The sequence below is a fragment of the Cibotium barometz genome, chromosome 12, assembly GCF_041138505.1.
Source record: "Cibotium barometz isolate CiBa-2024 chromosome 12, ASM4113850v1, whole genome shotgun sequence".
NCBI lineage: Eukaryota > Viridiplantae > Streptophyta > Polypodiopsida > Cyatheales > Cibotiaceae > Cibotium > Cibotium barometz.
In genome coordinates this window covers 42,549,067-42,684,982 of record NC_141057.1, presented here as the reverse complement: position 1 = coordinate 42,684,982, position 135,916 = coordinate 42,549,067, and the positions used below count along the sequence as shown (strand labels likewise).

General features: G+C 40.9%; 2 protein-coding genes across 5 annotated transcripts; both read left to right on the top strand.

Annotated features, from left to right (window-relative positions):
• The first annotated feature begins 11,926 nt into the window (after positions 1–11,926).
• On the top strand, positions 11,927–15,111 carry LOC147633431 (uncharacterized). 2 transcript variants are annotated; one of them, XM_086806507.1, is made up of 5 exons: positions 11,927–12,852; positions 14,126–14,226; positions 14,344–14,460; positions 14,578–14,679; positions 14,796–15,111. In XM_086806507.1, the coding sequence occupies exons 1-5, from the start codon at positions 12,060–12,062 to the stop codon at positions 14,817–14,819; spliced, it is 1,137 nt and encodes a 378-aa protein (XP_086662633.1). In that variant the 5' UTR covers positions 11,927–12,059; the 3' UTR covers positions 14,820–15,111. The 2 variants fall into 2 exon arrangements, with proteins under 2 accessions (XP_086662633.1, XP_086662632.1); XM_086806506.1 differs by having other exon boundaries at positions 11,928–12,852; positions 14,783–15,111.
• A 32,780-nt stretch (positions 15,112–47,891) lies between these two features.
• Positions 47,892–104,042, top strand: LOC147633430 (Pseudouridine synthase family protein). Of its 3 annotated transcripts, XM_086806505.1 has the most exons (16): positions 47,892–48,045; positions 49,503–49,692; positions 49,813–49,903; positions 50,031–50,154; positions 50,313–50,436; positions 50,547–50,668; positions 50,966–51,037; positions 51,117–51,185; positions 51,353–51,433; positions 51,634–51,753; positions 51,918–51,992; positions 52,658–52,738; positions 60,104–60,192; positions 102,489–102,549; positions 102,649–102,704; positions 103,666–104,042. In XM_086806505.1, the coding sequence occupies exons 1-16, from the start codon at positions 47,974–47,976 to the stop codon at positions 103,742–103,744; spliced, it is 1,506 nt and encodes a 501-aa protein (XP_086662631.1). In that variant the 5' UTR covers positions 47,892–47,973; the 3' UTR covers positions 103,745–104,042. The 3 variants fall into 3 exon arrangements, with proteins under 3 accessions (XP_086662631.1, XP_086662629.1, XP_086662630.1); XM_086806503.1 differs by having other exon boundaries at positions 49,503–49,903; XM_086806504.1 differs by having other exon boundaries at positions 47,893–48,045; positions 49,503–49,903; positions 60,119–60,192.
• Positions 104,043–135,916: the final 31,874 nt, after the last annotated feature.

Below are 135,916 nucleotides of genomic sequence, written 5' to 3'. Positions count from 1 at the left end.
CATTATCTCCAAAATGAAAATGTGAGCTTGCAAGACACCTAGTAATATTGAATCTTCCCTAATGTATTTCTTGGCCTCACCATAAAGTTTTTTAGATGGGTGTTTGAGCAATTTTGTGATATGACTTGAAGTGCTCTAAAGTAAAAAGTGACGTAAAACATTAGAAAAACATACGATGTATTTTGCATATGCAAACTCTCAAGCACAAGTACTTGTCTTACCAGTGTACAATAGGAAGGTAGTGTTCTAGACAATAAATTGAAGTACATAATGCCATGATCTTCTCATGATAAATGTATAAGTTTTTTCATGTGGTTATTGTACATCACAAAAAGAACCCAATGGTCCCTTCAAAAGAGAACCAAACCACCATGCATAAGAAGGATACCAAAGCATAAAATACTCAAAGTAGAAACAAGAATCATATAACCATACCTATTAACTATTGGTAAGAGAGAAACAATTTTGTAGACATATCTATGGCACCAAAATAGTTTTTGACTCTAGTGCTATCCTCATGGAGACATGGTGTTAAATAATCATACCATGAACTAGACCCTATCAAAAGCACCTCTTTTGGCAATGTGTTTTCAAGCCACCTATGAGGGCCAAAATTAACCAATGGTTTGTGGAGTCTAAAGAAAATCCCTAATCTATTGAAAACATAGAAGGATGCAAAAATAAACTCACATCATGAATAAATTCATGGTCCTTGTTGAGGCCTTTTCATTCATGATTGCATTGAGCACCCTTACATCAACCTCGGAAACCAAATTAGATCTTTGAGATCTAAAGTGTATAGATAATCCACTTTCAAATCTACAAGAGAGAAGTTGAAGACATCATTACAATGTAAACAATCACAAATAAGAATAGTATCAATAATGAAAATTAGATGAGATAGAAACTAAGTTATTAACACTTACCTTTCTCGTATGACCCCAACACCATTTTCAATGTTTTTAGAAGATTCGAAGTGAATCCCACCGTTAGAGATTATCAATATAAGTGGTATGGTAACACTCAAGGAAGGAGAGTCACTAATAGTCACATGAGGCTTAGAGCCAATAGTCCATTATATCTAAAGATGAAAAGAACAAAGATGCCAGTAAGATACACTCACTAACAAAAAAGGTGTAAGTCTCATCAAAGGTTTAAAAAACAAACACCAAACCTTAGTTATTTTGCACATTTGAGTTGAGAGAGTTGCCTCTTCCTTTTGTGATTCTAGAGCAGTTTGATGGGAGTTTCCTCACCATACCTTCTTCGTTTTTCTTTCTTTAAGGGTGTTATTAAAGGACCATGTTCATCTCTTGTACAATGATTTTTCTACAAAAGTAGAGAGGCCAACTATTTGAAGAATGTCGTGACCAAGAGAGATCATGTTTGAGAAAAAGGCTATAGCATTTACAAACTGGAGTGGAAGATTGATTATCACCATTATCTTTACTATCTTCCATCACTTGGACTTCTTGTGATTGATCCCTCTATACGATACATCACTTCTAAAGAAAGAGCACATTACGGGGGAAAAAAGTAACTTAAGCATGATAGAAACAAGTTAATAAGAAGTTTATGGAGTTTTACTTACATGTGCATCGTAACCTTCATCAATCCTTCGTTGAATATCTCGAATATGCTCCTCTTTTTGTGTCAATATATGCATCCATTGCCCCCATTAGCTCCCTTTCGAGAAAGACATCACAAGGCCCCTTTGCCAACTTTTCCAAGTCCGTCTTCCAAGTTCGTCATAGTATCCCACTCCTTGTGCTTTGCTCTCTTTTGCTCTCCTTCAAAATTTTCCTTGTTTTGCTTGAACTTATATTCCGCATTGGTGAAGCGAGCTCGAGATTGCTTCTTGTACCTTGATGATCTTAAAGCACTATGATTGAGCAAACTTGGGGGTTGACCCACTTTTCACAATGGAATGTTGTGCATAATGCCATGGACCTCATTAAGATGGTTCATCGTGTCCGTCCTCTTCTTGTGGCAAATGTTTTTTGCCCAAAAATCAGCATTGGCTAAACATTGTCAAGCTACTCTACCGTCGGCAAGCTTGACATCTTCATACTACAAAATCGCATCCGCCATAGGTGAACTGAAGCAAAAAAATAAATCAAGAAGTTTGATAAATGGCCTAATGATTTCTCTATAAAAAGAAGGTTCGTCAAAATCATCAAAACCATAGGCTCAAATCAAGGAAACGATTAGCCACCTGCACTTCTATTCTTTTATTAAATATTCACATCAACAAGTTTAAATCATCAAGGGGAATGATTAGCCACTTGTGTTGCTGCCAAGTGCTTAACAAAAATAGCTAGCCTTATTCACCTTCAGTTTCGCTCATGAGAGAGAGAGAGAGAGAGAGAGAGAGACTGCAAATCCACCCTTTCCTATGTAGTGAACATTTTGGATGTATGGATGCAAATCCACCCTTTCCTATGTAGGGAACATTTTGGATGCACGAGCTAAGTTGTGGCTATGTATCGTTTTGGTCTAATGTATGAAGGAATTATGAAAAACCCACAAGCTTTTTGTGATGAGTGGCTCTCAAATACTTATTTGAATGTAATTTATCTTTGACAAGACTTCTCTATGATCGAGAGGTAGGCTCGAGGGGTGGATATAATGAGAAGTGAACTACGGATGAACTAAGGGAAAACTAGAAGTGAACTAAGGGAAAACTAGAAGTGAACTAAGAGTGAACTATGGTATGCCTGGGAATGTATGTTTGATGGAGGGATAGAGGGGTGGATATAATAAAAAACCAACTAGGGGTGAAATAAGAGTGACCTAGGGTAAGCCTAGGAATATACAATGACTAAGAGGTAGGCTTGATGGGGCGATATAATCAGAAGTGAACTAAGGGAAAACTAGAAGTGAACTAAGATTGGACTTTGGTATGCCTAGGAATGTAAGGAAAACTATAATTAGAGGTGAACTAGGGGTGAACTAAGAGTGAACTAGAAGTGAACTAAGAGTAATCTCGTGGTGGGTTGGGAAGACCCTATCTCAATTTTCTCTTCAGATGTAGCATGCAACTCTAGCTTCTTTCCATGTCCAATCCTTATTTGAGTCACATTTGCTTGTATTTGGCGAATGCTTCCTCTCATAAGTATTTCTTTCACTTTGGGTGCAAGAGTTTTCATAAGAATTTCCTTTCAAGTGTTGAGTTGGTGCATGAAGGTAATTTTTTAAGAAGAATCACTATGCTCTAGTTCTCCTTAAATCTTGGAAAGCATGTCTCTCACTTCGTTGACACAAACCATGACTTTACTATTATCCACACTGCAACTTGAGGTTGCCACATTGTTCTCCATAGCACTTTCAACATCCTGTACATGATCTACCTTTGTGTCCTCTATATCCTTACCATGTGCATTATCCACAATTGTAAGAATGGGACACAAGTGTGGAAAGTGCTTCTCTATGATTAGACGTAGTGCATCATGAAGATCATGTAGATTACTTGATCAACAGGATAGGATTGCTCATAATGTAATCTTTCTTTTGACATAGACATCTTTGCCACATGTCATGAGCTAACCACATTAAACAAATCCTCCATGCAACACTCAATGACATTTGGATATATTGGTATCCTCACGTGTGCGAGGGATATGTCCTTCATGAAGAGGATGCAATGAAATGGAAGCATTTTTTGTGTTATTAAAATATTGTACTCTTACCTTGAATGGGCAACCACTTTGACCTCCTAAGTCTCTTTTTGGTTCCTCTCCTATGTGGTTCCCTACCTCTATGTCATGCATAATCAACGACTACCTTGCATTGGCCATGGTTCTTAATGGAGCAAACCATAACTAGCCTTACTTTGTGCTCAATCATAATCTCGATCAAAGCTTGATCCACATGTGATATATTTACACTTCTTTCACACTTAAGAAGTAGAGTAGTGTTGTTTTTGGGAAGTGGTTGAGATACTTTGCAACTTTTGGACCACCTTCCACATTCACAAACATTGAGAAGGTCCTTCACATATGCGCTAGGAATTCCCTTCTTTTTAATGTCCACATACCATGTTGACTTAATATTTGAAGAGTATCATTTATCCCTAGATGACATGTTCCATCTCCCATTGTGTGACATTCTTGCACAATGCTTTCCCACTCCTCTATGTAGGAGATCTTCAATTTTGGCGGTGAACTTAAGCAAAGATAATAAGAACGATCTTCATTTTGCTCCAAGCACATGTTGTCTTTCATTTTCCTCCATCTCTTTGAATCAAGCATGCCTCTAGTGTCACACAACTTTAAAGCCTCCAAGGTTATTAAGCTGCTATTTTGGATCCACACCATTAAGTCATTACTTTTTTTATCAAAAGAGTAGAATGTGGGAGAAACATACTAATGTAGATTAAGTGGAGAGAAGATTCTTTGTTTTCTTAGTTGTTCTACGCTCATAATGGTGACTTGAGGTTGATCTTCATCTCTTTTAGGGTCGCTTGTTTCATAGGAGCTTGAGTCATCACTTTCATGGTTGCTTGTTTCGTAGGAGCTTGAGTCATCACTTTCATGGTTTCTTGTTTCATAGGTGCTCGAACCATCATCTAAATCAACCTCTGACCACACAAAGTGACTTATGTAGTCTCAAGGCACTCCATCCCTTCTATTAAAAATAACATCAAACAAGAGGATCATTACTAGAGGTGATGAGAAAGCAAGGCAAGAACATGAATATAAAAAACCCTTCCAAAATGTAGCTAAGAATAAATCTACCTATATGATAAATAAGGACCCTAATAGGAGTGGGAATATTAAAGGAGTTTGGAATCCCAGATTACTCCGTGTTTACCCCTAGTTTACTTTATAGCCAGGTACCTCCTAGTTCACTCTTAGATCACCCTTAGTTTACTTAATATGCATGGATTTCTAGAAATCTCTTAGTTCACTCTTAATATGCATGGATTATAAGAAATCTATTAGTTCACTCTTAGTTTACATGTAGTTTACTTACATAGTTTGCCCTAAGTTTACTATAGTATTTATCATGGGATTGAGTTCATACCTTAGTGTCTCTTGATTGTGTGATGCATAGGCATGTCCAAACCTTTTATAAAGACCCTATGTTAGTTACAAACTTTAAGGCTCCTCTATAAATTCTCCTCTCAAATCAATTATACCGTTGCAATCTTCCTAAAAGTTTGTGCAACCCCTAGTTTTGTCGGATAACTTTGTTCTTACTTCACCCTTCGTTCACTCTTCCCCTAATTCACCTATAGTTCACCTATGAAAGCACCGACCTATCGCACATGTATTGATCCTCAACACATGGATATGCATGTACCTAGCTCCAAGAATCAACATGCACACTCAACACATGGATATGCATGTACCTAGCTCCAAGAATCAACATGCACATACTTTAATATGAATGTGGTCTTTTCTGTATTTCGGTATGGGTGTTGTATTTTATGGGGTCGTATCACCTTGTGGAGAATTTTGTATGCTTTGATAATGCCCTATGCATAACTTCTACCATGTTCTTTAAACTTTTCAAGTTGATCTTCAAAAATATGAGCATGTTCCTAGCTTGCCAAATGGTTTCCAATGTTTCAAACCTTTACAAGCTCGATGTTCCAAGGGGGAACTCCAAATGGCTTCCAATGTTCCAAACCTTTACAAGGTCAATGATTTGGGGGAACCCCATTCATCCAAAATCCATTGAGTCTAAGATAGATTTAACTTATAGGATGTCTGAAACCAAGAAAACATGGATTTTCATATATATATATATATATATATATATATATATATATATATATATATATATATATATATATATATATATATATATATATATATACACACACATGAACAAATAGATAGATATACATGAACAAATACAAGACCAAAAACAATGTCTCGTGATCTCCCTTGGTGTGAACGTCTCATGGTCTCGATGTTGTGAATGCTACATCTAGGGAAAAGGCTTGCTCCTATTTCTCTTACTTTTAATGAAATGAGCTAAAGTAATTATCCTCCATTTTTTAAAAGGTTCTTCTCAATATTTCCTTACAATCTAGCTATAATCACATAATGAGCAACCTTTGATCAATCTACCTACAATCACATAATGAGCATATAATAATCTAAAGGATCCATTCAAGGTGGAAATTTTCTTTTTCCCTCTCTAGTCCTGTGGTCATCTCCACTTTTCTTCATTTCAAGGAGAAAATTTAGGATTACCATTTTTCTTTTTCCCTCTCTAGTCCTATGGTCATCTCCACTTTTCTCCATTTCAAGGAGAAATTTTAGGATTACCAATGGTAAAAAGTTAAGTAGAAGCACTCTAACAAGCCAAATTTTGATTGGGTGCCTCTTCTCACTGATGAAGCACGGTTGTCCAAAACTTGGTTGAGTTGATGAAAGACAAATTTAAAGGAAAGAAACATAATACTCATTGATTGGAGTTTACATGGTTTAGGTTCATGAGGAGTTTACACTCTAACTCTCATATAGGGGTGATCACTAGAGCCAATAAAGGCAATAAATCTTGAAAGCTTAATTTGAATAGTAAAATGATTATCCTCCTGGTTAGTGCCCATAGTTGGTGTTTATACCTCCTACCTTTACATGCTGTCACTTATTTATGTCCCCCCATACTTGGGCATCCCCCAAGCCCATATCCTTGGCCCCATTACTATAGATGGGCCATAAGCACTTTCTTACAAACCATCCCCATCCATAGGTTTTGTCCTTGAAACCTTGCATTAATTTGATAATCCACATGGGTAGGATCTCCAATCATAAGTGCTTGGGAACTAATCATCCAAAAGTGAATAAATGAATGGCATATACAATTCAATTGTGAGAGCATCATTATACTTTGCAAAGCATGGTTATAAATTGTGCCATTTTGCCAACAAAACAGTATAAAACTTGCTCTCCCAAGATAGTGCCTCAAGTCCACCCCTTCTATTTGACTCATTAAATGTATCCAAAACATCCTTATGACCTTCCAAAATTGTGGCTTCTTAACATGAGGCTCCTTAATTGGGTAAACCCTTCCATTTGATGAGGGATTCCACTAAAGAATGGTTAACACCATTTCTCTACTACCCAACACTCTTTTTGACACATATTCCACCATGCCTTCCTCATTTATGGGAGGCAACTCATCTTGAATTTCCACTATTGGCCCAACATCTTTCAGTGGAGAGACATAGAATACATCATGTATATGTGTAGATGCCAGTAACGTCAGCTTGTAAGCCCCTTATCTCACTCTTCTCTCCACTTTGCATGGACCATAATATCTATGAGCCAATTTAGTGTTGGTAGTGTTAAAAGACATGATGAGCGCTTGATCACAAAGAGATGATGTGCAATCAATTATGAATTATTAACACTAACACAAGCTATCATAAATGTGCTAAACACATAAACAAGCTACACAAGTATAAATCGATTAGTATTAGTGTTGGTTTGTAAGTAGATTAAGATTTCTTCTCTTTTCAGGGTTTGGCATTCGTCTTTGTATACAAAATTTGCATTAGCTTTTTTAGATAGAGAGAGAGAGAGAGAGAGAGAGAGAGAGAGAGAGAGAGAGAGAGAGAGAGAGAGAGAGAGAGAGAGAGAGAGAGAGAGAGAGAGAGAGAGAGAGAGAGAGAAACAGATTGACGTAAGTTGCACATTCATCCCCTTCTTGTGACCTACATAGCAGAAGCAACTCTTCACTCTCTAGGCAATCAACTGCACAGAGTAGTAGCTCTCGGCGGCCACGTTTCTTTCTAAGTAGTTTTCGACAAATAACACAGCTCGATCAAACATCAAGCAAGAGAGGAAATCTTCTCCAATCTAAACTAAAGTACTTGTAGGCCAACCAGTAGTATAGCAGTGTGGTGACCTTCTCTAGCATAGCTCTAGTAGAACAACTTGAGTAAAGTAAGGTGCATTAAACGACAGCCTTAAGAGAGAAAAGAAAGCGGCATCCCCACAGGTGGCGATGTCTTCTTTGTTGAGCATGCTATGAGTAGAAGAAACTAAGTAGATCAAGGTTGGGAAATAGCACACATAAGCAGCATTTGTAGCTCTTAGATGACAAGCAGCTTGAGTAGTGCAGGCAACACGCAACAAAGCAAAGTGTAACTAGCCTACAGAGAGCAACAAGTGTAGCAAGCAGTGACACTATAACAACCAAGCAACCGGCATTATCATGTTTCCATAGAAGAACATACAAGCTTGAATAGAGGCTGCCATTTCCATTAGTGTGCACTGCGGTACAAAGAAGATAAGGTTACTAAAAAATCCTAAGGGTTAATAAACCTTATCCTCCATTAAAGTCTGTTCACATGGGCAATGGGCCTTTTAGGCAAAATTCTTATGTGCATCATGTATGACAACACCATGTCCTTCATGGAATTTGACACCGACATGGGCACTATCACCATCAACATGTGTGCTAGCACAAGCATAACCAATGCAATCTTCATAGATAATTTTTTTTCAACAAAAATTTGTAACCTTTGTAAGTGCGGCCAATATGAGCACGCGAGAGTGTGTGAAATGAAAAATAAATTCCTTATAAAAATCTCGCAACCAAATGAGTATGCAAGCGCATGTGTGTATAAACAAAACAAGAGTACATTTACATCAAATCTAAGCATGCCTAAAGCACAAGTGCATGAGATGATCGCACTTCAAAGCACGACATCCAAACATAATGCATCAAAGGCACATAACAAAATAAAAAACAATGTATCCTACAACAATGAACTTCAAGTCCACACCAAGGGAGGTATCAAAGAGCGAATAAGAGCAATGACCAAGAGCCAAGAAGTATCCAAGAATGCAAAGAAGAACAAGGATAAGACATCGACATGAAGCATGAAGTCAGCAAGGAATCTTCACCAAGCAAAAGCAAGAAGACATATAATGATGTACTTGGATCATTCTAATGTAAGAGATTTATGTGAGTTTTTAGTTAATTATTATAATTATCTTTCTATTAGTTCAATCTCACCTTGTGTATTATCTTATCACTATGGTTAATCGTGTCTCTCATTTGTTTTGATCAACCATGAGCCCAACCATGCTTGACTTTTCAACAACACTAAGAAGATTTAGGTTGGATGCGGAATTTGTCACCAGAAGAGAATTGCACCTCAGGCCACATGCCTCACCAATGGTTGTTGGCAAGGTGCTTAAAGAACACAAAGAACTATGCTTGTCATAGTGGATAAAACCCACTTCGTGAAATTAAGGTAGAACCGTTCAATTTATAATTGAGGAATAAGACATCGGATTGAACCCAAGGGAGCCATCGAGCCTCTTATTTGTGAGAATTATGAAGTGAAATTTTTTACTTAGAGGAATCATACTTAATTCCTACTGTGAGGTCTATTCCAGATAGCTCAATAGAATATAAAGAGTAGGCTAGCAACAAGGGACCCCTTAGTAAGCTACATGGCCGTCCCTTCGATGCCTACTAGAGAGGGGTCACTAAGTCCACTATAACACAATGCCCATGTCACCAACCATGCTTGCAAACCCTAACCCTAACCTTATCCTTTTACCTAGAAGTACATTGAACTTGGTAACATAAGCGATCATAGTGGGCTGCTTGGTTATGAGCCGAGAGAGAGAGAGAGAGAGAGAGAGAGAGAGAGAGAGAGAGAGAGAGAGAGAGTACGATATAAAGAGGATGACAACAACAAGGGACCTCTTAGTTACATGAGCGTCCCATGGATGCCCTACAAAAAGAGGGTGTTAGCAAGGCCACTATAAGAACACCACACCCATGTGTGCAAACCCTAACCTTAACCTTATCCTTTCACCAACAAGCCTCATCTCCGTCTAGCCTAGTTGCTCGTATCATGATATAAGTCAACGTACCAGGCTACTACCTTGTTGGCACTTGGTCGGACGCAATTGTGGGTGAGGAGTAGGTTTAATTTTTGATGGGCATCCTTGCTCTTCAAAATTGATGGGTTTGAAGAAATATATGAAGATTTTTTTAATATTTTAGTGTAATTTTAGATGGGCATTTTAAAAATTTACAAGCATTTTACAGCCAAAATGCTAGAAAATGGGCGTGACACCCATCAAAAAGGAACTATGGTGCGAGGAGGAATGTGAGGAGTCACATGTTGATCCTTTACATAAAAATGCAAGCTTCTTTTAGGGTAAACAATATGCTAGTTATCACTTAGTGTTGATAGCCCAAAAACAACTTGCTTTTTATAATCACACAACCAGGCCCAAACCACTATTATCGCATGAAAGTATATACGGATTTGAGAGAGGTGTGTATTCTACCCTAATATGGCCGTAGCCAAAATCTTCACGTAATCTCAAGGTAAACATAAATTTCAATTGGATTTTCCAAATTGAACTGTGAAAAATACTCAGAAGGAAGGTTTTTTCCTAAGACTATTATGTTGTCTTAAATTCTTGGATCAGGGGTCTTGCATAGTCAATTCTACTAGTTTTCACAATTTTTGCATAGCTAAATTTTACAATGTTTGCTATCTTTTTGCATAGTCGGCTTCGTCCCAAGCTCAATAGTGTGATTTAGCCATGGCTAATCTCGACTAGCTTTCCCCCCCTCTTGCTACTTTCGCTTCATATACAAGGCAATTTTTTGAAAAAAAAGCGTGAACTATATTAAAAGGATGAAAGTCAAAACAAGATACAATATTTCTTTTTCAAGAAGCATAACTTGCTGGTGGACAAATCAAGCTAACATATTTCTCACTTCCGTGAGGTTCAAGATGTATTTTTGTAATTCAAAATCTTTGAAAAGTAGATCTATTTCCTTTGAGACCACTTGGCTGTCTTCTTCCAGGTGTTCTTTGTGGATTTGATTGATTTTATCTTGAAACTCTTCTTGAGCTCTGTTCATTTGAATCAGTTCCTCCATCGCATTCTTTGTGTACTGTGTTTTACAGGCTTGCATACTGGCTTTGTGAAGAGTTCTCAACTACAAATTCAAACCATCTCTCAGACCAGGCATCATATTGAGAAACACATGATTAAAAATGTAGTTATTTCGGTTTATCCAAAAAGCAAAAAGCCCACAGATATTCAGCACGAATAGTGTTCCATAACTCTGCAGAACATTTAATTTGTTGACCTAAAAGAATCTCTACCCAAGTCAAATCCCATTGTTGGACCGGTGAGATACATTGATTCACAAATTTTAATGCATCTGGATTGTAGGCACACCCTATAAACAAGTGGGCAATTGTTTCCGGCTCCTTTTTACATCTTGGGCATAAACTATCTCCATAGCCAATATTGTATGCACGTGCGTTTGTCTAGAGCGCTTTATGCATGATCAACCAAAGCAGGCAATATTTCTTTGGTGGGATGATGGGCGACCAGATTTTCGAGAATTTTAAACCCCATTGTTTCCTGTCCCACAGCACGTTCCACCTATTGTTCAATTTGCAATGTAGCGGGGGATCCTGAGAGAAAGGGAGAGAAGGAATTGGAAGAAGGTTTCGTTTGGATTTCCAGGAGAAGGCCTTGTGCGACAGAGGGCCTTTAAGCTGGAGAAAAGCCACTCTATTATACAAGGCAATTTTGAACCTCCCTTAGTGTTTGCCATAGTTCTACCACATACAAATACCAAATAGACAATTGCACTTAAAGAACAGAATAAAAGGAGCAACCAACGAGAGAAATTCAACATACAAATAGGCAATTGCACTTAAAGAGCAGAAATAAAAGGAGCAGCAAAAGGACCTGAAAGACGAGCTGCTTTTTGCTTCACCCCAAGTACACACATTCTGCAAAATCACTCTTCTACTCCTTGAGTTAAGTAGGCTTGACTTTAGGTTCAAAAAACTAGAAGTATTAAAAGGAAAACCGCTTGGTTGGAACTTAACTTAAGGTTCAAAAAATAAAAGTATTGAAACGAACCAAATGTTTTTAAAATATATACTTTTCGAGCTATCAAAGGCCTCCCACACCACGCAAAAAGGGTCGCTTTGTCGAGCGCCACACGTGTGGACGGACAGGTCGATGTGAGAGACATCAAACTCCTTCTGCACCAGGAAAACGAAGGCAAGCAAAACGAAGGCTCCATTCGGGCGCATGGAAACGGCAACATTCTCCACTATAAACCATGGATTTCATGATTTTCTAGGGTTTTCAGGAAGAAGAAAAAGCTGCAGGAAAGCCTTGCCTCTCGCTCATGCAGGTGTGCAGAACATAAGAAGAAGCCGCCCCCTTGTTCAAGCAGGGTTTGCAGGTGGGCATGGCAGAACAAGAAGTGGGCCTCTGGCTAAGCTAGGGTTTTCAGCGAATCAGAACAGAAAGAATGGGCATCCGATCTGGATAGGGTTAGCTGATGGACATGGGAGAAGAAGAAAAAACGGGCGCCCGCTTCAATTATGGTTTGCCGAGAAATCTGTTAAGGGGGGCGGCCCTTTGTTGCAGCTAGGTTTTGCAGAGAGATTCAGTAGAAGTAACTGCCATCCGTTTTTCCTAGGGTTTCTGGAGAAATTCAACAGTTGGGATGGCCTACTATGGCTTGCAGATACACATAACAAACAGAAATGGCTGCCGCCCAAGGTAGAATTTACCGGTCCCCTAGCGTTTGCAGGTGGATGTAACAGAAGAAGCTGCACGCCTCTGGTTCTGCTAGGTTTTCTTAGTAGTTGCAGCAGAGAAAAAGGACCTCTACTTGCTGTAGGAGACAATGCCTGTACTGCAGGCAAAGGAGAGGAATTTGGCCACTCATCCTGGTCTGTCAGGCCACATCAATGGCTCCAATTGCCTTCACGGATCATGTCCATTGCATGCCGTGGCAGAAGTGGAGACTTTGCTGCCGACGAATTTGGGCCTTACCCATGGGATCCTTCATGGCACATCCCAGATAACAATGGTACTCACTCTCCTTAATTTTCTTCTGTGACAATGCATTTGAATTATGTTTCTTGTGGCTGGAGAAGGATAATGGGAAGGAAATATAGGTTAACTGTGGAACGAGTGGTGTTGATTGTTCATGGAATAGTTTACTTTTTTTTTTTTTTGGGGGGGGGGGGGTGGGTGTAGTGATGGGTGTGGTGTGCGCGGCTGGGGGCTCTATGTGTGCTCAGGTGGCACTTGCCCTTGGCAATATGATGAAATAATGTGGCTTTTTGTTGAGGTTATTTTACACTTAATGATTTAACGATGTTGGCTGGTTATGATTTATCTAGTAACTTTGGCATGCATAACCAGTACTTTTATAATTGCACTGTAGACTTGCTATGTCTTGAACAACATCAGGTTTTTTTCTTTTGGGCTCAAGATGTCGGTTGCCCTTGGTCATATGGTGAAGTAATGATACTTTCTGGAATTAATGTACGAGACCTAGCTAGGTGCTTTACCATCTCTGTGAGACTACTGTGATCTGGTTCCAAAATGGTGTTCTCCTTGCTTAAACATGGGGTATCGTCTGCTTTGGTTCAATGAGGTGCAGGAAAGTGTTTTGGCTTTAACAAGCTCCTCCCAAACCAATGCCCTATTCTTGACAATATTAAAGAAAGCTACTGTGTGCTTTACCATCTCTAGGAGACTACTGTGTGCATAGTGTGATCTGGTTCCAAAATGGTGTTCTCCTTGCTTAAACATCGGGTATAGTCTGATCTGGTTCAATGAGGTGCAGGAAAGTGTCTTGGCTTTAACAAGCTCCTTCCAAACCAATGCCTTATTCTTGACAATGTTAATGAAGGCTACTGTGTGCTTTACCATCTCTAGGAGACCACTGTGTGCATAGTGTGATCTGGTTCCAAAATGGTGTTCGCCTTGCTTAAACGTGGGGTATAGTCTGATCTGGTTCAATGAGGTGCGGGAAAGTGTTTTGGCTTTAACAAGCTCCTGCCCTATTCTTGACAATGTTAATGAAGGCTATTTCTGCCACGTGCCTCTAGCTACATATAGGAGTCGTATGCCTTTACATTATTTTTTCTTGGTTGCTTTTTGCTTAATTGGCCAAACCGTTTTTTATACTTATGACCTCTTGGGTCAAGCTACTTGTCATGAACCAATCAGTAGATGCTAGGGACAGCCAAGGAATTTCAGCCTGTAGGCAGTTGAGGTGTTTTCTTGAATAATAAAGACTCTGTCTGCACTTTTCTGAGCTGTTTTGGCCTGGCATTTGGATTCCATGGCAGAAATTGAGTGGATCCAGGAGGATATTGTCACTCTTTTCACAAGTGATGGCTTGGTCCAGATTGGAGGCTCCTTGATTCCCCATCAGTTATCCCCTACAGAGGTGTGTATCAGTATTAAGAGTTCACTTCAGTTGAGGCAGTGAATTATTTGGCTCACTTTTTGCAGCACATTGTTGTATTATGGTTCATTGGTTTTACTAAGATGAAAGTTTTTCCAGAGGAAACAATACCATGGAAAGGCACCTATCAGGTATCGACGTTTTAGAGAAGAGGACTACATGGATCCCAAGCAGGGCCTATGTCTTGGTGCCATTTTCAATATTGTTGCAACAAATGTAAGTGATTGATTGTCTTTGACTTTTCAGTCTATATGGAAAGAGTAAGGGCTGTGATTCTCACCTAAGCTCTACTGGTATGCAATGTTTTTGAGAGGTTTGTTCTCTTTCGTGCAGGGGCTTGATATGGGGCGAAGGTTCTGTGTTTTTGGATTCTGCAGGTCTATTGAGATGCTTAGTGATGTGGTTGAAGAAACTGTGTTGGAGCAGGGTGGAGAGGTAAGTGGCATGGGCTGTTAGCTTGTGTGCTTTCATGTAGGAGGACATTGAAAATATTGGGCCCTTTCATAAGGCTCGTGTATTCATGGGGTGTCACCGGCAGGTTGTACTTGCAGCAAAAGGCGATTCTGGAGGGTTGAATGAGAAGCTTTCAATGACAGTGGCAGTGCCTCTTCTCTGGGGTGTACCGCCAGCAGTTGATTCACTTAACTATGCCATTCGGTGTGGTGGCGGTATTGTTGAGAAGGTCTCTTGCCAATGGGAGTTTCTTTGAAGTGAAGCTGAGAACCCTGTGCAGCTTGGCATTTGATGTGCCCATGTTCTTGAGGTGGGTCCTGTTGTGTAAATTCTGTATATATCCATTCGATTGTACATACATTTATTGTAACATTTGCTGCCTTTGTCATTATTACATCTGACTATTCTCTTCCATTCTAGTGTCTTAGTAGACCTTATACTATCAAGCGTCGTGCTAGTAGAGTTGAGGATAAGCCTAGACTGGATGATGATTTTGTATACAAATGAATGCCCTTGTTCCTTGCATGTTGGAAGAAACAGTTTACACCAATGTTTTTTTAATTATGATAGAAATAAGCATTAACCCATCGAGTCCTCAGTCCAGGATCCTAAAAAATTAAATTATATTTGTCTACTAAGGCAGATATATCTTTATGCTCGACCTTGCAATCACTCTTGGGTGCTGTAGGCTCGAGGAGTTTTAGATAGTGATTTTATTTTTGTTATATGATTATACTTGTATCAAAATTGAAACACTATTATTTAGTGTAAATCTTCCCCAACAAGTATCTCGTGTCTGAGTTTTCATGATCCTTGTTTTTGCCCAATAAGACCGCGAACTTTGCATGTGTAGCAGAATGATAGGCCACTGCTCCAGTGCATGGATAAAAAGAGAAGATGAGGTTTTCAAAGAACAGAAGAACTTCAGCAAATGGTAAACTCAACAAAGCTTACGAGTGCAATAGATAAATTTAACTAAATTAAATTGATAGAAAGATGGTCAATGAAAATTTTTGGCCTTAAAATCACCCAAAAAAAGATGCGCTTGGTGAAAAAAGCCATGCTGCAGTTGTTGATGCTCTCCCTGTCTATCCACACAAAGCCTGTGTCCTCTTCGAGACACAGCCAACTCTCTATGCCTCCTCACTCTACTTGGGGCTATCGTTCATCGCTGTGCCCAGCCTAGCTGCCTGCATGCCATTGCTCTGCAGAGTCGATGGCTCTAGCCAATAGCCACCTACCCTTCTCCGCGTGGGTGATGGGGAGGGCAGCTAATAGAAGAACAGTCAAGTGGCATCGAAGCAGTTGTTGAAGCCGATGGCTGGTTAGATGCGCTTGGTGAAAAAAAGCCATGCTGCAGTTGTTGATGCACTCCCTGTCTATGCCCAACCACCCTGTGCTCTATCCACACAAAGCCTGTGTCCTCTTCGAGACACAGCCAACTCTCTATGCCTCCTCACTCTACTTTGGGCTATCGTTCATGGCTGTGCCCAGCCTAGCTGCCTGCATGCCAGAGTCGATGGCTCTAGCCAATAGCCACCTACCCTTCTCCGCGTGGGTGATGGGGAGGGCAGCTAATAGAAGAACAGTCAAGTGGCATCGAAGCAGTTGTTGAAGCCGATGGCTGGTTAAGAGGCTTTGGTCTAGGCTACTGGGAGAGCTAGGTGGCGGAGCCTGGGCATCGGAAGGTGGTACGATGGTAGTGGCTAGTAACTGGGAAGTGTTGCGAGCAGGGTGGAGAAAGGCTACGTGATGGCGAGAGAGCAACTGCTTTGGAGGTTGGCTGGTGAGCCTGTGGGTTGGGTGCTACAGATGGGTCTAACAAGCATGTTGAGGTCCATGAGGGTTTGATGCAGGCATTGCAGATGGGTTTGAAGGAGGTGGTGCAGGTATTGGAGAGCTTAATGGAAGCACTGCAGAGTGGAGACGGTTATGATGAAGTGGCCTAACTCAGTATGACGATATGCTGTAGAATGTGTTTTTGTGTATGAGAGAGAGAGAGAGAGAGAGATTGTGTAAGTTCGTACAAAATGTGGGCATCACAGCGTCTAACTGTCGTATTGGTGGCGACTCAAACCTTGGATGTCCTAGAGGGTTAGATGCTCTTTGAATCTAAGTGGAAGGTAACATTTTTTGGCTAGATCCTCTTGAATTTGAGTGTGCCAAAATTATGTGGATATCAAATATTGACCTAACCGTGGAGATTGTAATATATTATCATTATCAACAACGATTCGGTAACAAATATTAAAGAAGCAAAGAGAATCAAAATTTTGAAGCTTTATTGCGGAAATGGTAGGGACCCTTTAAAATTAGGTCGGTGGTGGAAGTGGTCTGCACCTTGTGTGATTAAATGCAGAATAAGCATCACATGACCATGGAATGATTTGCATGGGTAGATGGTAGTTCGGGATGTCTTGGCAACATAATATTAGGTTTGGATCTCACAGTGTGATGTCTATTGAGTATCTTCGTGGAGAATACATTGGCTAGGGTGAGGTTTTGTTGGTGTTAAATTGGAGTCGAAATAGAGGGTTGCATGCATTGAAGCCCTTGGAGGTACCTATAAGGTCAAGGGTTCTCTAGGTGATGGGTCATACCATGGACTAGGCTTGTGCCTGCCATGGTCCCCCATGCAAATGTACATGGAGATTTGGCATTGACGAAGTAAGTTGTAGGTCCATGTGTGCGTGCATACCGTTAGATACGAGATGTGAGAAAAAATGTGATGACGAACAACATATGTGTCCTTGTGTGTACTCCTCTAACTTAAAGAGTTCTCCAACTCAACTGCTTTATTTGACTCTCTTTGCTGCTTTCTTTGATGTTTACTCAACATCTCTTTTCTTGGGGAGTCAACATCATTAGATTGTTGATGGCTTTGCCTATAGTTACAATGGAACATGCGGCCTCTATGGCTCGAGAGATTTGGCATTAGCAAGCATTGGGGATAGAAGAAATGTGGATCAATGGGTGGTGGGGCTGAAGAAGCTACGGAAGGTTCATGCTGATTTGATGAAGGTCGTGGTGATGGGTCGTACCATGGGCCAAGCTTGTGTCTGCCATGGCTCCTCATTTAGAAATGTATGGAAGGTTTCCAATGATTTGAGGAAGGTCTTGTGGCGATGGGTTGTACCATGGGCCAAGCTTGCATTTGCCATGGGCTAAAGAAGAGGCTACTGAAGGTTCCTACTAATTTGAGGAAGGTTTTGGTGGTGGGTCGTACCACGGGCCAAGCTTGCGTTTGCCATGGTCCCCCCCATCTAGAAATGTACCTTGACAACTATTGATGATGAGGCTTAATACAGGTGCTTGAGATATCACTGCCTATTGATGTGTCTACTAGATGCAAAGTAACCCATATGTATACTTTAGGTGTCGTGCATGGGCATTAGGCAGGGGAGGCTTCATGCTGGTGCTTAAGATATTAATGCTTGTTAATGCATCTAGAAATGTACCTTAACGACTGTTGACCATGAGGCTTAATACAGGTGCTTAAGATATTAATGCTTGTTAATGCATCTAGAAATGTACCTTAACGGTTGTTGACCATGAGGCTTAATATAGGTGCTTGAGATATCAGTGCTTTTTGATGTGTCTACTAGATGCAAAGGCCATGTGTATATATATATTGCAGGTGTCATGCATGGGCATTGGGCAAAAGGTGGGTCCATGTAAAAGCTCTTTTTGGTGAAAACTCCAACACACTGCTGGCTTCAACACTTATTTGTTTGCTTTCTTTGACTCTTACAGATGGTTTGAGATAGAGAGGTTGGCTGATAAGGCATGTGTGAATGAGGTTAGTTTGTCCATGAGAATGGAAGAATTTTGGACACACAGTATAGCATGTATGTTGATAAACTGCAAGTGATATCTGGCTTGCCGAACAAGACTGAATGGATTGGGGCATTGCTGGAGTCTCTTTTTGAAAAGTTGGTTGTGGCCACTTGGCCTATGTGCTTGAAGCATGGTGATGGGTGGAAAGGAGTGAAGCAATGATAGAGCTTGCATGGCTTCAAGGTGCTTCCGAATAATGCCAACTGTGCCATGCGACCTTTGGGGGATCTCTAGCTCGCTTGATTTTAGCATGGTTAGAGAAATGTTTTACACTTTCAAGGGAGATGTGGAATCCAATTGATGCTTGGGCTTTTGCGTCTTTAGTTGCATTGCTCGCTTTTCTCCTCAATTAGGTTCTTTTCTTGATTATCTTCTTTAGGGGGGTTTTCATGCTCTCTCTCTCTCTCTCTCTCTCTCTCTCTCTCTCTCTCTCTCCTTTGAAATAAAGTAATTAAAAAAGTAAAAATTTGTAAGAATTTTTGTGTTATAACATGGTACCCAGTGTTACATGGTAATGTGGGCTTGCATTGCCATGTGGCACATGCAACCCTAAATTTTCTCTAGGTGATGATATGGCACCTGGTGCCATGTTGCAAAGTGGCCCTGCCACATGCAACCCTTATTTTTTGAAGTGATGACATGGCAGTCAGTGCCACATGGAAAAAGGGACTGTGGCACATGCGACCTTGAATTTTTTTGGGTGATGACATGGCACTTGGTGCCACATGGCAACGTGGGCTTGCATCTATATTTGTTTTCCAAGTTTTGTTCTTTCGAGTGATGATGTAGCACCTCTTTCCTTGATGTGGCACCTCCCTCCCTTGGAGAAAATTTTTATACACACTCACTAACTCGTTATCATGATTGTCTATGGAGTTCCCTTTTACATATATAAAGTCCACCTCTCCTATGCTCTCAAAAGGGCATGTAAACATCTGAAACATGAAATCCTCAAGGTCATAGCACTGCACAAAACCATTCATCTCTTCGAACTTCAAGGGCGGCACACCAGCCAGCAGGCTGCAAAGTAATCACGTCATAAGGCTGAGAACCTAAATGACACCTTAATCAGATAAGCATCCCACCTCAATTAGATCTAAAAATTGAGCTAGGGTCGGTTCTAGAGGGGGGGGCGTGTTTGCGTATGTGTGTTACCATGTATAGAGACAATGTGCATGTGCACGTGTGGGCATGGGCGTGTATGTGTTGTGCACATGTAGGCGTGTGCACGTAGGCACATGTGTATGCATGTATGTGTTGTATACACGTAGGTGTATGTGCGTATTTCTAAAAAATTTAATCGTTTTTAGTTTTTTTTTTGGGTTTCAAGTTTTTAATCATTCTCATATATATGCGTATATACAATAAATAAGAAGTGCTATGTTACATACTTCTAACGGGGTTTTCATCGTAGAAGCCTTGAGGTTCTAACGAGACTCAGGGGTTGGGTAAAACTCTATTACATCATAAATCTCGGGTCATGGGTAGGCTTCTTGCTAAATGGCCAGGTCTTTGTTTGGGCATCGTACTTTCCTTAGCTAGCCAAGGTACTCTTGGGTACCCACTCCTTCCTGGTGACCTTCCTAAAGGGTTGTCAAGGTGAGGTTTAGGGGGTGGTCTTCATTTTCGCCCCACCAGTAAGGTTTTGAGGAGGTGGTCGATGTGAAAAGGCGAGAAAAGTGTTGAATGTTATGGGTTTTGCCTGAGGTGACGTCTTGTAAATGGAGGACGAGGCTTACAATGTTGATAGGTATGTGAGATGCACTCATCCACCAAGGGTACATAAACCATTTCATGTGGGGAAGCTCAAGTGTCGCGGTTCTTTGTTGCCAATTAACTACTATAATCCATCCTCTCCCAAGGATGATACTCTCTTTCATTGCACCTGCAGGGGTCACATAAACTTGCAAGACATAAGTTTAGTTCCAATATAAAATTCAGCTTCAAAACAACGATGGCGGCCATGGATTGGGAATTGTTTACCATGGTAATGGTTATTACAGATGGTGCAAGGGGTGGGAATTGTTTACCATGGTAATGGTTACTACCAATGGTGCAAGGGGTGGGTGGCCTAATCAGGGGTGAATGGCCTAATGAGTTCCATGTCTCCCAATACAATACATGGGAGCAAAGCCACGATGTCAACTAATGTAGGATGTGCAGCTAGGTGGTATTTTTAGGTGAACTCTAGCTCAAAGTGAGCGGGTTCCACCATTGATTTTGTTTTAAATGTGTCGAGCACAAAAATAGGGATGTGATTTCGGCATCGTCCAATCATGTAAACCTTGTCCTTCTCTATGAAAGAGTGTCCATGGTTGCCAAAATGTGAAACTAATCCTTGGAGTTGGTAGGCTCCGCAAGAGGGGACCATATTCTGAAGTCCTCATCTTCACCATCCAACATCTTGGTACAAGCTTTACATATATCAATTGACATGGTCCAAGTGGTTGTGTCAGACTCATTGGCGAGAATGCCTCAACCACCACTAGGATGACTCTTCCTTGTTTTCAAGTTTATTTTCAAGGATTGGTTACCTTTGCATATATAAATGTGATTGGTTTCCCAACCATGAACCCAAGGATCATGAACTAGTTTTGCATCTCTCATTTCGAGGATCATGGTGTATGACGCTTCTTTGAAAATCCATCACCACAAATGTGTGGTTAAAGCTCTTTGTATCTTGAAGAATGCCCTAAGTTTTAGCCTCATGCTCCCATCGACACGAGGCTTGTGCCTATGAGTGATGGGCTTCCCTAGGTCTCTAAGCAATCCTTGGTGATTGTACTAACACCAACATCACCATCCAAGATTGCAAAGATCGTAGTGCCTTTATAAACAACAGGTAACAGGTAAGCTCATAACTCTCTCTTGTTTTTTTCTTGTCAAAATGTGCCTCTTCATGGCATGAAGACCTGCCTTGTCTGCGCAGACCTCGCTTGTCAAACATTGTCAAACGCTCCTTGTGTGTGAAATCCGGCACCTTGCGTCCGCGAACAGTCTCATCGGCAGCAACACACTTTTCTGTACCTTGGCACTTTTCTGAACTCCGACACCCACAGAACACTTTATTTTGGGGGGTAATTTTCTTGTGCATGGATAGACAGGCTAGGTCTTTGTAGCACGAAGACCTGCCTTGTCTGTGCGACCTGGCTTGTCAAACGTTGTCAAACACTCCTTGTGTGTGAACTCTCGCACGTTGCGTTTGTGAACAGTCCCGTCGGCAGCAACACTTTTCTGTACTTTGGCACTTTTTTGAACTCCGGCACCCATAGGATGCATCTTTTTGGGGGAGTAACTTTTTTTGGCGCATGGGTAGGCAGGCCAAGTCTTCATAGCATGAAGACGTGACTTGTCTGCTCAGACTTGGCTTGTCAAACGGCTAGAACTCCCTCCTCTAGGTGTTATGGTTGCACTTGTCTCTAGCTTGAACCATGTAGCCGTCAACATGTCTTTAATATTCAACTAGGGTGCCCGTCAACACGTCTTTAATATTTGACTAGGTCTCTTTGCTACACGTCGGGTATGCTTGGGTTCTACCAAGAGCTAGCATGAACCCAATCTTTCTTCAGCCATTTGACACTTGCACTTAAAATAAACCGGAAATGGTTTCACAAAAATGGAGGAAACCCTAGGAGACCCATTTCTAGCTTTAAGCGAGAACATCAACTCAAAGAAAGAGGGATCGAAGCCTAAATGATCTTTTTCCATCGATCTTACGCACAGATTCCCAAGACCAGAAATTACGATCAAAGTTACCATTACTACATCCTAATTAGACACGCAAACAGGCGATGCGATCAACAGACCAAAGAAAGCTAGAAAAGCAGAAACGCAACGGCATACATCCTGTTCGCAATCTTGTGGCGGGAGTCTTGGGTGAGGGTTTCTCTCCAACTGTTGTCCATGGCTATGTCTATGGCTATGGAAGCCTCCGTGGTGGATGCTTTTTGCTGGGCAGGAGAAGAGTAAAGCAGAGTGACCTATAAAAACTCGTGGCATAACAGGTTAGAACTACTGGCATAACCGGTCTCCGATGGACAAGAGTATTCTCGCGTGCATAAAAACACAAACTCTTCCTCATAGGAAGAGGAGAAAAAGGCCTTATATTTGAAGCTCATTTTGGGTCTCAACTTGACAAGCTATATATATATATATATATATATATATATATATATATAGAGAGAGAGAGAGAGAGAGAGAGAGAGAGAGAGAGAGAGAGAGCTCTTAAAACGCTTATTTTTCTTTGAATAAGCACCAAACTTGGCATATACATACATCTAGCATTCCAACCCAGTGTAGTGGTGACAACCATGTGAGCAAATCGTTAAAACAATCTTCGAGTGAGTGGATTATCTCTCCTTGGAAGCCTATACTCCTCGCCTCCGTCTGTCCAAAAATATGTATAAGATAATAACATTAGCTATTGCAAGATATAATTTTAAAGGATAAAAAAGTTGAAAGATAAAACCTTATAAAACTCATTCGGTGGATTTTGGGTCTCAACCTCACAACCTATATATATATATATATATGAACACACCATGCTTGCCATAATATCAGAGCTTCTAAAACGCTTATTTTTCTTTGAATAAGCACCAAACTTGGCATACATATACATCTAGCATTCCAACCCAACAACCAAACACATGTGAGCAAACCATTAAAACAATCTTCGAGCGACTGGATTATCTCTCCTTGGAAGCCTATACTCCTCACCTCCATCCATCCAAAATATATATATAAGATAATAACATTAGCTTCTATTGCAAGATATAATTTTAAAGAATAAAAAATATGAAAGATAAAACCTTGTAAAACTCATTTGGTGGATCAATATTTAAGACGAATGGTGTTTGAACAAGCTTGTAAACGGCAATCGAAAAATTCTGTAATGTCTAGTGCCTATGCACCGAAAATCTAACCTATTAGACTTTTCATAGTTTAAAAACATTACATGTACATGAAGCTGATCTGCAATCTTTCGCAATCTTAGATTGTAAATTCCAAGGAGCCCAAAGCTCTCGTTGTAAGCGTCTAGACCATACAAACATAACATTAATCTAGGTTCCAAAAAATAAAGATATTCCATGTTTTTTAAAATATATCATTAACAATTTATATTCACAATTAAACGCAAAAACTACATAAAAAGTAAGTTTTTATACCGTAATACACCTTTACACTCCAATAGTTCGATCATTAGAAATGTTGTTGCTTGTCCTTCCCAAGATGGGATTCCACAATTGAGCCATGAAAATCAAATAGATTATAGTAAATAATGATGACTATATTATAGCAAACGTCGAGACTAATACCTCCAATATCTTATCCATCACCATAAATAAATGAAAATGATTTCCTTGCCACATTTATCCTATGCAATATTACCCATGATATCAAATACGACACTACACTTCACTAATAATTTACGTAAGATTTTGAGGTCTCTCTCTCTCTCTCTCTCTCTCTCTCTCTCTCTCTCTCTCTCTCTCTCTCTCTCTCTCTCTCTCTCTCTCTCTCTCTATGGACATTAAGTATTTCTAACCAAGCAAGAAAAATTAATAATGTCACTGTAAATGAAAGCAAGTCAAAACCAAAATATTTGCTTATCCAAATGTTATAAAAACAAAGAAGAACTCACCGTGCCCCTACAGCCATCTCAAAAACCCGAACCACCCCTTGAGAAATAGATGGGGCACACCATACTTGCGGATCTGCATGATGGCTTTACCTCAATATCAACCATTTATTCCACATAATGTAAGTATATTTATATATATTAATTCAATATTACTAGCAATGGAAATGCCAGTGTGGGAGATAAATTGAAGGAATTTTGCAATCCAACTCCTATTTAACTTTCTGTCTTCGCATCACAATAAAAAAATTACCATTCTAAAAGAAACATCAATCAATTTGAAAGCATGCATACTTACTGAAAGATAACATAGATTGTACATGTCACATCTTTGCGAACATTCTCCTTCTAAATGCTTACTTGATTGGTACAAAGATATCTATGAATGTAGTCTCTAGCATTTTTAGGCTCATGTATCATAGCTCGTTCTATACCTTATGGACATATATTACATTTACATTCTTCTAGATGCCACTTACAATACCTCTTTGTAGACAACATTAGCTGTGTAGACTTTGTTTATACCTTCATTGCTGCTTTCACGGTCCACGGTATCTTTTACACACACTTTACTGCATCTAATGATCTAACACATGACATAGCAACATACAATTGTCCATGAGTGAATACTTGTGTGGCCAAATAAAGTCCCAACACACTCAATGTTTGTCCTTGGGACTTATTTATTGACATACCAAGAGCTAGTATCATAAGAAATTGTCTCCTTCTCTTGTCAAAAGGCAATTGAAGCATAGATGGCATCGATGTTATCCTTAGAATGAAGACCTTGTCTCCAATGTTTGTACGTGTAATAATTTTTACTTATATCACCTTTGAGTGAAATTGCTTGCATATTAGTTTGGTGCCGTTACAAAGTCATCGCTGAGGAAAATTACGGAGCAGCATGATAGGAGCATTCATCCCACCACCCAGGTTCAAACTATTCAAGTTCTCAGCTGCATATAATATTATGTCACTCTCAGAAAAAACAACCAAATCTGCACTGAGGTATTCTCTTTCAAGACCAGGTAATGCAGTCAAGGCTAGTTCATTAATCTCATCCACCTATTGATTTCTTGGTGTAAGAATAGCGTGGTCTTTAACGAAGCATGCATAATCCTCCACTCTTTAAAGATCTTTGTACACCCATTCTACCAAACTTAGCAAGGAGTTTCCATGGATCAACATTCGGATGAAATTACCACTCTACCTTGATTGTCAAATATATGACTGCCATAATGTTGCATTAACAATATCCTCACGTGATCCCTTTGCAGCAATAGGTAAGATTTGTATAAAGTGACCACCAAAGAGCATAATTTTTTCACCAAACACTATATCACTTTGCATGATATCTTTTAATGTCCTATCCAATGCTTCATATGCATACTATGCATCATTGTAGCCTCATCCCCAAATGATCAATCTTGAAAGCTTCAACACCTCGGCCAATGGGCTATTACCTTTAATACTACATGTGCTAAAAGCATTTAGAACCAATGGGATTTTGAAACATGAGTGTACAATGCATCCATTTGAAAGTAACAATGCAGCTATTCCAAAAGATGCACATGTCAAAGCAACTTGATTCTCTCCACGTACTCGAGACAGTAAGATATTATAAAGATATGTTTTGCCTGATCCACCTAGTTCATCTAGGAAAAAAAACACCACCATTGTTCAAATTAACGGCCTCAAGGATGGTATAAAATGCTCTTGATTGATAACTATTAAGACTCCTTTCCATGGAAAGAGCCAAATCAGCCTGTTGAACAACATAAAACATCATCTCTTCCATCAACAAACCATTGTTGACAGTAGCAACAGTTGATCTATCAGGAAGAGGCAACCCTTCAGAATCATGTAGACGTTTTCCATATTGTTGTAAGAGGTCTTGCATGTGTAATAGTGCTTGATTCTTAGATATAGAATGACAAACACTAGCATCATCATGCTTTCTCTGCAAGCCCTGGAAAAAATAAACTGAAAGTTTGGTAGAGAATTTATTCCAAAGCTATCCGAGAGATATAGGCTCACTAGAAACCAAAATGATGACAAAAAGTTAACGTAGTTGGAATCCTGGTTTTTGAAATACAGCTTCTTGAAGACATGTATACCACTCATCATCACTCTCCATCATTCCTCTTGCTTCACATGCAACCTTAAAACAAGGATACAAATGTCCATTCACAGTTCTACTTCCTCAAAAGATTTGTAGCCTTTACACACTGAGTAACATGCGTGGATAGTATTGCTTACCTGCACACTTAGGCTTACATTATACATACGTCCAATCATAATTTTCCCTTTTTCTTTTAGTCCATGATTGAAGAGCTGTATTCAGCACCCACTTGCAAGGAAAATTAACATATAGCAAGCCATTTGCATCTGCATGCAAATGATTAGCTCTGAACCATTCAGTGAGTGTAGTTCTTTGGTTTCTATCACAACTAATTACATCGCGCAAATCATCACGCTCATTGAATATAATATGATTTTGCAAGGGAAGATGAACATGCAACCTTTTTATATATGTCTTTTCATCATGCGAATCATACTGGTATAAGCGCCAACTTGCCTCTGATGACACAAACACGTACCGTGCATCTAGATATTGCCTAACCTCATCAATAGCCCCATGTGTGTCTTGTGACTCTATAGTAGCTCTATCATGTCCTTTATATACATAGTTATACAAATATTTCACTATTGTAATGGTAGAGCATACTTCTATGTTAATATGGGCTTTGTATCTCATAGAGAGAAAGGGGTTATATGGAACAACCCATTGACTATCCACCCTATGATCCTTTACTTGGATGGAACTACCATCGTTTTGCTGCATGTAAGTTGGATACCCATTGTCATCAAAACAATAGTAGTCTCATAAAACTTTCGAGGATAACGATGTTTGAAACTTCTGTTAACCATGCAAGAAGAGTCCATATTTAGTTTCCCACATGGTCCATGAACATTACAATGATTGATTATCTTGTGCAACTCAAGAAACATCGCCTTATCTTGAAGTTTAGCACATACCAACTTATCATAGCTAGTGAGCAATCTTAGTAGGTTTACATCTACCTTCCAATATCAATAATATATGTGCATGTGGCAAGTCTCTTTTTTTAAATTCAATAACAAAAGCAAATCCCTCCAGCTTTTGAGGTGTATAGGTGTAAGAACCTCCCCTTCTGATCTTATAATTATTCCCCTCTCTGAAATAAAAGAAAAATCCTATTTTACCCTGTTTTGGCCTGGAGAGAGAAAATATCTAGAGAGAGATAATCCAAAATTGAGATATTTTTGGATATGAAAATCCTCCTAGTGTCTAAAATGGCTTCCCCTGAAAGAGAAATTCAAAAATAACTTTCCAATGTACAATTGGAATTAATTGAAAATGTGTATAAAGGACATTAGCCTAAGGGTCTAGATTTTCAGAACTTTTTGGATTATGGTCCAATTAAGGTTCCTATGGGCCAATTGGATCAATCCAAGTGTGGGGAGAAGATAAATCCAATGAATAAAAGAAAATACCCAAAAATGAGTAAATGCCCACATAAGATGAAGAGTTGACTGAGTACAAGGTTTATTAGTAAAAAACTATGAGATATTACTAAAAAAAAGAGATATTTTGGGTATAATGATACATTTTTGATAGCTTGGTAAGGAGAAAGGGGGACTTCAAGGAGGCACCTATTTCACACATGTGGTGGAGTTTTTAACAAAAAAAAATTTGTGATATTTTTCTCTCCTCTCTCCTGGATCAAACCAAATCAAAAGGGAGCCAAACTAGGTCCAAATCTTGTCCGAATTCAGCTAAACTGAACCTGGAAAATTCTAGAACCTAGTTGGAATTGGTTAGAGGCCTTCCTTACCTATAAATAGATCCTTAGTCCTTTGTAAAAAAATATGTGAACTATACCATGCCAGTATTATACTAAAATAATGATATTTTTTATTATCCTTTAAAAATCCTGTACTTTTGGAGAGAGTGGAGCCTCTCTCTCTCTCTCTCTCTCTCTCTTCAACCATCCTTGGAGCTTCCTTTCAACACACAAACCAATTGATTGGTTGGGGGCTTCTTCTGATAGAGAAGCAAGCAAAAACAAGAGGTAAAGTGTGATTTTATGGTTTTTTCTATACTATTCTCAATGTTTCTCACTTCTCAACTCCTCTCAAGCTTGAGAAGTTTTTAATTAAGTGGTTATAATGCAAATCAAGATTTTCTTAAGAGTTATAATGAATAATTAAGAAAAGTTTACATTTATGCTTAATTTAGAATGTTTTTATGTTTATCTCTCTCTCCCCCAAAGAATGGTCATTCCTATGAGCAATTCTCTATTCAATTGATGCTTCTCATGGAGAATTTCTCTATTCACAAATCAAACTCCAGGCTTGTGAAGCTAGAGGTTAGAAAAATGATTTTTATACTTATATGCTTAAAAATTATGATAATATTATGAGATAAATCCATAAATTAGATTTAAGGTTAAAAGATAGTTATACTATCATAATTACATTACTATGTCCTATTCTTTTCAAGAATATTAAAATTTGCCAGTAATAGCAGCGAAGCTATGGTAAATTTTTTAAGACATTGATACATAATTCATTCTTATGCATAACGTGAAAAGAGGACTTCCTACCATATTCTAGGATTGAATATCCTAGGCTAAAAGAATGATTTTTGTCACATTCAATGGAAAACTAATTTTTAAGGTTTATGTATAATTAAATAATTAAAAAAAAGAAAATTATGGTAATTATATTTAAATGATAAAAGAGGAATTCCTATGACATTTGGAATTCAATCATTTAAATGGGAAAAGTGAATTTCCTAGCATATTGGAATTAATCGATATTTTATTTAAATTCAAAGATAAATTTTAGATAAATTTATTTTATGTATGAGAAATATTCAAATGATAAAAGAGAAATTCCTATGACATTTGGAATTCAATCATTTAAATGGAAAAAGTGAATTTTCTAGCATATTAGAATTAATGGATATTTAAAAAAATCAAAGATGAATTTTAAATAAATCTATTTTATGCATGAGAAATATTTAAATGATAAAAGAGAAATTCCTATGACATTTGAAATTCAATCATTTAAATGGGAAAAGTGAAATTCTTGGTATATTGGAATTAATGGATATTTTATCTAAATTTAAAAGAGAAATTTTAGATAAATTTATTTTATGTATGAGAAATATTTAAATGATAAAAGAGAAATTTCCATGACATTGAAATTCAATCATTTAAATGGAAAAAGTGGAATTCTTGGTATATTGGAATTAATGGATATTTTATCTATAAGAGAAATTTTAGATAAATTTATTTTATGTATGAGAAATATTTAAATGATAAAAGAGGAATTCCCATGACATTGAATTTCAATCATTTAAAAAGGAAAAGTGAAATTCTTGGTATATTGGAATTAATGGATATTTTATCTAAATTTAAAAGAGGAAACTTAGATAAATTTATTTTATGATAAAAGAGGAATTTCCATGACATTTGGAATGTAATTAATTAAATACAAAAAGAGGAATTCCCATAATATTTGAGATCCAAGAAATCAAATGAGAAAAAGATGAATTTTAGTATAATTCAATTTATGAATATTTATCAAAAGTGAAAATATGGGTAATTGATTTCTGTAAATCCCATGAATTCTTTTACTCAAAAGAGGAATATTGAATATAATTCATTTAAGAAATTGAGAAAGAATATGAAAATAGTCGTCGAGAAGAAGAACCTTTATCTTGGCCAAGTAATTGGCAGAAATTTAGAAAAAGTCCCATTATCAATATCGAAGTAGAAAAAGCTACTAAATGGGAATAGGATGTGAATGGATGTGATAAGATGTAAATGGGATGTGATAGGATGTGATAAGATGTAAATGGGATGTGATAGGATGTGATAAGATGTAAATGGGATGCAATAGGATGTGAATGGATGTGATAAGATGTAAATGGGATGTGATAAGACGTAAATGGGATGTGATAGGATGTGGTGTAATGAAAATCAATGTGGATGAGATGTGAAGTAAATGGATGTGGATGTGAAGGATGAGATGAGAATGAGATGAGAAGATATGCGAAAGGGTGAGATGGGAAGTAAATGGATGTGGATGTGTATGTGAAAGAATGTGATGTAAATGGATGTGGATGTGTATATGAAAGAATGTGATGTAAATGGATGTGGATGTGTATGTGTATGTGGAAGAATGGATGTGGATGTGTATGTGAAATAATGGATGTGGATTTCCATTAAAAATTTAGGTAATGTCTGCTCTGATACCAACTGTGAGATCCCTCTGCCCCCTCCGTGCACCGGACTCCCGGTAGTATAGCTGACAGCGGAAGCAGCCCCCTCATGCGCGGGGTAGGGTTTCCCACTCGGGGCCTTGCCCTCGAATGTCCGGGCACGAGACTAGGCTGGTGGTCACTCCAAAAATCGAAACCGGGAAAATTTCCCATGCCCGGAAAGCGGGGACGATTCCACCTTTTTGAATTTTCTTAATGATTTTTTTAAAAGAGATTAATCTAAACTATCCTTCACCTGAATAAACCAGATAGAAGGAAACTATCGCTGATATAATCATCTGAGTAATTTTAATGCTTAACAGAATCTAAACAAAGTGCAAGAGGGCCTGGAACTTGCTAGGGCTTTGAATGCACAAAATGCGAAGGTCACTCCTATTGTCACGGCCATGAGACAGAGGTTGCAAGCAGCTGAGATGGAGTTGCAGCCTCTATTGCAAAAAATGCGAAGGTCACTCCTATTGTCACGGCCATGAGACAGAGGTTGCAAGCAGCTGAGATGGAGTTGCAGCCTCTATTGCAAAGCAATGATGTGGATGCCCGACGAAAGATGGAGCTTGAAGTCAGAATAGAGACAACCAAAGACACCATAGAGGCTATGGGGTTTCCTCTTCGTGAAGATGACCCCATAGATAGTGACATAGACATAACCTGTAAACTGGTAAGTGTCCGTAAGTTTCATCTCTGCACTTTATGTTTGGTACATGTGCTCAGGTAACTCATGTACTTACCATGCTCTTTTTGTCTTGGTTTTGTAGGTTGAGGTGGAAATTGCAAAATCCAAGGTGCAGAACTCTGAAAGCCAACTTGAACTTCTGATGCACATGCAGTCCAAGCTGCAGGGCTCGTTTCTCCAAACTGCCCTAACTAATCTAGCCCTTGCTAGTTTTATGAAGGATAGAGAGGTGCAAGACAGCATCAGAACAAACCTGTGTACTGGCTGTGGTCTGCCCCTTGAGGTCCAACCATTCCTTATTCCATAGGCATACAAACCATCATCACACACGTGTTTGCCAGGAGTAAGTAACCCGGGAATCACCCCTACATATACGAACCAACTGAAACAAACATTGGAGACCCCAAGCATACGTCAATCAATATCCACCAAATGAATTAATATTTATAATGGTATCACCCATGATATAATTTGGCATGACGCAAAGATAATCCAAGCATCCCCGAGTTATCTAAGAGGGTAGAATAATATTTTTAAGAGGGCTTAAAATATATTCCCATATAACACATATACACATGTTTGTATATAAAAGCCTAATTTTTGAAAGATATGCTATTATTGGCTCATTGGGATAAATTTTGTAATATAATGAAAATACCCACATGAGGGAGATGGAGCCACTTATGTTGGGGCAAAGGGGGGGTATTGCACACAATGTTTTATCGTGTGTTATTTTTCATGGTTTTTCTCGAGTTAATTTGATGACTTAGTCTATACAATCTTTAATTCATGGTATGTATGTGGTGAGATATTTTCTCATTGTTCGAGATCCTATCATGGATCTTTTTCTAATCAACCTAGTTACATTTTCTTCAGACAAATCCAAACCAAGCATCCCATTGAACAAATCTTTTGATATGTCAATTTCCACTCTAGAACATGATATATTTTGATCCTTGCTGCATAGCTTCTTATTCAAGGTGAATTAGGGAGCATTGGAAAGCTCATCATACTCCATTGTGGTTCTCTCCAATGGTGATCTTTGATAGATGATTACCCATGTAGTGTTTTCTTTCCCTATCTCACCACAATGTTGAATTTCATACTCTAGACGTAGCAAAATCTGCCTTTAATATCTTCCACTTAGGCATAGCTTGTTGTTGAGAAAGTACTATAAGGCTTGATGATTCACATATCTAAAACGATTAGCAATAATATCATTCTAAAATTTATTCACTATATACACTATTAAGAAGAGACTTTGATGAGGTCTATGTGTAGAATGAATAGGAAATAAAGAAGGCAAAGGAGGTTTGTGGAGAGAGAGCAAAGAAGTAGGCCTACTGATTGTGGAGCAAATAAAAGAAAAGAAGGTTGCCAAATATCCTGCAACATGGACAAGATGGAGTAGAGAGTTGCCTATGGGCAAGATGAAGCGGAGATTGAAGAAACTAAGCAGAGGCATCAAGAAGCTAAAGAGGATGATGGAGAGATGTATGATGAGTTTGGTAACCTCAAGAAGAAGTTCCATATCAAAGCTAAGCAAGGGGAAGCAGAAGCAAGTTAGCAAAATGGCTATTGGTGGTGGAAAAGCCAGTTGAAATAAGGAAGACCTTGGTGTGGTGGAATATGAGAAGGTAAAAAACAGAGAAAATGACAGGATTAAGGATCTTGACTAGGAAAGCAGAGAAGGAGATGAGCATAATGGGTACCAAACATCACAATATGATGATGAGTACACCTCACACTACAAGGATGGAGCCTATGAAAGGGGTAGAGAAAGAGACAGAGACAAGGGGTAGAGAAAGAGACAGAGACAAGGGCTAGTCGAGAGAAAGAGATGAAACCAGCAAGACTTGCAAAATCAGAGCCGGATCAAAATCAAAGATTGTGGAAAAGAAGAAGCTCGAGGGACTGGCCATATGCAGAGATTAATGTGAAGATGAAGGAGATGCCATGAGCCTCTTGTCAGCACTTTGCCTGCAGATCTTGTTGTTCATGGAGAAGATAAAGAAAGTTACCTTTAATAAGAGCTTCACTTGTTGGTCGATGGCTGTACACACTTTGCCTGCAGATCTTGTTGTTCATGGAGAAGATAAAGAAAGTTACCTTTATAAGAGCTTCACTTGTTGGTCGATGGTTGCACACACTTCTAGGGTATCCATTAATTTGATGCTTATTATTGCCATTAGCCATGGAGGATACAAAAAAGAAGATGTTGGTCTGCCTGCTATAGTTCATAACGTGGCCACATGCCTCCTGCGCAGCTTCATCAAAGCCACTCTATCACCTGTTGTGCTATAGTTCATAACGGTCACCTCATTCAAACCATAATGTCACTTGCAACCTCCTACGCACATTTGTAATGGCCACTCAAGATAAGGTTTGATTAAAAAAAACATAAATGATGTGAATATCATCCATAAGGGCCTGTTCCTATGTAGAGTGCTTTGAAGCTGTGATTTTTTCACACCAAAGAAGGGTGCCTTGCCCTATATCAATGTCCAAACTGCACAATACATACTACGTTGAATTAAATTTGAGGGTTAGTTTTTTTTTTTCAAAATCAAAAACCAAAGAAGTGGAGCACATGGGTGGTGAGCGTGCAAGTTGTATCTTTTGTTTGGGAGTGCTTTCATTGCAAAAAAATTTATAGGTTTTGATTGGTTCCAAAGGTGGAGTTAGCGTTTCTTTTTATGCTTGGTTGAGGAGTTACTTGCTTGTAATTTGGAGTTGTTCTTTTGCCTTATCATTTTGAGGTGTGCGAGAGCAGTTTAGTTTAGTATGAAGTTTGAGAAGAAGAATGATAGTAGAAGAGTGAGAAGTGTGAGAAGAAGAAGAAGAAGGGTGTTAGGAGAGTGAATATTAATGTGGTGTGGTTTAACAATGGTAAAGGAGTTTATTTTTATGCTTGTGAGGACGCTTCATGTTTGATCGTGGGAGGAATGACAACCCCTATTTTTGGCACCAAAATAGTATCGACAAAGTGTTCTACATTGGCAAAAATATTTATTTTATTAACCTTTGATGGAATTTATGCCTCTATAAAATTTCATTGCAATATTTTATAAGCACTTTGTAAGTGATTGGCTTATTTAACAGGTTCGCAAATTTGTAAAAGCCAATGTTTATTTAAATTTGTTCATTTCTTTGGTAGCATGAGAACTTTAGTCAACTAGGAAAATGAAGCCTCAAATTAAAACCTTAGGATAAAGAAAGATCTATACTTTTTCAAAATGAATTAAATATCAAGAAAAGGTGGTTTGGGTGGTTGAAGTGCATGACTCCTTTCTCATGAGAAGAGGTTGTGTCGTTCTTTTTCCCCCGCTCTTCCACTTTCTTTCTTCTTGCATTTCTCTATCTTGTCCAACCATGTCTCCTTTTAGTGATGGAGAGAGTGTGAGAAATCAAGAAAGCACCATAGCTTAGTTGTTTGTGTGATTTTTTGGGCATTTTCTTGTGCTAATCACCTTCTTCATCTCCTTCCCAAATCTTAAAGCTAAGATTTCATCATGCACTGTGTTGCTTTTTTACCTAAAATTTGGACTACAAGGAGGGCATTTTTACCCAAAGTGGAAGAGCGGGAAAAAAAGAAAGACACAACCTCTTTTCTTGAGAAAGGAGTGCACTTCTCCAACCACCCAAACCACCTTTTCTTTATATTTTATTCATTTTGTGAAAGTATACATCTTTCTTTATCCTAAGGTTCTAATTCGAAGCTTCATTTTCCTACATAAATAAGGTTCTCATGCTACCAAATAAATGAACAAATCTAAATAAGCATTGGCTTTTACCACTAAATAAGCCAATCACTTACAAAGTGCTCATAAAATATTGCAATGAAATTTTACAAAGGCATAAATACCATCAAAGGTTGATAAAATAAATATTTTTGCCAATGTAGAACACTTTGTTGATACTATTTTGGTACCAAAAATAGGGGTCATCACATTCTCACAACACTCCCCTTCAAGCTCACCTCCATCCCGTGCATGCCAAGTTTCTTCATGAACTTCTAAAACTTCTCAACTGCCAATGGATTTGCAAAAATGTGAGCTACCTGGTCATTTGTCCCAACATATGCCAAATCAATATCACTTCATAGAACCCTCTCTCTGATTCAATCATAATGCACCTCTATAAGCTTAGTTCTACCATGAAACACTGGGTTACTAGCAAGCTCTGTACTATTGTCACAATATATTCAAATCGCTTTCTTAACCAAGCTACTTCACACATACAACCATAGCAACACCTCTATACTCTGCCGTCAATACTAGAAAGAATAGTTATGGTGTGTTTCTCCTTTGAACTCCATGAAATTGATGCACTTCCCAAACTAAACATATGGCCACTAGTAGATCTTTTGTCAAATGCACTACCAACCCAATCTACATATGTAAGCCCATGCACATCAACTTGCTTGTTGCCACCCTCATATAACAAACTAAAATGCAAAGTACCCTCCAAATATCTCCTCCTATGAGCTCTAGGACATCGTTCATTGATGTTAATGTTCATCCCCTACTAACAAGGGGGATGTAGATGGCAACCCTAAACCAAATCACATGTTGTTGTCGACCTTGCCCAAGCCTTGGAGATGAAGGGCTTCAAATGCTCTGAGTACCATCGACACTAGCATGGAAGATAGCATGATGATCATGGTTCAACACGTCTCATAGTTAAAGAAGCATGGGCTTTGTTGCAGGGCGAGTACGAGACCACAAGCTAAATGAAGGTGAAAAGGTGGAGGCATTTCTCACCATAATCAAAGATCTTCATGACCGAATGGCCGTAAAATCAACATGAGTGTGGTCTATCTGAATCTCGCTCATCACTATATCTAAGGGTATTACCACCTACTAAGAATGATAGTTTTGTTACATCTTTAAATGTTGGTGTCATGCTTACTCCTCTCACACACTTGAGGTGAGGAGTTCAAATTTGAGTGTTTGTGTGTCTTAAGAGTGTTTAGAAGAATCTTGTAGAATTAGCATATCAAGACTGTTGAAAAGAGGTATCTCAAGAGTGTTGAGAAGAATCTCGTAGAATTGGTATCTCAACACTGTTGAAAAGAGGTATCTCAAGAGTGTTGAGAAGAATCTCGTAGAATTGGCACCTCAAGAGTGTTGAAAAGAGACGTCTCAAGAGTGTTGAGAAGAATCCTGTAGAATTGGCACCAAGGTTTTATGGACTATTTAGGGTCACCAAAAAACATTATTGACCTTACATATTGATTAAATTTGCTATCACATTAGCATATTCACAATTCTTTCCACATTAGTTTGTTGAAACCATTTAGAGGACCATGTCCTTTACATCTTCTTACTTATGAAGAGCCACCTCTAATTATTAATCAAGAGAACATGAACTTAAGGCAATCATTGATCATCAACACACTACCATATGCACGGGAAAAACTTGCACCAAGTATCTTTTCACCTTCAAGAATCATTCTATAGAAGATGCTTAGTGGATGTGTGTCATATTTTTGCACTTTTCCAAACCTCATCTGCTCATATAAGTAAACATGGATAATTGCAAACTCAAGCAAGAGGGATGTTAGTTATATCCTTTTGGGGACACCTAAAATACCATTACACCATGCTGGTAGTTGGTAACATGGGTGATTCCATTATGAAATACTAACGGGCTAGTGTTAGTTGGTAACATGGGTGATTCCATTATGAAATACTAACGGGCTAGTGTTATTGGTGTATGCACACTTGGGGCCATGCTAGGTTTATTGGTATTATGGGTGATTCCATGTTATATATTGAGCTAGTGTTATTGGGGTTTGGGATTGATTGTGAGGACTCCAATTGATTATATGTATCTAAGATGGTTGGCATTGTTGTTGATGAGCATTGCGATGGAGTTGACTAGGATATTGTATGGGTGTAGGGTTGTGCATATAGCACAAATTTATCATTTATGGTATCAAGAATAGTTACTTCATTTACTTTTCCATGTCCCGACATTTTGTTGTATGGGTGTAGGGCTATGCATACAGTGCAAATTTATCATTTGTGGTATCATGCATAGCTACTTCATTTATTTGGCCACGTGACATTTTGTTATTATGTCCAGTCGACCATTTTGTATAGTTGGGGCGTGTTATATTTTGTGCACATGTTAGTGAAATTATGTGTGGTTATAATCTTAATTACATAAATTATGGTTACTTTTGTGATAGACAAGCCCAATTTTGTAACGAAAACTATTTATGGCTCCTTGGGCTATTTCGGAAGAAATATCAACAATACCCGCATGTGGGAAGTGGAGCCACTCATGTTGGGGGGTGAATCTAATGCTTGTCTTGTGTTAATGTTTCTCATGCTTTTATGTGCTTTAATATACTTTTGCCATGGTTGATTTATTTGCACATGTCATTCAAATCTAGTTTTAAAGGCAAGTGAGTAGTAAGAGATTCCTCATCTTGTCAATAGAATACTCAACTTTTTCCTCCTCTACTCTTGCTTGCATGTATGCTATTAAATCTTGACTTTTTTGTGGGTTGCACTCTTTCATTAGCTTATTCTCTATCCATAAGAGTCACCACCACAGTAACCAAAAACATTTATCCCTTAGCCAAAAGCATGGAAAAGTCATTTCCCGTAAGTCATCGTCTTTGTTTTTGCTTTTCATTTTTTATAACTCCTATAGATATTTTTTCCATATAATTTCTTACTTTAAAGTTTGATTTATATATTTTTTAAATTATTTTCAAACTATGCTTAACCTTATGTTTCTTCTCTATTTCTTCAAAAGGTTTACTTCATTTCTATTCAATTTTTTAAAATTTACTCTTTATGTATATTGTGTTAATAAATACTTAAATTTTTTAAGGAGCCATTGTGGTTTCCAAGTTTTAGGCCTTTATTGTGCATGAATATTACTGATTATCAATTTTTATTTCTATACAACTATCATCACCAGGCCTATAACTTAGGTGTTACTAGTAGCACTGTGTCATATGCTCCATGCTATCTACTATAAAATGGCAAACAACAATAGTTATGAACAACTTAGCTCCAAAAAACTCTATTATTCTAGGTATGGGACTTGAATGTATACATGTACAATGCTTTAGTCTATGGAATGTACACATGTACAATGCTTAGTCTATGGCATAGTTTTCTAAAACTGTGATGAAGTGGCTCACATGTGCGGACATGTTTAGTCTTAAAAATGAGAAATATCTAGAAGTATATTATGAGTTATTTTAGTGGAATGTATGTGTGTAAAATAACGGTGCTAACTCACATCACCATTATAAAGTAGAGAAATGAGTAATGGAATTGTGGTATGGGTTATGAAAGTGGAATGTATGTGTGTGTGAAATAATGTGTTCACCCACATCACCACTATAAAGTAGAGATGTGAGTAATAAAAGAAGAAACAAAGAAGCATGGCTTCATCTTCTTCTTCTTCACATGCATGTGAAGAATAAGAAGAGACACTTCTTTTTCTTTCTAGTTGACATCCATATTATGAGAAGAAGAAGAAGAAGAAGGTGTGCTTCTTCTTTCTCCTCTTTCCTTTGTTTTTTCTTTGCATGCATGTGAAGAAGAACACGGGGAAATAGGGTAAGAAGAAGCATACCTCCTCTTCTTTCTTCTCCTTCTTGTTCTTGTGGTTCTTCTTCTTCACATGAATGCAAAAAAGCAACTAGGCCATGTTTGTTCTCTTCTTGCTTCGTCTTATTCTTCTTTACGTGCATGTGAAGAAGACATGAAAGAAGAAGAAGAAGCACACCTTTTTTTTCTTATTATTTTTCTTATTCACATACATGTGAATGGGAAGAAGAACAAGGGAAAGAGGAGGAAGAAGCAACATGCCTTTTCTTCTTACTGTTTGTTTTATTCATGTGCATATCTTTTTTCTCTCTTTCTTTCTTCACATGCTCATGAATAAGAAGAAGAAGAAGAATGGCAATATTGCCTTGGTCTTTTCCTACTTATTTAAGGATCAAAAGAAGAAGAAGAAAAAGAAGCATGCCTTTTTCTTCTTCTCTTCCTCCTATTTATCCTTTTTCTTCTTTATGAAGAAGAAGGTGAAAGGAATAAGAAGAAGAAAATAAGGTGCATAATTTTTTTTTAAATTGTAGAAGAAAAGGTAAGGTATGCTTTTTCTGTCTATGAATATAGAAGAAGAAGGAAAGGAGGAGGAGTAGGAGACATGGTTCTTCTCCGTTCTTCACTCCACAAATAAAACACACAAAATAGGAAGGATATAGCTTTTTGAAGGGTGGTACTCCTTATGGTACTCGAATGTATCATAATGGATACATGGTTCTTCTTTGTTCTTCACATTTTCTTTCTCTTCACTTCATATATAAAAAACACAAAATAGGAAGGATAGACCTTTTCGAAGGGTGATACTCCTTATGGTACTTGAGTGTACCATAATGGTTTGTGTGTGAATATTATAATGGTTTGTGTGTGAATATTATAATGGTGCTCAAGTTCACTCATATCTCCACCATAATCTCACCATAATAGAGATGTCAATAATGAGAGAAGAAGAAGAAAAGCATGTCTTATTCTTCCTCTTTCTATGCATGTAAAGAAGAAGAAGACTTACTTCGTCTTTTTCTTCACATGCATATAATAAAAAAAGAAAGGCATGTTTCTTTTTTCACCTCTTTTCCTTCTTCTTCTTTTCATGCATGTGAAGAGGCAAGGTAGCAGAAAAGAACAAAAGCATTCCTCTTCTTTCATCGTTTTCTCTTTTTATTCACGTGAATGCAAACAAAAAGAAGAAGAAAGACAAGGCATGCTTCTTCTTCTTCTTTTTGGATGCATGCAAAGGAGAAGAAGCAAAAGAGGAGGATAAAGAAGAAGCATGCCGAAGAAAAAACTTTTATCTTCATATTCTTCTTCTTCTACTTATTCAAGCACAAGAAGAAGAAGAAAAAGAGGAGGATGAAGAAGCATGCCTTTTTCTTCTTACTAGAAGAAAAAACCATACCTTTATCTTCTTCTTCTACTTATTCAAACACAAGAAGAAGAGGAAGAAGAAAATATGGCCTTTTCTACTTCTTTTTATTTTCTTCTTTTTCTTCTTCTTATTTTCTTATTTTCTTATTCGTCTTCTTGTTTTCTTCTTCTTCTTCTTCTTCTTCTTCTTCTTCTTCTTCTTCTTTGCATGTGAAGAGGAATAAGAAAAGTATGGTCATATGCTTCTTATTTTTCTTCTAATGCAAAAGAATAAGAATAAGAATAAGAATAAGAACAAGAACAAGAAGAAAAAGGAGAGGCATGGTTTTTATTCCTCTTTCTCTTTTTCTTCCTTTTCACAATCCACAAATAAAAAACAAAAAAAAGGAGGGATAAAGCTTCCACAAGTCTTCTCTTTTTGGAGGAGAGAAAGCTTGAGGTAAATTTGCAAGACATAAGCTTGAAGAGCAACAAAAAAAGGAAGGATAAATCTTCTATAAGACTTATCTTGAAGGTTTTTTAAGAACCAAAAGCTTAAGGTACATTTGCGAGGCATAAGCTCGAGGAGAAACAAAAATGGTAAGATAATTACAAACATTTTAAAAATAATTTACTAAGTTGTAAATGAACTAAATCATGATGCTTTATGTGTGAGAGGAAGATAGAGTGCAAAGCAGAGCAAAAAAAAAAAAGCAAACCATTTTGAGAAAGTTACCTGTAATAGATGACATGTGTTATACTACACATATTGTTAAGCATCATACTTTTTAATGTCACAAAAAGTGTGACAAAATTTGGAAAACTATTTTGATAAAGTTTCCTATAATAGGTGACATATGTTATATACTACACATATTGCTAGGCATCATACTTTTGACGTCATTTCTAATATCACAAAAAGTGTGACAAATTTTCAAAAACTATAAGGTCTCTCCTTGTATTCAGGTCTCTCCTTGTATTTAGGCTTGTCATGTGTCACTTAACCCCTTCTTTTCTTATAGTGAAAAAAAAGCGTGTGTGACAAAGCATCACATGTGTATTAAACATCACAAGGTTGAGAGAAACCATGCCTAAAAATTAGGTTGTTAACCTTTTCTTGATTATTATTCATAGAAATGTTGGAAATCAGGTATGTAGGTAGGTTATTCTCTTGGCCTTATGTATTTGAAGGGACACACAAAGTTCTTAAATTTATAATTAAGGGGAGGTATGTGGTTCTCCCAAATTTATGATCAAGGGGAGGTATGTGGTTCTCCCAAATATGTGCAAGAGTCCTTCACATTAGTATGGTGCATGATTCAAAGGTTGTTTTATGTGTGTGATGATTATAAAAGGAAAAAAGTGAGGTAGAGTTTAGAGGCATGTTGCTAGTCACATGGAGTGTAAAACATGTGTGTAGAGAATACTTTTGGAGCTATATATTATTGTACTTAGAGCTCAGTTTGATGCAACTGATTTGCACCAATGAAACTCATGCTTATGTATTGAGTTTAATCATACTCGTTAAGCTTTTCATTATCTTGATTTCAACACTATGGATTTTAACCTAAACCCACAATGATTATTATCATGGTACCATAACCACCTCCCTATGGTCCTCCTTAGCCATTAAGACACTAAGGCTCTTTTTTAGTGGTGGATTGAGGTAGTTCAGATTAGGATTAATAGCTAATTTTTTGCTTCTCTTCACTTTCTTGTTCACATTCTTTGGAGAGAGAGAGAGAGAGAGAGAGAGAGAGAGAGAGAGAGAGAGAGAGAGAGAGAGAGAGAGTTATAAAATTGTGGTCAAAATCCTTTGTAATGTTTATATTAAGAGAAGTTTCACTCACATTGTGTAGTTATTTATAGGGTCTTTACTATGAGCTATTTGCACCATATTATCACTAATAACCTAGAAAATGTTTTCATGCAGCCTTGGGACTAAACTAGCCAAAGCCCTATTTTGAAAGGAAGGTGGTAAGACAAGGGTGCACATAAATCTACGTTGGAAACAAGGGGTCATGGGTTTAAACCCCCTATGAGCTATAGCTTCACATGGTCTTGGCCAAAAGCCAAGACCAAACCAATGGAAAAATAGCTCTACAACTTCCTTTTATGCCAGCAAGTCCCTATCTTTAAGTGCATTATTTGAGTAGTAGAAAATCATGGAGAAATTAGTTGACTATAGCATTGTAATTATCTCCCTCTTTCGGTGGTCCTCTCCATTAAATAAACCTCTTTCGATGGTCCTCTCCATTAAATAAACCTCCTTACATAGTGTTGAATGTTTATTTTTAGGATTTGGAACTCTAATTTGGTATAACAAAACCTAAAATTAAAGGTTAATTGGTTAAAGGTCGTGTTGGAAATGCCTAAAAGATTCCTTAACCTTTCACATGCATGAAGAAAAAAAGGTTAAAACACCTTGGGTTCTGCATCAACAAAGAGCCCTTCAAAATTATTCACCTTTTCATAAAAGCCATTTAAATCACGAGCCACATCGACTTCCACACCATTAATGAAGTTTACACTCATACAAGAACCTCCAACAATTACATCACCATTGACATAAATTTTAAAATGCTTGCACTTAATCTAATATTTGGGCACAAAGATCCAACCAAGATTTTCACTTAGCAGGAAGTGGCATTGGTTTAGTTGTTATTCATTGTAGAGAAGTGGTAAATTATGCAGTGCCCTAGGATGCGATTAAAATTAGTATTAAAGATTAAAGAAAAACTTAGAGGATAAAAAGTGAAATCCAAGTAATAGTGAAAGGAAATGTAAATAAGAGGATGCACTTGGACTAAAGTACTATGTGAATCTCACTTGGTGTAAGGTATCCTTGTGGTGTCGTGCACACAAGCAAGTATGCCCATGTCACCAATAGTCTACATGGCAGTAAAAAGTTCATGGTGTTTTGAAACAAGATTAATTTGCAAGACATAATGAATGCCCAAAAAGGTACATATATTTTTCATTCATAGATAATCCTTTATATATGCCACGAATACATAAGAGGTACATAGATTTTTCATGCATAGATAATCCTTTATATATGCCACTAATACACCTTGAAGATCCACAATTTGCTCCAAAATTTTCTATATCTCACCTAGATAATATCTCCACATTTTCCTTAATAATCTCTTAAAGACTTACTTCATCTCATCATAGATTTTTAAACCCCTCTTAATTGTTGAACCTTTATATTTAGATGAACACTCTCCTCGGGGGGTGCACTACAAAGAAACCCTATGTATCACATGCATTCAAGGAGTATTTAAAAAACCCCTTACCTGTGAATTTTTCATGAATAAAATGACCCCTTTTTGTTTATAGACTTACGGGGTTTTTTTTTTCAAAATCGATTTAAAAAAACCCTTCTGTAAATGTATCTCTATAAATTTACTTTAGAATTTTGAATTAAAAAACCCCTTCATTTGAACTCACATGCTATACTTACATATTTTTAGGTGAACCCTCCAAGATACTCGCATCGTGGATTTTTAAACCCCTTTTAATTGTCAAACATTTATATTCAAATGAACACTCTCTAATCTTTACATTTAATCAATATCTTTTTTACCATAAGGTCCTAACCATTCTATAAAAAATTTGACACTGCAATTAGACCCAAAATTCCAACACTATCCCCCTCAATGATAAATTGAAGGAGTCTATAAAGATTTGGATTGGTGTATGCCACCTGCATAATGGTCGTTGGAGCTTGTATGGGAATGGTCCTATCATGCTCTTGAGAACATGTACCACCATAACCTTACTCTAGTAGTGAGGCCCAAAATTCCAACACTATCTATCCCCCTCAATGATAAATTGAAGGAGTCTATAAAGATTTGGATTGGTGTATGCCACCTGCATAATGGTCGTTGGAGCTTGTATGGGAATGGTCCTATCATGCTCTTGAGAACATGTGCCACCATAACCTTACTCTAGTAGTGAGGCCCAAAGCACTCTCCCCCTTACTGTTGACACCTTGCACCTTGCACCTTGCATACTCCATGGTTTTGTTGTTTACAAGCTGAGGTTTCCTAGACTAGAGACTGCGTTCATTTTGAGTGCTTTAGTGAGAGAAGATTACATGGATTGTGGGGTGGATCACTAAAGATCAAGATGACTTGCATATAACATGGGTTTGAAGTAATTTGCAATGTGAGTTTGGTTAGGGTAGGATGATAGGAAGGTTAACGTATGTGGATGTGAAATCATTCACTAAAAATTGGGATGACTTGCATGGGATGGATCCATTCACTAAAGATTGATGGATCGATTCACTAAAGATTGGGATGACTTGTATACAACATGGATTGTGAGTTTGGTTAGGGTAGGATGCTAGGAAGGTTAACTTATGTGTGTGTGAAATCACTCCTTCCAAAAGGCACGAGTGTGAAAGAAATCTTTAAGGAAAAAATTTATCAAGGTTAAACTAACCTTTGATTTTTTTCTTTTTATTTCCCCTTCTCATCATGAGAGAATATGTGGGCTATAACTTGAAGATTCTGTGGCATTGGTTGCCACATTATGAATGAAGAGAACCTTTGATTTTTTCCTTTTTATTTCCCCTTCTCATCATGAGAGAATATGTGGGCTATATCTTGAAGATTATGTGAGTGGAAACTATAAGCATTGTTGAGAATCTACATAAGGTGCTATATTGGGAGATCCTATGCATGGTGTGACTGAATGCTCACATCATTATTATGAGATGCTCGGGCTAATTGGCTCCTACAGATTTAGCTTAGGTATCCCATGGTAAAACCTTATGAGAGAGAAATGCAAAGTTATTAACACTTCTGCACAAGTATACAAGTTCCTTTCTTTCCTAATTAGGCTCTCATTGGCAAAGACTAAAACCTAAGTTAAACGAAGGAAAGAAAACACTAAAAATGGAACTAGGTCAAATCAAAACTTACAAAGTTGCCTCCAACACACAAAGAAAGAATTCTAACATAATCTCTCTGCCCATCTTCTAAGAGACTACAAAGACCATCTCTCAGCTACCATGTACAAATATTCACGGTGGAAATAAGATAAGATTGCAAGACACAAAGAATGCACAAAGAGACACATTCATTTTTCATTTGTAGATAAACCTTTATAAAGACCATGAGTATACTATCATGCCCCTTAACTTACATATTCCACTGAGTGAAGCTAATCAGCACAAAAAATCATAGAAGTAAAGAATGAATCAAAGAACAATAACAAATCAAATCGAATCATAAATTGCAACCAATCATATTCATAGAATCTGTTGTCTTTTTGGAACAGAGGCATGACGAGTTGTAGTATCCGAGTCAAGGAAGGTTGGATATTCATCCAAGTCAAACTTGAATGAAATCCAAGAGTGAGCCAAAGTCTCATTCCCTCAAATTAATCTTAGTTATCTTGGAATTAGGGTGCTATCTCAAAGCACATCAATATGATTTGTCGACACTTTAGCTCAACTCCCATGTGAATGGGAATAGACATCCTTGCCACTCATTTTATGTATATTATAGCTTTAGGGAACCCTCTTTGTGGAGCTTTCCAGGGTTCTTGAACAATGTGGTGGTGGTGAGAAATGCATGTTACATGCACTCTCTTTGCGGAGTTTTGCTGCAAGGTTCTTAAACAATGTGGTGGTGTGAGAAATACATGTTACATGTTCCATGCACTCTTCATTAAAGTTTTGAGTTTCATTTGCTAAGTTGGAAGCCTTTTTTGACACTCTACTATTGAGTGCTGTCTTACAGCATGGACACATCACAATGGTTTTCTTAAACTTTCTCTACAAGAAACCTCAACTAAAGTTTACTAACTTTTGGCCTATAGTATGATCAAATAGATGATGTCCCAAGCATGAAGTCATGGGTTAAATTCCAGTTAGCTCGTTGCAGTGGAGGATAACTAAGAAAAAGTTTGACAACTTCTTTCCTTAGAAGATGTATAAAGCGAGGTAGCTAGAGCTACAAACTCTATTGCCACATGGAAGAAATGGGTCCTTTTCCTTCTAAAGTCCACCTCTCAGGCCATTTGATGACTCTCATTCAATTTTGTGATATATCAAGAAGATATGGAGAAAATTCATGTAGAGGGAGATTAAAGCATGAGATTGTAGGAGTAGATTAAAGCATAAGATTGTAGAGGTAATTATGTTTAGAGGATGAACTACTAGGACATCCTTGTGGGGAGGTAGTTGGGGTGTTGTATGATTTTGAGTTAATTAATAGCAGTTTCCCCTTTACTAGTGCTTCATGGTTTTTCATTAAAGGTGATACATACACTAAAATCCAATTTCAAACTTGAGGGTGTTTACATATCACAAATAGTGGAAAAGAGTGAGTGGAAAGATCTACACATCTATAGTTATGCAAACTGTCTACACCTGACATCAATGTAGGAAGTGGCATAGCTATCTGCTATGAGCAACACGATAATCTAGGTGGCCTAGCTTAGTGTTAGTGTAAATCACCCATGGCATTGCTGGGCATTACCTCCTGTCGACAACCATTTCCTTTCCACCCATCAACAAGTGAGTTATCGCCCAGTTCGTGTAAATGCATGGTGCAAGTCCGGCTTGATTCAATAGTACAACAAAAAACAAGGAGTTTTTTTTTAGCCTTCCACCCAAGGAGTGTGTAAACACCCTTACTCAAAGGACCTTAGTCTATAAGATACAGAATAGAAACATGGCTAGTGGTGTATGCCCTAGATGCAGGTCTTCTCTGGAAAGTGGTAAGCATCTGTTTTGGAACTGCCCTGCCCTAAGAAGCACTTGGGGCAAAATGACGAGGTGGATACAGAAGGGATTAAAATTTTTTTGGGAGGATTGGCTTCTTGGGAAATGGGCAATTAATGATGAATGCAGTGGATTGGTTTTTAACATTATTAGAGCTTGCATCTTATGGGAAATTTGGACCAGTAGAAATGACATAGTGTTTTTGAAGACTACTTGTATAGGACTGCACGATTCTGAACTGATGTATAAATGTATTTGCATGTGTTGGTCTATCTGTAATGTAAATAAAATTTGGCATGTGATGTGCTGATTCAGAACTTAAGAGGAATATCTCATAATGATGCCCCCTTTATATTGGCTGAGCTTCTTGCATACTTGGGGTTACTCCCTAATGTGGATTTGCTGGTAGGTGAGATGCTGGATTGAGAAGAAAAGCCCTCCCAGATTTGGGCCCAAAACACAGAGATGGTACCGTAAGGAAAAGCAAGTTCATACATTCGTGGCTTTTATTGAGAACCCGGTTGGCACAAGACCTATTGTTACGGTGTGGTCAAAACATGGAGGGCTACTAGAGAAACAGTCTCCCCGGGGCTGCACTACTGAGGCTATGATGGAGGCTTGTTTAGTGTTGGGATATCAGATTTATTGGGATCAATCCAGTTTTTTATGTGAAGATGATAGATGGGATTTCCTTCGTAAAATTCTAAACGAGATAAAAAAGGAGTAGAATAGTGTGGATGTGGGGTATTAAAGGTTGTGAGAAAGTCGGGTGTGATATATGTTGTTGGTCTGACTTTCAATAGATAATATATATACTTTATTGTTCCCCCCCAAAAAAGGACCTTAGTCTATATCACAAATTATTTATCAAATTAAACCTAAATGGGAGATCTAGCGAGGACCAATAATAATACACATTTTCCCATTTCGTTAGGGGTTTTATAAAAGATATGGTATTCGCTTACAAATGATAAATGGGGGGAAAAAATCACCATAAGCCTTTACCACCAAAAAATAAAAGAATAAATCAGCCTTAAAATTATATTGGTAGAAATATGTATTAATTTCTAAAAGAAAATTTTGACCTACTTTTGAGCTATAAACCCCACGCCAGGAGTGAGCTCGCCGAGGATGGATGCGACTCTCCGATCAGTTATTCAAGCTCTACCTTCGAAGCCCGTAGCTGACATCCTGTCACTTGGGGTATGTTACCACACAAGCTGATTCTTCTAGTCCTTGTATTTACAAACTACTTAAAATTCAAAAAACAAGAAAAAACAGACCTCTTTCTTCCTTCTTTGATGTATGTATGTATGTATGCATGCATGCATGTGTTTTTATGTATGTATGTATATATGCAGGCATGTGCTTTTATGTATGTGTGTTTGTTTTCATGTATGTATGCATGCATGTGTTTGTATGTATGTATGTATGTATGCATACTTGTATTTTTTATATGTGTGTGTGCATGCATGAATGCATTTGCGTGTATGTATGGTATGTTCGTCTCTAAAGATTAGACATTTGTACATACGTATAAGTACATGCATATATTTTTGAAGGCATCAGTTTTGTAGTGGTTCCTATAACTTTTTCATTGCACATCTTTGGTGAGGGTACCTATTTTCGCCAAAATCACCCCATACGTGCTGAATTCATCCCTGAGAAGTCAGCAGGATTCTTTCTCATAGGCCCCTGGGTCTTTCCATCCTTGCTAGGCTGCCACACTTAGCACCCCATGGTGTCACTGGGCTAGCCACACCCATAGGTGAGAATATTAGTTTGTCTCATCAGACAATGTCATTTGCCGGTGGCGTGATTTGAACTTGTGCCCTTGGGCTACAAGCATGAGCAGCTTACTGATGGACAAGGAGAGACATATGTTTAAGTATGTTAAGTCTGAATGTATGTATGCATCCAATCAGATTGGTTGATTTTATCCATCTTAATTATGAACGAGAAGGCAGAGGATCATCATAAGACACTATTCCTTAAAGGACATCTTACTGTAACAGAGGCTTGGGATAGGGGTTGAAGAGCATGCTCAATCACTGGGGATGGATGATTATATGACAACGTGGTCAAGAATGGTGATTTCTGGCATGTGCTTTTTGAATGAGGTGACTGGCATTGTGCATCGGTGCATTGCAGAGAAGGCCCAACTTTGGAGAAATTGACTGTTATACTGGCCTTACATGAAGTAAATAAGATGTGCATTACAATCTTAAATACAGGGCCATGCCCCAACCAGGAAAAATGACTTGATTGGACACATACATAGACAGTCCATGGACGTCAATCTTGGACAGCTATCCAACCACCTGGAGAGTGAGTGAGGTTTACTACCTAGATTCTCAACACTCATAAGTTTCAGACATACTTCTTACCTATGCAACCGCGTGGAAACACACAGGGACAGTTGTAGTCCCACCCTTAAGAGTGAGCAAGAGGCAGGCTCCCTGGATACTCATCACCGCTCAGACAGCTTGGATCTTATTGATGTTTGTCTGTTGTCATCCACATGTTGTACTACGTGTTGGTTTCCTAGGCTATCATGGATTTCCATGAAGAAAGTGCATTTGCACGAAATCTATGTTTCTTTTACACAGGTGTTACAGAACTTTGCCATTTAAGGTTCAAATCTTGCTGTATTAATGCAGGTCTGCCCAAGATGTGTTTTCCGATTTTTTGGACTTCGTGATGCAGTGTACTCAAATCCTGCATTTGCAAGCTTCCTTGCTGAGTGCAAACACACTGGTTGCAATGAGCCATCTGGTAACCCTGTGGGGCAGGAAGGCTCCACTGGATTAGAGGCTGGCCAAAGAACCTGTGAAGGTCTTTGTTCTGATGGTACATACAATCCCTGTATTGTTTGCCTTGGTATTCTTCATACTTTGGACATTGCTGCTGGTAAAGTTCTTCAGGAAGAGGAAAAGAAGTGGTTTTCTTTAAGCAAAGCACAAATTGTAGGAGCTGTCAAAGAAGAGGGCCATCAGTTCAGCACCTTCTGTCTGGAAGTCACAGTGCCAGGGGTGGTTTTGGTTAGGGAGCGTGCTCTTTGGTAAGTTCTTTGCCCTCCTGGACTAAGTTTGTAAGTTATCAATGGAGGCGTTTCTTAAGAGTGTGGTGCAATTTTGCTTTAAATTATGGAATGATTTGCTTTCATGGGATGCATGTTGTGAGGTCAGGCACTATCTGCAGGACAATTATGGTTCAGAGAGCTGTTTGCAAGGAAAGCATGCCAACGAACATGTGGTTCCATTAAAAGAGGCGTTGAAGTGGGCTTTGATTGAACCTCTTGAGAAATCACTGGTAAGGGCTCTCCGCACGTATTCTGAAAAACTCGCAGTACGACTTTGAACGTCTGATAGTCAAAATGTAGTGGAGGGCACTGCTGCACACACGTGCCCATGAGGTGCACATGCTTGTATATGGCGTTCCTTAAATCCTTTTATGTGCATGTGTTACAGGAAGCTGCTTATGACACTGGATCAGCCTTTAGGATTGCTCTACTGTACAAGCATCTGGAAGCCTCCATTGAGCTTGGCATCCTAGGATGTACTCCCGCAGTCAGCACCAAAGGAAAGTGGAATGGTATAGATTTAGAATTGGAGTGGATGGCACCGTTAGAAGTTGGCAACCCTTTTTGATAGGTTTCTGAAGAGAACTGTTTGCTATGCTTTCAATTTGTACTTCAACTGCAGGATCCAATGAGGGTAGTCGTGGAGGAGCTGAACCTATTGAGTCCTTGGCGGCAATTCAACGCTGTTTGTCTTCCATGTCACCTGAGGTGTTTGCTGCTCTATATCCATGCCCTCCTTCCAAGGTATGGCCAATTTTGAAGGGAATGAAATCAGATGTTTGCTCACTTCGGGAGTTTTGTTGCGTGCATAAATGTGCTACCATATTTACTCTCTAGCTTCTTTCTGCCACTGAGATGTTGGCTCTCTTATAGGGCCCTTCCAGGTAGCATCTCCAATGTGAGGGCATTCTATGCTGTTAGTGATGCTTTTTTGGGTCTCTCTACTGTCACCTTTGCTGCTTTGAAGCAAAACTTATTTTATGTACCTCTACAGCCCATTCTTTTTAGAGTCATAATCCTTCATAGCTTTTTTTATTGCAGCGTAGTGAACCCTGTCAACTAAATGTATTGTGTCATCGTACATCCATATACGTTGGAGGCAGGTACCTCAAGGTAGTGTAACATTCATTTAACTGCTTTTGAGCTGTTTTTGTTTTATTTAGTTTAAGTTAATTTTTTTTTCTTGGGGCAGTTTTCAAGGAATTTAAGCCAAACCCGCTGGTTAATCGACGATGAGCGCATGGGGGATGGCTCTGTACAAGTGAGTGGTCTTTAATCATCTTGAAGGCATTGTTTTTCAAATACACAGCCCATGCACACACATGCCTTTTCACACTTGTTGTAGCTGTGCCCATGCCTGTGCCTGTGCCCGTGCATGTACAATGTTATACATCTCTAAACCTGTACCTTATGTTTCCATGATTGTAGGAGATCATTGCAGATGTGATCTTTCCACATTTCAAAGCTGATTCGTACAAGTTTCATGCAGCGGGCCGAGAGGATATTGATGTGAGATTAATTTTTGTTAAAAGACCTCCCTTTGCCATTTTTAAAAATCTTTTTAAGAGATTTATTTAATAAAGTGCAATCCTTTGGCCAAGTTTTTGGTATTTAGTTGGTCAAGCATATGCACCTGCACCTGCACCTGCACATACGTGCACAAATGTCATTTAGATGTAAAACTTTGATTGAGGGTTCACATCCACCAGGTGAGAATGCTAGGAAACGGGCGTCCCTTTATGATAGAGTTTTCAAATGCACGCATTCTTTTATCGAAAGATGAAATACAGAAGCTTGAAGAGTCGATCAACAGCTCAAATGAAGGGTGGGTAAGTATCATCATCTGGATTCCCATGCACAAACTCTGAAAGATAATGAATCATTTAACTGCTTAATCATGCTTTCAGTGACTTCATATGAAGCCAGACAATGAGTTCTATTAGCGCTAATAATTCACTGTATGTTTGGGGTGTGTGTTGTTGAGGCAGAGCAGGTGAAGGTGAGGAATCTTCAGCTTGTTGGAAATGATGCTCGGAACCTCATGCTTGAAGGCGAGTCTGAAAAACAAGTGCGTGAATCTATGGTATTTTGTTTTGTTTGTTTCAATGAAATCAGGGCATTTGCATGGGCTAAAAATAAAATATCAGAATTAAACTGAATTTTCAAATTAATATAATAGGTTATTAAAACATAGCTGTACACATCTGCTGCAGATGGGTGGGCAAGGCTTTGAGATGGCAGGGAATATTTCCCTGTCCAACTACCCCCGCCCACCCTTGTCAGATTCTGTGACAACCATGATGGGCGGGGCAGATGCATAGACCCCCTTAGAGATGCCCAAACGTTGTTTTATGTCCTTGTAGCATGAAGAAGACTCGATCCAAAGTTCTTGGATGTGGTTTTCTGGTATGGATTTCTATTAGGAAGTAACAGGTTAGTTTCAGCAGTTTCTAACTAGATTTGCATGCATACATCCATACTTACATGCGTATGTACGTAAACTTATTGACTAAATGAGATGTGGACATAAGACTGCATTACTTGATGGAGATCACCTTCAAGGCATGCTGCCAAGCTTTGCTAATTGAGGTATCATGTATGCATTGCCCTGCACAAAATATGGACTATGGCACCTAGCTTCTCAGATGACATTGATGATTACCTCTTTTTTAAAATCATCTCTTTCTTGAGTTGTGACTCACCATGTGAGGATAATATGGCTTTGTTGTGCAGAAACAATACACTGCTGTTATCTGGTTATCAAGGCTTGTGACAGAAGCAGAAATTCAGGACATTATAGACCTTAAGGACTTGGTAAGCCTCCATACTGCATTTCGAAAGGGGGTTGAAAGGATAAAAACTGTAGATATTGCTGTTGTTGCTTTGGGTTTTTCTTTTCTCTTTTTCTTTTTACATATACAGGATTCTTTTACCACAAAATAACACAAATATTTTAATGTCACCTTAGAAAATTGACTCTGAAGGTTATTATTACAACTTGGCATTGCCAAATAAACTGAACACGTTGAAGGTTCTCTTGCTCATGGAATGTGGAAATTTATGCCCAAAACGCAAAACAAAAGCTTTTGGATTATACGGCTCTTGAGTTGGAGTATTTGGACTGCTTTGGGCATCTATTTCTTGGTATGCCTTGTGGTAAATGAGCCTTAACTTGTTGAGTGTACAAGGAGGACTTATTGATACAGTCCCCCTTAATGCCATCAGAAGGCTCCAAACCAAGATGGAGGACAATAGCCAAGGGAACATCCAAGACTGCCAATAAGTAGAAAGCTCAAGCTTTAACTTCAAAGCAAGCAGCTAAAGATCGTGAAGCACAAGCCCCAAAGGCTACAATAGCCTCCTAAACAGGCTAATGGACCAGATATAGAGGTCCAAAAGAAGAAAACCTTGAAGGGCACTTGGAAATGTGACACATGTATGAGCATGCATGGCAAAGCTAGACATCAGAATGCAGCCGACAGGAAAAGTTGGACAGCATAGAGGATATGTGGCACTGCCATGTGGCAATGGTGACATGGTGGCCGTGATGTGGCATTGATGTTGTGGCAGCTGGGTATAGCTGGCCGACTAGGAGCATTGGTGCATATATATACGCGGGTCACCAAATCGTCATATTCATCTGCTTTCCTCAGCTTTGTACTTCATAGAGCATTTCTCTTTAGGCGAAGTGCTAGCTAGGAGTGAACAGTAGGTCACAGGTTTGCGATTTGATGTCTTCATTCTCAGCCACATCTTGTACTTGAATTTCAGTTGTATTACTTCTTGTACATAATACAAAGAAGTAGTTTAGGACTCTTGTGTGTGCTGTATCTTCGGAAAACCCCAGCACATAGGTGCCAAGTGTTCTACAATTAGTATCAGAGCCTAGGGAACCTGCAAATTTCTTTTCTTTTCTTTTTTGGCACCCGTGTGCATTCGGGTTTGGAAAGAGTGAATATTTGGGTTCTCTGTCAGAATACGCAGCGGAGATGATGACCAGATCTGGGAACACAAGAGCAAAACGCAGTGCAGAAAATCACAGCACAAAAGATGTCATCAGCAATGATCTGTTCACGAACAAAGTGCCTCTGGATGACCATGGGTTCCCAAACCTGCAATGCAACCTCTGCATCCTCACCACCTCACAAGCAGCATCACAAACAGCCCGGTACTCTGCCTCTGTCCTCGACAAGGCAAAAGATGACTGTCTCTTACTGCTCCGTAAAACTGCTCCTGGGCCTGAAGTAGATCTCCTCATGTCCGGATCTCCTCCCCAAACTGAGTCACTCCAACCGTGGAGTCGGACTCCATCAATCAATCCCCCTCCTGTGGTGTAAAAGAGTCCATGATCCTTCGCATGCCGCAGAAACCAAAGGAAACGCAATCCTGCCTCCCAAAGAGTCATCTGCAACCATGAGCTCAACTGCCTCATGAGGAAGCTCCCGTCCAATCTGGTGTCCATCAACCAGATCAATGAACCATTCTGCTTCTGAGTCAAAGAGGTATCACACTGCTCACAAGGATCAACACTTGTTACGGTGTAAAACCAAGTCCTGGAAACCTGCTGAAGACCACGCAAGGCCTTCTGAAACCTGTCAACCACCCCCTTTGAGTCCGGAACCACAAAGCCTGTAGTATGCACCTCCTTCTGCAAGTAATCAACTGCCACCTACCTTGCTTTTCGAAAGGTCCTCGTGGAAAGAACATCCTCATCTAGAGGAGGTTCTTTGTCCCGAATACTACGAGACATCAGGGCATAAGTTACCTGTTCAGTTTCCTCTGACTGACGAACACAAGAACTACCACCATCAATACTGGAGAGTTCCTGCCAACTGCTGCCATCTACTGGCAAGCTATCCACCATCTGGTCCCGGAAAGCCTGCAATTGCAGCGTATCCACACCTAAGTGGCCATTACCAGACTGCCACTCATCACAAACCTGAGGACCTGGGAGAGAGAGTGCTGAAAGCTTGTAAACTCCATTCTCCACCCCGCCTTCCCAAACCACCTGGCGTGTTGCTTTGTCCCGGAGAGCAACAAAATGCTCATCAAACTCCACCCGTACGCCAGTCTTGCAAACCCGATGTACTGACAACAACAGATGAAAACCAAGTGACGGAACATACAACACCTGGGAGGAATGCTTCCCCCCTCTGCCATCGGGAACTATCTCCATCCTGCCCTCACTGTGAACTGGGATAGTGGATGTATCCCCAGTAAGAATGTGACTAGAATACTTGCAGAGATCCTGTAAAGCAGAATGGGAAGGAGTCATGTGCTTGGAAGCACCACTGTCTAGAATCCACTCCCGAGTATTCGTTGCGGAGAATCCTCCAATCTCCTCCCTGCCTGAAGAAAATGAAACATCGGTGTCCACCACCTCCAGGTGCACAAAAGCCGGAGTCTTCATGATTGCTGCTGAGGAATCTTCACCCTTCTCGGTCTTCCGCTTGGGACATTGCCTCCAATAGTGGCCTTTCTCGCCACAATCATTACAGGTCCTCTCTGCCTTTAGTTTCTCGCGGTTAGTAATGGACTTCTTCTCAGAAGACTTCTCCGACGAAGCCTTCCCTTTGCCCGTGTTACGGCCTTTCGACCGTTGGCCAATTAAGGCCTATGAACCTCCACCCTGAGGAGGATTCGTGAATCGTTCCTCCTGGTCCAAGACCATGGGCACAAGCTCCTCCCACGTGATGGTGCTGAGCCTGCCACACTGGTAATCAAAGACCAGTAAAATGCTGAGTACTGAGAGGGCAAGTGCGACAGCAACGTTATGGCCATGTCCTCTGACGATATCTCCTTCCCAGCCTGAAGAACTTCTTGCTGAAGAGCCTGTAGCTTGTTAATATGCTCCCGCATCGTCGTCGACTTTGCAGGGCTCATAACCCGCATCTGTACTTCCAAGGAAATCCTCTTCATGGGCGATACCCTGTTGTAAAGAGAGGCCAAATGCTGCCATATACCTCTGGCCAGCGTCATATGCTTCACATGATTGATTACCTGCGGTGTGCAGTTGAGAAAGATAAACGAACGGACCCTAGCGTTGACACGATCCACATCTGTGTCTGAGCCTCCCGGTCCTTTCGGATCGACGGTAACTCCCCTTCCTCTACTTCTGGCCGTGGAACCCCAACGACGACGAAATCAGCGAGGTCGTAAGACTCCAGAACAGATTCCATCATAACCTTCCATATGCCGTAGTTGCTCCCGTCCAACTGACGGTCCATCGGGAACGTGGGGAGTGTCGGGATCTTCAAACACATCTGCCATTGCGGGGATGTACTCTGAAAAGGGTGGGTGGGTGGGAACAAAGAAGAACTAACACTTGCAAGTGGCTGTCCAGCAAATCAGCCCGCCGTCCTCGTGCTTCTCCTCTTCCCGAACTGTCCCAAACAGTCCACCAATCAACAACACAACAGTCCCCCTCTTGCTCACACAAATCCCAAGAACTATCTAGAGCCTAGGCTCTGATACCATGTCAGAATATGCAGCGGAGATGATGACCAGATCTGGGAACACAAGAGCAAAACGCAGTGCAGAAAATCACAGCACAAGAGAGTGAGAGATAGAGGCGTGTAACTCTGCTCTATATACACAAGAAGATCCCGGAAATAGTACAAAATGGAATGGGGGGCTGGGGGCCATTTTATATGGCCCCATATACCCAGTCGGCATGTGCTAAAGGCAGCCGACTGGTCCTGAAACTCCACGACCAGCATATGCAGCCAGTCGGCCAGCTGTGAGCAGTCGGCCATAACATAAATGGAGTCGTGGATCAGTGCCATCAGTCGGCCAGCTACTGGGTCCTCCTGCCATCTCAGGGTTGCCTCCCAAGCCACAGAAAAATGGGGAAAAAATAGGGGAAAAATACGGAGAGTGGGGAAAAATGAGAAAACACCTCATAAGGGCGGGCACACCCACAACAAAGGCCTTGGTGTATAAAAATAGACAGGAGATGACTTCTAACATTCTCTTCATTGTACTTGGGTTATTCGGGGTATATTGTGCTTCCCAACCCCATAAAACCTCTACCTCATCGCACAGGGCTGAAATCCCTCACCCGGTCCTTGATCACTAGATCCTTGTCATAGATTCACAACTCACTGATTTGCTTTTGAGCATGAAGGCATTCATGGATGTACAGGCGGCTAAAATGGAGGTTATATCTCCCTGTCTTGACAGGATGGAGTCGGCACACCTGGAGCACCTAGTATTCCCGATCTGGAATCTACATAGGCCCATGCTTTGGAGAAAGTGTTGGATGATCCTGAGGACGAAGTGGCAAAACTTTTTGGTCATCATTCTACACTTGTGTGTACTTGGTAGGAGAGACGTTCGCGTCACCGACGGTCTCCTTTTCGCAGAGTCCCTCTCCATTGGATTCTTTGGATATTTCTCGCTCACCTTCATCGGCTCGACGTCGGGGGACTACTGGTGTGCTGAGTTCTTCCTCAATGCCTCGTGAGGAATGAGCTCAATAATGAAGCTTCTTAAGCCTCCCAAGTTCAATGGGAAGATGGACGTAGAAGTCATTTAGTAACAAATGGACCAACGAGATGGCTGCCACGTTGGCAGCAACGAGTGGTTCAGATATTTTTTCAACTCCATTTGTTGGTGCCTACGCCTTTGACGGGTGCCACTCTCTTGTGGTGGGAAGACCACCTTAGGCACCACTTCGTGACTTGCTGAGATGATTGCCGCAAGGCGGTCTTGAACCATTGATTACCAGCGTGAATTGAAGAAACAATGGGATCGTTTTATGCAGAAACATGGCGAATCAATAACCGACTATCTCGCTTGTTTCTGGAAGCTTTTGCTCATGTTCCCAAGGACCATCTGGTGGTTAGAGTAGGTTGAGCGATTTGTGGATGGTTTGAAACCATCTTTGCATGAAGACATTCGTGCACATTGGCCCCGTGGTCTTTCAGATGCGGTTCATCTTGCTACGACCCTTTAGACATGGGGGAGAGTTCTAGGTTTGGGACTCAACAATAGGGGCAACAAAAAGGCAAAGACAAGGGTGGCCAGTCCAAGGCCAAGGATGGTAAGGACAAGGCAAGTGGGGGAGCCTTGATGACTCGCCTCACCCTTGAAGAGCGTTATGCCAAGATGGCTGTTGGACGGTGCTTTTATTGTGACTCCACTGAGCACATCGCGAAGGATTGTCCGAAGACCTTGGAGGAGCAGTCTGAGGAGGAGGCTTCTTCAAATTCGGAGGAGCAGTACGAGGAGGAGGCTTCTTCAAAATTGGAGGATGAGTGTGAAGGAGGTGCATGTGTGCACATCTCAACTTTTTTCATTTCTTGGGTTGAGCACACACCCATGGTGCTTCATTGCATCAGGCCACAGGTATGAATAGAGGAAGTTTTCAGCCAGGTCGCTGAGGGAGAGTCTTCACAGTTGCCGTTTGCACTCGGTGGAGAATCTTTGGTTGCAATGCCAGTGGCTTCAGTTTTTGGGGTCGTTTAGGAGGACTCTTCTCACATGCCGTTTGCATTGGGTAGAGTATCTTTAGTGTCTAATGTCATGGAGGCACCCTCAAGAGGACATGTCATTAGATTTGTCTTCATCATGGGAGGATAGGCCAGTTGGTGTATCTTCACAGTACACAGATTTCTTGGAGACTGCATATGTGGAGATTAACTTTATGATCATGGCCATGAATCTAGGTAGTAAGCTTATATCTCGACTCTTACCAAAGAATCTTGGGTGGTTTCGTTTGGTATGGTTGATGGTGAGGAGGTTTTGGACCTCACGGTGGTCGGGCCTATGGTCCAAGATGTATGAGGATACACTCTCTTGCCTGTGAAGGAGGAGGGAGTGGAACTCTTGGGTAGATCCATTTGGTTTAGTTCATTGTAAGGAGGTAATGGACCTCATGGTCTCTGGGCCTATGGTCCAAAAGGTAAGAGGATACACCACCTTGCCTTTGGAGGAGGGTGTAGGACGACTGATGGGAGAAGGGCACAAATCTTTTTTGCAGGAGAGAGAGGGAGTGGACTGTAGTGTGCTGTGAGGGCTGGTGGAGTGCTGTACAGATGGGCATGCCCATGCACATGGCGGGCACCCACTTGCGGACAGCCTGTATGGACCCTTGGGCGCACTACACGGCTCCTCCAGAAAAGCAAGGGCATGGTGGCTATTTTTGGCATAAAAAATTAAGACGTCTCTTTAGTAGTTTTAAAGGCATCTCTGCACTTCACATGTGAGAAGTGGTAGCGTTGGATTCTGCAGAAAAATCACACCTGTTGCTAGAAAGCTTTGAGCGGCCATCTATCTGCCTTCACGGATCCACACACTTGCATCATCACTGCTGAATTTAGTATTGCAGTTTTGCGTTAGTAATCTCCAGGCTTTTGACAAGCTGTTTTCATGGCGAAACACCTTGTTGGGGAGGCTATGGCTGTAGACACACATGATGGATGACCAATTCAACCTCCTGTACCTGAAGCTGCCTCTCGGACAGCCATCACCTACTCATCCCCCTGAATCTCCTTCAAATCTTTGCTTGCTTCCCAACCCCTTTAATAGTTGAGTCAACTGGCTCCTATAGCTGTTTTCGCAAGATAAGTCCTTGGATGGTTTGGAGTGATAAGCTGGATCGGTGTTTCCGAGTGCTGAAGAAGCTAGTCACTTGAGCACGCTCTAAGTGAAACACTCTGTAGAAAGACTTGTGTTGAGAAATGCAGATGATTTTGCCTAGTTTCCTGGGCACGTATATATATGCATCTTTAATGCTGGTCGGCGTGCTAATAATGCTGTCGGCGTATTTATAGGACTGCCCACAACTTGGTGTACTGGGCTGACCTGGTGTCCAGTTGGCCGACCACATGTGGCACCATCGCTTGACGGCCTGCGCACACCTAAGGCTGGCTGACCTGTACCATAGGTGAGGTGTCACATAAATGGAGTTATTAGTTTTTTATCATCCCTAGCGCTTCCAACTACTTTTAAGTTCTATGCCATGCGTTCTAAAGTAGATGATTTGTGAGTGGACTTTTATCGAGTGAATCTTGCTTTTTCATTTCTCATTATGTTTAGGAAGTTTCCATTGAAGCTGCTGTCATGTCTACCTTCTGATAAAGCTTTTGGTCACTATCACTGTGTTGATAGTGCCCTTTCACTATTAGGAGTATGCCTGCCATTAGGAGTGTGTTTTCTTTCAACATTGTAATATAGGTGTTGTATTTGCAGGAAATACAACAAAAAACTCCAGTTAGGGTGCTTCATCGACGTAGTCCTCTTGTTCGACCTCGGATCATTCATTGGTAAGCTAACACTTTTTGGAACACTTTTATATACCCACATTTTCCTTGTGTGTTTGACGCTGAAGTATTGCTCATTGGTATTTGATTTTATACGTATTGCATGTTGCTATGTGTTAGCATTGTATGCACTTTTACCTTTTGTTGGTGACTTTTTTTGAGACTGTTTATTTTACTTTATTGTAATACTAGTGAAGAGCATGCATATTGTTAAGGAATAAAGAAAATTAAACACGTGTACTCTTTGCTGTACACTATGCTCATTATTTAGGTGGTCTGCCAAACTTTTCATTAATTGGCCTTGTGCATTTAAATTTTGTAATCTTCCGATGTACTTGAGTATATAGATCCTCTCCACACTAATAACTATGGTTGAGGGAATGTTAGATAATAGACCCTTCTATTAGTTTTTTTTAAAAGTATGCAGAAAGCAAACTACAACACTCAAAAGAGGTCAACAACTCCTCTCCAGTCATGATAGGATGCAGAAAGGAGGAGAGGCTCCCTCCTTGGGTGGATGCTCTTGAAGGGAGACTACATCAGGAAAGAGAAGGGAGGAGGGAGGGTGTGCCTGTATGGGGGCAGAAAACACAAGTACCGCCGTTGCCTTCACGAGCATGAAAGAGGCCCAGAGAAATGAGTGTGGTGGAAGGCATCAACTAGGCAGTGAAAGGTCCAGAGGTGGATCCACACGCCTAGGGGAAAAGGTTGGGGACTCTACTCAAGCCTTGGCTCACGAGGTTTGTGGAGCTGGTTTGGATGGGGAGTAATGGCAAAGGGCAGAGATGAAGGGGCGTGGAGATGGTGGGGAAGACGGAGCTGGAATAGAGCACGGGGATCAGCTGGGGGGAGGTTGGCGTCACGAAGAGTGAGAACTTGAGAGAGAAGGGCGAGGAGTGAAGGGTTACGGCAGGCAGTAAAAGGCTTTGTGGCAGATGGAGATGAGGGATCAGGTGGAGGTGAGTTGACGGCAGGCAGGCAGTAAAAGGCTGTGTGGCAGATGGAGATGAGGGATCAGGTGGAGGTGAGTTGACGGAGGGTGACCATGACGTAGGGGACATGTGACGGAGATTAGCAAGGGCAGGGAGCATAGAACGTATTGACATAGGTCAAGCAAAGGAGGTGGAGGGTCACGGAGACCAGCCAATGGAGGTTAGGCAGCAGGGGGGGAGGTTAGGCAGCAGGGGGGCATAAGGGAGTAAGGCACGAGTACTTTGGGCTCTGTGTTGTGCCTGCTTCCGTCACTCTCGCGAGCACCGGCGGGTTTGTGCTTGCCACTCCTGCTCTGTGGTTGTTTGTTGCTGCTATGCTTGTTATAGCGGGTTGCTGAACGTGCTTGTTGTAACGGGTTGCTGAACGTGCTTGTTGTAACGGGTTGCTGAACGTGCTTGTTTGTGTGATAGTTGGAACACTTACATAGTAAACTTGATTAAGCACACAATTATCAGAAGACAGCCAAAATTTTAGCTTTGCACAAACACCCTACATTAGGGGTCAAAGATGTTCTTGTAAAAGATGCCGGTGCTGCCCACAAGAAGCCTCAACCCGTGCGCACTAGATTTTCCAATTACATCCAAGATCTAAAAACCAAACAAGCCCAGGATTCCCATGGCAGCCGGCCACGTATTCCAAGAGTACTCATGTGCCTGTGATCTCTAGCCACGCGGTGTGCATATTTGCATAGCCATGACAGATGGTCATGACTCTCCTACGCTTCCAATGTTGACGTCTTGTGACAACCGATAATCAACAAAGCGGCTTACACGTGTGAAGTGCATGCCTTCGAAGCTTCACCAGAGCATAGATGATAAGATGCAGGAGCTAGAGGTGAGGATGGTTGAAGGCAGCAAGCGGAAGCAGAGGAGAGACTTGGAGCAGCCAACAATGATCCGACACTTGAGCAAAATGATGAATGAATTAACTGGCAAAAAGCTTGTTCTTATATATAGCGCAAATAGCCAAGTTGGCCAGTAGAAGAAACCCACGATTGGTGAAAAATACCTACGACTAGGGAAAAGTTCCTAAAAATGCGGGAAAAAATACCCATGATTGAGGAAAATACATCAGATAAATATGCTGCATAAATGGTGCAATAAATGGGATAAATGCTGGAGATGAACATAGTCCAACACCTCCTCTCAGCTCCAGCACGGTGGACCAACTCCTATACAGGTCGGGAGTTGATCAATAGAATCTCGAGGAAGGGTCAGCTAGGTTGTCCTGAGAGGGACAATACTCCAGTGACTAGCTCACGAACAAAGTGAAAATGGACCTCAATGTGTATGGTCCTGCCATGAGAAGATGAAGTTCAAGCCGACGCCAAGGCACTCTGGCTGTTTGTAAGAATGCGAACAGAGGAGTCTGAAAGAACATCAAGATTACTCAGTATCTACATCAACCATAATAGCTCGTAGCAAGTATCCAAATAGGCTCGGTATTGAGCCTCAATAGAAGAAATCGAGACTGTATCCTGCTTCTTGGATCACTAGGAAAGGAGGCCAAAACCTAAAGTGAAGCAATAACCAGAAGTGAACCGCCTATTATCCCGGTCACCTGCCGAATCAGCATCAGAGTATCTGGCAGGCTCAATGCCTGCTCTGAAAGAGAGACCATAGTCCAAGGTACAAGATAAGTATCGAAGAACCTTGAGAGCAGCCTGCCATTGAGAATGTCAAGGAGTGGAAGAGGATTGATTGAGAACACTGACACTATAAGAAATGTTAGGCTTGGTATAAGTCAAGCGAATAAGAGAACCCACAAGCCTCCGATACTGCGTACCATCTTCAAAGATGGGAGTAGAATCTTCTCGGGAAAAGCTTGGAGTCAGGATCCATCGGAGAGGAAAGAGGACAACAGTTTGTCTCCCGAATGTCTCTAGGAGTTGTTGTAGATATCTGTACTGGCTAAGGAAAACTCCATCAGGATTCTGATAGACCTCCATACCAAGAAAGTAGTGGAGAAGTTCTAAATCAGTCATCTCAAAAGTGAGCTAAATCGAGGAGTGGAAGAGAACTGACTGAGAAGACTGACACTATAAGAAATGTCGGGCCTGGTATAAGTCAAGTGAATAAGAGAACCCACAAGCCTCTGATACTGCGTACTGTCCTCAAAGATGGGAGTAGAATCTTCTCGTGAAAGCTTGAAGTTAGGATCCATCGGAGAGGAAAGAGGACAATGGTTTGTCTCCTGAATGTCTCTAGGAGCTGCTGTAGATATTTGTATTGGGTAAGGAAAACTCCATCAGGATTCTGATAGACCTCCATACCAAGAAAGTAGTGGAGAAGTCCTAAATCAGTCATCTCAAAAGTGAGCTAAATCTGACCGGAGTTGTTCAATCTTGGCAAGATGAGAGTGAGTGATCACTAAATCATCAACATATAAGATGATCAAATAGATCAAAGCACCCTGAGCAAAGACATAGAGATTGATGTCTGCAAAGCATCTCTGGAAGCCAAGGGAAAGAAAGAATGCATTGATCTTATCATACCATGCCTTGGGTGCTTGTTTCAAACCATAAAGGGCTTTGTGCAATTTGTGCACCTTACCCTCGTGTCCAGGAACCTAAAAACCTGGAGGTTGTTCAACATAGACCTCCTCATGCAAGTCAAAAGTAGACTTGATTTACATCTGATAAACTGGCCAGTGAGGATGAACGGAGAGAGCAAGAACTGTCTGGATAGTGGTGTGTCTGGCTGTAGGGGCAAAAGTTTCGTCATAGTCAATACCCTCAATTTGAGAATACCCCTTTGCAACCAATCTAGCTTTCTGTTTGTCCAGAGAGCCACTTGACTCCAATGACCTACCTCTGCAAAGGCCGGTCCTCAAGCTCCCATGTACCATTCTTTTCAATCGAATCATGGCACCAGTTTACTAAGGAAGAGCAAGAGCCTCTTTAGTTGTAGTAGGCTCATATGACTGCACCAATTTACTTATCAAGGCGAGGTTACAGGAATGACGAAGCTATTGCAATCTTCGTGCCCGTTTCAAAGGTGTTGCCGAGGAGCCAACAAGCTGATGAAGATCAACATCTGAGAGATGAGAGGAAGAGCAAGAGCCTGCTTGCAACTGAGGAAGAGCAAGAGCCTCTTTAGCTGTAGTAGGCTCATATGACTGCACCGATTTACTTATCAAGGTGAGGTTATAGAAATGACGAAGCTGTTGCAATCTTCGTGCCCGTTTCAAAGGTTTTGCTGAGGAGCCAACAAACTGATGAAGATCAACATCTGAGAGATGAGAGTCACGAACAGTGGCTTCCAACCATTGGAGAACCTAGGGGCCAATCCTGCGTCGCACACAAGCATGAGGAGTAGGAGAACCTGAGGGCATGGAAACTTGGGGTGGAGAAGCTAGGGGTGGAGAAGCTGAGGGGGGTAGGGGTGCTGGGGAAGAAGAGGAAGAAGCAAGAGGACGCGGAACCTCTATGGTAAGCTCAGGGTGAGACCGGGAACCATGGGACGAGGGTTCAACAAAGTGAACATTGGGGGAAATCACTAAGGACTTCTTCTCTGGATCCCATAATCTGTAAGCTTTGGATTGAGAGCTATAACCAAGGAATTTGCACTTCTTGGATTTGGGATCAAATTCGGACTTGGCAGAATCAGGGATATGAGTATAGGCAATAGGCATCACAATTGAAAACCTTGAGATGTGAAACTGAAGGGTTCTGTCGTGTAAAAGCCTCATCCGGTGTTATATTAGCAACTGCCTTTGTGGGAGAATGGTTGATGATGTAGACAGTAATGGTCACATCTTCTCCCAAGAAAGAGGGAGGAAGACCAGAAGAAGAAAGCATGGTACGAGCTCCCCCCCGGGCTTCTAAAGAGTTGACCTCAACTGAAAAGCCTCAAGATATGCCTGCAACAACTGCGGATAATCTGCAAAATAATCCTCATTTACCCACTTGGCATCAATAGGCAAATAATTTTTAAACTTCACAAGGTATCTCCTGGAAAGCTTTCCTGCAGGTAGCTTTCTCTCCTTGTGAAAAACAATCTGTTCTGGCTGGAGGATCTCCTCAAGCTCTTCAATCTCTGGCGGATCTTCTCTGACAGGCTCATCAGGATCTGGCCCCACATATTTCCGAAATAGACTCACATGAAAAGCATTGTGAATCTTCCAATGACTAGGTAAAGCAAGCCTGTAGGACACTTCATTGATTTTGTGAATCACCTTGAAGGGTCCATAATAGCGAGGAGAAAGCTTAGGATATGATCCTTCGCGTCCTGGCCTCTTCCGAAGCCTAGCCTTCTCAAATTTCAGCAATACCCAATCACCTTCTTTGACTTCCATGTCCCTTCTATGCTTGTCAGCAGCCTTTTTATGCTTATCCTGAGATCTTGCAATGGCTGTCCGCACCTGACCAAAGGCAACATCCAAGTCACGAACATATTCATCAGCTGCAAAAATCTCATCCTTGGTACGAAGGATGGGTGGCAAGACCACTCTGCCATAAATAATCTCAAACGGAGCCTTTCCTGTGGAAGCATGGATTGTATTGTTGTAGGCAAACTCAACAAGTGGAAGATACTTCTCCCATGCACTCTTTTGATCTGCCACATAACACTTCAATAAATCCAACACAGCTGAATTTGCAGCTTCACTTTGGCCATCCGTTTGGGGATGATAAGCTGATGAAAACTCAAGCTTAGTACCCATATTGTCAAACAAAGCCCTCCAAAATAGGCTTGTAGTCCTGGGATCTCTATCCCCAACAATGGATTTAGGCATACCATGATGCTTGAAAATATTAGCAAGAAAAAGCTTTACCATATGATCAGCTTTGATGGTTTTCTTGACGGGCAAGAAGTGAGCTTGCTTGCTAAACCTGTCCACAATAGTCCAAATAGCATCATTCCCATGCTGGGATCTAGGCAAATCCATAATAAAATCCATCGTGATACTTTCCCAAGGTTGCGAGGGAATAGGCAATGGCTGAAGCAAACCTGGAGGCTTTTGCCTGTCAAATTTCACCTTTTGGCAAGTGATACATGCACGCACATAAGCCTCAATGTCTTTACGCATGCTTGGCCAAAAGAAATACCTCTGAATCATGCGAGTAGTAGGCATAATACCTCTATGACCAGCATAAGGTGGAGCGTGACATTCGTCCATAACCTTTGGACGCAAATCCTTCACCACACATAGGCAATTATCCTTCATGAGATAACCCTCGTTGATAACATAAGAGGCATGTGAATGACCAGCCATCAAATCAGTCCATACATGGCAAAAATCAGCATCCAAATGATACAAATCTCTCATAGCAGATAGATCTCCATGAGAGGCCACTGAGACTGCAGCAATATAAGGCCTCCTAGATAGTGCATCGGCCACCACATTTTTCTTTCCTGGAGTATGCACAATCTGAAAATGAAACATGGAAAGAAAATTTGCCATTCTCATTTGCTTCTCTGAAAGCTTGGTTTGAGATAGAAAGTATCTCAAGCTTTGATGATCTGTCTTGACTACAAATTCAGCCCCAAGAAGATAATGTTTCCAAATCTTTAAGGCGTGAATTACAGCCAAGAGCTCTTTCTCATAGATATCCATATGAAGCTCAGCATCATGCAAACGACGGCTCTCGTATGCAACTGCATGCCCTTCTTGATTTAGGACAGCTCCTATGCAATCACCACAAGCATCACATTCAACCACGAATGACTTGTGCAAGTCAGGAACAATCAATACTGGACCACATATGATCGCATGCTTGAGCTGGAAGAAAGCATCCTGTTCCTTTGAAGTCCATTTGAAAACAGTTTTCTTCTTCGTGAGATCATCTAGAGGAGTGGCAATCATAGCAAAATGCCTTATGAAACGCGTGTAATACGAACATAATCCCAGAAAACTACGTACTTGATGTACGTTTTGCAATTCGGGCCAATTCCGAATAGTCTCGATCTTTGCAGGATCCATTGTAACGCCGTCCTAGATAATGAATCTCTGAAAGGAAAAACTCACTTTTCTTGGCATTCACGAAAAGTTTATGCTTCCGCAACTCTTCGAACACTGTGACCAAATGAGTTCTGTGTTCCTGCTCATTCTTGGAGAAAACCAAGATATCATCAAAGAAGACTCCTGTAAACTTGCGATGGGGTCGGAATATCCTATCCATCATACGATTAAAAGTAGCAGGAGCATTGGTGAGACCAAAAGGCATTACCAAGAATTCATATAATCCGAAGGCTGTCCTGAATGCAGTCTTATGGACATCTTGTGGCACCACTCGGATCTGGTGATAACCACTCGTCAAATCAAGTCTGCTAAAGCAAGCTGAACCATCAAGCTTATCCAAGATATCATCAATACGTGGAATAGGAAATCTGTTCTTGATGGTAAGCTTGTTCAAAGCTCTATAGTCCACACACATACGGAATGATCCGTCCTTCTTTTGAACAAGAAGCACAGGAGAGCAGTAAGGTGAGGAACTGGGCTGAACCAAACCTTTCTCTAAAAGCTCGTTAACCTGCTTCATAATTTCTTCTTGTTGTGCGGCACTTACTCGGTATGCGGGTTTGTTAGGAGGAGAACTACCTGGCACAAGATCTATACGGTGATCTTCGGGCCTTTGGGGAGGTAATTCACCTGGCAACGAGTCAGCAAAACAATCTTTGAATGCATTGAGAAAATTCAGCCTATCATTAGACATAGCATCCACATTTTGATGATTTGGCACAAGACTATCACGCACAAAAACCAAGTACGCTGAAAGACTCTTTTTCATTGCTTTATTAATTTGGATGTGTGATACAACTGGGATAGAATCCCCTTCTTTGCCAGCATCAATAAAGTGCATGCGGCCTTTATGCATAAAGGAAATCATATTGGACTTGTAGTCTTTGCGGGGCTCAAGCCTATGGTGCCACGGCTTGCCCAACAATACATCACATCCATTCAGAGGAGCAACTAGAAAATGCTCATTATCAAGATAGCCCTGTATATGAATACGCAACTTCCCAATCAAAGGGGTAACCTGCACCTCTTTGCCAATAAATGCAGCTTCGGCTTCAATCTGAGGTCCCATGTTTTCAACCTCAATACCCAATGCAGCTGCCATTTGCATAGAGATGAAATTGTCAGTTGCACAGTCATCAAACATAAATAATGCGGGCTGATCCTTGATTTGCCCCCAAGCCTTGCAAACCATTCTCTCTTTAGCATCATGACCTGTATTACCTTGCACATCAGGAACTGCATGAACATTTGCTTTGGTGTGCTTGTCCTCGTGCTTTGGTTTGCGATCTGGGCATTGCCGGAACATGTGGTCTTTGCTACCACAAGAAAAGCATTTTCCATCCTTAGCATATTGCTCTCTTTGCTCCGGGGTTAATCCAAATTTGTTCTTTCTTGGGCCCTGTTCTTTATTTTCAGCTTTACCACCCTTGTAAGGCTCCCGGAAGTTCTTTTTAGATGGCTGTCCGCCCTTTTGCTGATTTGGGACAGCCTTGTCCTTCGCTTTGGAACCTCCTTGATCCTGCTTGATCTTGAGCACCAATTGCTCTGATACCAATGAAACCGATCCCGTCAAGTGGGAAAGACTCAGTTGGACACCTACACGTTTAATAGCACAACTTTAAAACCACAAATATGAAATGGACAACTTAAAACAACTTGAAATTTAAATGAACAGAAATGGAAAGATGGACACCAGCACTGGGGCCGGAACGGGCCGACCCCCCCCCTCAATATATGATATATTTATTGGGAGTATTTAAAGAATACAATGCTCCATGGGTTCTGAGAACCAGATCATGTCCATGCACATATGAAAACAGTACTAAACAAATAGCTCGAATTTCGATGTAGAAAACTCGAAGCAGATCGACCACTGGTGTGGTCCAATCGCTACGGTCCTGTGCTTTCACTGGACTCCGCAGAGAGCACCACACTGGTGTTCCGAGACCACGCACAGACAGGCGCTCTCGTACTAACGCCTGGCTCTCCCGATCTCAGCACCTTTGGACCGAGGTTCGCCCATATAGCTTGGACAACCCGGCACCGAACGGGTGTAGGCCGAGCGGGACGAATCTTTTACCAGATTTAAACATTAAATGCTTTACTCAAATCTGAAAATCACTTACTTGTAGTTGGTTGATCAAAGACCAAGACTTGTGGAATGATGAAGTCTTCCAGGTGATGAAGGAGCAGTTGCCTCGTGGTGAACCACCAAAGCAGATACCTCCGTAAAAGAAAACCACAGCCACCTTATAGAATGTACAGCCTGCAACAAGAAGGTACAGCCTGCAGTACGGAGGGTACAGAGGCTGTTGGAGTGGTTGCAGCCAGCCAGTGGGAGGAAGGGCACCTGGCTGCTGTTTACAGGCGCCTGGCTGCAGCCGTACAGTAGAGGATATGGCAGCCGCCTGGGGAAAACAGCCTGTAGGAGATGGCGTAGAGGAAACAGCGCAGCATAAGCAGTCCTCTGCAGTTTTCAACGCAGCCACCCACAGCAATGTTCAGTCGCCTGTAGAGGGGCAGCAGCCTGTAGAGCGGATGCGATGGTAGAGCAGCCAGCCGCCTGCAATGAGTGCTAGCCGCCTGTAGAAAAGGAGGCGCAGCCAGCAGCCTGTATGGAAGAAGCAGCAAGCAAGGAGATGGTCGACAGTCCCCCACGCCAATAAGGTTGATCGCCGGGTGATGAAAAACCAACGCCAAGAAGATGCGATGATCCTTACGCTTGAAGGGGTAAACTTTTTTAATAAAATTAATGTGGAGTTTAACTCCACGCTTGCATGAGGGTGGGGGAGTTTGGGTAGGTGCCTTTGCCCACCCCCACACTCACTTAAATGGGGCTCCCCACCTTGGCCCCAAAGTGGGTGCCCAAAGTGGTGCCCACATTTAAATGAATGTGAACACTTCACCTTATAAATCAAAGGGTTAGTATTTAAAACATTTAAAACAACATGTACCATATACTTACCACCTGTTCACATGCACTGAAACTCGTCAGAATACAGGGCACACTTCACGACTCACTGGCAGGCGTCCCCGCTCAATAAGTAACACGTCAAGCAGGCAAACACACGAATACATGTCATGCGAAAACAGTTTCAAGCATACAAAATATGTGTGCATGTGCAAAAAGTAACATGGACATATCTCCCGTTCATGGAACATGTACAAAATATCTGTCGGCACAAAACTGGCACGACATTTATTACATAAAAACCTGGTCTTCCTATGGAGTGACAGTCCCATAGGTAAGACACAGTTCCAGGCACGAGTTTCCCTAGGTGTGACAGTTCCATAGGTAAAACACGGCACGAATACTGGCTCTTCCATGGCGTGACAGTCCCATGGATCGAACACAGTCCAGGTCATACACGGGTGGCACTGATCTGGCTCCCGTCCATACGACACCATCCTGCTAACACACGGGTGGCACCAGTCTGGCTCCCGTCCATGTCAGCAAAATACTGGCCTCTTCACACGAGACACCGGCCTGGCCTCAAGTGAACGAGACACAAAAACTGGAAATGGACCAAATGGTCGGCCAATTGGTGACACGAGCCATCTCCTGAACAATCTTGTTTTTGTGTTCAACCACACTATTCTGTTGTGGAGTGCTAGGTGTGGAGAACTGACATCCAATACCTTTCTGGGAACAAAAGTTGTTTTACTCCATTGTCCGATCGGACTTTTCGAACCTTCTCCTGCCAAGAGATACACCCAAACTTTATGTCAATAATAAGCATGAAGTACTTGGCACCACCTTGGGTAGTAGTCCGCATGGGTCCTCACAAGTCCATATGTATAAGCTCCAGGATGTGAGAAGCCCAATGAGTAGCGTCGTGAGGGAAAGGCTCTTTGTGTTGCTTTCCATGCAAACAAGCCACACAAGTGGAGTGGGAGGATTTCAGCTGGCGGAAGACCCTCGACCATGTGGTGAGAAGACAGGTACTGAAGCGAAGCATAGTTCAAGTGCCCGTTGCGAGCATGCCACAATGCTGTATCCACCTGAGCTACCAAAGCATGATAGCTTTGAAGAAATTGTAGCAAATGAGACTATGACTCATTCAAAGAGCAACCAAAGTCCTTCAACGTGTAAAGACCGCCTTCCTGTACACCTATGGCAACAATTTGCAAGGTGCTAGTGTCAATGACCTCAAGAAGTGAACTGTCAAAGTACATGCCATAGCCTTTCTCTGCAATCCAAACACCGAGAGCAAATTGCTAGAGAGCTTGGGAACATAAAGGATGGTAGAAGGCTTGCTAGGAGAAGAGTTAAGTTGCATGTTACCCACTGTCATATTTCTGACTATACACATGTGGAGGAACACCATGGAAGGGTAGGTATAGACCCTGGTGTGTGTTCCAGGCCTGGTTTAGTACATGTGGAAGGACTCCATGGAAGGATTGAGATCCTAGTGTGAGCTCCTGGCATGGTTTGTTACATGTGGAAGGACTCCATGGAAGGATTGAGACCTGGTGTGAGCTCCTAGCATGATTAGTTACATGTGGAAGGGCTCCATGGAAGGATTGATATCCTAGTGTGAGTTCCTAGCATGACTCAGTACATGTGAAGGGCTTCATGGAAGGGTGGATACCCTGGTGAGAGTTCTTGGCATGCTGACGAAGTCTCATGGAAGGGTGGACACCCTGGTGAGCATTCTTTATACCTGTATGGGTGGTGCCTGAGACGGGTCCGGTACAAGATGAATAAGTTGGGAGATGGAATCCAGAATATTATGCATAAAGCATTTGTGTGTGTTTTGAAATGCATAAATGACTTGTCTTGGCTGCATGGACATGTCAAAATACGCAGCGGAGATGATAACCAAATCTGAGACCACAAGAGCAAGTAGAGTGCGAAAATAGACAGCATAAGAGAAGGAGAGAGATAGGCGTGTAACTCTTCTCTATACACAAGATCCCGAATACGAAAACAAGATACAATGATGTGGGGGCCATGGGGCCATTTTATATGGCCCCATACATGCAGTCGGCCTGTGCAGAGGCAGCCGACTAGGCCTACATGTCCACGACTAGCCCAATCCAGTAGTAGTCGCCCAGCTACGCATAGTCGGCCAGCAAGCAGGAGAGGTCGGGGACCAGAAGGGGTAGTCGGCCAGCATCCAGATCCTCTGACCAGCAGTCGGCGAGCATCTGGATCAGCCGGGGTGTAGAAAACTGCCTCCCACACCTAGTAAAATAGGGAAAAATGGGGAAAAAATACGGGGAGTGAGGAAAAATGAGAAAACACCTACAAAGGGCGGGCATACCCACAATAGAGGCCGTGGTGTCTGATAAAGACAGGAGATGACTTCTAACACCCCCTCTCAACTCTTGGCTGTGAAATCAACCCTAGGGAGCTAGAGTGCCGCTTGAGCGTAGCTTGAGGTAGAGACTTCGTGAGGAGGTCCGCCGCATTGTCCTCCGTCGAACCATAAAGTAGCAAGATGTCACCAGCCAAGATCTTCTCACGTACAAAGTGATACTGTATCTCTATGTGCTTGGTCCGGGCATGGAAGACCGGGTTCCGAGCAATAGCTATACAACTCTGGTTATCACACTGGATGACTGTGGGCTCCTTCTGTGGAAACCCAATCTCGCCTAGCAGCCTCTGCAACCACACAACCTCGCAAGCAGCACCACAAGCAACTCGGTACTCTACCTCTGTCGAAGATAGGGCAATAGTTGGCTGCCTCTTACTGCTCCAAGAAACTGCTCCTGAGCCGAGGGTAAAACTGTAACCTGAAGTAGATCTCCTTGTGTCTGGATCTCCTCCCCAATCCGAGTCACTCCAACCTTGGAGTCTGACTTCATCCCCTCATGTGTAAAAGAGTCCTAGAGATACCACAAGATCCACAATCCTGCGTCCCAATGAGACTTCAATGCTGTTTGCATAAAAGAGCTCAACAGCCCCACGGAGAAGCTCAAGTCCAATCTGGTGTTCAGCAACCAGATCAATGAACCAACCAACTTTCGATACTGCGAGACATCAACTGGCTTACAAGGATCATTAACAGTTAACTTTGTATTTGGGTCCATCGGCGAAGTAATAGGCTTGCAGTTCTCCATCCTAAAGCCCTCAAGCAACTCATGAACTCACCGCTGCTGAGAGACAAAAAACCCCCTCGGGTCTGCGAGATCTCCAATCCCAAAAAGAAGTGGAGTAAGCCTAGGTCGGTCATCTCAAACTCCTTTGACAAGGCAGCCTTCGTCACATCAATGTGCTCTACATGACCTTCGGTGAGAATGAGATCATCCACATAAAGGATGATAATCGTAACCATGCCGCGTTCCCAAAAGAGATACAGGTTGGGATCTGCAACCGATCTCTGAAAACCAGTCCGAACAAAGAAGGAATCAATCTTCTGATTCCAAGCCCTGGGAGCCTGCTTAAGACCATACAAGGCCTTACGTAACCTGTAAACCATCCCTACTAATCCTGGAACAACAAAGCCTGGAGGCTGCTCAACATACACCTCTTGCAGGTCACCATTAAGGAACGCAGATTTTACATCCATTTGATATACGAGCCACCTCTGAGAAGAAGCAAGGGCTAGAACGGTCCAAATCGTGGTCATCCGTGCTATCGGTGCAAAGGTATCCTCGTAGTCGATGCCTGGCCGCTGGGCATAACCTTTAGCGACGAGTCTGGCTTTGTGTTTGTCCACCGACCCATCTGACGCATATTTGGTCTTAAAGACCCATTTGACACCAATGACTGACCATTTCGATGGCCTCGGTACCAACTCCCATGTGTTGTTCTTCTCGATGGCATCAAGTTCCACTTGCTTGGCTTTCCTCCAAGTATTATGTGAAAGGGCTTCCTTAACGGAAGTGGGCTCCTTGTCCCGCATAATACGAGACATCAAAGCATAGTTTACCTGAAGAAGCTCCGCTGTATTGCTTTTGTCGCGGACTCTGTGCGATCTTCGAGGGCCGTCCTCTGTGGTCCACTCGGAGGGTAACTCCGTGACACCTGACTCCCGAAGGGTGTCCATCAACCACCTGGGTACTCGAATAGATCGTGGAGCCTCCTGCCGTTGCGGGGGCTCTACTCTAGCTGCGGGCTCAACCTCCTGTACTGACTGAGGTTGATCAACTGGAACAATGGTTTGGGAATCATCATCAGACTCTTCTGGATCTCCAAGAAGTGGCGGCTCCTCGACAGTGGATACTGGAACATGCTCATCAAAGACCACATCCCGGCTGACAACAATCTCATTCCTCTCTGGATCATACAATCTGTATCCCTTGGAAAGAGAATTATACCCCACAAATATAAGCTTGCGGGATTTGGAGTCAAGCTTCCCCCTCTGCTTCTTCGGAATATGTACATACGCATCACTCCCAAAAACACGGAAGTGTGAGACATCAGGTTTCCTGCCAAAGTATGCCTCAAACGAAGTCATATTAGGTACTGAAGTCGTTGGAGACCGGTTGAGGGTATGGACAGCCGTTGCCACAGCCTCTCCCCAAAGTGGACGAGGAAGATCACGATGCTCTAGCATACAACTCCATTCTCTGAAGGCGATCGTGTATTGGCCAGTTCCCTCTTGATGCCATGATCTGCACAAAATCTGAGAAATACATTCGAGGAGAATTCACCCCCTTTGTCAACCCTGAGAGTCTTTACCTACAATCTAGACTCTTTTTCCACCATCACGTGCCAATCCTTGAACGGTGCAAAAGCTTGGTCCTTCTGTGAAAGAAAGTAGACCCACGTGAATCTGGTACAGTCATCAACAAGCAGCATGAAATAGAGAGATCCTCCCAATGATGGTGTTTGCTGAGGTCCACACAAGTCGGTGTGAATCAACTCCAATGGTTTTGAAGCTCGCCTGGAAGCCTGCTTCGGAAAGGATTCCCTGTGCTGCTTACCACGTATACAAGAACTGCAACGTCCTTGCCTGCTGCCAACATCTGGCAAGCCAACCACCATCTGGTCCCGGAAAGCTCGCCGCAGTGCATCCACATTTAAGTGGCCAAAATGAAAGTGCCCAAGATCTCCGACCTGAGAACCTGTCAATGAGGAGAGTGGAGAGAGCTTGTAGATACCATTCTCCACACCACCTTCCCAAACAACCTGGCCAGTCTCACGGTCCCGTAGAGCAACTGAATGCTCCTCAAATTTCTCCCGAAAGCCAGTCTTGAATACTTCATGCACTGACAGAAGATGAAAACCAAGAGCAAGGATGTAAAGAACACGGGAGGCATGCTTGCCCCCCTTGCCATCGGGAATAATCTCCATCCGGTCCTCACTGTGTATCAGAATGGTGGAGTTGTTGCCAATGAAAATGCGACCTGACTGCCGTTTCAGATCCAAAAAGAAGTCACTAGACGGAGTCATGTGCCTGGAAGCACCACCGTCAAGAATCCCTTCCCGGGTGTCCTTTGTGGTGAAGCCAACTGCCTCCTCGCTCGAAGACGATGAAGCATCGGAGTCCATCGTCTCTAAGTGCACAAATGCAGGAGTCTTTGCAGCTGAGGCTGAAGAATCAGCACTCTTCCCAGTCCGCTTAGAACACTTCCTCCAATAGTGGCCTTTCTCGCCACAATCATTGCAGGACCGCTCGGCCTTCAGTTTCTCTCGTCTGTGTTAGGCTTCTTCTCAGAAGACTTCTTCGGTGAAGCCTTCCCTTTGCCCTTGTTGTTATTCCGGCCTTTCGGTCGTTGGCCAATTAAGGCCTCCAAACCTCCGCTGTGAGGAGGGTTTGTGAATCGTTCCTCTTGGTCCAAGACCATGGGCACAAGCTCCTCCCAGGTAATGGTGCTGAGCCTGCCACTAGTAATCAAAGAGGAGTAGAAAGCGGAATACTGAGCAGGCAAGTGGGACAGCAAAGTAATGGCCATATCTTTTGATGATATCTCCTTCCCAGCTTGGAGGACTTCCTGCTGAAGTGCCTGTAGCTTGTTATAAAGAGAAGCCAAGTGCTGCCATATGCCTCTGGCCAGCGTCATATGCTTTACGTGATTGATTACTTGCGGTGTGCAGTTGAGGAAGATAAATTACCGGACCCTGGCGTTGACACGATCCCACATCTGTGCCTGTGCCTCGCGGTCCTTCCTAGTTGACAGTAACTCCCCTTCCTTTGCTTCCGGCCATGGAACCCTGATAACGATGAAATCAGCAAGGTCATATGACTCCAGCACAGACTCCATCATAACCTTCCAGATGCCGTAATTGTTCCCGTCCAACTGACGGTCCATTGGGAACGTGGAGAGAGTTGTTATTTTCACATGCTTCTCAGCCAGCTCTAACAAATCTGCCATCGCGGGGATGTAACTGAAAAGGGTGGGTGGGTGGGAAAAAAAACTTTAAACCTGCAAGTGTCTGTCCAGCAACTCAGCCCGCCTTCCTCTTACTTCTTCTCTTCCCGAATAGTCCCTAACAGTCCACCAATCAGCAACGCAACAATCCCCCTCTTGCTCAGAAAACTCCCAAGATCTTTCAAGAGCCTAGGGCTCTGATACCATGTCAAAATACGCAGCGGAGATGATAACCAAATAGGAGACCACAAGAGCAAGTAGAGTGCAGAAAATAGACAGCACAAGAGAAGGAGAGAGATAGGCGTGTAACTCTTCTCTATACACAAGATCCCGAATACGAAAACAAGATACAATGATGTGGGGGCCATGGGCCATTTTATTTGGCCCCATACATGCAATCGGCCTCTGTAGAGGCAGCCGACTGGGCCTACATGTCCACAACCAGCCCAATCCAGCAGTCGACCAGCTGCGCATAGTTGGCCAGCAAGCAAGAGAGGTCGGGGACCAGAAGGGGTAGTCGGCCAGCATCTAGATCAGCCGGGGTGCAGAAAACTGCCTCCCACACCTGGTAAAATAGGGAAAAATGGAAAAAAAATACGGGGTGTGAGGAAAAATGAGAAAACACCTACAAAGGGCGGGCACACCCACAACAGAGGCCCTGGTGTCTAATAAAGACAGGAGATGACTTCTAACAGGACAATGCGTGGTATTTCTACTTGTGATTGTCCATGGGCTCCGGGGACGCCTGGAAACCTGTGGACGCGTGTGTGAACACCTGTTTGGGATTGAGGCGGCCACGGTGGTCTTATGTGTTTTGCAGGTGGTAAGTGACCCCAAACTCAATTTACACCTTATATTTTATTATAGTAAGATTTATGAGTGGAGGTGTTCACATACACTTAAATTTGGGCAGACAAATTATAAAGTGTTCACATACACTTAAGTTTGGGCGGACAATTTTTAAAGTGTTCACATCAAGAGGACCAGTTTTTAATGAAACTTGGCCATCACTCAAGGTGGGCAGCCCAACAAGCAATAATAGCTCCACGAATTGCTATTCTAGGAGGGAGAAACCAAAATCAGCTAGGTGCCCCCCTTTCCAATTGTTTTTGGAGGTGGAACACCCTGGGATTCACACAGGTGTTAGTTTGGCATGCAAAACAGCTCTTGAGGGCTGGTCGACTCCTAGCAGTGCTGATTTATAGCTGGTTGCTTGCCTCCATAGCTGCTACAAACAAAAGCGACTCTTCTCTCTCGCTCCCTTGAAGCAGGCGACCACTTCTGGCTCCTCTACAGGGCTGGTCGACTGCTGTACAGCAGGTTTCAGGGTTGTGTTCTGATGCTCCGAAGGCTCTGGGTTCAAGGCAAACAACAGGGCACCCATCTCATCTCTTGGGGTGATCTGTACAACATGTTTGTGGACTGAAAACAGTGCTGTTCAGTCCAATTCAGCAAGGTTCTTCACAAGACAGATTCAAAGGCAAACAATATATAAACCTACGTGAAGCCTATGGCTCTAAGGGTGGAACCTTCAGGTGGCCAGAGCCAAGGTTGTCATGGCTGGTTATTCGGGACAGCACCACTGCTAGAGGGTGTGATCATGTACTAGAGTGTGGCTGTGCCCGAGGAACTCTTGGAAGATTGAGAATGAAGTCTCAGGCACTTGTTTGCTTTGTTTTCATCATATTGTTGATGTATCTGGTGCCAGCTTGAAGAGTGTTTACTCTTTGGCACCTATTCTCTTGTACTAAAACACTCTATTAGTAATAAAGATACCTTAGGGGGGGGTGGCCCAACTTCAGCCCCTAGTGCTGTGTTTTGTGTAGGTTTTCATATAGTTGATTCAGTGGTTTCAAAGTATGATTATGTATTGTCAGATGCTATGTATTATGCCATGATGTTATGTATGGGATAAGGTTTTCTGTGCACACGCTTCCGTATTTTGTGACAGTGGTATAAGAGCTTCGGTTCTCTAGTCTGTGGCAAATCCTCTTTTCGGGGGTAGTAGATAGAGTGTTTTGAGCACAGAAGATTATTGTGTTGGCAGAAGTTTGTGGTTAGCAAACATGGCTGAACATGTGAGTAATGATGAGCATGTGATGAATACACCCGACAGACGGATGCAGGATGAGGTGCTCAGGGATGTATAGAACACACCACTTGCCGCACCATTTATGGATGTATTGTCTGAGTTAGAAACTCTGAGACGCCAAGTTGGGCGATATCGTGATGAGACTGCAACACTGAGGGCCATACAAGAAGATCCCGATGTACAGAGGGTTTTGCAGTCTAAGAGAAAGAGCAATACAGATGGTGAGGTCTTCGAGGCCATAGCTGCCCAGTTGGGTTATCCGAATCTCAAGGAATTGGCCAAGTCTTACTTGCAGGAAAAAGGAGAGGTGAAAAAGGACGTGTCTCATCATGCCACTCATGCAAACTCTAAGGAGTGTGATGATGCCTCCTCTCATTCTCGGAAACAGAATACTCCAAGCATGAAGGCTCTTCTCACAGGTCACGCAGCAGGAAGAAGACCCGAGAATTCAAATCGGGAGATAAGGACATTAAGTTCGAAAATTTCCATGGAAAGATGTATACTACAAAGGCTTTTTCTTTTGTTAGGCAATTTGAGATAGTCTTTTTGTGATGGAGACTTCATAGAGAAGTCTAAGTTGAGACATGTGGGCATGCACTTGAAAGATACAACCAATGATTGGTGGATGGCCAAATTGTTGGATAACACTGCAGCTCTATCTTGGACTGATTTTAAGAGGCAGTTTTATGCACAGTTTTTGCCACCAAACTTTACTAAGAATGTGAATTAAGTAGGAAGAGGGAGAGTCTGTGCAGACTTATGTGGGCAAATTTTGGAAGGTGCTAGTGAAGGTAACTCCCTTCATGTCTCTTGACGAAGAAGAGAAGAAAAGAAAGTTTGCAGCTGGTTTGCACTTTGTAATACAGGACAGCCTTGAGGTGTACCCGAATCAGACACTTCAAAAGCTCATTCATTCAGCTACTGTGGTGGAACGGTTGCATGTTTTGCCCAAAAACAGGCCATTTTCAGATCCATATAAAGGCAAGTAGAGGGCTGGTTATGACCAGAGAAAGGAGGGACAGCCTCATAAAAGTGACCAGAAAGGCTCCTCAGACACAAAGGAAGGCTCGTCTAAGAAGCCGGGGAGTAAATTCTTTGATCATGGGTTGTCCAAACAGCAGAGGCTTGATTATGTATGAGATGGGAAATGTTTTGGATGCGGTAGTAAGGACCATATATATCCTAAGTGTCCAAAGAATCTTAAGAATGCAGGGGACAAGGCAGAGAATCCTAATGTGAATGTGATTCCCGATGTGCAGGGAAATACTCGACAACTTGCTGAGAGCAGAAAGATATGCAAAGCTTGGGGGCAACTGAAGGATTAGCCCATTCTTTTCCTTTTTGATGATTCATCCACAGATAATTTGATCTTTGAAGAGATGGCTGCAGCTATTGGGTTAAATGTATTAGATTATGGTATGCAAATGAATGCTAATGCCGCTTTTGCTGGTAAAAAGGGGTTAATGTAACTCCTGTCATTTGGGAACTTCGCATTCATATCAGGGCTATCTAGATCATGAGAGCTTTTTGGTTGCTCCACTCATGGGATGTGATGTACCAAGAAAATTACCTTTTTGCTTAAAGGTAGGGAAGTGGTCATAGATGCTTGTGCTCCAGGAAGAAGCACCATACCCATTGTCAGCCATGTACAAATTCACAAAGTAACGAAAAAGTGTACTTGTTCTTACTTGGTTTTTATCAAAGATGAAGTTGAACATGCTCAAACTAATGTAAATCTGGAATCATTTGATGCATGACAGTGATAGAATGCACAACGGAAGATGGGAAAGTGGAAACACAGGAGAGAGAGCGAGAGAGAGAGAGAGAGATGGAGAGAGAACATAGGTGTATACCTGCTCTCAATATCACCAAACAAGAATACAAGTCCCGAGCAAGAGGGGAAGAAGACCTCGTTATGTGAGGGACTGCAGCAAGCCAATATGCAGAGGCACTAAGGCATGCAAGAGGCAAATACCCAAGTCATAGTCTGAGGAGGGAATGGGCCGGCTATATATATGCCAAAGTAGGGGCAGCCGACCAGCTGTCTCATGACTAGGGAAAAAAGGCAAGACTCCATAAAATGGGAAAAAAGTGGGAATATAATGTGAGGGGTGACCAGCCCTCTAGCTAACATGGTCAGTCCTAAAGGCTAAAATAGAACACCACAAAGGAAGCAAGGGGATGATGATATCTAACACTCCCTCTCAGCACCGGATGCTGAGTGAACTCCTAGAAGCCAGAGACGCCGTCCTCGATCAAAGGTGAAAGACTGCAGCAATAGGTACGAGGAAAGCTCCGCTACAAAAGCAAAAGAACAAGCGAGTGCTAGGTACACCGCTCCTTTTGGAAGAAAACAACCATGTAGGTTGCGACGTGTTGCTCCAAATAATGGTTCCACTCCCAAGTGTAAGAACACTCCCCGAAGTCGAATGTCATGTATCCAGCCTGGAGAAGGTCTGTAAAACCTCATAACCAACCAAGATCAAATCCTGTAGATAATCAATCCTGAGAGAAGCAGGGTGCTCCTCACTAGAACCCTCTGAGTCCATCTGTTCAAACTCTGTAACATGCCAAACGTTAAAAAGAAGCATCCTCTGGAAAGGTCGGCATCACAAGATATAAAGACTCTGTAGAAAAGGTGGGGTCCATCTGCTCAAACTCCATACCATGAGTTGCCCAATGCTGTACACAAGCACACTCCACTGAGGTGGGCATCTCCAGATGAAAGGACTCCACATGCCCCTCTGAAAAATGATGTCATCGGATCGGTACAAGCCCAACTTGATTCTGATCCAAATCCAAAAAACTCTGGAAGTACCACTGTGTCCCAGGCACGGTTAGCAACCACAGATCCAAAGCATCCCACCAGGTCCGAAAGTCCATCCTCCAAAACAGCCCTGCACGCCGCATCAAACCAAATGCAGAAGTAGGAGAGGGAGGGGCTTCCTCAGAAGCATCACAAAGGGAGGCAAAGGTAGACTCCTCACAATGAGGAAGGGAAGCAGGAATATAAACTACAGTGGTGACAAAGTCCTCAAGAGCATCACTGAGAGAAGAAGACTTTTCCATAAGTAGAATCAGATCCCAAGAATCAGCAACAAACAAATGATCCCTGTGAAAGGATCACACCTCACAAGCAAAACACCCTCCTTTCTCTGCAAACACTGCAAAGAACATAGGCCGGACAAAATAAACACTGCTCGGGATCTCTGAAAAGATCATGACTCTCGTCAAGAAAGAACTACTCTCCTCCAAAATCTGTAAACTCTTGTCAAAGAAGAAAGTCTCCGCAGATACAAAACAGCTCCCGAAAACTGATCCTCAAGTGAAGTAGCTCGAGATAGCCCCCCTGTGAGTGTAGAAAACTCCTTTGGGAAGCAAAACGCAGCCAAAACACTGCTGTCCAGCAAAAAACAACACTCCACCACCAACAAAAGGCAAGGAACATGAAGAAACAGGGAACTGTGTAGGACAAGAACAAAACGCACGTATAGATGCTCCAAAAATCAGCAAAACGCTGACTGAAATCAGAAATTTAGTGTCCTCCTCAGGTACCAAACTGCCCAAAGCCGCAATCCACACAAAACCCCCTTTGCAAGTGATACGTATCCATTGGAAAAGAAAACGCAGCCAACCAGGGGGCTGCAAACCTGAAAATACAGGCCGACCAGCTTCCATACCCCATATGAGGAAAAACGCTGAAGACAAGGTACCTTCGGGTCCAACTGATGAAGCCCAGGTGAAGGTAGAGCTACCAGCAGAAACAGTCCAGAAAATGCAGCAAAACAGGGCTGCAAATCTGAAAACGCAGAGGTGAAAAAGGGGCAGAAGATAGGGCAGAATCTGGAAATGCAGAAGTGAAAGGTACCACAAAGCCTCAGATCAACCAATCGGCAAAACGAGTGCTGCAAACAACCTATAGATGAAGAAACACAGCACAAACAGTGCTGCTGTTGTGAAACAGAGCAGGCCAACAGCTGTACAGGAGTCCCAAGGGTCAAATCCGATGAAGATTGACCACAAATCTGCAGTGGTCAAGCGCTGGAAGAGGCAGATCGACGAGCAGCAGAATTGAGAAAAAACGCAGGAGAGAGAGGAGGGAGCAACAAACACTGCAAGTCACCGGCGCTCTGATACCATGATAGAATCCACAACGCAGGATGGGAAAGCGGAAACACAGGAGAGAGAGTGAGAGAGAGTGAGAGAGACAGATGGAGAGAAAACACAGGTGTATACCTACTCTCAATATCACCAAACAAGAATACAAGTCCCGAGCAAGAGGGGAAGAAGACCTAGTATGTGAGGGACTGCAGCAAGCCAATATGCAGAGGCACTAAGGCATGCAAGAGGCAAATACCCAAGTCATAGTCTGAGGAGGGAACGGGCCGGCTAAATATATGCCAAAATAGGGGCAGCCGACTAACTCTCTCACGACTAGGGAGAAAAGGCAAGACTCCATAAAATGGAAAAAAAGTGGGAACATAATGTGAGGGGTGACCAGCCCCTCTAGCTAACATGGTCAGCCCTAGAGGCTAAAATAGAACACTGCAAAGGAAGCCAATAGCAAGGGGATGATGATGTCTAACAGAAGGATTAAAGTTCTTGCATGGTTTTAGCGATTGCTTTCATGATGCTTTACCTGGTGAGTTACCACCAGAGAGATCCGAAGATCATCGCATTGAGGTAGTTCTCCTCCTAATAGGCCACCTTTATCGGGTGAGTTCCAGTCAGCAAGAGGAGATTATGATGCAAGTTAATGACTTGCTTGAGAAAGAGCTAGTACGCCGTAGCTCTTCTCCCTATTTTTCGCCAGTTTTTTGGTACAAAAGAAGGATGGTTAGTACCGCTTGTGTGGATTATCGTGCCTTGAATAAAATCATGATTAAGAACAAGTTTCCTATTCCATGCATAGATGGTATTTTGGATAAATTGGGAGGAGTTGCTTGTTTTAGCCGCATTGATCTCAAAAGTGGCTATCATCAGATCAGAGTGGCACCTCAGGATGTCCATAAGATGGATTTCCGAACCGCTTTTGGGCTATATGAGTTTTTGGTAGTGCCTTTTGGCCTTACTAATGCTCCCGCCACTTGTAATCAAATGATGGACCGCATATTCAGGAAACACCGGAAGTTTACCGGCACATTCTTTGATGACATCATTATCTTCTCAACGAATGAGGAAGAGCATTGAGAACACTTGGTGACAGTTTTTGAAGAGCTTAGATATCATAAGCTCTACATAAATGGTAAGAAGAGTGAATTCTTCTTATCTGAGATTCATTATCTTGGTCATATTGTATCCAAGGATGGGGTACGCATGGATCTAAGCAAAATACAGGCTATCTAAGATTGGCCCGAGTTGAAGTTGGTTCACCAAGTCAGAAGTTTTCTTGGGTTATGTGCATACTGCAAGAGGTTTATCAGACACTTCTTTGAGATTGCCTCACCTTTGCATGATCTCACTAAGAAGAAAGCTGTCTTTAAGTGGAATGATGTAGAGGAGGAAGCTTTCCATAAGTTGAAAGCTTGTATCATATCAGGACCGGTATTGATTATTCTAGATTTACATAAACCCTTCTCAGTTGAGTGTGATTCATGTGGGGACAACATTGGAGCTGTTTTGAATCATGAAGGTCACGCCATATCTTTTGAAAGAAGGCGTCTTCAACATGCAGAGCTTCACTTGCAGGTTTATGAAAAACAGTTATTGGCAGTGATTCATGCCCTTACGGTATGGAAGCGTTATCTTCTTGGGACTGAATTTGTTGTCAAAACGGATCACCAGAGTTTGCGTTACTTTTTGACGCAAACTAAATTATCAGAGAAGCATATGAGAGGGGCAAATTTCCTCTCTATGCTTTATTTTCAGATTTTGCATACACTCGGTAAAAAGAATGTAGTGGTAGATGCTCTTTCTAGAAGGCCACAGGTGCATGTTGTCACAGTTGCCTATCATTAGGATCTTTCCGACATGTGAAATTCCTATGATATGGATGATGATTTTCAGCTTATATGGACTGATTTACAGTAGGGTATTTCAGCCCTGAACTATTGCATACGGGATGGATATTTGATGATGCAAAATCCCTTGTGTGTGCATAAGGATTTACGAATTTAGGTGATGGATGAAGGCCATGCATTGCCGTATGTAGGGCATAGAGGAATTCTTGCCACTACGCAGGCTTTGGAGAGGTGCTTTTTCTGGCTAAACATGCATAGAGACATAGATGTTTATGTGCGCAAATGTATGGTTTGCTAGAAAGTGAAGTTTGACAGGCATAAGGCACCCGGTTTGCTTCAACTGTTGCCTATTTCGGATAAGCCATGGGAGTCCATAGCCATGGATTTTATCATGGATTTGCCTAAAACGTAGTAGCGAAATGACGCCATATGGACCATCATTGTTGACAGGTTTAGCAAGCAGGCTCATTTCATTCCTGTGCGAAAGACTATTAAGCTTGAGCACATGGCGAGAATATCCTTGGCCTAGATTTTCAAGCATCATGGTATGCCTAAGACTATTGTGGAGATAGGGATCCGAGAACCACAAGTTTGTTTTGGCAGACTTTATTTGATAATATGGGCACAAAACTAAACTTTTCATCAGCTTATCATCCACAGACGGATAGGCACAGTCAGAGTGAAATTGCAAGTTCAACTGTACTTGATTTGCTCAAATGCTGTGGCTCAGCGAAAATCAGATTGGGAGAAGTACTTGTCTCTTGTGGAGTTTGCTTATTACAATACGGTGCATACCTCCACTGGGAAAGCACCCTTTGAGATTGTTTATGGCAGGGTGATGCTTCCACACCTATCCTTCGCACGAAGGATGAAATCTTTGCTGCGGATGAGTATATTAGAGATGTGGATACAACTTTCTCACAGGTACGGACAGCCATACAAAGAACTCGACAAAAGCATAAGAAAGCTGGAGATAAACATCGCAAACAAGTGGATTTTAAAGAGGGTGATTGGGTGCTTCTTAAGTTTGAGAAGGCATGCCTTCGAAAGCAACCTGGCAAGGAAGGCAAGTGGCCAAAGTTGTCTCCCAGGTACTATGGGCCATTCCAAGTGTTGGAACGGATTAATGAGGTGGCTTTCATGCTTGCTTTGCCTGAACATTGGCGCATACATAATGTTTTTCATGTTAGCTTCCTCAAGAAATATGTGGGTACTGAGCTGCTTGAGCCGGTTATTGAGGACCAACCCAAAATTGATGAGCTTGAAGAAGTGCTTCAACCCGAATAGATTGTGTTTCATAAGGAACAGAGAGCTATTGGTGGCAGGCTTATCTGCAGGTTCCTTGTGAAGTTTAAGAACTACCCCACTTTGGATGCGAAATGGGTAGATTAAGACTACTTCAAGGATTATCCAGATCTTGTATAGGTTTATTTGGCCGCTTTTCAGTTGCGGACAACTGATTAGAAGCCGAGGAGAATGTCATATTTCTGACTAAACACATGTGGAGGAACACCATTGAAGGGTAGGTATAGACCTTGGTGTGTGTTCTAGGCATGGTTTAGTACATGTGGAAGGACTCCATGAAAGGATTGAGATCCTAGTGTGAGCTCCTGGCATGGTTTTGAAGGAGCTGCAGTATTAGGGTTAGGGTTTACAGGAGCTTCAAGCAAGCGTGGAAACCAAGAGAGGAGAGAACACGACTTCAGTATACATGAATAATCAAAAAGGTGAAGTACAATAGCCACATGATAGTGACCCTAAAGATAAGTGTTCACATGTCCGGCCATAAATGTGCCGGGTGGACCAAAACACTTATAAACTGCATATAAGGAAACTGAGCTAAACTGGGGGAAAAAACCTCCACTAACTGAAGTAAAAAGTGCCCCAGTAATCTACTGATGATCACTAGCACTCCTCTTGGTGCATACACAGCATAAAACCCAACAAACCCCCCTGGAGTGATATGTGATCACTGTACATCATCCACCAAAAGGAAACAAATTCAAAGCATTGCGGAATGCTTCAAATTTCGGACGTGGTAATGCCTTGGTGAAGATGTCTGCCACATTCTGATCTGTAGGACAGTAGATCAGACTGATATCTCCTGCCTGGAGTCTCTCCCGAACAAAATGATAGTGAATCTCAATGTGTTTCGTGCGAGCATGAAACACAGGATTCCTGGCCACAGCAATGGCACTCTGACTATCAGTATAGATAGGTGTAGGCTCCTCCACTGAAATATCCATATCAGTCATGAGACGACGCAGCCAAACACACTCAACAGTAGTAGTGTAGGCTGCTCTGTACTCTGCCTCACAAGACGAAGTGGCCACTGTGGTCTGTTTCTTGCTTAGCCAAGAAATGCATGAAGAGCCAAGGAAGAAACAATTTCCACTAGTGGAATGTCTGGTATCAAAATCACCAGCCCAATCTGAATCACTGTAAGCGTGTAACTGCATGTCACCCCCCTCAGGATAAAGCAATCCAAGAGACAAGGTACCCTGCAAATAACGGAATACACGCTTCACAGCTTGCCAATGTGACAACCGTGGGCTGTGCATGAATCTGCTCAACTGAGAGACTGCATACTGAATATCTGGCCTTGTATTACACAAGTAAATGAGGCACCCAACAGCCTGAGCATATGTAGTGGCATCAAAGGAAACACTGTCATCTTGGAGTGACAATTTCATCCCAGGCTCCATAGGAGTACTAATAGGCTTGCAATCCTGAAATTTAAACTTCTCCTGAAGTTTAGCAACATAACGTGATTGCAACAACCCAATGCCTATGTTATCCTGCACAAACTGTATGCCCAAATAGTAATGTACAAGGCCCAAGTCAGACATGTTAAATGTCTGTTGCAGTATCTCCTTAAAAGCTGCAATTTTGTCATCATTTGATCCCATGAGCAAGAGATCATCCACATAAAGACTGATGACCAGCAGATCTGTCTCTTCTTTCTTTACATACAGAGTGGCCTCTGATGGACTGTTCACAAATCCCTGAGTGAGTAGAAAAGCATCTATTTTTGCATACCAAGCTCGTGGAGCTTGTTTCAAACCATACAAGGCCTTTTTCAGCCTGCAAACTTTCCCCTCATGACCATGTTCTGCAAAACCCATGGGCTGAAATACATAAACTTCCTCCTCGAGGTCCCCATGTAGAAATGCAATCTTTATGTCCAACTGGTGAACAACCCAACCACGATGTGCAGCCAATGCAATGACACACCTAAGTGTCGACATACGGGATGTAGGAGCAAATGTCTCCTCATAATCAATGCCCTTCTTCTGTGCATAGCCCTTTGCAACTAGACGGGCTTTGTACCTGTCAATGGATCCATCTGCATGTCTTTTCAACTTATAGACCCATTTAGTACCAATTGCTTTCTTGTCTTTGGGCAGATCAACCAAATCCCATGTTTGATTCTTTTTAATAGAATCAAACTCATCCTACATGGCTTTGTTCCAATGCACATTATCTCGTGCATCCACAAATGAATCAGGCTCATCATCATCCTGTAAACTGGCTGCCATAACGAGATTCAAATCCATGATGTGTGCATGCTCATTGGTCCTTGTCTCCCTACGAGTACGACCAGCAAGAGGACCCTCTAAATGGCTGTCCTGTAATGTCCTCAAATACCATCTAGGTATATGTCTGACCTGTGGTGCCTGCTGCCCCATATTTGGTTCAGCTTCTGGCTCATTTGGCTGCTGAATTTCTGCACCACCTACATCATTTGCTGGCTGTCCTGTACCCTCATGAGTTGGATCACCAATTGTGGAATGAAACTCCATGGGTAGTAGACCTTCAAACACATCATTTTCAGCCTGATTTGCCTCATAACCAGCCATGGATATTTCTGATTTTTCATCAAAAATCACATCCCGACTAGTGAATATCTTCCTAGATAGTGGGTCATATAACCTGTAGCCCTTGCTCTCACGGCTATACCCAACAAAAATGCATTTTGTGGCTTTATCATCCAGCTTCCTCCTCAACTCTTTGGGTATGTGTGCATATGCAAGACACCCAAAGATACGAAAATGCGATAGAGAAGGCTTGCGGCCATGCCAAGCCTCAAAAGGAGTAATAGAAACCAATGCCTTTGTGGGACATCGATTCAAAATATGACAAGCACACATGACTGCTTCCACCCAAAAGATATGTGGTAGCCTTTTTGCCTTTAGCATACATCTGGCCATCTCCATGAGTGACCGATTCTTCCTTTCTGCAACCCCATTCTGCTGTGGAGTGTAAGGAGTAGTATACTGATGTTTTATACCTCTACTCCCAAGAAAGGAATTCAGCATATGTGACATATATTCCCCCCCTCGGTCAGAACGGAGAGTCTTCACCTTGCATCCTGACTCTGTCTCAGCAAGTGCTACAAAGGCCAAAAATGCATCATATACCTGTGATTTCTGTGTCAAAGGATACACCCAGCATATACGAGAGAAGTCATCAATAAATGTTGCAAAATAGAAGCAACCACCTAATGAGTTCGTCTGCATGGGACCACAAAGATCACTGTGTATAAGTTGCAACTTTGCAGTTGCTCTTAGAGCCTGATCACGTGGGAAGGAAAACCTGTGCATTTTTCCCAAAATACATCCTTCACAAATGTGATCTGGAGGCTTCTCCATGAGAGGTAGATCTGTAAACATATTATGTCGCTGCATAAGCATAAGACTACCAAAATTTACATGCCTCATGCGAGCATGCCATAACTCCGCATCAACCATAGCTGGAGTAAGAGTGAATGCATTATAAGCAGACTGATCCACTGGCTGAAATGCATCCAACTGATAAAGTCCATGACATAGTGTACCAGTAAGCATCAAGGTCAAGGCATTAGCTTTGTCTCTGACCATGCATTTATCATCATCAAAGTGGACTTGCATTCCACAATGTGCTAAAGAAGAAATGGACAACAAATTCTTCTTTATCCCTGGTACATATAAGGCATCTGTAAGGCGGAGAATGGAGCCATCAATGGCTGTGAGCTGAATCTCCCCAATGCCACGAACTGGATATGAAGCATTGTTGGCACACTGAACAGTTTTGCCAACAGGGGCGGGGCCAACATGACTAAACACATCCCTGCGAGATGTGATATGCTTTGAGGCACCACTATCAAAATACCAAGTACATGCATGCTCTGTCAAACTGAGTGCCTGTGAAGACCAAGAGGCATCATAGCTGCATGTATAAAAACAGTAATCCCTGTCCTCAACAAAAGAAGCAGTCTCTGGAGGAGCTTTAGAAGCATCATTAACAGACATCCCAACTTCCTTTGCCTTCTCTTTGGCAATCCTTTTCCTACATTCCGTGATGTAGTGACCTGGCTTCTTACAGTAATGACATTTGCCCTTCTTCTTGGGCTGTCCATCACTTTTCTTGGTATCCTGTGAAGAACCACCATCACCTGAATTTTGATTTGCACTCTTTGGCTGCGATTTTCCTTTCCCCTTTTGACCTGTAGTAAATGCTTGTTCAGCATTTGTGTTCATATTCATATTCTTCCTCATTTGCTCCTCTTGTAGTAAGAGAGCAACAAGTTCTTGATACTTGAGGGGTTCAACAGCATTCCTCATGCTGAGGTTCAAAGAGGTATGAAAAGCCAAGTAAGATCGTGGCAAAGAGTGCAAGATGGTGGACACAAGCTGTGTCTCAGGAATAATCTCATCCACATTGATGAGTTGCTCTCTCAAATCCTGCAGCTTGTTTAAGTGGCTAGACATATCATCTCCTTCATTCATTTTTTGATTTTCCAGCTCTCTTTTCAAAAATGAGATCCTAGCCTCATTACGAGCAGCATACATCTGCTCCAAAGTCACCCATGCATTCTGTGAAGAGCCAGCTGAACGAATATGAGGTATAATGGACCTCTGTACTGACAATGCAATGAGTGACAAAGCTTGTGCATCCCTGGCATCCCATGTCTTTTGAGCATTTGTTCTCTGAACAGGCAATGGCTGTCCTGGAGCCTGTACGTGTTGTCCTCGTCCACGAGCATCCCCTTGGGGAGGAGTCTCTGGAGCCAATGGACCTGGACGTGGTTCATCACCACTAACAAAATCCCAAAGACCTTTTGCCACAAGCACATTTTTCAGCATAAAACTCCACAAGGAGTAGTTCGTGCCATCCAATTTGTCTTCCTTAGACAAATATGTGAATACATCACTTTGCTGTTGATTTGCCATTATGCTTTACGCACAATGTTGTACCTGTTTACCAAAAAACCCAATAGCAGAAACCCTGATAACAACTGTACTCAACAGAATACAGTTCACCCAAATATGCCTGCACTCTCAATCCTCTGAATGTGCAGCTCAATGCACCAATGACTGAGTAGAGCAGCAAATGGCGTACACAATGCCAAAATGCCCCAAAAATGCCCAAATTTGCTGCACCCAAACTGTGCAAAAAACCTGTATTGTTCTTTGCTAGAAAATATGTTTGTTGTGCCTGTATATTTTTCACAGAGAAAATAAAAATGCCCAAAAACTGAATTTTAATGCTTACCACTGAATGACTGTGTAGCTTGTGGTATTTCTGCAGGTACTGATCACCAAAGTGCAAGTACAGATTACTGTACTTCACAGGACTGATGTAGGTGGAAGTACTGTGCAGGTAGCGCTTACTGTACGGGCAGGTACAGTATTGTGTTGGGCGAGCAGGTTCACGTCAGCTGCAGGTTCAGATGTGCGTATCAGGTACAGGCGCAGCAGTTGACTGAGTACACAAAGGCGACCAGCATTGACTAGAGCTGGTACGGGTGCTGAAGGCGACGATTTGAAGGCGGCGCACAGGTGTACGGGCTGCAGGCGCACAGGTGTAGCTGAAGGCAGCGCACAGTGGGTGTACGGGCAGCAGGCGCACAGCTGTAGCTGAAGGCGGCGCACAGTGGGTGGACGGGCAGCAGGCGCACAGCTGTACGGCGCTCAGAAGTACGGGCAGAAGGTACTGAAGCTGCTGTACGGCGCACAGATGTACGGGCAGCATGAGTAATTGTACGGCGCAGTGTACGGGCAACAGATTCTGAGACCTCAATATAGCGCACAACAATGGCAATGTACGGGCAGTGCAAGGCAGAGCTTCAATGCTCTGATACCAAATGAAGGAGCTGCAGTATTAGGGTTAGGGTTTACAGGAGCTTCAAGCAAGCGTGTAAACCAAGAGAGGAGAGAACACGACTTCAGTATACATGAATAATCAAAAAGGTGAAGTACAATAGCCACATGATAGTGACCCTAAAGATAAGTGTTCACATGTCCGGCCATAAATGTGCCGGGTGGACCAAAACACTTATAAACTGCATATAAGGAAACTGAGCTAAACTGGGGAAAAAACCTCCACTAACTGAAGTAAAAAGTGCCCCAGTAATCTACTGATGATCACTAGCACTCCTCTGGGTGCATACACAGCATAAAACCCAACAGGTTTGTTACATGTGGAAGGACTCCATGGAAGGATTGAGACCTGGTGTGAGCTCCTGGCATGATTGGTTACATGTGGAAGGGCTCTATGGAAGGATTGATATCCTGGTGTGAGTTTCTGGCATGACTCAGTAAGGGCTTCATGGAAGGGTGGATACCCTGGTGAGAGTTCCTGGCATGCTGATGAAGGCTCATGGAAGGGTGGACACCCTGGTGAGCATTCTTTATACCTGTATGGATGATGCTCGAGATGGGTTCGGTACAAGATGAATAAATTGGGAGATGGAATCCAGAATATTATGCATAAAGCATTTGTGTGTGTTTTGAGATGCATGAATGACTTGTCTTGGTTGCATGGACAAAGCGTGGTATTTCTACTTGTGATTGTCCATGGGCTCCGAGAACGCTTGGAAACCTTGTGGACGCGTGTGTGCACACCTGTTTGGGACTGAGGCGGCCATGGTGGTCTTATGTGTTTTGTAGGTGGTAAGTGACCCCAAACTCAATTTACACCTTATATTTAATTATAGTAAGGTTTATGAGTGCAGGTGTTTACATACACTTAAATATGGGCAGACATTATAAAGTGTTCACATGCACTTAAGTATGGGCGGACAATTTTTAAAGTGTTCACATCAAGAGGACTAGTTTTTAATGAAATTTGGCCATTACTCAAGGTGGGCAGCCCAACAAGCAATAATGGTTCCACGAATTGCTATTTTGGGAGGGAGAAACCAAAATCAGCTAGGTGCCCCCCCTTTCCAGCTGTTTTTGGTGGAACATCCTGCAGGTGTCAGTTTGGCATGCAAAACAGCTCTTGAGGGCTGGTTGACTCCTGGCAAGGCTGATTTATAGCTGGTTGCTTGCCTCCATAGCTGCTATAGACAAAAGTGATTCTTCTCTTTCTCTCCCTTGAAACAAGTGACCACTTCTGGCTCCTCTACAAGGCAGGGCGACTGCTATACAACAGGTTTCAGGGCTGAGTTTTGATGCTTCGAAGGCTCTAGGTTCAAGGCCAACAACAGGGCACCCATCTCATCTCTTGGGGTGACCTGTACAGTATGTTTGTGGACTGAAAACAGTGCTGTTCAGTCCAATTCAGCAAGGTTCTTCACAGCGGATTCGAAGGCAAACAGTATATAAACCTACATGAAGCCTATGGCTCTAAGGGTGGAACCTTCAGGTGGCCAAAGCCAAGGTTTTCATGGCTGGTTATTCGGGACAGCACCACTGCTAGAGGGTGTGATCATTTACTAGAGTGTGGCTGTGCCCGAGGAACTCTTGGAAGGCTGAGAATGAAGTCTCAGGCAATTGTTTGATTTGTTTTCATCATATTCTTGATGTATCTGGTGCCAGCCTGAAGAGTGTTTAACTCTCTAGCGCCCGTTCTCTTGTACCGAAACACTATGTTGGTAATAAAGATACCTCGGGGGGGCTGGTCCAACTTCAGCCCCCTAGTGCCGTGTTTTGTGCAAGTTTTCATATTGTTGATTCAGTGGTTTCAAAGTATGATTATGTATTGTCAGATGCTATGTATTATGCCATGATGTTATGTATGGGATAAGGTTTTCTGTGCACACGCTTCCGTATTCGTGACACCCACGCAAGAGGCCTCGAGGTTGGAAGCATCACCAATGGACACCTTCGAAGAGCTAGGCCAAATATCATGCAGAATGGACCTATCATGAGTCATGTGAGTAGTGCATCCACTGTCAACCACCCAATCCATAAGACGTGAGGTGGCAGGAACAGATGAGTCTGTGGAAAGCTCCTCAATGCCAATGAAGATAATCTCCTAGGTGGAAGAGGATCTCTGGGATTGGTTCGTAGACAGAGAGGTTTGATTGGTGGGCTTCTTCACAGAACTACCTTCTCTCTTCTTGTTGCAACAGTCAACAGTCTGGAAATCGGGAGTAGAGGGAAGAAGTGAAATAGTATCACAGAAAGATGAGAAAGTTTTGGGCAACTCGGTGAGGAGCCGATGAACAAAGTCTTCATCAATAGCCCTTCTCCCCAAAGAGACCAATTGCTTCTGGATGGTAACAAACTCTGTGATGGAATCCACAATGTTGGCAATATCAGAGATCTTCAGGTTGGCAAGCTGATTATCCAAGGCAATCTTCAGAGTAGAGTTCTCTCTATAATACCTCCTTTGAAAGGCATCCCACAATTCTTTTGTGGTCTTATCATCGTTGTCATCAAATTGACGAGCAATAGATGGTTTAATATTGAAGATGATGAACGCATGTGCCCGAGCATCCTTATCAAGCCAAGCATCAATTTCAGCCTGAGGAGAAGTTATAGTTGGCTTGGTGTTGGCCCCCCCCACAGCTGATGATACCGAAGTAAAGTCTTCATCTAGAAAGACCAATCAAGGTAGTTGGTCCCATCTAGGATGGATTCCTTGGGAAGTTGGGGAACATATGAAGAGATGACAGTTGGTGTAGAAGCCATGGAATCCTCCTCTCGAATCTACAGTGGAAAGGCTACAAGTAGGTACCCGGGGATTGCCCACTCCTCCCTAAATGCTAGATGAGGTGAAAGAAAGATGTAGAACTATACTTCTTCCCGAGATCAATGCACACGGGTGAAGATGGGAGACAACCCGATGCGCGATGAAGTAAAGGAGGGAGAGGCTAATGGAGCTAGTCCGGGGTAGGTTCTACCATTAGTCCAAGGTAACTACTACCGTTACTCCGGTGTACATGCAAAATACAAAAATTACTTCCGGGTAGGTGCAAAATACAAAAATTAGGGAAACAAAAAGTTTGGGTAGGGACAAAATACAAAACCAAGGAAACAAAAAGTTTGCGTAGGGACAAAATACAAAAATTAGGGAAACAAAAAATTTGCGTTTTGCCTCCTGCAGGGAGGGAGGGCTGCAGTCTTCCTGCAGAATGTAGAAACAAGGGACTGAGAACCTTAGCGCTTTGATACCATGAGAGAATGGTTGAAGGTAGCAAGTGGAAGTAGAGGAGAGACTTGGAGTAGCCAACAATGATCCAACACTTGAGAAAAATGATGAAGGAATTAAATGGCAAAAATGCGAAGTTGGCCAATAGAAGAAACCCATGACTAGTGAAAAATACCTATGGTCGGGGAAAAATACCTAAAAATGTAGGAAAAAATACACATGACTAAGTAAAATACATCAAATAAATATGCTGCATAAATGGTGCAATAAATTGGAAAAAACTTGGAGATGAGAACACAGTCCAACAGGAGGTAGGTGTGTGAAGGGGAGCTGAAGATTTGGTACAACAAGGGCTTGGAGCAAAAGCGAGTGGAGGGGAGGGCAAGAAGGGCAAGAGATGGCAGCGACAGAAGCAAAGGCGGGCAGAAGGACAGGAGTAAGGCGGGGAAGGAAGGCCTGGATGGGGGGCTGGATGAGGTGATGGGCAGGGCGAGGTGAAGGCAGGCAGGAGGAGTGCGAAGCAAAGAAGGGGATGGTGGGCAGGAGGAGAAGTGCGAAGTGAAGAGGGGAGCAAGGTGAATGGCAGCCAGAGAGGAGGGGGGGTGACGGGAATGGCGGGTAGTGCACAGGTGTGCAGGCAAAGAACATAATTGGCAGAACCAAGAGACGGAGTGTGCATTGGGCCGCACAAATTCGCTGCTGGGACCAACTCCAGAGGGTGCCGTAGCTTGCCGTGTGTAGCCTTCTTTGGAAAGGCCTCCCAATGTTGTTTCCCTTTGAGACAAGTGACAAGGGCCCTCACGTGTGCCAGCATCTAGCAATCCATCCACCAATTGCTCGTGAAAAGCCTTCTGGAAGGCCTCCAAATGAAGATGTCCAAATCTAGCATGCCAAAGATCACCTGTGTGGGTACCTATGTGAATAAAGAGCCATGAGTTTGTAGAGGCCATGGTCCTCGATGCCTTGCTTTACGATCCTGTTAGTGAGAGGGTCCCGACGTAGTGCCATAAATTCCACCTTAGTGCCCAATTTGCAAATCTCATGTAGGAAAGGAGATGAAATCCTAAGTCTGGCACATATAGCACTCTCAAGGTGTACTTCCCTCCATTTCCATCCGAAATGAGGGGCATTGTTCCTTCGCCAAGAATGGGGACGATAGAGTTATCTTCGATGGCAACTCTGTCGCGGTTACTGCAGTTCATCAAGCCAGTCCTTGTGATAAGTCATGTGCTATGTAGCACCGTTGTCCAAAATCCACTAAGGAGAGTGGGAACAAGAAGGAAAAGCCAGCTCTACCACTAGATGGGGAGTATTGGGCTCGAGATCAATCAAGGTGACGAAAGTTGACGACTCCACGACTTTGGCGGATGAGCTTGCCCCTTTGTCCTTCGACTTCCCTTCCAAGTTCCACATGCGGCTCCAGCATTGTCGCCATAAGTATCCTTGTTTGGAGCAGTAATCATAGACCTTCTGGTTGCCAAAAGAATTAGGAGTTGAAGAACCCTTTGGCTTAGCATCCTTGGAGTCCTTAGAGTCCTTAGAGGGAAGTGCCCCACCTTTGCCTTTGTTGGGATGCCCTCCTCTCTGTCCAATGAAAGCTTGGTTACCTCTCTTATAAGAAAAATCCCTGAATCTACTCTCCTAATCAAGGACCATAGGCACCGGCTCATCCCAGGTAATGGTTTTCGTTTGTCCTGAGTTAAGAAGTGAAGAATAGAAGCTCTCATATTTTGGGGCCAACTGAGCAACTAGCCAAATGGCCATATCCTCAATGGAAATCTCCTTCCCGCACCCATAAATCTCAGATTGCAATGACTCTAGTTTGTTGATGTGATCCCACATGGAAGTAGAATCAGACTATCAGTGGTGAAAGCTTCAACATTTGAAGCTCCAGAGAAACTCTCTTCATGGGTGTCTTCCGGTTGTAGATGTCGGAGAGTCTCTTCCAGGCAACATGTGCATGGGTATCTTGTTTGATGTGAGTGATGACTGAGGGTTGAGAGTTCAGAAGGATGAATGACTGAGCATGGGCATTAAGCCGATCCCATAGAGCAGCTTTGTGCATAAGGGCATCCCTCTTATCCTCATCCGCTACGGTGTCCGGGTTAGGCCGGAGGGCCGGTCGAGTGATGAACTCCAGAAGATTGTTAGTCTCCAAGACTGCTTCCACCATGACTTTTTAGATGTTGGTAGTTTGTGCCATCAAACTTGGCAAAAAGTTAGAAGAGTGGGTATCTGAACCGCCCCAGGTTGGATGAGTGCCATGATGTACCTCCTCTGAAAAACACCACCACCAAAACAGCCCAAGAGTTGCTCTCTGCACTTGTAGGGATGGTGGGTGGGATAGAAAGAGAGTGAAACACTACGGACAGCTACCGAGTTCGCATGGAAACATGACGAAAATCAGTACCAATCAGCCTCCAATTAGCGACATCCTGTCAGTATTCCACCTTACAGGATGAGCCAAGCTGAGGAAGATGAGTTGGCTAAACAACTCGAAGATTATCCGAGGATGGGTCAGATCCGTCCAAGTAAATCACCTTGGGGTGCACCTGTGTTGCTTAGAAGAAAGAAGGACAACACCTGGAGAATGTGTATAGATTACAAGAGATTGAACAAGCTGACAATTAAGAACGGTCATCCTCTCCCTTGATCAGATGACCTGATTGACCGGTTAGCAGGAGTGAAATATTTCACGAAGATAGATTTACGTACTGGCTATCACCAAATACGTATTCATGAAAGGCATGTCGAAAGAACTACCTTTCGGACTAGGTATGGCCATTACGAGTTTCTCGTATTACCTTTTGGGTTAACCAATGCTCCAGCCACTTTCCAGCAAATGATGAACGATCTTTTTCGTGACCATTTGGGAAAATTTGTGGTGGTGTTCCTGGATGATATTTTGATATATAGGCGTACTCTTGAGGATCATGTTAGACACCTCACGATTGTCTTATCTATTTTAAGACAGAATCGACTATATGCTAAGTTAAGTAATTGTGAGTTTTTTATGACCGACATCATTTACTTGGGACACAAGATCACTCGAGATGGATTGAGCATTGATTATGACCGAGTTCAGAAGGTTCTGGACTGGCCTATACCGCGAACAGTGAAACAACTTCGTTCTTTTCTCGGTTTTGTTGTTTTTCTTCGGAAATCTGTGCGAGAGTACTCTCAGCTCACACTACTGATGACCGACTTATTGAAAGGTCGTGGACGTAAGTCAAATCAGCCTATCACTTGGAATAACGATTTGGATATGGCCTTTAGACTTTTGAAAGATAAAGTCAAGGAAGCACCTATCTTAGTCTTACCCAATTCTAGCCGGTCTTATGTTCTTGAAACTGATGCCAGTGACTATGCCATCGGGGCTGCTCTATTTCAAGATGGTAGACTGGTTGCTTTTGAAAGTAAAAAGCTAGACGACACTCAATCTCGTTGGCCAACCCTTGAGAAAGAGCTTTATGCAGTGATTCATGCTCTCAAGGTTTGGAGACATTATTTATATGGCTCCAAGTTTGTGGTATTGACTGATCATCAGTCAATCAAGTATGTGTGTGATGCAGATGATTTGAGAGGAAGGAAAGCTCGTTGGGTTGAGTTAATGCAAGATTTTGATTTTGAGATTCGTTATCGGAAAGGATCCATGAATAATGTTGCAAATGCGCTTAGTCGAATTCGAGAGGTGAATACTTTGTCGTTCACCGAGATTTCTACTGACTTATTTCAGTCATTGAGAGGGCTTTGCAGGACTGATAGTTATTTTGGTCCATTTTGACAGAAGATCCAGGACGGGAGCTCATTGATTGACCAAGACTCAATGACCGAGCAGTCTACCATTCAGGCTGCAGGAGGCCAGTGGATGATTCGGAATGGTTTACTATTCCGTAATGACAAAATTTTTGTACCACAGATCCTGGACATTAGGTCCAAGATTCTTAAGGAGTGTCACGACGCCCCTTCTGTTGGACACCCTGGGGTACACAGGACACTATCGTTAGTGAAACACACTTTTTATTGGCCAAAGATGAAAGGGTATGTAGAAGATTATGTAATTTTTTGCAAGAGATGCAGGAAATGTTACAAGTTGCGAAGGAATCTATTAGAAGTGCTCAAGACCGAGACAGGTTTTATTCTAATAGACATCGTTCACCCAGAGAGTTTTCTGAAGGAACGATGGTGTATTTGCGAGTTCCAAAAGATTCCGAGACTTTACGGACAGGTCGATCTCCGAAATTATCCCCTAGATACTGTGGACCATTTCGTATTACACGAAGGATTGGTTCAGTTGCATATGAATTGGATTTGCCTTCTCATGTGAAAGTTCATCCTGTATTTCATGTCAGTAGACTTAAGGAAGTACTGGGTGGAACAGATCAGTTAGTTACTTCTCAAGAAATTATAGATGTCGAGGACATGACATTTGTTTCGCACGAACCTGAAAAGATTCTTGGCTTTCGTGAAAGAAGATTGCGTAATACGCTTATCACGGAATACAAGATCAAGTGGAAGGATCGTGTTGAGGAGGACGCTACATGGGAGACATTAACTACTCTTCAGAGAGATTACCCTGGCTTTTTAGTGAGCTCAGGAGTGAGCTCTTAGAGGAAGGGGAGTATGTCATGTGCACAGTGTGTATCTATCGTGTGCGACATGCACGCAAGACTAGCTTCGAGGTTTGGGGAAGCTTGGAGCTAGGCAAGCTGATTGGCGAGCTGAGTTAGTGATAGACTAACGGGCGGGCACCCAAGTATGGACGGGCGGGCGCCCAAGTGTGGACGCCTGATGACCGGCCAAGAGCCTATAAAAGGGTGGCCAAGGTTAGTCATTAGTGATATAGAGAGTCTCGCGAGTTTGTGAGAGCTCTATGGTCTTGGAGTCTGGATCTAGTGCAGACATGCACCTGCTTTATGCAGCCGAGGCCGGCAGCAGTCTCGAGGCCCGCGAGGGTAGCTTCGTGGTGGTATGGGACGTCATGAGGTAGAGGCTGGTGGGTACGTCAACCTAGTTAGCTCAGCTCGTGGCTCGGTGGGGATAGCCAAGACTGTGGGCTTGCCCACGGCTGTCATGGTTGGGAGGTGAGTCAGGCTTGCACCCCCCTTGTTGTTTGTTTGTTTGTTTGCAGGTTTCGAGTCTCGTACCAGGAACGATCACGAGGAGATCCAGTGGGGATTTGACAGAAGGACTCCATGGAAGGATTGAGTTCCTGGTGTGAGTTCCTAGCATGGTTTGCTACATGTGGAAGGGCTCCATGGAAGGATTGATATCATGGTGTGAGTTCTTGGCATGGCTGAGTACATGGGGAAGGGCTTCATAGAAGGGTAGATACCTTGGTGAGAGTTGCTAGCATGGTGATGACGTCTCATGGAAGGGTGGACACCTTGGTGAGCATTCCTTGTACTTGTATGGGTGGTGCCCGAGACAAGTTCTATACAACATGAATAAGTTGGGAGATGGAATCTAGAATATTGTGCATAAAGCATTTGTATGATTTGACATGCATGGATGACTTATCTTAGCTGCTTGACAATGTCTTATATTTGACTGTCCATGGGCTTCGGGTACGCCTGGAAACCTGTGGATGTGTGTGTGCACACCTCTTTGGGACTGAGGCAGTGGTCTTATGTGTTTTGCAGGTGGTAAGTGATCCCAAACTCAATTTACAGCTTATATTTTATTATAAGTGTAGGTGTTCACATACACTTAAATTCGGGCAGGCAAATTATAAAGTGTTCACATACACTTAAGTTTGGGCGGATAGTTTATAGAGTGTTCACAACAGTTGGACTAATTTTTTAATGAAACTTGGCCATTACTCAAGGGTGGGCAGCTCTTCATGCAATATTAGCTCTAAGAGTTGCTAATTAGGGAGGGAAGAAGGCAAAAAGCAGCTAGGCACCTACTTCTAGCTATTTCTGGTGTGTGGAACACTCTAGGGTTTGACAGGTGTTAGTTTGCATACTGGACAGCATCTTTGGGGCTATTCAACTTCTTCCAGGGCTGCATAAAGGCTGATCGCTTGCTCCCTCAGTTGCTAGAGTCAGAAGCAATTCCTCTCTCTCTCTCTCTCTCTCTTCTGATGTAGGGCCTAGGCGATTGCTTCTGGCTCTTATGCAGGGCTGGTCGACTGGTTGACTGCTGGACAGCAGACATTAGGGCTGATTTCTGATGCTCCAAAGGCCCTGGGCTCAAGGCAATCAACAGGGTACCCTTCTCTACACTTGGGGTGACCTGTCTGGCATGATAAACAGAGCTGTTCAGTCCAACTCAGCAAGGTTCTTCGTGATGAAATAAAAAACAAAGAGTGTTTAAACTTGTGTGAGGCTTGTGGCTCTAAGGGTGGAACCTTCGGGTCGCGAGAGCTAAGGTTTTCATGGCTGGTTATTCGGGACAGCACTATTGCTAGAGGGTGTGATCACGTACTAGAGTGTGGCTGTGCCTGAAGAACTCTTGGAAGGCTGAGATCGAGGCCTCAGGCAATTATTTTACTTGTTTTTTTCATATTCTGGAAGTATCTGGTGCCAGCCTGTAGAGTGCTTACTCTCAGGCACTTGCTCTCTTGTAGTGGAACACTTTGTTGGTAATAAATAAACATAGTTAAGGGGGGGGGGGCTGGCCCAACTTCAGCCTCCAGTGTTGTCTTGTGCAGGCTTTCATATTATTATTTCAGTGGTTTCAAAGCATGTTCATGTATTGTTAGATGCCTATGTATTATGCCATGATGCTATGTATGGATTAAGATTTTCTGTGCACACGTTTCCGGATTGTGACAGTAGACACTAGAATAGCCAGCAACAGGAGATGATATATGCTAACACAGGGGTGCTCAAAGTGGAGGAGGACAGGGGCATGGTCAGAGAGCGTGGTGTCTGCCATGATGCCTACCATACCCCCCCTGCTGGATGCCCACTCATCTGTGTAAAATCTGTCAATGTGGGAGAGGTTCTGGCAGAAGGGGAGGGCAGGGAACTCTGGAGGAAGGGCAGCCACTGGGGATGCTGCCACAGGATCAGAAAACTAGTGAATCAAGGGGCGAGCTGAGTCAGGCTGTTGGCGCCGGGAGGGATCAGGAGCGGTGGGATGGAGGGGGGCAAGCGGCTGCCGTGGGGCCCGGGGGGGGGGGTGTTGTACAGAAGATTGAGAACCTGACACTAGCACCTCTTGGGCACCACCCACCACCTGATCTTGGAATAAATGCTCATAATGGTTACCCGTGGGCACCGTTACCTCAGGAATCGGGGGACCTGCCTGCCTGACACTCTAGCTGACGGCACCCCTGCTGCGGCTGGTGGTAGCATTTGCGGGGTCAACGCGCCAGCTTCTACTGACCAGCATCCTCCCCCTGTGTGTCTCAGGCGTTGGGCTGACCGGCCACCCCCTCTCTGGTGTGGGAGGGGGGGGTGGTGCTGAGCTCCTCTGCGTGCCTCGAAACTGGACCTGAACTGTGCCACTGTCCAGAAACAAGTACTTGGGTGGTCAGTACAACAATGTCCCCCTCTCCTATGTCCCATTGTACATCAGCTGAGGTCTGGACACGTAGACCGCTTTGTTTCTTCTGCATTAGCTTCTATTGTGAAATTTACTCTCTTAGAACTCATACTCACCTTCATTTTAAAAAGGATTAATTATGTGTTACTTGTTTTTTTGGTGCAATTACGCAGGATGCGTCTTGAAAGGATGGTTGGAACTGAGCATTACTTTTTACTGCATCTTTGCACTCAGGTCAAATTTGCAATAACCTTAATCTGCTCCTGATAGGTTTACTACTAAATCTTAAGTTTGAGATTCGTCTCTGAAGTAAAATCATGTTTATATTGACAGGCTGGGACATATATCAAGGAGTTTGTACATGGAGATTTGGGGCGAACTTATCCCAAGTAAGCAAGCATAATTAGAATAGTGCTCACTTCTCAAGTTCATAATACTGTTGCTTCATGGTTGGGTGGTGAATTGGATGTTATTAGATACAGTCCCTCTAATAAGGCGAAAAAAAGGACAAGACTCCCTCAATGACTGGCTTGCCTTGGAGGGTAGTTACATATGTAGGGGTGGTGGGAAGAGCCACCATGGGGGCTGTAGTACGAAGCGAGCCTTTTCTTGCCTGGCATAGCCCTGGACTGAAGGCGCTTTTACTGACTGCGGAGGTTGTGGATGAGATCGGTCCTTATGTAGTGGACAGTCTCTTTGGGAGCAGTGGCAGACACTTCTATGGTCTGGTGACAGTGAGTCCACTGGACCCTCCAAGCTGCGAGGCTGTTGATCATCTCCCAGCAGGATTCTCGTGTGGTAGTGGCCGACGTGGCTAGCCTCTCTGGAATCATCTGTTGGTGCATAAGGTGGAACATGTGCACTGCTGCCTTGCAGCCACACATGCTCGCAGTCTGGTGGGCTTGCGCAAGACCTGAAGGCAGTTCACACTTGTCTTGGGTGTTTGATGGTGAGAGTGGCCATAGTCCATACAGATGTGCACATTTTAATGTGTCTCCACCTTCCAATATTTCGCAGAAGAGAAGGAAGAGCTTATTTATTCAAAGTTGGGCACGTCAAGATGTTTGAAAGCAAGACAACTAAAAAACTACTGTTTCCCTTAATGTTTTAATGAATTAAATATTGCTGGTGCTTGCAAAACCCATAAAATCAATTATATCAATGGGCCTAAAAGGTGGTTTACTTGGAAATTATTATTATTTTTATTTTTGATCTTGGCTTGAAAGTAGAAAGTACACATGTTATCCCAGGTTGTGGGTTCGTGCGAGCAATTGTGTGGAAAGAAAATTATCGTGATTATGTATAGAAGCCAATTGTTTTATTGATTGATGCTCACAATATTTTTTGCAGTATTGGATCTCTTTTTGGATGTGAGGCTGAGATACTGCAGCTGGATGTTACAGACATTAAGATGGATCTTTTCAACTGATAGGATTACCAACATAGTTTTTGCATTTGATTTTTGAATGTGTTAAAGCACCACGGGAAGGTTATCGAGAAGTCTGCTACTTATGGGACACCTTCCCATGTAGAGGTGAAATATGCCGGTTTTGCTACTTGAACCTTCCTACAAATTGTCATGGCGAAGCCAAATCATTGATTAATCTTTTTTTTTATATAAATTTGAACTGACTAAGCTAACAGTGTGATTGAAGAGACTTTGTCACCATAAACAGAGTACTCTGATCAATGTAAAATTTTAGTCTCTTCAATGCAGAATTTAGTGATCCCATTTTGAGTCTCACACACACCATTAATAATGTGTGCATGTGCATGCCTGCACATATGGAGGGCCAGGGCTAGGGTGGGTGCGTGCATGCACAATGGATGGTACGTTTGTAGCATTATAAGCATGTCATATTATGTGGATTTTCCCATCATAGGGATAGTTGAACCCATATCCATGAAGAACTCCAAGGTATAAACCATGACTTTTATGGAGTCGTAGGTTTTCAAATATGTTGAATATGATACTATTAAATAATGTAGTAAAATTATAGATATTTACTCTGTATTGTTATGTTGATTCTACATGTGCTTGTCAAGAGGATGAGAAGAAACCATGTGTTTCTCATGTTAAATAATAAGGAAGACATCAAACTGTTAGTCCCTATGTTGTAGGGCAGTAGGAGGTCTGCTGCTGGAGATCATGGGAACATATTGTGGTAGGAGGTTTGTTAGAGATCATGGGAACATATTGTGAGCATATGGCAAATGGAGCAATGTGGCCACACAACTAGTCTTAAACTTAAGTTGCAAGATGCTATTTCTTTAGAGAAAGATACATACAAAATGGTTGAAAATATTTGGAGAAAGATATAGACAAAATGTTGAAAAAGCAATTTCTTTGGAGAAAGATACACACAATGAAAATTTCAAAGGTAGCCACCTTTATTTAAAGAGAATGATAAAACAACTTGTGTTGAAAATTCAAGCATTAACATGCACACTGGGTGATGGGGATGTTGTAAATCATGTAGATGCCAAACTATGACATGCACATAGGGTTATATATGCATGCCAAACTATGAAAGCTTGAAGTTGTTAAGCTAATGTATATTGAGGATCATGGGGAATAGGATGGCTTGTTGTTTGATGCCAGTAGGATGTTGTGGATGAGTGTACTCTTAAGCTAGTTGAAGTGGAGCAATAAGATCATGGGTGGTTTGAGGCTAACTAATTTTAGTATTATTAAACCAATAATACTATTATACTACGACTATACCAATATAATAATACTATTTTAGTATTATTAAACTAATAATACTATTATACTATGACTACACCAATAGTGTTATTAGCCCTTCATTGTAGGCCTTATATTCATGCAATACTATTTGTATTTTATTCTGAAGGTTATTTTGATGATAACTTGCTTCATTTCAATGATAAATTATAAAGAAATGTAACACTACATGTTCTATTAGTTATAGAGCTAGTGTGGGTGCAAAGTACACTAGTATACTACTAGCATATATCACTAGTAGTCTGCTTCACCAGTATTCTAGTGTATTATTGTAGTTTACTCGATAATGTACTAAATTAGTATACTATTGTATAATAATCCAAGAGTATAAGATTTTTTTAATACTCACATCAATGGTAGAAAGATTAGTAGTACATGGTACAAGAGTGCATAAGGTTACAAAAGAAAAATGTACATGATAGATTACAATCCATAGAATGAGAGTTGTAAATCCCTTTGTTGTAGCCCATGCATCTAAAATTGAGGCAGCTTGGTATGTTTTATGGTGGCAAAAATCATAGAGATTTGGAATGCCTTTGTCGCACATGTGTGTGCAATTAAGGAATTACTAACCCATCTAGGGACATTTGATCAAACTACACATAGTTAGGTACATCACATTGGATGCTTGAGGGTGAGAAATTGGCATGGGGTAATACAGAATGCCCTATTGAGAGATTTTCTCCACCATGGAAGATAAGTTAGCCTCAAACTACCCCCATGATCTTCCAATCATTGATCCACTTCAACTAGCTTTAAGAGTACACTCATTTACAATATCCTATTGGCATCAAACAAAAAGCCATCCTATTCACCATGATCCTTAATATAACACCTTTAAGCTTTCATAGGTTGGCATCTACACGACTTTAAGCATCCTCATCACCCTATGTGCATGTCATATTTTGGCATCTAAATGACTTAAAGCATCCCCATCACCCACTGTGCATGTCAATGCTTGAATTTTCAACTCAAGTTGTTCTATCTTTCTCTTTAAATAAAGTTGGCTACCTTTGAAATTTTCATTGCATGTATCTTTCTCCAAAGAAACCACATTTTCAACCATTTTGTTTGTATCTTTCTCTCCAAACATTTCAACCATTTTGTTTGTATCTTTCTCCAAACATTTCAACCATTTTGTATGTATCTTTCTCCAATGAAACAATCTCTCGATAGGGAGTTTTGTATTACCCCATGCCAATTTCTCACCCTCAAGCCTTCAATGTGATGCACATAACTATGTATAGTTGTGTATATAATGGCCTAGGGTTTGATCAAATGTCCCTAGATGGGGTAGTGATTCCATAATTGCACACACATGTGCACATAACTATGTATAGTTGTGTATATAATGGCCTAGGGTTTGATCAAATGTCCCTGGTAGTGATTCCATAATTGCACACACATGTGCGACAAAGGCATTCCAAATCTCTGTGATTTTTGCCACCATAACACATGCCAAACTACCTCAGTTTTAGATGCATGGGCTACAACAATGGGATTTACAACTCTCATTCTATGGATTGCAATCGATTATGTATATTTTTATTTTGTAACCTTATGCATTGTTGTACTATATACTACTAATCTTTCTACTATTGATGGAAGTATTAGAACAATCTTATACTCTTGGATTATTATACAATAGTATACTAATTTAGTACATTATCTAGTAAACTATAGTAGTACAATAGTATATTACTAGCATATATTGCTAGTGAAGCAGAGTACTAATGGTATATGCTAGTAGTATACTAGTGTACTCTATACCCACACTAGCTTTGTAACTAATAAAACATTTGTAAGTTATCATGGAAATGAAGAAAGTTATCATAAAAATCACCTTTAGTATAAAATATAAATAGTATTATGTAAATATAAGTCCTATAATGAAGGGTTATTAACACTATTGGTGTTGTCGTAGTATAATAGTATTATTGGTTTAATAGTACTAAATCTTATGAATTTGGTAGAAAGTAGGACTCAAATGTAATATTACCATTAATACTATTGGTGTAATAGTACTAATAGACTATTGGTTGAGTAGTACTATTACAACAATAGTACTATTGGTGTAATAGTATTAATAGACTATTGGTTGAGTAGTACTAAAACAAATATAGTACTAAATCTTACGAAGCATGTAGAAAATACGACTCAAGTGTAATAGTAGCAATAGTACTATTGGTGTTATAGTACTAATATACTATTAGTTGAATAATACTATAGAATTACTATAGAAGAAATAGGAGAACATACTACTATGGCTCATGTATAAATTGTGTAGAGACTAATCCCTAAGATGAAGTAAATCGAAGGAGATAATAGTGCTACTATTGGTTTAGTAAAACAAAGGAGTTATAGTAATACTATTGGTTTAGTAAAATGAAGGAGTTAATAGTACTATTGGTTTAGTGGAACTATAAAGGAAAGAGTACTATGGAGAAAATAGGGCTCAGGAAAGAGAACTGGCCATTGTAAACTTTATGAAGAAGATATTTGGAGGTAGGTTTTGGGGTTAATTCATATGCACACTTTGCTCTAAGGTTCCTTCTTCATCATCATTTAGAGTCGTAGCATCTTAGAGTATGTGACACCATGAGCTAAAAAGTTTAGAAACATAGAATGTAAGGGTGGATGGAAGAGGCTTCTTAGGGTTTCTAAAGTAATCTCACCATGGAAAAAAGCCATGACCACCAAAGGACGTGTATTGTGTAGCGTGATTCTGTGAAGTGATGTAAGGGTAGTGGGTAGTTAATGTTATGCTAAATAAAAGAGACGTTTAGTGTAAAGTAGAAAGAGTACAAGACTAATAGAGTGGCCTATTGGAGAATACATATACTCACATTGATCTGGGTCAACAATTATTCTAAACTTGCATTAAGCTCCTTAGACATTGCTTTGATTCTAGTGGGGTTACTCTTGCCTTACACGAATCTTCTTGATTTTTTTATTTCATTCATGTGAGGCTTTTAAGGACATCACATCCTGCTAGCCACAAAACTTCTTAGGATAGTGCATCCTACTAGCTACAAAACTTTCAGTGAGTGTCACACTCCTGCCTTTGTTTATCTAGAGCCTTTCTAATTTGCACTTAGGCATCCAATACCACTTTGTGAAGTTCTCTGAGGGTGTCTAATTTCTTCTGGATCTTCTCTTGGTTGTCTAAAGACTCATTGTGTAAACATCGAGTTGTAAATATCCAACAATGCTGTTAAGAGATGTAATCGTGGTGTTGTGTGTATGTGGGAAAGCACCCTAGAGGTGCAAAGATAAGAATGCCACATGTGATATTGTATGGTGTGTGAGTGTTGACCAAAATATTGGAAAAGGGAGTGCTACATGGATGATGATGTGTAAAGTGGGATAAGGCTAGAAGGCCTGTATCATTATACGGTTCATTGTGAATGCAATAGAGATCAAGTGTTGAGTGTGCAATCTCTCTCTCTCTCTCTCTCTCTCTCTCTCTCTCTAGTCATGGAGTTCTTAGTGTTGGTATAACCCACCTTATTCTTATGCTTAATCTTGTGTCTATCACCATGATCAATTCCATACTAGGATTGTTGACATGGTATCAGAGCTATGTAAGGAGGTTATGAGAAGCTCAATAATGGTCATGTTGATAGTCATCACCGAAGCCTCAAGAAAGAGGTTGTGAAGTGAAGAGTTTGTAGCAAATGGGTTGTAGACAAGGATTGGAGCATTCATTTTTCTGGTTATACACCTATGGTTTCTCAAGAAGAGCAATCTTGTAGAAGCACGCTTGGAATCTGTTGCATGTCAAGAGGAGGAACATGCAAGTTAGAGATCTATAAGGACCTATGAAGATGAGGCAAGTTGGAGAGTGCTTCAATGGGAAGCACTATGTTGATGCAAATTTTTGGTTGCTGTTTTTTATGCTTACAAAGGCATGAGAAAATGGTGAGTTCTTTATGGAAAGAAGCACAACGGAGTGCACAAGGGTGATGCATAAATGAAGAACCTTGAACTTTTTTCATGCAAAGAAGAGAATCATGTGTAATGTGAGCTCAATGGTGAGTCATGGTAGCCATAATGATGTCTGTGAAAATCTCATGAAGGGGGTTCATTTGGCTGATGCAATACAATCAAGCATGCTAGCATGGTAATGAGAGGCTGAAGGATACTCGAATTGGAGGCAACGAGGTCCATGCCCAGCAGCGCGAGGAGGCTGTAGCCATCCTCGCAGCTCTACATCTCACCTTAGAGAAAGAGTGAGTGCAAAAGAAAATGTGTCAACAAGCTAGAATGAGACAAGGTGACAACAGCCGGTGGGTTACAGTGGCACACGAACAAAAAAAAAATAGCAAAAAAGAGGCAATAATAATCTGAAGGAGCAGAGAAGTGTTAATGTGCATGGATCATTAGCATAGAGCCTATATGAAAGGAAGAAGTAGACGGATAGCAGTAGCAGCTACAACTATAGAGCAAGGTGCCTTGAGAAAGAGAGAGGTATTAACGTCGGCAGAATGCAACACGAGGGCATATACGACCAACGGTGGGACTTGAACTCGGGTGGATCATGGCCTTTATAAGAGAAAGCCAAAAAAAAAATCCACAGCAAGTAGGTGCCACTAAAGAGCAGCATTATCTCCATGTGATGGGCTCGGGCTAAAAGACGAAGACCTATAGAGCGAGCAAACGCTAGCTATGGCGGGTGTGTGAAGGCTGGCCATCAATGCAAGGAAGACGATCGAATCTGCACCTTTGATAAAAACTATGCCTTAGCCGACACATCCTTGGCACCTAGCAGGTGCTAGTGCAGAAAAGCGGTGTGGTTGATGGAGAATCACCAGTCTGCAAGTTGTCGGTGGAGCCTACATGATTTCAAGAAATCATTTTTCAAAGTTTTTTTCAAAAAAAAATGAAAGATTCAATGTTTTAAAAAAAGGTTTTAACCTTAGAGCCATTTCACACCCCCCATATGCATTGTCTAAGACATTGTTCACACATAGCAACGTCATTACTAAAATCCTTGTAAAGCTGGAATTCACACAAACATGGATCTGCTGCAAGGCTTTGGCCAAAAGACTTTGTAATTTTTATTCTCACTCACAATTGATGATAGGCAACCGTGCTCAAGCCCGCGTGCTCAAAAATGAGATATGTATTCACCTATTGGTATGAGGGTTGCCCTACTTGAGCTCACCAAGAAGCTCAAAATGGTTGTTGTGATATGTGCATGAGCGATGCACGTGTGAGGTGCATGTGCATGGGTTGGTTCCCACCTAAACTTCTAATTTCAAATAGGACTCAGTGGTTCCGCAGGAGCAAGTGGGCTCAAAATGGATTCGGTGTCTAAGATGGTAGACACGTGCACACATGTTCACTGGGGCTAACACTCCAATTTTGCATTGAGGGGGAGCGTTGAGAGACGCGTTGCATTTGGCAATCCTCCATTGATGTTATGGGTGATGGGTGAGTTGTGGAACACCTCGATTAAGAGGGGGTGTTGAGAGATGTAATCACGGTGTTGTGTGTATGTAGGAAAGCACCCTAGGGGTGTAAGATATTGTGGTAAGATAAGAGTGCCACATGTGATATTGTATGATGTGTGAGTGTTGACCAAAAGAGTGGCAAAGGGAGTGCGACGACATGGATGATGACGTGTAAAGTGGGATAAGGGTAGAAGGCCTATATCATTGTATGGTTCATTGTGAATGCAATAGAGATCAAGTGTTGAGTGTGCAATATTTATATCTCTCTCTCTCTCTAGTCATGGAGTTCTTAGTGTGGTATAACCCACCTTAATATTATGCTTAATCTTGTGTCTATAACCATGATCAATCCCATACTAGGATTTTTAACAAATGCTTCTATATTGTTAGCATATTCTCTGGAGCTTTATCGTAAATATCTTCTCTTGGTGGTGGTCTAGAGGTTTATTGTAACAGCTTCTCTTGGTGGTCTAGAGCTTTCTTGTAAACACCCAAAAATTAAATTATAAAAATTTGATATTAATTAAGATAAGCAAGAAAACAATGCGTTGTTGAAGCCGTATGTTGTCCCAATTTTTTTTGGAGCGAGAATCACAACTTTACGTGTCATAAAGTTCATAAGTGGTGTAAGCTTTGAGAAGAGTCATTGAAGTAGCCTGATGTATAAGAATTCTCAATGCCCAAAGTGCCCTTGATTTAATGCCCTTTGATAACACCTTTGAAAAACTCTTCGAAAATCTCATTTTTCAATAAGCAACTCTTTGACTTATGTACCTTTGTAGAAGCTTTGAGGGGATAAAATGTGAAAGTTGTATGGCTTTTATGGAATTTGGTGGAATTTTTGTAAGCTCTTTTAGTTGTTAAGTTTGTATGTTTTTTGTGAAGCTTGGACAAAAGATAAGGTTTTTAAGCCTTTATAACCGAATGGGGAGAAGTTAAAGCTTGGAGGCACGAAAAGGGAGAAATTAAAAAGCTTCATAGGCTTTACATAGTAAAGCCTATAGCTTTGTAAAGCTTTAAATTTAAAAGCTTTATCACCTTTAAAAGCTTTAATAATAAAACTTTGTAAAGCTTTAATAATAATAAAGATTTAAACCTTTGAAAAAGACAGGAAGTCGCCCCAGCAGCACGCAAAACATGGAGAGAGGGATAATAGGCAACGGTGGCCAGAGGGCAAAGAGAGAGAAGGAGAAAATAACTAGGCTGATAAGACAGGCAGTGTGTTGGAAAGAAGAATTGGAATTTCTCTGTTCTTTTTTTGAAAATTACTTAAGGATTAAGGAAATCTTTCCTCACAATCCAATATGGGTTTGGTGGATTAGAAGGCCTCTGATTTCTGAGAGTAGGAGAAGAAGCCTCAATCCTTGCTCATTCCATCCATACACTTAGATTTTGGAGAGGATGAGGAAATCAAAAGGTGGTTTTGGAAGTGGTTTTGTGGTTTTAGAGAGAGGTTTTGTGAAAAAGGTGGTGGAGAAGAGGTATTGTCCTATAGATAAAAGTCCTTTCAATGGTCCCCAAAAGTATGGATATCAACCTTTCACTTCATAATCAATTTTTGACAATGCCCCAGTTCTCCAATTCTTTAGCCTTCCTGTGCAAGTATTCCTCCTTTGTTTGAAGCTTTAATATTTTCCAAAAACCAAATCCTTTGCCTTCTTTGCTCCAAATAATTGCATGAAAATTTGCTTTTAAATTTTTCTTCAAAAATCCTTCTCCTTGAGTGGTCTCCCTAAGCTCTAATACCACTATCAGGACCTTTTAAGACACTTGGAGAAGAAATTATAAGTAAAAAATTTAGAGCATAGCACAGACTTGCACAAATTAAAAGCATAAACCTTAATGAACAAAATTAAATAAACAAGATAACTAGAAAATAGAAAAGAGATCACCATCGACACACGATTAGATTGAATTTGCCTTGGAAGAGTGTGGCCCATCATACAACTCACCCATATTTATATGTATTAAAAGCTTTCTTTTCAAAAAGACAATTCCAAAATCAAAAGCATATTAAGAGCTTTTGAGTTTTTTTAAGCATAAAAGCTCTTATAAAAATATAGCAAGCTACAAATATAAAGCCTTAGGCTTACCAATAGTATAAATACTAATTGGCATATACAAAGGTTTAAGGCCTTAGCCTTACAAAAATACTAATGCCAAAATATGAAACCATAATAGGTGTTCACATGTCTTCCAAAAAATCTCATAGTGGTTCAACATAAGTTCCACCCACAATTAACACATAATTTGCCACTCAATCATCGCATACATCCAAAATGATATTAGTCAGTGCACACACAAATGATTAAACACATCAATACTAACTATATCATATCCTAGAAAATAATAGGCGCATCCAAAATAAAATATCCTGAAATGAAATAGTGGGCGCTCGAGCCTATAGAGGTTCTGACTAACAGGTATACTCTAAAGGTGAACTCTATAGACTACATTGGACTAAAGGGAGTTGTATCGGTGTTGGACTAAAGGGAGTTGTATCGGTGTTGGACTAAAGGGAACTAGGCTTGTATTAAAAAAACTTTTTGATCTCTAAAGGTGAACAATTATATAGGTATAGCCTTTCTTATGTTGGATGTTAGACTAAAGGGAACTAGGCTTGCATTCAAAAAAAATTTGATCTCTATGTGTTGGATGATGTCAAATTGATAAAAGGAGCTTATGTTTGGACTAAAGGGAGATTGTTTCTTTTGGACTAAACATAATGAAAAAGACAAAAGAGTCTCTGCAGTCCATGTTGGATTTTGGACTAAAGGGAGCTTATGTTTGGGCTAAAGGGAACGTAAAAGATAAAAGAGTCTCTATAGCCCATGTTGGATGTTGGACTGAAGGGAGCTCTGTTTCTTTTGGACTAAAGGGAACTTGGCAATGGAAAGCTTTTAAAAAACTAGATGATATTCCTAACTATGAACAAAAGAGTCTATTTAGCAACCTATGTTGGAATGAAGGGAACACAAAAGACAAAAGACTCTCCATAGCCTATTTACGGTTGAAGGGAATACATAAGTATTAAGATTACAACCATGTGTTTATCACAAAGCTTCTTTTGCTACATTTTTTGCTTATGTGTGAATTGCTTTTCTTTTATATATCATGATACAACCTGTGGTCACTAGATCATCAAGGAAGGAGGAAGTGCAATGGAGATAAGCAACACACAACATATGGTTGAAGAATCATTACATGTCGATCCACCCATAGCTTCCACTTGATGATATTAATCGACCAAACACTCCACAAAGCTAATTTTTACCTAGAGAAAGTAATTATTGGATCCGGTGCTCTTAAGACTCCTCCAAACATAATCTAGCAAAAACTTCCACCTTAGACTTAGGACCACAAATCCATGAGAGCTACTACTTCTAGATCATATATGCCATCTAATATTTGTTGACTTATAAGGAGTCTAGAACACCCAAAAGGTAGAATAAAAATAGCATCTGTCCCATTGTTGTTGACTTACAAGCAGCCTAGAACACCTATAAGCTAGAATGAAGTTTTTAGTATGCCCCATAGTTGTCATGACTTGTAAGCTATCTAGAACACATATAAGGTAGCACTGTGATGTTTCCCAATCTGTCATGTTCTCTTTTACTACCTTCTTCAAAATATTCTCTATGAGGATTCAACTCAGCCATTTGCTTGCGGATAATATACTGTATGAATAATTATATGATGTTGGGTCAAGCTCTATAAGGGAATACCCTCCTAGAACATTGTTTATGAACTGTCACATCCAAGCTACTTGGAATGGCATTTACACTAATAACTTACTATACATCCAGTACCTTGGGGCTTTTAGATATATTAGTCTTTATCACTATTAATGTGTCATTTATGCGAGACTAGTATGGAAGTTTTTGGCTGAATGTTAAGAAACTAAGCTATTTTTATGCCTAATCAATCACCTTCCTTTCACTTTTTATGAAACTGATAGAGCATTTCTAGAAGGCTGGAGAATATTTTATTGTAACTTTGTAAATATGAACATACTTTCTTGTTTGGTGGCCTAATTTTGTTTAAGATTTTATTCCATCTATCTCTTTTTTGCATAACTAGGCCTCTAGAGACTCATGCACTAAAGTGGACACACATTATTTCATATGATGTTGGGTCAAGCTCTATAAGTAAATTCCCTTCTAGATCACTGACTAATTCTGTCATGGGGCGGGTATCCAAATCTAGTCATAACTCATACAAAAATTTTACAACTAATATGGCTTTATTATCTCTTAAAGCTCGAGCCCCTACCCACTTGGTATAATAAGCTATTACCACTAAACTAGGATATACTTATTACTATGGGGGTAGCAGGTTTGAATGGTATTACAAAATTAAAAACTCATTTTTTGAATGGTGTAAGGGGAAATATGAGATCACAAGGCATCTGGTTTACTACATTAGGTTGATCTAAATCTTTGACAAACATCATTCTTAGGTGAATTTTCACGCATCTTTAACTTTGTAGTCCACCATAATCCTACTTAAATTACTTTTCACGGCCCCTGTGACTTCTCTTGACTGTCGCCATTAAGCCCTTAAATCAATATACCTTATTGAATGTGTTGTTGCACACACCAATTAAGAATCTGGTCAATACCCATCTTATATAGCTACCATATATCTACCCAACATAACCACCAAAAAACTCATAAGATGGTACTTACCTTTCATTTGCCATGTATGGAAGCCTTGACCAATTAAGCTTGTCTAAATGCATAGAATGGGATGCGATTTTTAAAAACAAGGTATTTCCCTCTAGTTTTTCACAGTAGGGAAATTTCTAATCCTTTACAACAAAGATTAGGCATTGAATAACACTCTTTAATGATCATTAGCATAATGCTCCCCCTTAATGACATAGGTAAAAATGTAGTGTAAGCTAGAGGACGTAATTGAATATACTCAAATCAAGGGGGGTTTGCAAAAGTATTAAGAAAATGTTTAATTCTTACTAACTAGTGGTGGATAAAATGCTTCAAGATTTGATGTGTGTGCTTCTCATCATAGACCCAATTGATGATCCTTTGAAGGGTTTAGCTTCACTCTAGCTATAGGTGCAAAATTTAGCATATTTTTACTAAGAGCAAAAGGTAGTTAATCACTAATGATAGGCTTAATTATGTACTAATGAGGCTTGGATGATTAAGGTATACACTAATATCTATGCTCTGATACCATGCTTTAATAATAGTGTTGGGTTGTGATGTTAGAGAGCTTAGGGTGGATAGAAATGATAATTAGACATGACAATAAAGCATGGTATACTAATCTAGATTCTTCCATGCTACTATATGCATCAACAATGCACTGTTGCAATAGTCGACCACAACACAAAAGGCATTCATTTGTATCTTCCCTTATCTGTAGTCTATAGGCATAATATTGCCATTGAGTTATGGTATTTGTCTCCTCATTTGAACCTTGTCTATTCCTACCATTGAGTGGAATTCCAACATGCTAACCATCCTCTCCTCAAGGAAATAAAAGAACATATAATAGAGGGGTGAAAGCATGATAAGGTGGACTGAAAACCTTTGTCCTGGATAATGGTTTACAACTAGTTGTGAAACACTTTTATGCAGAGTTAGAGAATTAAAACATGGTTATTTAATCTTGTTTCACATTTAGTATATCTAAAAGGCGCTAGAAAATTTGCTAAATACATCTTATGATGATATTAAATTCACTAATATTAGTCATCTTCAAGTGTGGTAGCAACCAATGCAACTGGTAGAAAGTGTACCACCTTGTCATGATTTCACCCAGAGTCATCTTCAAGTGTGGTAGCAACCAATGCAACTGGTAGAAAGTGTACCACCTTGTCATGCTTTCACCCAGAGGCATATACGAACGGTGCAAGTTAGATTTTTTTTTAATAGCACCTGTGCACAACATTATAGCACCTATGCACAACATTATAGCACCTATGCACAACATTATTTGAATATCTCTATGCCCCACATGTAGTGATGACCATTCTCAAATCTGCATGTGGACTTGACTGCAACATTTCTCTCATTGTACAAAGTGCACAGGCATACAGATTATATCCATACATCATTGTTTGCAACCTCTCAAGTACATTATGATTTAAAGAAGGCATCCCACGAAGTCTATTCTCTAATTTATGCTCTGTATCATACACATATAGTTGGATAAATCGAGGAGCCGCATCTTGTGTTTCATCAGGTATTACAGAACCAACACGATGATAGGTAGTACCACAGATTCGCAAATTAAATACTCCTCCCTCCCTAGTGAACTGATTATCCAAGTGAGCACCCAGTGAAACAAATGCCAAGGCATTATGGTAAGAGCGTATATTCTTTCTATATTCCTTACTTGCATTATCATTACCAATAAGTAGCAACTCAGCCAATGTAGGAGGTGGATTTTCCAAAGGTAGTAAAGAGACATTCCCACTTCCACACAACAGTGTTTGCCCACATATTGTCTTAGCTTTCTTGATGCCTCACATTTCCAAATTAGTGCATTACAAAAATGGCACTTATAAGTAAGGGCTCATAATGAGTGAAGAGTGCAATCTCTGGAATACACCACCATAGTTGTTGGGTGCTTAACATTCTGAGGAAATGAAAACACACACCTTCTTATAGAGTGACATTCGGATTTAATATCTTTCACATCGCCAATGACACAACAAATAGAATGAAAATTATCATCCACAGGCAGCTCATTTAAATCAAATGAAAATTATCATCCACAGGCAGCTAAATCAAATGAAAATTATCATCCACAGGCAGCTCATTTAAATCAAATGAAAAAGAGTCTCATTCCATATCTCTCTGTGCATGTGCATTTCGATGTTCATTGATAGGTTCTTGAAGTACTGTAGCATTGGCAATTACTCTGTTTCTTGTGAGTAAGTAGATTCCACCATGGATTCCTCTATATTCCTCCTCATTTTCAACCCTTCCAAATGTTTTAATTTCATTTTCATTGAAGTAATCCATTAAATTAGCAACATTTTATTTTCGAATAAAAGCCCTTATCCTTGAACGATTACGACGAGACAACACGTGTTGCATCCAAAACTTGAAGCCGACGAACTTGGTTCAAACTTAAGTATATACAACTCCTAACCATCTTCAATCTCCTTCAAAACACAAAATAACAAATACTAACTTTCTTTTTTAACATTCTTAACTTCAAACAACAACATAATATTCTACTTTAACAACCATTATCACACATGTGACCTTGCTCCAAATAGACTCAGCTCAATAATAATGTAATTCTTATAGAACTTTTTAATACAATGACAGAGAGAGAGAGAGAGAGAGAGAGAGAGAGAGAGAGGAAATAGAAGTTGAGACACAATAAAAAAAGTGCGAGAGAACAAAATAGAAGAGAGAAGTATTGAATTTGAGAAAATAGAAAATTCATAAATATCACCAAGAGAGAGAGCCAAATCTGAAAGTTGCAATACAATTTGTCCCTTGAGTAAAAACATCATTACTCTCACAAAAACTCTAGGCAACTATTTTCATAATAGCATTAAGTCAATTAATAGATATCTTAAGACTCAATACCTCCAAGTCTAAAGTACGTACTTGCTCTTTTAGAGAATCCACTTGTTCTTTACATTGCCCATTACATCCGCTAGATGTTCCCTAATTTCAACATGCATATTCTCCATGAAAGGAATCATGTCTAGCTGGTTAGCCTCCATGCGACCATTACTGTCAAGGACGTGATGGAGATGATGAGATAACTCGACTCCTAGTGTATCTTCCCTCCTTTGGCTGCTGCCACTTCCACGGATCTCATCCCAAAGAGCATCTAAGTACTCCTTGCAAGTAACCCGATTTTTCTCAGTACGCTCCCATATGTTTACAATATTCTGTAGACGTTTAGAGTTTGGTTGTTCGGATGGAGACCTTGACCTAGCAAGGTGTTTTGCAACTGGAGCATTCATCAACTCCGGTGGAGTTAGTAGACAAAGCTACTTCTTTAGTGGAAGAATCCTTCGCAGCCAGTACAGCTCTTGAGTGGTTGTTATCATTATGAATCTCCATTTGCTGAAATTCAAAATTAATATCTTAAGGCTCTACAAATATCTCTTTATATCTTTGCCAACATATAACTATCCCTAGAAACCTACCTATATAATGTAAATTCCTCCTAGAAAACTATCATAGATACATATAACTGTCTCTCTATATTTAATGTATTGGCAAAATCATAATTTTTTTTAACTTTTTTAAGAACGTTTCTCAAGTAATAAAAGAACTATTCTCCAAGGCTACTATAGTTTGTAAATTCTCTAAGACATGGCCATTATAGACTCTCTAAAACTCTCTCTACAATCTCAAAGGCAAAAGTCTAATAAATGGAATGTTTCTAGCTTAGGTAGCCAAGCACACCAATATTATAAATTGTTTAGACATGGTAACACACTCAATGAGATTGAAAGAGAAATAGAGAATGTTTTGATGTGCTCTCTCTCTCTCTCTCTCTCTCTCTCTCTCTCTCTCTCTCTCTCTCTCTCTAGCCAACCATACATATGAGCAAAAAAAAAATTCTTTATCTATGCATCAGATATTGACAATAAACACACAAATAAATAAAGATAAAAAGGGCAACATAAAAACTGACCTCAAGTTGAAGAGAGAATTAGATTCGAAAGCACCAAGTTTGATGCTACCGTCCTTGTGCTTCCTTCTACACAATCACACGGAGAGACCAAAAAATAAATAAACTTATGATCTCTCTATTTTTCTAACCCAATCCTAACTACATTTCACACCAAATATACAATAAAAGGTAAGAGTAACTATTTGCGTATTACATAATTGTGTGTTATGTGTGTGTGTATGAGAGAAAGAGAGAGAGAAAGACAAACATATATATATATATATATATATATATATATATATATATATATATATATATATATATATATATATAGAGAGAGAGAGAGAGAGAGAGAGAGAGAGAGAGAGAGAGTGTGTAAGATTCCTCCCCAGCCTCTCAAAATGTCCAGCATCTTCCCCTGTAATCAATCCCTCTTCAGAAATATAAAAGACTTGTTTCTAACTGTTTTAACCTAGAGAGAGAATATTCAGATTTTTAATATTTGTGGATAGAAAATTATCTCATCTTATTAAAATAAGTTCCCTTGAAACAGAAATTCAAAAAGAACTTTCCAATATGCAATTGGAATTAATTGGAAATGGATATAAAGGACCTTAGCCTAAGGGTCTAGATTTTCAAAAAATTTTGGATTATGGTCCAATTAAGGTTCCTATGGGCCAATAGCATCAATCCATGTGTAGGGAGGAGATAAATCCAATTTGTAAAAGAAGATACCCAAAAATGAGTAAATGCTCACATAAGATGAAGAGTTGAAAATATACAAGGCTTATTAGTAAAAAAACTATGAGCAATATTAAAAATATGAGATATTTTGGGTATCCAAAAATGAGTAAATGCTCACATAAGATGAAGAGTTGAAAATGTACAAGGTTTATTAGTAAAAAACTATGAGCAATATTAAAAATATGAGATATTTTGGGTATAATGATTCCATTTTGACACATATGTAAGGAAGGGGAGTTCTTTAAAGGAGGTGCATATTTCACATAAGGTGAAGAGTTGAAAATGTACAAGGTTTATTAGTAAAAAACTATGAGCAATATTAAAAATATGAGATATTTTGGGTATAATGATTCCATTTTGACACATATGTAAGGAAGGGGAGTTCTTTAAAGGAGGTGCATATTTCACATGCTTGAATGAGTTTTAAACTCATAAAAATTGAGATATTTCATCTCTCCTCTCTCCTCATTCAAGTCTAGTTCCAAAAAGTTAGCTTAACTGACCTAAAAATGGTCAAATATTGACCAAACTGATTTAGAAAATTCTAGAATCAGTTTGTTTGGTTAGGAGCTCAATTTTTCCTATAAATAGAAGCCTCCCCCTTGTTGAAAAATATATAGTGTTTATGCATCGTTACTCTACTCCACCTAAGCCAAGAACTATGAATTCATTAATAATTCACTAGTTTTTGGAGCTTCCCTCTTTTTTCAATCCCCATTGGTGGCTCCATCAACATACTTAACCAATTGATTGGTTGGGGGCCTCTACCGTGAACAAAGAATCAAGCAATTTGTAAGGTAAATAGTGAATATTGATCTTTTCTATAATTTCACAATGTTTCTCTCTTCTCAACCCCTCTCAAGCTTGAGAAGCTTAATTGGTATGGTTTTTAAATACTATTGAAGTTAATTGAGGAATAGTAGTGAAGAGTTACATAATTTGATGAATGCTATTGAAGTTAATTGATTAATGATAGTAAAGAATTACATAAATTTCTATTTATGTTTAAATTCTAATGGTTTTTATGTAATTTCTCTCTCTCACTCAAGAAATGGTCATACTCATGACCCATTCTCAATCCAAATGAAGCTTTTCATAAAGCTTTTCCTTTATCCAAGATTAATCTATGCTTGAGACCAAATTAATGGTTTTTTTTCTATGCTTTTAGTTTATGTATTTCATGAATATTGATGATTCAATCCATTATGGAATATTGATCCAATTAGGGATCATTCTAATTATTTCTTAATGTTAAGCTTTATCCCTTAGAAAAATTGAGATTTATCAGTCATAGCAGCGGAGCTATGGCAAAATTTTTATAAAAATTACGCATAAAATAATTTCATTCAAAGCATGAAAAGAGGACTTCCTACCATATTCTAGGAATTATCATCCTAGATTAATTGAAGATATTCATTGTAATCATAGAGAAATTGATTTTTATATTATGCATAATTGATTTTCATGCATAGAGGTATGCATAAAAGATTATTATTTTAACATAAAAGTGTTACTTTTATCATAATTAGATTTCATGCATAGAGGTATGCATAAAAGATTATTATTTTAATGTAAAAGTGTTACTTTTATCATATTTGAATTTCATGCATAGAGGTATGTATAAAAGATTATTATTTTAATGTAAAAGTGTTACTTTTATCATATTTGAATTTCATGCATAGAGGTATGCATAAAAGATGATTCAATTATTATAAAAGTGTTACTTTTAGCATAATTGAATTTCATGCAGAGGTATACATAAAAGATGATTATTTTATTACAAAAGTGTTACTTTTAGCATAATTGAATTTCATGCATAGAGGTATGCATAAAAGATGATTATTTTATTACAAAAGTGTTACTTTGAGCATAATTGAATTTCATGCATAGATGTATGCATAAAAGATGATTATTTTATTATAAAAGTGTTACTTTTATCATATTTGGATTTCATGCATAGAGGTATGCATAAAAGTTGATTGTTTTATTATAAAAGTGTTACTTTTATCATATTTGGATTTCATGCATAGAGGTATGGATAAAAGTTGATTATTTTATTATAAAAGTGTTACTTTTATCATATTTGGATTTCATGCATAGAGGTATGCATAAAAGATGATTATTTTATTATAAAAGTGTTACTTTTAGCATAATTGAATTTCATGCATAGAGGTCTACATAAAAGATGATTATTTTTATTAAAAGTGTTACTTTTAGCATATTTGGATTTCATGCATAGAGGTATGCATAAAAGTTGATTATTTTATTATAAAAGTGTTACTTTTATCATATTTGGATTTCATGCATAGAGGTATGCATAAAAGTTGATTATTTTATTATAAAAGTGTTACTTTTATCATATTTGGATTTCATGCATAGAGGTATGCATAAAAGTTGATTATTTTATTATAAAAGTGTTACTTTTATCATATTGGATTTCATGCATAGAGGTATGCATAAAAGTTGATTATTTTTATACTAAAAGTGTGATTTTCATCATAAATGGATTTTATGCATAACTTAGATGCATAAGAGAAATTCTTTTATTCTAAAAGTGTAATTCCTACCAAATTGAATTTATGCATAAAAGATTGATTTTTATTTCGAAAGTGTTAGTCTCCTTAAATGGAATTTATGCATAAATAAATGTGTAGAGAAATCTTATATCAAATATAAGAATTCTCTTAAAAAAGATATGAAATGTGATAAGATGTGATAAGAGGTGTATGAGATGTGATAAGATTTGATAAGATGCGTATGGGAAGTGATAGGATGTGATAAGAGGTGTATGAGATGTGATAAGATTTGATAAGATGCGTATGGGAAGTGATAGGATGTGATAAGAGGTGTATGAGATGTGAAAAGATATGATAAGAGGTGTATGAGATGTGATAAGATTTGATAAGATGCGTATGGGAAGTGATAGGATGTGATAAGAGGTGTATGAGATGTGAAAAGATGTGTATGAGATGTGATAGAATGTGTTAAGATGAGTTAGGATGTGTTAAGATGTATATGGGATGTGTTAGGACGAGAATGGATGTAATATATTTGTATGAATGTGATGTGGATGTATACATGTAGATGTATATGTATGAATGTATGTAAATGTGGATGTATGAATGAGGATGTGAAAATGGATGTATGCATGTGAATGTGGATGTATGAATATGAATGTGGATGTGTGGATGTGGAAATGGAGGTATGGATGTACGAATGTGGATGTGGATGTATGCATGTAGATGCGTATGTATGAATGTGAAATTGGATGTATGATGTGGACGTACGAACATGGATATGTATGTAGAATAATGAATATGAAGGTGTATGTGAGATAATGTGTAGTCTATATGAGTGAATGGATGAGAACGAGTATACATTGAATGGAATGTGGAATAAGTAATGTGGTCCGAGAGTGGATAATATGGAAAGACAAGAGTTCGTTATAGAAACTGTATTTTTGTGACTGTTTGTAAATGACTGTTTTATGTCAAGAATGCTGGAGAAGCATTTTGACCGTCTTGAGGATTAAGGTCATGAAGACCGAACTGATAAAGTTGCAACTGCTGACGGAGAGTCAATGGAGGACGTCTCGCGTAGCAAGGTCGATCGAGGTCTTGACCAGCCTCGGTTAGATTTAAATGGTGAGCTTCCGGTACGGTGGATGAGGGACCAAGGAAGCGGCCTATGAGTGAAGCGCTAGGTCACCTGCGAAGGATCCTAGAGGGTGCTGACCATACGGTGCTCGGGCTCTGGGTCGCCGAAAATACCCACACGTGCGTCGTGGAAGATATTGGAACAAGGAGTAAGAGTTATTTTCTGAAACCGGGCATGGATCTGGTTGACTGACCTTGCTGGTCCTCAACGAATGAGTCCATGGCTCTTTATATGGATCTGTTGGTTGATCTTGCTGATCTTCAACGAGAGTCCATCTTGATAAGTGATTATATTACCGAGTATTATGGGCTAGGAACTATTGAAACGGCCCCTGAGTGGACAGGTGGTGAGCGTTCTAGTTGCCAATGATGCCATAGATACTCTGATGAAGGAATGATGGGAAATCGAATCAACCGGATAATTTGGAAGATGGTGATCAGTGATACTATGGTTTTATTAAAGGATTAGTTTAAAACTAGTTGAATATGTGAAAAGGCAATTTCATATTGGGTGTGTAAGTGGTGTGACTAGTTTTATTTTGCATGAACTTCTGGCTAGGGGGCCTTGGAACTCTTTTCCTTGGTACCCGGGACAAAACCTAACCAAATTCTTAATTGGATCCCATCACTACAGTGGTTGGGCGGTTGGCTAACCCATGGGACTGGATGGGGTTAGGCTGGACTGATGGATCCGTAAATCGAGACTCAAATTCTGTTACTACGATAGATAAAGCAAATCCCGGATAGTAATTGTTCTATGGATAGGAATCAACGGCTGTGCCTCTTGATGGGGAAAAAAGCGTTGATTCCAATGATCCAAGTGCAAGTTTCTTCCTTGATCTGACCAAGTATCTTTATAGATGCAGTCGGATCTGTTTGATCAGTAAGGGTTTGACTACGTTAAAAGTTTTCATGGTGGAATCACCCGTGCTTTCCGGTAAAGGAAGTTTTTCCGGGTTCGGTTTTGGAACAACCGACGGATTAGTCTCTTATCCGGATATCCGTGGGTGAGGCCCCGAATGTGGGACCCTTGTCCCACGTGAGAAGTGCTACTTCCGCTGCCAGTATCCTGAATCCGTTGCTCAGTGGGAACAGGGGGATCTTACACACAGAGAGAGAGAGAGAGAGAGAGAGAGAGAGAGAGAGAGAGAGAGAGAGAGAGAGAGACATCCATCAATAATCTCAAAGCTTATTACATTATCTTTACCAACTTTCTTAATGGAATGCACTTCAATATTTCACTAAAAATGAAACGCTTTTCCTCCTCGGAGCTCCTACATCTACTACCCACAATGTAAAATCCATCTAGTAATCCCAATGCCTCTTTAATTAAGAGAAGTTTGAGATTGTCATCTAGCCGATAAGGGTCCAAGACTATATAAATATACCGAGGATTAATATCATCCACCCCATCAAATCCAAGAACTTTCCATTTTGGGCTAGGTTGGCATCCAAAAAATCCCAATTGTGGCATCTCCTCAAAGAAAATTGTATCTGACAATTTATTATTGTCATAGGTCAACTTTAAGATATTTAATGACATGTCTCTACATAAAACATAATCAAACTATACATTAATAACAATCATGATCTTTTTTATATTTAGCAAAAGGAAGATTATAAGAAAAGAATGAAATGATTGTGTGTCATCCATCAATAATCTCAAAGCTTATTACATTATCTTTACCAACTTCCTTAATGGAATGCACTTCAGTATTTCACTAAAAATGAAACGCTTTTTCTCGGAGCTCCTACATCTACTACCCACAATGTATCATCTAGTAATCCCAATGCCTCTTTGATTAAGAGGAGCTTGAGATTGTCATCTAGCCTATAAGGGTCCAAGACTATATAAATATACTGGGGATTAATATCATCCCACCCATCAAATCCAAGAACTTTCGAAACATTTTGGGCTAGGCTGGCATCCAAAAAAGCCCAATTGTGGCATCTCCTCAAAGAAGACAATATCTGATAATTTATTATTGTCATAAGTCAACTTTAAGATATTTAATGACATGTCTCTGCATAAAACATAATCAAACTATACATTAATAACAATCGTGATCTTTTTTATATTTAGCAAAAGGAAGATTATAAGAAAAGAATGAAAAAATAAAATCCATTCAAATACCAAAAGCAATCTAGAACCAATGGTCACTCAAGAGAAGAACACAACCAAATTTATTTTCGGAGGAGCTTATTGTTGTGACCCTTGCGGTCACCCCAGAATCTTTTAACTCATGAAACATATATGCAATAAACTAAGAAAGGAAAAGAATGGCCATGGATATACTCTACCACCCCCGAGCCAAGGGATCACACCATCCTGCTAGAACCTCGAGCACCCGCGTAGTGTCCCACTCCACCACGCACTCGACTCAGCAGTAGCACCACAGCACACAATAGCTAGCTCGCCAACCCAGGAAAGGGGCTCAAGAGAGAATGCTGTCAATGGCCGTGACTATGAGGGGTAGGGGCCCCTTATATAGTTTTCCAGGCCTCCAGGGCCTAGCAATCCACTTTGCATATGGGATTGCTAGAGTGCTCAACATGCAAGCATTTGCTACACAATGGTGTTATCCCTTCATCCATGGACACTTCTAGACATTGATGAAACCGTCATGGAACATAACATACTTCCCTTCTTCAGAACATTGCACTCTTTGGGGAAAACGCCGCTTAATAAGCTCGACAGTCTCCCAAGTTGAATCCTCATCGGACCTATCTTTCCACTTAATCTTCACCTCATGAATACTCCATGAGCGAAGCATATGATCACGATGATCAAGAACCCATTCTGGTTCATGTGGAACATAGGTTAAGACTGCAACTTCTACAAGTTTAGTAGGAGAGTAATAGGACTATCTCCATCTCCTAACCGCTCTTTCAATCGACCAACATGAAATACGGGATGAACTAACACATGGGGAGGTAGTTCTAACTCATAAGCAACAGAACCAATTCACCGTAAGGCACGAAATGGACCACAGTATCTAGGAGACAGCTTAGCACATTTCCCAGTCGATAAAGTCATGGAATCTTTTGGCACTTTTAAATAAACCATCATTCCAGGAGTGAACTCCCTAGGTGAATGATGTTGATCAACATAAAACTTTGCACGATCCTGAGCGGTTTTAACTGATTCCCAAGCTTCCTTCAACATTTCTTGCATATCTTACAAAAAATTACAAGAGGAATCCAGCAACTTAACTCCCGAAAGACCCACATCAACTGGTGCTTAAGGTTGAAAAAGTGTGCTTGCAACTATTGTAGGCAAACTCAACCAAGGAAAGATATTGTTCCCAAGTTGAAGGTTTCTTGGAGACGTAAGCACGAAGCATATCCTCCAAAATCTGATTCACCCTTTCTGTTTGCCTATCAGATTCCGGGATTCCAGGTGTTCAGAAGAACTGAGACTCAATGATGTTTCCAATTTTTTAAATACTTCTGACCAAAAATGACTCGTGAACTTAGAGTCTCTATCGCTCACGATATCCGGCAAACCATAAAGTCTAAAAAGCTGATCCACGAATTGGTAAGCCAATTCAGAAGCTTTTACTGTAGTCTTCGTTGTTGGAAGAAAGCGTGCAATTTAGTAAACCTGTCAACAACGACCCAAATAGCAACATGACCACGAAACCTGTGATAAAATCCATAGAAATGCTCTCCCATTTATGATTGGGAATATCTAATGGATGCAACAAACCTACTGCCTTATGACACTCCGCTTTGTTAATTTGGCATTGGACACACTTTACGACATAATCCTACACATCAATTTTCATTTTCGGCCAATAAAATTTTTCTTTGACCAAGGCCAAAGTCCTTTGTATACCTAGATGACTTGCGGATGGAACATCATGACATTCATATAGGATCCTTTTTTTACATCCGAGATGTCCAAGACACAGACCTTATCGTAACAATACAATAAACCGTCACCAATGTAATATTGATTCTTCAGGTTAGTAGTCTCGCTGAGTGTGGACCACTCTGAGCCAAAATCCAGAATTTAGAAAAAATTCTATCAGTGTGGTACTTACCCCGAAAAGAATCATATAGATCAGAAGTGATCTCAGTGAAGCTAAGGGTATTAACTTCACCAATACGGCTCGACGCATCCGCAACCCGATTTTTGTAGACGTAAGATCAAAATCTTGCATAAGTTCAGCCCACCTAGCCTTGCAACCTCACAAATCCTACTGATTGCATATATATTTTAAAGATTCATGATCAGTCAAGATCAAGAACTGCGAACCATATAAATAATGTCGCCAAGTCTTTAAAGCATGAATGATCGCAAAAAGCTCTTTCTCCTCTAGGATACCGCGTTTGAGCATCATTGAACTTCTTGCTTTCAAACGTTACTGGTTTACCCTCCTGGAATAATGTCGTCCCAACCTCAAAATCATTGGCATCCATCTCAAGCACATAAGGCTTAGAAGGATCGAGAAGTGCCAAAATAGGGGCTTCCCGTACTTTCCCTTTTAAGGTATCAAATACAAATTGCATCATTTCATTCCTGCTACTAATAGGAGCCACTGACTTACGAGACTTACCCTTCAACATAGAAGTAAAGTCAATAGTCAGCTCTGAGAATAATTCCGTACCGATTTTCGAGGAAATCCCACAAAACCAAGAAAAGATCTCAGTTGACGAATTGTACGAGGGACTGGCCACTGCATTACCTTTTCAATACGATCAAACTCTATGGATAGACCATCTTGAGTGATCCTATGCCCCAAATAACTGAGTTCTTTTTGAAAGAACTCACACTTGGACAACTTAGCATAAAGCCGTTCACGTCTCAGAACTCCCAAGACGTAAGGAGATGCTCAGCATGTTCAGTTAAAGATCGACTGTACACAAGAATATCGTCCAAGAAAACCATTACAAATTTACCAAACGAATCACAACAAATATCGTTCATCATCTGTTGGAATGTAGCAGGGGCGTTAGTTAACCCAAAAGGTAAAACGAGAAACTCGTAATAATGACCAAAGCAAAATGCAGTCTTTGGAATGTCCTCGTCAGCAATTCTAATTTGATGATAGCCAGTGTGCAAATCTATCTTAGTGAAATATTTGGCACCTTGAAGGCGATCAATCAAGTCATCAGATGTCACCAATTGGCCGACCATTTGGTCCATCTCCAGTTTTGTGTCTCGTTCACTTGAGGCCAAGCCGGTGTCTCATGTGAAGAGGCCAGCATTTTTTGACATGGACGGGAGCCAGCCACCCATGTGTTAGCAAGAAGGTGTCGTATGGACAGGAGCCACACTGGTGCCACCCGTGTATGACCTGGACTGTGTTCTATCCATGGGATTGTCACGCCATGGAAGAGCCAGTATTCGTGCCGTGTCTTGCCTATGGGACTATCACTCCATGGGGAGGCTCGTGCGTGGAACTGTGTTTTACCTATGGGACTATCACTCCATAATAGGAAGACCAGGATTTATGTTTTATGTCGTGCCATTTTTGTGCCCGACATATATTTTGTACTTGTTCCATGAACGGGAGATATGTCCATGATACTATTTGCACATGCACTCATGTTTTGCATGTTTGAAACTATTTTCGCATGACTTGTATTTTTGTGTTTGCCTGTTTGTCGTGTTACTTTTACTGAGCGGGGACGCCTGCCAGTGAGTTGTGAAGTTTGCTCTGTCTTCTAACGAGTTTTGTTGCATGTGAACAGGTGGTAAGTGTATTGCACATGTTGGTTTAATAATTTAATCTCTAACCTTTCATTTTATAAGGTTATATGTTCACACTCACTTAAAAGTGGGCACCCACTTTGGGCACCCACTTAGGGGCCAAGGTGAGGAGCCTCACTTATCTTGTGTGTGTGTGGGGGTGGGTGCATGGTCACCTACCCACACCACCATAGAGCTAGCCGCCCACATGCAAACGTGGGGAGCCAGCCAGCTGTAGTCATGCAACTCCCCCTCCAACCTTTAAAAAAGGGAACCTCCATCTCTATCGTAAGCAGCCTGGCGATCATCTTCTTCGCTTCACGCTGTGCCAGCTTCATCCTTTCAGCAGTCTACGACTATCTCTATCCACTAGGCTGCGTTGAATCTCCAGCAGGCTACTGTGCTTTGCATACTGGCAGCGGCTGTACTTGCTGCGCCTGTTTACTACTACAGGCGCCTACACCACCTCCTCTCTTACAGAAGCAAGCGGCTGCGCAGGCTGCTGTGCAGCCAAGAGTTACACCTCTCAACAAGGCGGCTGTGTGTGTGCACCTACACTCAGGCAACCATACAAATTGCACCGCTTTCCATAACAAGGCGGCTGTGTGCTCATCTCCAGCAGTGGTGCTCCTACAGCTAGGTGGCTGGCGGCGGCGGCTGTACTCTGCAAACAAGCGGCCACATCTCCACCTTCTGCAGGCTGCTCATCCTCTCCAATAGGCAGCTACACCTTCTCTTCCTCCACAGAAGGCGGCCGTGTCTTGTCCTGCACAGCAGATGGTCATCTCCTTTGCAGGCGGCGTCTCTTGAGAGTGGCGGTTACTACTCTTCCTTCCCCACAAGAAGATGGTTGTGTCCTGCACAGCGGGTGGTTGTTTCCCTTTATAGGCGGTTGTGCCTCCTTTCCATAGGCGGCGTCTTCCTTCTTCAAGTGGCTACATCTTCAATACAGGCAGCTCCTCCTCCTTCTCTTCGACAGGCTGCTGTGTCTTGGTGTCCTCCACTCATGGGTGCACATAGACAGACACATCCGGGTATTGGTTTTCCATCCACAAGTAAGTGAATTTTCAGATTTAAGTAAAGTACTTTGTGATAAATCTGATAAGGGATTCTCTCCATGGAAACACCCGTTCGTAATCCAAGATCTTGGAGACCCACGGTCCAAAGGTGCTGAGATCGGGAGAGCCAACGTGTTAGTACGGAAGCGCCTGTTTGTGCGTGGTCCTGGAACACCAGTGGGGCGCTCTCCGCGGAGTCCAATGAAGGCGCAGGACCGTAGAGACTGGACCACTCAAGTGGTTGCTCTGCTCTTCGAACGTCGACTTCGAGCCTTTTTGTTTGGTATTGTATTCATTTGTACATGGACATCATCTGGTTCTTGGAACCCATGGAGCATAGTATTTATTAAATACTCCCAATAAATATATCATATATTGAGGGGGGGTCGGCCCGTTCCGGCCCCAGTGCTGTTGTCCATCTATTTCATTTCATTTCAAATTCCAGTTGTTATTAAGTTGTCCATTTCAAATTGTGATATTAAGTTGTGCTATTACGCGTGTGGGTGTCCAACGGAGTCTATTCCCACTTGACGGGATCGGTTTCATCAGAACATGGCAAAGGGTACCTATTCTTAACCGTCACCTTATTCAATCACTTGTAATCCACGCACATACGCCATGTTTGATCCTTCTTGGCGAACCAATAAAACTAGTGCACCCCAAGGCAATTTACTTTCACGAATATTTTGTGCATCTACCCCAAAACCCGCTCCCCCGAAACATCATGCTCCCTTCGAAACCCCATTAAAATATTTATTTATTACCCCAACCAAACCTCTTGCACACCCACCATGTGAGCAAAGATGTATAAATAAAGTTTGGAAGTCCGCTAATTTTAATGGGGTGAAACTAGAGTCACAGTGTTTCAACATGGATGGTGCGAGCCAGCATACCCCCACCAAGCTTGATTTAATAATACAAGTGTAGGCGAAAAATAATAGGACAATGACTGCCCATCGAGGTATATGCCCCTTGCACAATAAAGATGGGTAGAAAAAATATATTTATGCATTTAATTATGTGATAACTTATGTTCGAGGTCAAAACTAAGAAAAAGAATCCTCTCCCCTAGTGCAGCCCTTCCTTCCGGGTGTTCAACCACCACTACAAGCCATGTCAGATTGCATACTTTTGAATGCTCGTGAGACCACCCAATGATCTAGAGTCCCGAGCAAAGGATCGTAAGATTCCTTGCCCGCAAAAATGTGTAAAACATCACCCCAAAAGGCGATGTTCTTAATACACCCTTTGAAAATTTAGTTTGCAAGATGCACATTGGGATTTTTTTTAAATAGTGGGGTGAGCTCTTCTCAAAAGAAAGACCCCACACCTGTGCTCACATTTAAAAAAATATCCTTAAAGGATAAAGGAAAAAGAATTATTTTTTGCAAAATAATTGTTAGGATAAATAATCGTCTTCAAAGAGAAAGGGTAGACCATTTCCCTTCTTTGTAATCTATATCAAATAAATTAGAAGTCTCTCTTTTCTTTTTTAAAGATAATAATTTGATTGTTTTTATCCTTGATCAAAATGTTTGAAATGTCCAAAGCATGCATGAGTCTTTGAAGTGTCAAAAGCATGCATGTAAGCTTTAGTGATACTAAAGCTTGAGTTTAATAAATAAAATTGCATGCAAATTCGTGTGCTCAGCGCAAAGAAGAAATCATGCTGTGCTTGGGGCTGCGTGTGGGTCTTGTCCCTGCCACTCTATGGCTCTAGCCTGCGCAGGTAGGGCTGCCGACGGCGCCTCCTATGGGCTTAGCCTTCCTAAGCAACGGTGTCGGTCGGCGCCGTTTACTGGTTAAGGCTTAGGGTTAGCCTTAAGCCTTAAATTCAAAGGCTAAAAAACCTTAGTAATGCCGCCGCTTTTTTACTAAAATTATTGGGAACCAAAAAAAAAAACATATTCTTTAAATTTCTTGATCTTCATTGATTTCTTTCTGCTTTCCCCCCCACAGGATCGGCCATGACATATGCCCTGCACAAAAAAATTTCAATTTGTGGGCTGAGCGCACGAGCTCCCTTGGTGAAATAACCCTTACGGGCTTCTCTCCACTTTCCGGGACCTTGATGAGACGGTCTTACCAATCCCGCATGCCTGTGGCATCCTTCCATCGCATGCAGGCAGACGTATACACCAATCTGCGGCACCTCTTGTTTTCATCTTCTCACTTCCTCGTTTTCTCGTAATTAATATATTAATTACATAATCAAAGGAAAGCTCATAAATACCCGATAAAATCCACGGTTGACGATGCCAACAAGCACCAAAACTACATTGCATAAACGTGAGAATCGCTCTGATACCACTGTTGTGACCCTAAGAATCTAACTCACTAAACATATATGCGATAAACTAAGAACGGAAAAGAATGGCCATGGATATACTCTACCGCCCGACCGCCCCCAAGCTAAGGGATCACACCATCCTGCCGGAACCTCGAGCACCCACGTAGTGTCCCACTCCACCACACACTCGGCTTAGCAGTTTAAATTAAAATATTTTTTTCTCTCTCTCCCCCAAAGAATGGTCATTCCTATGACCTATTCTATATTCAATTAATGCTTCTCATGGAGAAATTCTCTATTCATATATCAAACTCTAGGCTTGTGAAGCTAGAGGTTTAAGAAAATGATTTTTATACTTATATGCTTGAAAAATATGGTAATATTATGGGATAAATCCATAAATTGGATTTAATGCTAAAAGATAGTTATACCATCATAATTATTTTACTATGTCTTATTTTTTTCATAAAAATTAAAAATTGCTAGTAATAGCAGTGGAGCTATAGCAAAATTTTTAAGAAATTGATGCATAATTCATTCTTATGCATAACGTAAAAAGAGGACTTCCTATCATATTCTAGGATTGAATATCCTAGGTTAAAAGAATGGTTTTTGTCACATTCAATGGAAAACTAATTTTTAAGTTTATGTGTAATTAAATAATTAAAAAATAAAAAAATTATGCTAATTATATTTTATGATAAAAGAGAAATTCCTATGACAATTGGAATTCAATCATTTAGATGGAAAAAGACAAATTCTTAGTATGATATTTTATTTAAATTTAAAGATGAATTTTAGATAAATTTATTTTATCTATGAGAAATATTTAAATGGTAAAAGAGGAATTCCTATGACATTTGGAATTCAATCATTTAGATGGAAAAAGAGAAATTCCTAGCATATTGGAATTATTGGATATTTTATTTAAATTTAAAGATGAATTTTAGATAAATTTATTTTATTTATGAGAAATATTTAAATGGTAAAAGAGAAATTCTTATGACATTTGGAATTCAATCATTTAGATGGAAAAAGAGAAATTCCTAGCATATTGGAATTATTGGATATTTTATTTAAATTCAAAGATGAATTTTAGATAAATTTATTTTTTCTATGAGAAATATTTAAATGGTAAAAGAGGAATTCCTATGACATTTGGAATTCAATCATTTAGATGAAAAAAGAGAAATTCTTAGTATATTGAATTAATGGATATTTTATTTTTGATAAATTTATTTTATGAGAAATATTTAAATGATAAAAGAGGAATTCTTATGACATTTGGAATTCAATCATTTAAATGGGAAAAGAGAAATTCCTAACATATTGAATTAATGGGTATTTTATTTTAGATAAATTTATTTTATGAAAAATATTTGATGATAAAAGAGGAATTCCCATGACATTGGAATGCAAATAATTAAATGCAAAAAGAGGAATTTCCATGGTAATTGAGATCCAAGAAATTAAATGGGAAGAAGAGGAATTTTTAGTATAATTCAATTTATGATTATTCGTCAAAAATAAAAATATGGGTAGAATTGATTTTTGTAAATCCCATGAATTCTTTTATTCAAAAGAGGAATATTGAATATAAGTCAATTGAGAAATTGAGAAGGAATACGGAAATAGTCGTAGAGAAAAAGAACCTTTACCCAGGCCAAACAATTGGTAAAAATTTAAAAAAAGTCATATTATCGGTATCAAAGTAGTAAAAACTACTAAATGGGAATAGGATGTGAATGGATGTGATAAGATGTAAATGGGATGCGATAAGATGTGAATGGATGTGATAAATGGGATGCGATAAGATACGATAAATGGGATGTGATAAGATGTGAATGGATGTGATAAGATGTAAATGGGATGCGATAGGATGTGAATGGATGTGATAAGATGAAAATAAGATGCGATAAGATGTAAATGGCATGTGATAGAATGTGGTGTGATGAAAATGAATGGGGATGAGATGTGAAGTAAATGGATGTGGATGAGAATGATGAGATAAGAATGAGATGAGAGGATATGTGAAAGGGTGAGATGGGAAGTACATGGATGTGGATGTGGATGTAGATGTGTATGTGAAAGAATGGATGTGCGTGTGTATGTGAAAGAATAGATGTGGATACGTATGTAAAAGAATGGATGTGGATGTGTATGCAAAAGAAGGGATGTGGATGTGTATGTGAAAGAATGGATGTGGATGTGGATGTGTATGTGAAAGGATGTGATGTGATATAAAGGGATGTGGATGTGTATGTGAAAGAATGGATGTGGATGTGGATGTGTATGGATAGATGTGGGTAGTCGTACATGTGAATGATTGGATGGATGTGGATGAATGAGATGAGATGTGTATGAATGAGACATGATGTGGATAGATGTGATGTGATGTAATGTGGATAGAATGTATGGGATGGGATGGTGATGAGAATGAATGTGATGTGATGGATGTAAATGGATGTGATGTAAATGAATGTAATGGACGTGAATAGATGTAATGTGATGTGAATAGGGATGTGAATGAATAAGATGTGATGTCATGTGAACCAGGATGTGAATGAATGAGATGTGATGACTTGTGAAATGGATGTGATGTAAATTGGGATAGATGTGAATGGATGATATGTGATGTGAATGAATGTGATGTGATGTAATGTGAAACGGGATAGATGTGAATGAATGAGATGTGATGGGATGTGAATCGGGATAGATGTGAGTGAATGAAATGTGAGGTGAAGTGGATGTGATGTGATGTGGATCGAGGTAGATATGAATGGATGAGATGTGAATGAATGTGATGTGATGAGATGTGGATATGGGTAGATGCGAGTGGATGAGATGTGATGAATGAGGAAAGATGTGATGAGATGAAAAATGATGTGATTGGATGAGAATGGGAATACATATGAATTGGACGGGGATTAAAAAAAATGTGGATTGATGTGGAACAATGTGGAAAGACGAGAGTTCATTATAGGAACTGTATTTATGACATGTTTTTAAATGACTGTTTTATGTCAATAATGCTGGGGAAGCATTTTGACCGTCTTGTGAATGAGGTCGTGAAGACCTAACTGATAAAGTTGCAACAGCTGACGGAGAGTCAACGGAGGACGTCTCGCGTAGCAAGGTCGGCCGAGGTCTTGACCATTTAAATGGTGAGCTTCCGGTACAGTGGATGAGGGACCAAGAAAGCATCCTATGAGTGAAGCGCTAGGTGACTTGCAAAGGATCCTAGAGGGTGCTGATCATACGGTGCTCGGGCTCTGGGTCACAGGCTCTGGGTCACCAAAGATACCCACACGTGCGTCGAGGAAGATATTGG

Coding starts and splice junctions, on each gene's coding strand:
- LOC147633430 (XM_086806503.1), top strand. CDS start 47,974: ATGGATGCGACTCTCCGATCAGTTATTCAAGCTCTACCTTCGAAGCCC. Junction 50,155..50,312: donor AACCTCTTGAGAAATCACTG/GTAAGGGCTCTC, acceptor CATGTGTTACAG/GAAGCTGCTTATGACACTGG. Junction 102,550..102,648: donor TACTGCATCTTTGCACTCAG/GTCAAATTTGCA, acceptor TTATATTGACAG/GCTGGGACATATATCAAGGA.
- LOC147633431 (XM_086806506.1), top strand. CDS start 12,060: ATGGAAACGGCAACATTCTCCACTATAAACCATGGATTTCATGATTTT. Junction 12,853..14,125: donor GCACATCCCAGATAACAATG/GTACTCACTCTC, acceptor ATTCCATGGCAG/AAATTGAGTGGATCCAGGAG. Junction 14,461..14,577: donor TCAATATTGTTGCAACAAAT/GTAAGTGATTGA, acceptor TCTTTCGTGCAG/GGGCTTGATATGGGGCGAAG.